Raw genomic sequence first — 133,392 nt, 5'->3', positions numbered from 1 at the left:
TTCCCCTACAGTTCTCTCTGCTTTATCTCTGATGTGCCCAGAAAAACCTGAATCACACATACACACAGCCCCCTTCCTACAACCCTGTGAGTGCTTAAATTAAGGTGATTAAGCTTGACAAGAAGAAATCACAGAGGAGGATTTCCTCAGTACCATTATCTCTCTGTTTTTCATGCATCAAATTAAAATAAGACTTAAAAAAAATCTGCAACAACTCTTTAAAAAATTATCTCCTAAAAGATGCACCAGCAGATGTCTCTTCATGCTTTGAAGGGGTTAGAAACCAGCTGGAACTGCCAAGACTGAAACCCTTAAGCCTTTTATGATGCCAAAAATGTGCCCTTTCCCCATAATGGTTGTAATAGTCAATTGCCAGTGCAGGGACTCTCTGCTCCTGGGTCAGGCAGTCTGCAATTCTGCTTTCCCCTCCTGCAGTCAGAAACCTGTACACATTCCCTGAGGCCTGCCCATGGGGAGAATAGCATTTTCTGTTCATGGTATCCCTATTCTATATGCAGAGTAGGCACCCTTGGTCACATAGGCTCAAACAACATTCTTGGGGGAGTCCTTTTCTGCTACCCCTGCACAGACCGCCTGGAGAAAATTATATTTTATATATCTTATAATTTAATTTATAATTATATTAATTTATATTGAAAGTATAATTCATACTACATATTTATACAATTTCTGATTTCTATAAGCACACAATTTACTGAATGTCATGGTTTAAGCCCAGACAGTAACTCAGAACCACACAGCTGCTCATTCACTCTCTCCCTTCTTCCCCCCCTCTGTAAAGAACAAGCTACAAAGCATGGTTGTGTGCCTGTCGTGGTTTAAACCCCGTCAGGCACTCCCAGTGAGTGGTGCTGAGCTGACAACAATCGAGGCCCGCTCCCCCCCCCCCCCCCCCCCCGGCTCTCCCCTTCCCCTCTCCCGGAGGAATGGGGAGGAGGATCAAAAGGGTGCAACTCCTACGGGTTGAGACAAGAACAGTCCAGCAACCAATGTACAACACAAATCACCACCGCTACTACCAATAATAATAATGATAAAGGAAATAACAAGGGAAGAGAATACAACACCTCAGCACCAGCCGACCGATAACTTGCCCCCCTCAGCCCGACCAAGCACCGACCGATACCTCCTCCAACCCTGCAGTCTCCCAGCCCTTCCGGCTAACTCCCAGTTACGTCCTGGGCATGACGTGCTGTGGTATGGAATACCTCTTTGGTCAGTTTGGGTCAGGTGTCCTGTCTCTGCTTCCTCCCGGCTTCCCCTCCTCCCTGGCAGAGCATGAGGCTCACAAAATCCTTGGCCAAACCAAAACATCGCTATCAGCTCTGTTCCCAGGCCGAAGGTCAAAACACTGCACTGCACTCGCTACCAAGAAGGAGAAACATGACTGCTACTGCTGAACCCAGGACAGTGCCCTTCTTCACTTAACAGGATCTGTAAAGAGTAAGTTTCCCCCATGCAATCCAAAGGAGATATATGACTTCCTTCATAGAAGTGAGTGGGTTTTGCTTCAGTGAGACTTTTAAAGACTGCCCAGACTATTACAGGACCCCCCCCCCCCAGCCCAAGGACGGATAAATGTAAGAAAGAGATGACAGGATTTTGGCTCCACACTCTCATTCTGCTTCATCAGCCTGCACTGAGGGCTGGACCATGGGTATCGTTGCATGGAGGCTGGCATCTCCACTTGGTCCTACACTAGTCTTCTATCACACAGCAATGAGAGTCCCCATTTGCAGTTGCCTCCAAAATTACTCCCAGTCACTCTTTAAATCACTGAGCAAACTGACTCACTCCCAGTACCCATAGGACTGGAGCACTGGAGTAAGAGATGGATGTTGAGATCTGAGGTAGCAAATAGTGTTGGAGATTCAGGATCCCTGAAACATCACCCAGCAAGTCATTCTGGAAGCTGCACCTGTTTAGTTCTTCTGTAAGAAATGATAGCACTTCTAGAGAGCTAGCAAACAGGAGGGACAACTGAGCTGTCAGGCTCTTGTACCCCTTAGTTGAGTGTGTATTCTAGACCAAAGAAAGGAGAAAATACTTGTCATTTCATATAACAAATTACTCTGCAGCTGTATCAGTGCTTGATGCAGATGGTGATACCATGAGTACCTGTTAGCATACCTAGAGTTCAGGAGACAGCAGTTTGAGCCACAGCCGATTTACCTGCCTTTTACTGGGGCAACTACTCCCTATCTGCAGCAAGGGAGCTGGGATACACAATGCCTGCCTATGGGCTTTGGAAACTTCCAGGGAACCAGCTCTCGAAAGCTGACCCAACTCATGGGAATTACGTGGAGAAAAGGCAGAGACATCTTCTGTACTGGTCTTTCTTGCATCAGGAAGTAAGGTCTAGTAATGTGCATACATAGGGCAAACACTAGAAAATTGAATTTTCCTTTACAGGTTCCATAGATTGATTTCAATTTGCTTCCAGCCAGTTTACTAGTAGGTCTCAACTTCCTGAAAGAGATAACATGGTACTGAGGTAGGAAGATAATATCCTGCCTGATTGAAAAAAGGACAGGAAAAGATTTAAAAAGAGAAATGTGAAGCCATAAGGATCCCTGATAAGCAGTGGTATTTACTAACAAAAAGTTTGATAAACATCAATCAAAGAAGCATCTGGTAATCACTTTGTTTGATTAAATCAGAACCTGAAAGTCACCCCACAGGGAAAAGGTGAAAGGAACTGAATTCATTCCTAATCACTTTTCCTGTCCTAGCATTCCCATTCTCAGCTCTGCTTCTGCAAAAATTGATGGTCCTCTGGATCCTTCTGAAGTGCTGGAACAATTCCTCTTTCTCTAAACAATCACAGTCAGCATGGTCCTTTAGTGGACTGGGATTGGTGGCAGGATCCCTGGGGCAGAAGTACCCCACTGCCTCTGTGTATGTGGTGCTGTGGTACTCCCTTTACTGTCATACAGCCCTAGCAACCTTCACACAAGTGAACCTGATCCAGCACTATTGTGCTGGGCTTGAGTGATTGAGAGCGATGTGATTTAAAAGATATATTAATGATTTATATGCTTATATATATATTATATACATGTACTTATAAGATACCAGATCTAGGTATATAGATGTAACAGCTACTTTTGCTCCTTCACTTGCCTGTGTAGATATAAATCCCAGAGTATGCTCGGGAAGCCCAAAGGCTTTAGGGAGTTTGTGCTGGAGGAGATTGACACAGTGAGGATTACCAGTGCAAATACAGCCTGCAAGGCTGTGTTCATCAGCTCAGGCTCAGAGTAATTCCATGGCTGGCAGCAGATGAGGGCAGAAAAGACTTTTTTTTTGGCATAACTGCTGTTGCTCAGGGGCAACATGGTTGTGCTTGGCTCCTGCTGCACCAGGGAGCTGTGGCACTTGGCTGTGTACAGTCATTCTGCAGTCAAGAGTGGACTCACAGCTGGGTGGTTTCCTCCTCTCTCAGATATTTCTCAGGTTGGTAAAGTCCAGCCCAAGAGAGAGGTATGGGCTGATGCTAGTTTGGCATTCATTAAAGTCCTTTTTGCCAGTAATTTGACCGCAGCCTGGCATTTTTATGGGGAGAAACCCATGAAGTCCCTCACAGGAGCAACCACCCAACTGGGAACTGCAAGACTTTCTGGTGGAAATAGACCCGTGGGATGGGATTGAAAGCAGAATAATTCTCCATGCTTCTGTGTATGTGTCTTACTTCATTGGTGCCTGATACAGAATGAGAAAAGAAACAAGGGTTGCATATCTCGTCTTACTTAGGAGAGGTTATGCAGCACATTAATGCTAAGGACAGAAATAAACAAAGCCTAGGAAAGAAAAAGGATTTTATTTACTTCTGTGTGCATTTTTCACATCATAAAGGCCCTGTGCTACATGAAAGAGCAGTCCTGCAATCATGGATACGTGTGAATGACTTTATACTCCCGAACAGGCTTTCTGAGGGGCTTAAATTCAAAGCAATTAAGGTATGAAATTGCACAACCATTAGCAAAATTCCTTCAGCTTTACAGCAGGCAAAATTCACCACTAGGGAGCACCCACATCCAAAGCTTTTTAGAGATTTTAGATGTTGAAATCAAACTACAAATATAAAATAGAGAATGCATTTAAAACTGACACAATAAATACTTTAAATTTCAACTTTTTCAAACCTGCCTACTGAGAAACTAGATGAATCACAAGTATATAGGGAAAGAGATTTGAATTTATTTGAACACTAGGCAAGGTCTGTAAATTGATACCAATTAAGAGCTCTGCTGATTCATCTCTGCAACTAGTGGGTATTTTTTTCCATGTTTCTGTATGAGTAGTAACTTTATCACAGCAAACAACCCCAAATACGAGGCTCTGAAGGAGTCTTTCTTCACCAGATATGAACTTTCTAGGTCAAACATGAAGTACGTTACAGAGCCAAGAGAACAAATAGCTTGGTTTCTTTTCTGCGGCAAATAAGGATCAGAGGTTTCTGACAGTGTTTGGCAGTAACTCAGGGGCAGATGGAGCAAGTTCAGAGCTCAATTCAAACCCCAGTCTACACAGTAGAACAGACTGATAAGAGATCATTGCAAACAGCTCACCTTGTGTATCTTCGGTTCCTCTTCCTCTGACCAGAAGCACTACTATATGTCCTCCGTATCCTCTCTGAGCTGGATACAAAACACCAGTACGTCTGTGCAGACTGGTGTGGCATTAAGGATAGTCTCAGGCTGTGCTGTGAAATTCTCTGGCCATTCTGGCTTTAGCCATAAACCCCATCAGCCAGGCTCCATGGGGACATTCAGGAGCCTCAGGACACTGAAACAAAGGTAAGGCTCAGGTCAACACAACCATGACTGTTAAATGGCTTTGTGAATAGAGACCAACTGTATCAGTAATGAAAGATTTCACATCTTCTGCTTCTAAGACTAGAAGTCTTAGAATGACTTGAGGGTTGCTGGTCATTGTATGGGTTGTACAATGGAGCAGAGAAATAATCTCCTATGCAGATAGAAGCTGCTTCCCCTGCAGTATCAGACAACTATCCTACATATCGTATCTTAAAGACCTGGCTCCTGACCTCCCTCATAGACATACCACCCATCTAAAGGCTGGGTCTCCAAAATTCCCTGCAAGCCACACACTCAGTGGAACAGCCAAGGTTTGGTGGGCAGCAGGGGTGTGTGAAAAGGGTTCCAAGCTGTAAGGGGTCCCAGATCCTCTCCTCCAACTCTGCCGTGCTTTGACCAGTGATATTTCTGAGCAGACCTAAAAATCAAACCATGGCTCTTGTCAGCTGAGATGCAAATGCTTAACATCAGGGCTCATGAAAACTGATGCATGGAAAGCTTTTCCTCTGGCTGCTGATACATACATAACCGAGCCTCTTTGTGTTTTCACTGGACAGCAATGCTGACTCAAGTCAAAGATCAGCCTTAGCTTTGCACAGAGACTATCTGTATCTGACAGAAATGATTGCCCTGCAAGAGCCAGCAAACTCAGATTCAGAAAAATGGGGAGTGAACAGCAAGGTGCACATGCAGGCTATCTTGTCTTTCTGCTCATTTCACAGAATCATAGAATGGTTTCAGTTTGAAGGGACCTTAAAGCTCATCCAGTTCCATTCCCCTGTCACAGGCAGGGACACCTTCCACTAGACCAGGTTGCTCAAAGCCCTGTCCAGCCTGGCCTTGGACACTGCTAGGGTTGCGGGAGCCACAGCTTCTCTGGGCAACCTGTGCCATTGTCTCACCATCCCCATAGGGAAGAACTTTTTCTTAATAACTAATCTAATCTTCCCTCTTTCAGTTTAAAGCCATTCTTCCTTATCTTATGCTTACATACCCTTGTAAAAAGTCCCTCTCCAGGTTTCTTGTCAGCACCTTTAGGCACTGAAAGCTGCTCTGAGGTCTCCCTGGAGCCTTCTCTCCTCCAGGCTGAACAACACCAACTCTCTCAGCCTGTCTCCATAGCCGAGATACTCCAGCCCTCTGATCATCTTTGTGGTCTCCTCTGGACTCACTCCAACACCTCCACATCCCTCTTGTGCTGGGGGTCCCAGAGCTGGATGCAGTGCTGCAGGTGGGGTCCCCAAGAGTGGAGTAGAGGGGGAGAATCACCTCCCTTGACCACGCTCCTTTTGATTTGGACTCATGTCCTGAAATATGCGTATATGCACGAATACATCTGCTTGCTGTGAAGTTGACCACCAGCTACCTGCATCTGTTAACTGCCTACTCCTAAGGAAATGCTGGATGGATCCTACTGCATCATTCCAAGGACACGGACTCCCCTTTCCTGCAACCATCTCCACAGGAAACAGGGAGATGGGTCAGCTGGAGCCCTGCTCAAACTTTTAGAGAGCTTAGATCATGCCATGTCTCTGTCCAGCAGCAGCAGCAACAGCTGACCCTGGAGGCAGTGTGCTCAGAGACATCAGTTGGAGCAGGTCAGTGCTGTTTGCCTAGGGTCCAGCACTGCTGAACCTGCATTTCAGGAAAGGCTTAGGAGAACACGAGACAGCCCTGATCTACTGCTAATGAACTCAGTCACAGCTGCATGGCTGTAAAACAGTTTCAACACTGTTCAGCTCAGCTGAGATATTTTTGTTTCATGCTGGTACAAGTGGGAAATGTTGAACTTTAATGTGTGTGCAGGATTGACAGGCTCACAAGGTGATCTAAAGATATCCCACCATCTACCTGAGGCAGCTTTTAAAACTGAGCTTACAGTAGTCAATCCTTCTTTAGAAATGTAATGAGTTAATGATCATCCCACTAGGCCAATGCTCACTTTACAAAAATAATCTAAGAGGACACAGAGTGAATTCAGGTAAGTTTCAGCCCCTTAAACCAGCCCAACTGTAGGTGAAAAATAAGTTACGGTGTACCTGTTCTGCAGATAAGCAGGAGATTTGAGGCACTTCTGCAATTATGCATATACCATCCTGTGGAAGCAGTGATTATTTTCATACCACAGCCTAATAAAGGAAATGTGTGAGGCATCTGTGCTTTGTTTATAGCTCCATTAGCCTTTCTTGAACTGTAAAGTACTTGGCAGTGGCTGAGAAAAAAGAGAAAGACAGGGCTAGATTCCAAACAAAATTTGAATTTCACAGGTATTTCAAGTCTTCCAGATTTCACTGCCTAATGTTACAGTTCCTTTGAATAGTCACTCTATAATTATAAAACTCATTATTGGAAATCAACATGTTTAGCACGTTTAATTTTAGATATGAGTTCTGTAATTTTATTTTTCTCTTATAGTGCTTTACAATATTTCAAATATGATGATTTTGCATGGCAGCCTCCACCCTTGTTGTCTTCTTACTCTTTATCAGTCAGTGAATAGAAAATAGAATAGGCAAATGGGTTTGAGGTCTTCCTGGCACACTTGAAATTTTCACTGTGGGGAGTTAGGAACAATAAATTGTACTTTTCTCCCATATCCACCCCCTGGTTTAACCACAATGAATGGCAACACTAGGAAATCATAAACGCACAGCCTGTGAGCCTGTGAGGAAAAACAGTGCTGTATCGGCATCTGAAGCGTTACCTGTAACACATTTGTGAGTAATTGCGTTAATTGTTTTTGATTACACTCTGACCTGAAACAGGCTGTTTACAGGAAACATGATACACTATAAATCATGATGGATTCAGAAAGTAACTCAAGCAAGTATATGGTTAGATCTTTCTAATCAGAGATACAGGTGGAATGACAGATGAGTGCATGTGTATTTGTGTGCTTGTTTTACAGGTCAACCAAACAGAAGTAGAGGAGCAAGCAAGGTCCTTCTTTGCACAGGAAAGCCTATAAAAAGCACTCCCAATAAACGGGCAAATCTGGAAACGGTGATTTTCTTTTTTTTTCCCTGGGACTAAACATTATCTTCTGCCACTAGTGTCCCTACCCCTATAGACAGGCTTTAGAGATATTCCTGCTACATGTTAACATGTTTTCCATAGGCACAATGAGAGCTGTAAGTTACAGCAGCTTTCCACAAATTCTGAAAAGCATAATGTCTCTGTCAGCTCTGTCACCTTTTTAGTTACAGTTTTGCAAACATGAATAAAATTTTACATGTATGCATTTTTGTGGTTAGGCAATTCTGCCCAATGCTGGACAGAATTTACTGGTGAAATCTAAAAGTCAATGAAAGAGTTGCATTAGAAAGACATGCTCTCAGCTCTCCACCCAAACTTTGGGATGGAACTCAGCTCCTGGTCCAGCATCCTGGCAGCAGAGCCAGGAGCTGTGGTTGTAGATTCATCCAATGATGTTTTGCCTGTGCATGTGTGCCTCCACCGGAGGTAGACCAGATCCTGAATGTTTCTCTGTCACTTCCCGTGTCTTACAGTGGGATGGTAGCTGGTGGTGTTGCCATGTCATCTTTACATCTTTTCACCTACAATTACAGGAGCTGTGCTCTTCTCTGTGACTCGGAATGTTTTATCAGTGATCCATTTATGGTAAGATGAAACACAGGGGACTGATAATACTGAAACTCCTTTGCATGCTAATGGTCAGGTTTTCAGCTGCGGGTATCTAATGCTTACCCCTTATGCTGACATTCACGCATGCGTCTGAAAGACAGTTGTATGCCAAACTTGCAGCGTATGCATTTACTTGCATGTGACCCGCATGCAGAGTGCAGCTGGCTGTGAAAAGTTCATGAGCTTTCCTCTGTACCCAAGGATAACTGCATGCATGAATCCTTGAACATCTGGATGAAGGTGTGTGAAAAATTATATGCTGCGTCATATGTCTTAGCCATTCTGCAAGACACCCTCTTGCTCACTCTCCCTGCTGAGCTCCTCCAAAGTCCATGGTGAGACCCCCCAGGCTGACCCAACTCCCAGCTCAGCCACATCAGGCAGCCTTAATCTCCTGAGCTGCACTATAAATCCTTGAATATCCAGGAAAATAAAGGGGAATCTCTATTACACTTGCATGATCTACTCACTGCTAAGTCCTCTGTAACAGACATTGGTGGAAACTCAGACAGACTGATGAAGATGGAGAAATGATTCCTTCCTTGCTGCCATGTAGTCATAGACTGTCCCTTCTCCTACCCAAGGGAGCAGTAGGTCCTCAGTGAGTCATTTTTGAGTTTATAACACATGTTGAGGCATTTAAGAGGTGGATCCAGTAGGTCACACTGTGATTTTGTGGTCCACCTGTCACTCAGTTTTCAATTTTTTTTAATTGTCTAAAAATGTACATACTTACCTGTCAAGGAACCTGATGGCTACATGTAGTGGCCCACAAATACAGCAATCAACTGACAGCTCTACCAGGCTCCACATAATTTGTCTGACTTCTTGCTGTGCAAGTGGGAGGTGAAGAAAAGATCTTCAAATTCCATAAACCACTATTTAGAAGTAACCTAGACCTTGACTTTCCAATAGATATTAATAACAATAAAATTGCTCTGGAAATCAGCAGCCGACTCCCTCAACTGTCCTCAAATATCCCAGCCTTAAGGTGTTTCTCCTTGTTCCCACTGAAGTAATCAGATTAATGAAATTCAAGATAGGGCAGCAGAGGGAAGAATTGTGCAGACAACCAAACACAAGGTTAGGAACTAGAAATTACAACACCCAGTCCCATGCCTTTTTTTCTATGGATTATACTGAGTCACTTTTCCTGCCCTTTTCCGCATCAATTTTTAGACTCAGGGGTAAATTCACCCATTTAAAAAAAAATATTTTCACCTCTAACTCCACTACATGATCTTCAAGTTGTTAATTTTCTTGGATAAACACATCACTGACAACTAGTCCTGCTTCTCATCACATGCTCCAGCACAGCTGAGCACAGTCTGGATTCCTGTCTCTGGTCCTTGCCGTCTGCATGAACTTATGCGGGGGAGAGAAGACAGCGCTGTGCAGAAGGAGGAACATACCAGAAGGGTTTTTGTTCTGTGCTTGTGAGCCCTGAGGATGCAGGATGCAAGAAGGCTGCTGACGGAGGAAACTGGTGAAGATGCAAGCCCACGCTTCCCTCCAAAGATTTAACTCCACAGGAAGTAGGTCTCATGACTAACTCAGCACACTTAGGGCTCTGAAGCATCAACACTACTAATGGAAGGCATTTTGAGGCTTGCTTTCCCACCCACACTTCTTCCACCGAATCTTCCCATTCCCAGCATTTGGGCATGGAAAACCCTGGATTCCAGCTTCTATATAAGTTCCTGGTACATAAACGCCCGAGCTGTGACGCTTGTGTTTGCTTGTACAGTTTATAGTGTAGTAATAACCTTGTTTCATTCCATCCATCCATCCATCCATCCATCCATCCATCCATCCATCCACTCAACCACCATGTCTTCACAGAGGCTTAGGAGCACTCTAGGCTGCCCTGGTTATGGTTTCTCCTCCACAGGCTGCTCCAGACTATCATTGCATATCTCCCTGCTGAGACACCACAAGCTGGCTGGCTGTGAAACATAGTCACTGGGTAGGCCTTCTAGTAACTATGAAAAGGATATTCCAAGATCACATTTTTGGCTATATATTTTCCCATTTTGATGTTTAAAGTCAGTCTTCATGATAGAACCTGCAACAAGCTGAACCATGAACACCATCAGCATATTACCATCACCAGACTCATAGTACATTGCATGAACACTCGCTTAACGCCAACTTTGACCTGTAAAGATACTCATAATGAAAGGCTTTTCAGCACTGCTAGTGATGGTGGGCCTTGTGAAGAAAGCTGACCACACCACTGCAGTAATTTAGCCCAAGCGAACCTGTAAAAACAAATTAAGCAACATATATCAGAATTTGCCTTCTTTTTTTTAATGCTGTTCTCCCCAGCCAAGTTTACACAAAATGTCTTTCATTTCATTAATGGCAATTTAAGTCATTAATGTCCAGCTGATACTTTAGTGCTAATTCTGCTCTGCAGAGGTAAGAAAATGGCCAGTTACCTGAATTTTTTAAGCTACATAGAAGTAGCATGGTGCAATAACAGTGCTACAGCCATAGGTAGCTCCATCTGTGGGTACAAATAGGCTATTCCTTCAGACCAAAATTAGAACAGGTCAAACTTCAAAGCAAGGTTGTAAGTAGAGCACTGAGAAGCACAATAAAGGAGTCTTCATTTTGAAATTATTTTGACATTTTCTGATCATAGTGGTTGAAGCTTTCTTTGAAAAATAAAAAAAAATAAGATCAAGTCAGGTGAGAAGCTTCTCTTAAGTGAAATGTCAGAGAGACTAAGTGGGTATCAGGAGAGTATGCAGAAGAAGTGACTAGTACAGTGACTAGAACTGGAAGTTTGGACACGGAGATAATAGCAAAGAAGACCATGTTCTGTATGACCAAACCCATGAAGGAATTTTAATTGTTTTTTGAACAAGATACCTAATTAAAAAAAAAAAAAGAAATTGGTGATACCATATTAACTCAGCACCATTTTTCTTATGAATGAGTGAGGTAGGATTCAGTTTCATTCACAGGAATTTGACTTTAATGTTTTGATGATCATAAAGATTTTGTAGAAGAATTGGAACAGTTGAGGGAAAGAAGAATCCATTGCCTAAAGGAAGTATTAATTACCAGGAGTGTGAGCTAATGACACACGATCCAGCTGATATCAGCTCTGCATAGAGACTTCCCATTTCTAGGATCCTCACAATCTGACTAAAATGAAAGATCATATGATCCAAAGGCAGTTTTTGGGTTAGTAAGTTAAATAAAGCAAAATAGTATTCAAGCTATATACAGTAGATTTGTAGAACACATTCAGCTACACGTCAAGTGAGAGAACAGTGCTGTACAGCAGGAAGCTTGTCCTGAATTCTCTCCCAAGAGAAATCCCAACTTATTTAATACAAATATTGCCTCGTGTATATGTGTATGCATGTGTGCTTATTATAGCCAGGCTTATTGTTTTCTGCATAACACAGGGTACGAATCCTGAAGAGGTACTACTAAAATATTGATTTAATTTTTTAAATATCACTTGAAGCCTAATTGCACTATTCACTCAAGAATTTACGAACATGAGCAAAACCTGATCTTTTTCAAGTCCTCAGGAAAAAATATACAAACTGGATCGATATTAATTAAGTCACAACAGGACCTTGTTATCTGCATTGAGGTGAGTGATTTGCAGTTGCACTATCACCCCTTGTAAAGGGAAGCAAACCCTGCCATTTAATGCCTTAGTATTCAGCTCCAAGACTGTATGGATCCCCTTTGCAGTAAGAATTACTGTGTTTTATAATTCATGGCAATAAAACTTTTAGACCAAAACATAACTGAATCAATCAGCAGAGACTCAGAAATTAAGTCATGCAATCCCTAATGGTGTCTGATATGGGAAGCAATACACTGAGCACTAACAGAGCAACAGTGATGGACTTTAGGACAGAACAAGCACATCTCGCATTACATGTGATTGTCTTCTTAATGTGGGATTTTATAGGTTGCTAAGTCACCATAAAGCACCCTTCTTGATTTAAGCCTTGAATTGTTCAAAGTACCATATAAACACATTTGAATGTTTGGCTAGTGTCTAAGGTAAATTGTCCCCACAGCCTTACAGCTGCCAATGTTGCACATTCATTGTTTTCCAGCAGCCACTTTTCACCTGATTTGGTCCTTGAGCAACACTGTGAAAGGAATTATGACAGACTGATGCAACCCAGATCCATTAAATCCTACCAAACTTCAGTTTTATTTAGGCATCCCAAGAACATTTTTGGTCGATGAGGGGATGGGGGAAGTGAATATTTTCCTGCCTCTTTCCCTGCTGAAAAATGTCCAAAATCTTTCAGGTTTGAAAACAGAAGGACCATTGGAGGTGCCTTTGGATAGCTTAGTTCACAATTAGCCTTTGCAAAATTCCTATAAAACCCCCAATACCAGTGCAACATTCTTTGCGTGGGACCTGGAGGTCAGCCCAGGTGGCAGTATTTTGAGCTCTTGATGATTGCCAGAGGACTGAATTCAGTGTGATTAAACATAAATAAGGCTTAAACATAAGGGAAAGCCAGGCAATAAGCTAGCATCATACGCTGCTTTAGTAACTGCAATGGGACCAAATGGATATATAGTAACCAAAAGCAGGGTCCTTAAAGGCTGAGATTTATCCAAGTCCTAGGTCTGGTCTGAAGAAGGAGTTCATTTCAGAATCAGATGTCTCTCCTGAATTTCCTGAAAATTCTTCTCTCTTTCATTCATATACAGATAAACTGAGAATTGCATACATCATCACCTTCAAAGCAACAGGATTAGTGTAGGTTGCAGACAGTATTTTAAAGTATTCTATCTGCCATCTGGACACACAGATGCAACACAGAAGCACCTGGATGTGTTATGTAGAGATGCTTGTACCCTGAAATGCCTAGGAACTATCAGGGGGTGTTACTTATACAGGAAAGTCATCTGCAGCTTTGAAGGCAAACTTTGAGATGCAGCAAAAAAAAAGAAGAGCCATATCCATCTATCATAAAAATGCAATTAAAGGGATCTCAGATAACACATCTTAGATACAGCAGAGAAGGAAAATGCTGTTGTTTAAGAACATGTTAAAGGTATAGAAACTGTTAGACATATTATAGTTTAAAAAGGAATCCTTTGCAACATGATACAACAGAGGTTGCCTTCCCCAGTGGATAGAGAAACTGTTTCAGCTCGCTCATGGGCAGCTGGGAACCTGCTGGACCCCAAGCCTCCCACCACTGCCACCCCTGGCTGCCCGCAAAATCCACAGACACTCCCATTCACAAGGCTTCATGCTTTCGACAAGTGAAGTGCTAGCAAATTAGAGCACCAATATCTTACCCTCACTTGTAGAGGTACAAATGTCAAGAAAGCACTGAGGAAGTGGAGCAAACAAACTGAGAAAGGGACACCTTCCACTAGACCAGGTTGCTTGAAGTCCTGTCCAGGCTGGCCTTGAGCACTGCCAGGGATGGAGCAGCCACAGCTTCTCTGGGCAGCCTGTGCCAGTGACTTACAGCTCTCATTGTAAAGAAGTTTTTCCTAATCTGTATTCTAAATCTCTTCTCTTTCAGTTTAAAGCCATTTCCTTTTGTCCTACACCTACTCTGTCCTACACCAGTTTTCCTGTAGGCCCCCTTTAGGTACTGGAAGCTGCTCTATGGTCCCAGAGCTGAACACAGTACTGAACGTGGGGTCTCACTAAAGTGGAGCAGAGGAGCAGGATTACCTCCCTCACCTGTTGGCCACTCTTCCTTTGATGCAGCCCAGCATCTTTAATACTACAATATTTACCACTTTCTTTGAAGTAAGAGAAAACATGTCCAGACTTGTAAATAAATCCCATTTCTCTTTATTAATAAACTATTTCTGAGCATGCACTGTGACCCTCAAGACCCACAAGACCTGAAGTTACCACTGATATTTCACTCCCATGAAAGTTCTACTAAACCACTTCCTTTGACTGATCTGATTCATTCAATGCAGCTGCAATAGAAGCTGCAGGACGTTGTCAGTAAACACCACTGGTATCAGGTTTTTTGTCCTGGTTTTGGCCACAGTGCCTAAGAAAGAGTTAAAAAAAGAGCTCCTTACATCAGTAGCAGGCCAAGCATTTGGTCTGATATGAAAAGAGAAACATTACAGTCAAATTATCTATCGCTCTGCACAATGCTGTAGGACTGACAGTTACTCCAAAATTGTCAGTGTAATTCTCCAGGCTGTTTATTTAATTCTTTGAGAAGGTCAAGAGCTTCTTTCTGAAAGACTGGAAAAAGGGTAAATTAAGAAAAAGTATCAGGATGGTTACTGAATAATTTACTAACATATACAAGTTCTCACAAGAGTGATTTGGTCCTTTAAATTAAACTCCTTTTTTTACTCTAAAAGTTTTATTTATTTGATCCAAAATCTAATCTTAGCTGCACAAATAGAACATCAGGGGAAATGCTTCTCAGAGCTCTACTGTGTTAAACATTATGATTACAGGCAAATTAACACACTCTACACTTGTTAACTGCAGCCTTTGCACAACTGGCACTTTCAATGCACAGAAAAAGCAGCCCTGAAAGTTGAAAAGCAGCTTAATGTAAATTGTTGATTTAAATTTCTCTTTGTCAAGTCCTTTAGAAAGCTCTAATTTAGAACTCAGGCTTTATTAAAGTGAAAGGAGGGGGAAGATGACAAACATTTGAGAGCAGCAGCAGCTTTGTTTACTCCCTTCACCAGAAAACAGCCTCCTCTTGCGCAGCTCCAGGAAGGGTGGGGTTGCATTTGCTTTCATATGCTCCTATTTCTGGTTTTAAATCACCAATTTGTCATCACCAGGCTAAATTGCAGTCAAATTTTATAAACCCAGAACCATTTAATTGAACCCTTAGAAAGCTGAGATACTTACTACCTGATGTGCTTTGCTCTGGACAGAGTGGTGCGGTAGCCTAGGACACCAGGTCTTAACAATTTATTGCCAACAAAACCCAAAGTCTAAATTTTCTGTACCTTAAGTACTCCGTAACACCTGACTGGATGGTCTATACTTCCTCTTCTTCAAGGAAAGACTGAGAGAGCTGGGTCTCTATAGTTTGGAGGAGACTGAGGGGTGACCTTATAAGTGTCTATAAATATATAAAGGGGGAGTGTCACGAGGATGGAGCCAGGCTCTACTCAGTGGCAAACAATGATAGGACAAGGGGTAATGGGTACAAACTGGAACACAAGAGGTTCCACTTAAACTTGAGAAGAAACTTCTTCTCAGTGAGGGTGACAGAACACTGGAACAAGCTGCTCAGGGAGGTTGTGGAGTCTCCTTCCCTGGAGACATTCAAAACCCGCCTGGACACATTCCTGTGTAACCTTATCTAGGTGTTCCTGCTCCGGCAGGGGGATTGGACTAGATGATCTTTTGAGGTCCCTTCCAATCTCTAGCATACTGTGATACTGTGTGATACTGTGAACCTCCATCCCCACTAAAACAAACAAGCCTACTTACTGCACTAGCTGGCAATGAATGATGTGACAGATCCCATCAATTTTCACTAGCCATGAGATACACGAGGTTTTCCTCACTGTATTTCAAAAAGGGGGCAGTTAATTGTCCATACCATTCCCCCAGTTTCAGATTTGATTTTGTTACATACTAAAATCCCACTGTTCAGACTATGCAGCCTATGCTTATGGTTACATGCAAACCAATTATGCACATGTACAAAAAGGTTCAGCAAAGTTTAGCTTGCACATTTAACTGTTCCAGTAAGGAGAGTACAGGTTACCTGATTTTCTTGCAGGCACGTTGTCTGCACAAACAGACGTAATAATCCTCATATTTTAAAGAAAAAAAACACCTGATCTGATCATATTAAAGCTTTAGTAATACAGTAATTCAAGCAGACAACAAACTCATCTCTCGAAAGTTTGATCAATTGGAGCACTGCTATTTCGTGCAAGTCCATGAGTCATGGGTGCAATTATCTTTTTGTGTACCTATATAGTTTATCATCCCAAAGCATTCAATATGAAAGATTGGGGTTTGTCTGGAAAAGGCTATTGAGGTCCTTATTTCACTGAACACAGAGCATGAAGACACGACACCTTAAGATTAGACTATGGAGACAAGGCATGCAAATTGGCTTGATAGTAGGCAGTGTGACAAGCTGAGACTTCAGCTAATAAAGTAGTCATGGTTCTCCACTCTGCTGTAAATTAAATGCACAAATCTTTGGTCCACAAAAATCCTGCTACACAAACGTGGGTTGGGTGAATAACCAGACAGCCTCTTGAAAATCAGTACTATCCTGCTATGCCTTCATTCATCTATTTGATAAATAGATTAATCTATTTGATAAACAGATAAATTCATCTATTTGATAAATAGATGAATGAAGGCATAGCAGGATCTTTTCCTTCAAGATAATGTTTTCAGCATCTGATATTCCTGTCTAACAAAGGGTATTAGGAAGGATTAAACATGGAAATAGATTAACTTGAATTATTCTGTGACTGATAACAAATTAGTGGGGTGCTCAACAGTGAGCTATGCAAACAGAGTTTACCTTCACATCTGTGTAATATAAATTGACTTTTTTCCTATTCATCACTAGTCAGGTGCCATCCAATTTTGATTTGTGTGAAAGGTTATGCTTTATTTACCTTCAGAAGTTTTCCTGTCTGTTATGAAACAACAGCTCTTAAGCTCTCTCGAGCCTCCAACTATTCGAAACTTAGAAACTTCTTGAGATGAATCCACTGTCTACGCATTTAGTAACCTTTAACAAATTTTTATGGACTTGCCTAGTCTCTCTTTGGGCTGATGAAAGTACTCAACAGCAACTTGCACCAGCATCTTGCAGCAAGAACTTGCCCAATATAAGTACACAGCAGGTGGAACCCCTCCTTTTGTTTGCTCTGAACATGCCTCCGGCAAGATTCAACCGATGCCTCATTCTGCTTGTGGGACACCAGTTGCAGTCCACCTTTTCCATGCCACCCATGGTCTCATAGCTTTCTGTCTACCTCTTCCAATCAGCCTCTTCTCCAGACTGAAGAGTCCTGACCTAGTCTTTCCTGAGGTGGAAGTTAGCCACAACTTTCCTCACCCTTGTTGCGCTTCTCTGAGTGTTTTTTATATCTGTCACAGTCTGGCTAACCAAAACGCACACAGTACTTGGGATGCGGATGCTGCTTACATGAACACATAATTGTTATTATTCCCTTCTTCATGATCCCTACTGTGATTTGCTTTTTTGACCACCAAAGCAAATTAATTTTATTGCTTCACTATTTACACTTTGTTTCAGTGCTGGTGTTACCAGTCATTAGAGGATAAAAGTAGGCAGATGACAAATATACATTTCTCAATAGCCCAGAGAATAGGTTACAACCTTTCACTAGCTGTATTCACTGTTAATAGCATATTAATTTCCATTAAAAATAAACCCAGACACTTATTCTTGAAGAAATCCAATGCCAATTGAATTATTAAAATATACTGGCCACTCTGTGAGCTTGCAATGACTCTGTATGACCTATAAGACATATAAATGTACATCCAGTATGCTTTGTTTCTGACAGCTTCCCATGCCTTCCATTTTTTAATGTTGTAAGTAGAGGAAGAGCAGAAGTGAATTTTATAGCAGATACAAGAGACAGTAGAAAAAGTGTTTGCTCATATTTTGTGTGAAGTGTTTTAATGAATGTGGGCAAATCTTCCCATTACTGCAGGGAAATAAATGGTGATTTGCTATCAAGAAACCAACCCTCAAAAACCTTTTGCAAGGTCTTTGATCACTCTGGTCAGATGACTGCCAGGTTGATGAATACAGCACTAGAAAAAGTGCTAAACCCTGGCTGGTGCCAGAGCTCTCAGCAGCAGCCAGTGCCTTGTCTGCAGGCTAGATCTGCACCAGTACATGAAGGGCTTGGAAACTCAGGGATAAGCAATCGTTTCAGGTATCACACAGTAGCAAAATGCACCCTCCTCCTGGATCTGATTGCAAGCTGAGAGATGGTCTTCAGGGTTTCTTTTGTTAATAGAAAAGCAAAGCCAGATGATGTAGACAACAGGCTAATAGCAGGCTTTTAGACTTCAAAGTAGGATATATTCTGGCTATGTAGTACCTGACCTATCTAAAACACATACCAACTCATACTCTCCAATTCTTCCTTTTACTAGTTGTACAAGCTTTCTTTTAAGATGTTTATGAGTTTCAGAATGTGATGGCTACTTAGGGAATGGAAACCATTTGGTCAAACAATAGTTTTGCTAATGGATGATGCTTCATGTGCAAACAGCACAAGAAGGAAATGGAATATGCCTGCATACATTGCATGGTGGTCATGAGCAAGGACCACATGCACTACTTAAGTCTAGCACAAGAGATTTTTAAAGTTCTTTTCCTTTTAGTCTAAATGCTGTTATGGAGCTGTAGCTCTCTCAAAGCCCCAGGAGCTCCTATCAGTCTAATTCAATAGAAATTTTTTTATTTCCACGTCTTGGTCTCACTCAAATATGCTTATTTGAAGGTGAAGGTGCTTAGGTATGTCCTTCAGGCCATATTGGCAGGGATGAACTTGTAAGATCAAGCAGGCAGGCTGTTTACATCAGTGTTTCCCAGAGAAACAAAACACCTGGAACATTTACTGGTACATTTTACAAAGCAGCAAACCCAGTCCCTCTCATGTGATGCCTCCTAAGGCCAAAGCTCCCCTCTCAGGTAAATAAAGCTGTCCTGTTCTTAGATATTTGCATTTTCCCTTTGACTTTCCCCCAGAATACAAGTCTTTTCCCACAGCACAGCCACCCAGGACATTCTGTTCAGAGCTGATCTGTGAAATTCAACCCCAAGTTTGGGTCTTTTCCAGCTGATCAGCACCTGCAGTTTGTGCTTCCCCAGCTGCACTCCTCTCCACCAGCACAAGAGCCAAATTCTCCCTCTCTCACAAGAGATTTTATTTCAGCTGTCCCCATTTCCAGGTCTGCTAGCTATTAATGACTATATGAAAAATGAGTATCACTTCCACCATTTTAGAGATGGAGGCATTGTTGGCTGATACTGATTCAAATAAAAGCTTGCGTTTACTATTTAGTACTGTAAAACAATTTCCACTTTCATACTGAAACACAATATAAAAAGCTGAAATGGGTGAGGCTCCCAGCTGCAAGAGTAGAGTAAATAAACACTGAAGTGACTCACTTTTTCATATGTGGGATCTCCTTGGCAGAAATCAATAATCTTTCTTTTATTTACTTTAGTTCAATGATTAGCTTTTTCAAAACTGAAAAAACCCCAAACATATAAAACAGTAAGACTTCCCTTTTCTACTCATCAGAGTAGGGACAACATGGGCCCTTTCTGGAAGCTATCAGGAGAACTGGCTACCCTGGATTTGGAGAAGGCTGAGGATCTTAATGACTTCTTTGCCTCAGTCTTCACCGGCAAATGCTCTGAGCACAACACCCTGTTGTGTTGGCAGACACAGGGACTGTGAGAGGCAGACACAGGGACTGTGAGAATGAAGACCTTAGGCCCAGTGTAAGAGAGGATCTGGTTCAAGACCATCTTAAGAACCTGAACGTGCACAAGTTTATGGGTCCTGATGAAATCCATCCGCAGGTCCTGAAGGAGCTGGCAAATGAAGTTGCTAAGCCACTGGCCATCATATTTGAAAAATCATGGCAGCCAGGTGAAGCTCCCGACAACTGGAAGAAGGGAAATATAACCCCAGTTTTCAAGAAGGGGAAAATGGATGACCCAGGGAACTACAGACCAGTCAGTTTCACCTCTGTGTCTGGCAAAATCTTGGAGCAGATTCTCCTGGAAGGCATGCTAAGGCACATGAAAAACAACAAGGTGCTTGGTGACAGCCAGCATGGCTTCACTAAGCGGAAATCCCGCCTCACCAATTTGATGGCCTTCTATGGTGGGGCTACAGAACTGATGGACAGGGGTAGAGCAGTTAATGTCATCTATCTGGACTTCTGCAAAGTGTTCGACACTGTCCCACAAGAAATCCTTGTCTCTAAATCGGAAAGACATCAATTTGATGGATGGACCACTCAGTAGATAAAGAACTGTCTGGATGGCAAAATGCAAAGAGTTGTGGTCAATGGCTCAGTGTCCAGCTGGAGACCAGTAACGAGTGGTGTCCCTCAGGGTCGGTGTTGGGACGGATCTTGTTCAACATCTTTGTTGCTGACATGGACAGTGGGATTGAGTGCGCCCTCAGCAAGTTTGCTGACGACACCAAGCTGTGTGGTTCGGTTGATACGCTGGAGGGAAGGAATGCCATCCAGAGGGATTTCGACACGCTTGTGAGGTGGGCTGGTGCCAACCTTATGAAGTTTAACCATGTCAAGTGCAAAGTCCTACACCTGGGTTGGAACAATCCCAGGCACAGCTACAGGTTGGGCAGAGAAGAGCTTCAGAGCAGCCTGGAGAGAAGGAGTTGGGGGTGTTGGTAGATGAGAAACTTAACATGAGCCAGCTTCAGCGGGAGCTCACAGCCCAGAAAGCCAAGTGGTGGTCATACATCCTGGGCTGCATCAAAAGGAACATGATCAGCAGGTCAAAGGAGGTGATCCTCCCCCTCTGCTCTTGTGAGACCTCACTTAGAGTATTGTGTACAGTTCTGGTTTCCTTAATGTAAAACTGACACGGAACTGTTGGAACAAGTCCAGAGAAGGGCCACGAGGATGATCAGGGGACTGGAGCGCCTCCTGTATGAAGACAGGCTGAGAAAGTTGAGGCTGTTCAGCCTGGAGAAGAGAAGGCTGCGTGGAGACCTCATAGCAGCCTTCCAGTGTCTGAAGGGGGCCTATAATGATGCTGGGGAGAGACTCTTCTTTAGGGACTGTAGTGATAGGACAAGGGGTAATGGGTTAAAACATAAACAGGGGAAGTTTAGATTGGATATAAGGAAGAAGTTCTTTACTGTGAGGGTGGTGAAGCACTGGAATGGGTTGCCCAAGGAAGTTGCTAATGCTCCATCCCTGGCAGTGTTCAAGGTCAGGTTTGACAGAGCCTTGGGTGACGTGGTTTAGTGTGAGGTGTCCCTGCCCATGGCAGGGGGGTTGGAACTAGATGATCTTAAAGTCCTTTCCAACCCTAACTATTCTATGATTCTATCTATGAGCAAAAACATATAAATGGTTTGGGTCCTTTTTGGTCCTAAACATGTAAGAGAAATTGAAAATAAAAGAAAAAAAAAACCCTACTGAAATCCTTAATTGTAGATCAAAATGTTTTTCATTTAGTAAAGGACTTTCCAAAGATTTTAACAAAGGTGTTGATACAGATTTTCTTTGGGATCCGACATTTTTAGCTCCACTTTTTTTATTAGCTATAGTGCTGGTTTTCTATGTGTTAATTCACTCTAATCATCTTCAGGAGACAACATAAAAAAAACTAATTAAAGAAAATATATATATGTAAGAAATGGCTTTTGATGTTTCCTCACAAAATAAAAGATTCAATAACAATCTACATGAATGTGTTAATATAGATATTTGTTGACCCATGCGTATACCTTACCCTCCTGTTCAGCAAAGACATACCAAGTCTAAGGTGATATTCCACTTAGCTGCTAAATCAGGTCTTAATGGTTAACTGTAAGGATTAACCCATCTTTACACAGCAAAAATGTTACAGTGAAAAAAAAAGAAAGTAAAATTAAAATTCATTATGTAAATCACCATTTTGTGCGTGAAGATATAAACCTGATTAAGACTAGTTATCTAAGTTACTTGATTTCAGTCAAGACACTTACAATGAAATTATTTTTTTCTCAGAAATTCCACAATTGCTGAGTGAAAAAAAAACAAAAATAAGTTAATAATAACAGAAACTGTAGCTAGGACACTAAGGAGAAAGAGACTAGGCCAAAAATATGAAAGTTCCATTTGTCACTTACACTGTGCCTATGCCCATAAACTGCTGATTTGCCTTAAAATCTGTTTAAAATGGACCTTCTGAGAGAATAGTTGTGTTTGAATTGAACTATCTTACCAAACTGAAAATATTTAAAACATTTTTTTTTTTATCTTCTCCTCTTAAATCCATTAGTTTAATATATAATTACTTACTGGGACCAGAACCATTTATTAAATACCTCTCTCATCTAGTGTTACACATGCTTTCCTAGAGCCATCCACACCTCAGCTGGCTGCGTTCTCATGTTAACATCAGACCACTATTTTAACAGTTAGGACAGAGGCAGTATTTGGAATATAATACTATTGCAACAGCAGGATAAATTGGTCTGCTTATCCTTTTATTGGAGTAGTTTAGAAAAAAAAAATACTTAAAAAGTGGAGAAAGAAGAGAGCCCCTTTTGCAATGAGGAAAATTCATTCTGTGTGCTGAGCAACCCTATCCATGTGGCGTAGGAAAAAGAGGAGAGACATTTTAAAGAGCAGACAAGTGTACTTCATGGATTTCCACAGGGAGTCACTGACAGAGAGGCCCCCTTGGAATTGCCCGTCTTTCATGGCATCTTCTGCAAACCCTGTCAGCCTGTGCCTGGCTACTTGGTTTCAAACTGGGCCAAGCGAGAGAGCATGAAAAGCATAGGAGCAGAGCACTTGGGCTGGGTTTGCCTGTCACTTGACAGGAGAGGTGAGCAAATGAGGTCTGTCCTAGAACACCCCACCACTGGTATTGCTAGGAAGAAAAAGTAACACAAACTTTAAATGCCAAGCTGTTAACATCCTGAAAGGCTTTAGTGTCTGACTGATTGGATATTAGGAAAAGTTCCTTTATCAAAACTGTGCTCAGGCATTGGAACAGGCTGCCCAGGGAAGCGGTGGAGTCACCATCCCTGGAAGTGTTCAAAATCCACACAGATGAGGTCTTTAGTGACATGGTTTAGTGGTGGTCTTGGCAGTCCCAGGTAACAGTTGGACTTGGTGATCTTAAAGGTTTTTTCCAACCTAGGTGATTTTGTTATTCTATGATTCTGTGCCACACTTCACCTTTGCAGCATGCTGCGAAGCCCAGCCCTGCTGGCTGTGCTCCTGGGTGCAAAGCTCTTGGGGGAGGTTTGCCTCTGAGGAACAGGTCCCCAGACACCCCATGATGCACCAGGAGACAATGGAGGGAACTCACCTGCTAGATGGCATGTCCTGGGTCCAAGCTTGGTGCAGCAGCTCTTCCACTCCAGCAGTACTGGCAGCAGTGGGCACTCCTCATCATGCTGATGTGAGCTACAGGCAGTAATGCTGAGAACACCCAGGGGAGCAATGGAGCAGACTAACATTTCAGAGGTATAGTCCCTGCCTCCTTCTTACAAGACACCACTAATGGCAACTGTGAGCAGCACAGTCGCACCCAGGCTGTCGGGTTGAGTCATACACTTTGGTGTTTGAGGAAAATCGGGGCTGGAAAGCCCGGGTGGGAAAACAGGCAGCCAAGACCTGTGGTGTCCCTGGCAGCATAAACATATCACAATGTCCTGTGGCATTCAAGGGGACCCCAGTAAAGAGGTGGAAACAGTACCCTCACTTCAATGACCTCACAGGGCAGTACACGCACACTCCTAACACAATAGCACAGCCTGGGTCTAACATCCAACTCCATCCCATATTGCACAACTGTGTTTAAGAGCCCTTCTACATGTGAAGTCTTGAATGTAGCAATGAAACCATAAACCAAAAACACAGATACCAGACCTTTATTAGATATTTCACTGGAGAAACTTCACAAAGAAACTGAATTTTATATTACTCTTTTTCTACACCAAATACACATTCTTGCCACAAAAATTCACATTTGCTATACAGAACTGTAGCCATTTTTTACACAACATTTATTAAAGTACCACTGAATCCTAAAAAAGAGAAGGTGCAGCTCTGTGAACCTTTGTGGGCACAACACACAAGGAGCTCCGTAATCAGTGTTATATAATCGTTCTTCCCACCACAACAGAGAAAAGTCATTCAAATGCATTAATGCTCACAGGAAATAAGAAGACTTCTGTACATAGACACTGAATTGTGTCAGGAAGCAGTGTGGCAATAACATCTTAATCATCTACATCACCTACATCACCTAATCACCTAATCACCTACATGACCCTGAAGCTACTCATGACTGAGGCACTCAAAAACTTAACAACTGTCCTGACAAGCCCCGGGGATTTCTTCATTTTCTTTTTTGAATTATATTTTTAATCATGTATTTTTAGATTTAACATATATTTAATAAGCCAAGATTCTGCTTTAAAGATCCCAGCTTCAAAACAAAACTGACTTCAGCTACCCAAGGAGTCTCTCCTGATCAAATTGGCTTTGTAAGGACCCAGCGCTGAAAGGAGAGACTAGTACGTGTCATCTCACTGCAGAAAAAAAGCTTAAATGTATCTCCATTTTAGGACATACTCACTGGCATATCATCCAACCTGTTTTTAATTTGGAGGGAGAAAGTTTATAACTGAATTCTCATAGCCTGTCTAAGAGGACAATGGGTACATAACTTGAGATTGTGGGTATAAACCATCCTGGGACACCAGGTATGGGACACTCCATCTTTTAGCCCTGTACTTAACACCTTTTAAGGACCTGTGGTTTAAGGACCTACTTTACTGAGGACAGCAAACCTATAATACTTTGAGCAGTGTTGCTCACAGCTGGCAGTTAAAGGAATGTGTACACAGTTGTTGAGATAAGGAGCACTGACTGGAGGCAAAGGAGAAGAGTGGGAAGGTGTTGTATTTTAACTACACAAAGATAATAGAAGAGGGTGTGAAGCCAGGTAGGCTAGGCATGCTCTGCCTACTCTGTCCAAACAGCCAGACACAAGATAGACCCTTTTAATCATCTGTGTTATCTGAAAGACATATCTGAAAGAAATTATCTGAAATAATCTCAGACAGAAACCATGAAGGGAGATCTAGACCCGGCTGTGGAAATTGTGGAGGGGTCTTACATGTGGGGAATGTAGAGTTTCCTAAGCAGAGCACTAGGTCTTGCCAGCCACTGGGAAATTATGATATCTTTTTTATTAATCAAAGCTGCCATGGTTCCTGAAAGCAGAATGCTGTATGTGTGCAAGCCAGCCTAGGCTGATTAGCCTCTGAAATTTATAATTAAGGATTTTTACAGTCCAATGTAGACACTAACAGAGATCAAAACTCTTCCTGTGAATTTACAGCTATGTTCCAGCACAGGACAAAAGAAGTGTTGCATAGCATCCAGGTACGTCCCCAAAGCCAGGGTACCAGCACTCTCCTATCATGATTGTATCACAGAATATGAAGCTTAGCACATTTGCCTGCATGATCACAACTGCCGCAGGCATCAGCTGGAACTGTGTGTGCACAGAAGTGATTTGATATGTATCACTCTGGAAACCATGTCTTTGCCAACTTGTATGTTCAAGACAGTTGATCAGGCAAACATTCTATTCTATTTATCAAGATGTGAGCTCCAAGTAACTTCAAGTTTAACTCCTTAGTGCCAAAAAGTGAGAAAGTCAGACCTATGGACAATCCTTGGTAACGCTTGTGATCAGGCATGATAATTATTGGATTTAAACAATATTATGCCAATGCATTAAGGCAGGTTACATAACTGCCCATTTCCTTTAGGATTAATTATTGTTTCACTGTACATTGTAGACAACCATACTCCCATACACACACATACCTACAAAACAGCAGCACAGTAAAAACTAAATAGATCACTGAACTCCTACATACTTGTAATCAATACATTTCACATACTATAGAGCATTTTAACCCCATCATTGGTTAAACATATACAATTCAGAGCAACAGTGACTGCATGTAACACAGAAGCTACCACTGACATATGGCAAATACATCATACACACTGTTAGCTTTAACTTCACTGAAAAGAATTTCAGATGTTTAGAGTGGTGTTACCTGAACTCTTAAAATCACCAAACAGTATACTCAGCTGATAATACCTAGTGATCCATATACAAGATATTCAAGATAAACAGCACTGCAGCAGTGATTTCAGGGCTCTTCACTTTGATATTGTATAGTTAAGCTCCACTGTTTTACATTGCAGCACAGCATATAGCTACCACACACTGATTAGCTGCTCTTCTCTCATCCCGGGGTAAAAGTAACTACTTTTAGGTTAGTAGAAATGGTCTAGATTTGTATCAGTATGGCAGAAAGACTTAGCCCAGCATATAGGATCATACATTCCATCTCACTCATGTATGCACATATATATACACGCATATATGTATGTTTAAAAGAATGGCTTGAAGTGGCAAGACCAACAGAACCAATTATGTAACCAACAGCAAAGGAATACAAATAACCCACTGTTATATATATTTTAAAACTAGGCTCCTGTGGTCTGATTATGATCTTATCCCTCCCCACACAAGGCAGAAATCAGACCCCAGGACCACATACTGTTTGGTCCAAATTGCTGCAGGTAGGATCAGTACCAAATAAAGTCATCTCAACCTGTGTAAACTGAAAAATGGAGCCGGGTAGGCTTACACCAGCTGAGACACTGCACGTGTTGCGCAGCACAGTCTCAATTTTTCAAGTATGACTGAAAAGAAACGATCAAGTAAGATGCGAAAATGTCAGAAAACAGCACTAGTTGATGCGTACACAACGAACATAGTGAGGAGAAAAATGAGTGGAGAAAGAAAAAGGTGTTTTGGAGGAGAATGACATGACAGTTTGAGTAAATATATGCTTATGAAGATCGGTATTGTAGACAGGTATTTTTTCCTCTGATGGGCTGATTAGTCACCTAATTTCCCATGAAGGATTCCTCATAATACATGTGTCGAAAACTCCCAAACGAATCAGTTCAGAACAATGTATCTGACCTAACCTTGCAGGCTCATTTCTGAGAGTTTTAGCTTTATAGGGTGCCAAAACTGGGTTCCTGAATGGTCGAGTTGTGCTGCATAGTCCTTTCTGGCTTGTTCTTTTCCACTTAGATCTCCCAGACAATACAATCAGGGAGTGCATCCCCATCAGGACTTACAGTTTTGTGGCCTCGTAGATGGAATCCCCAGAAAAGCATTGATAAGTATGCCCCTCCCCACCCTTGTTTTAGCAATTAAGGCAAGTTTGTTTACCTGTCTGTAACATAAAGTGCTGTGCTTCTCCAACAGAAAAGAGACTGACAGCTAAATGAAAACATATTTTTTCTGACCAAAAGTTAACATTTTCTCTTTTCTTTTTTTTTTTTTTTCCATTAATGGAGAAACCATTATGATTTGTTTATTACCCTTCTTGGCAGAGGATCCTTTTTTACAATGTTTTGCCATGCTTTTATTTCCAGCACCCATATGACAATTAGAATAAGACTTACGCTAAGCGAACATTTAATAACAATGCTAACAAGCTCAGGATATCTCTATAATTATTCATATATACAGGCACACACACACACGCTTTTCTTAAATACAGCAGAACATTTGCTTCGAGCACACCTCTGTGTAAGCATAAAGCTCAGCGTGTCTGATGTGAGTTTGAGCTGGGGTTCCCAGCAGGAACTCGCTGTTATTGATGCTCTCAGGTGCAAGAGAATTTCAATCAGAATCCAAAGAAAGAAGCCTAGATTTCACTCTACCCAAAGATCCAGATTACTTCACTATATTAAAAGGATGTTAAGATATTAACTCTTTTGACTATACTTAAGCAGCTGAAGGATGACAGGAAGAGTCTGGAAGCAAACAAATCCAGCCAAACAGAAAAATGAAGAGAGCCTTTCACACCACATAGCTAATAAATAAGCAAATACTTCCATGTTTCTATGTGGGATGCCCACATAGGGTGGGTTAAAAAAAACATATGCTCATGTTTCATTTTTTGTGTCTGTTACATAAATTTTGCTTGAACAGCCTAAGGTGACTGATACAATGTGCATCAACCCACCTAGTATCTTGCTTAGTTGTGGGTGAAAGCACTAGAGTCCTACCCCTCTTTTAATACAAAGATGGACAGTGATTCTTGGTAAATTTTTGAGGCAGTTTGGGTAAAGTTTTAATGCTGTAAAACACTCAATTGGTTTAGATCACAGATTTCACTGTCTTATATCACTACATTGGATGTAAGAGTCATTCAATTTAGGATAAAAGATTCACCTCATACAGTCCTAACCTATATAGGAAAAAAAAGCTGCTGCTGAAGGAGATGGCATAACTTCATAACAGCTGTACAGGTTTTATTTCAACCAAATTTATATTATCCCTGTACAGAAACCAAAATATTATTATGAATGTATGCACAGATGTCTTTGTATCATATACATACATTTAATTATTGTGTCATTATACTATACATACACTTCAATGTTTCTTTATAGTACACACACACACATACTTTTTCCAAGGCACACTCTCAATACAAAATAGCAGCAACTGTTCATTTCTTCTGCTTCCCAAACTAAAACCAAGAGAACCCCTGCAATCTGTCTGTAACCCACCTGCTCAATAAGACCACTTTTAATTTTCTAAACTGTGATGGTAGGTGGTATTCCTTGTCATCTGACAGAAAGTAGCAAAGGACCATATGATGCCATTCTTTCTTCTCTCTCAATCAAAAGTTCGAGTAATATCAACAGAAACTTGACCTTAATGGGAACCCAGAAAGCCCTACAATATTTCAAAGAACATTTTCCTTGTAAGATATCAAGCATCTATTGTTTTGCACAAATGAAATGTTTTGCTTTCCAAAGTTATGTGCCTGGGCATTGATATGTTCAGGAGATATGACTGATTGCACTGTATCCAGTTAGGTGTAATACAGTGGCAGTTCTTTCATTTTATTCATCACTAAGTTTTTCATGTATTTGAGTTTTATATAAGTTTCATTAAAAGTTGCATGACCGGTGATTTTGCTGCCAGAACAGTGCCATTCAGTAGACTTCCAACCTTGTGTTATGCAGTATTATATCCCCAGAACAATATAAGGACTACAGAGTATTATTATTAGCTAGAAACTGAACTACTACACTTTTTAGTACAGCAATTTTTCATTGATGAAACTGGCACTGATCTTTTTTGCAATCAGCAGAGAAGAGTTTTGTTCGCAGCTGCCTCAAGGAAAAGCTTAGACTGCACTTATTATTTAAGTGCAGTTTTAGTCCTGCAGAAAGCAGGTTTCTACTATGGGACAAAATCCTGCCCACCTTACAGTACACACAATTTGCTGATCCTATCCCCAGTCCATGCTAAATACAGGAAATTTTCCTATTAAATTCAGTGGACATTGGATCAAGCTTTTACAGAAGATTAATTCTGGGACGAAATGGTGCTCCAAGCTGGCCTAACTTTGCTCCTGCTAGAACAAGGGAAAATATGCACTGGCAGCTCCTATACAGATTTAGACCAGCACCACATATCTACCCACTTGAGCTGGGGTAGACAGTGGAAAATCCCATTTTGAGAATGAGAAGCAAGCAGGATTTAGTCTGTGCCCTATGCAAGCTACATAATATATCATGTTAACTGTCCATTGATTGTGCATGAGGCATGACTTTGGATTTACTTCACAAAGGCATTTACTGTAACTCACCGATATATACAACCAGTTAAACCAACATAACAGATGAAGTGTAGCGGCTTAAAATTTGTGGGCCAGATATACTGCCCTCAAACTCCCGGTGCAATGCTCATACCATCGGGAATCCTGCTGTAAGCAGGCAGAGGGCAATATACATCCCACTGCTCCAAAAGCAGCAAATTTCTTGGCACTATTTGTAACCATAGAAGACACATAAATCGCATTTGGTACCTCATGGAGAACATGTAAATGGCCTTCTTTTATCAAACACTGTAAATGTGTTTAGTTTTGCTCTTCACATGAAACAAATGTAAAAAATGATCACAACTGGTTAAAACATTTTCCCTAAGCCCACCCACTAAAGCCCTAAACACCTCAGTGTGTCATAGGAAGATTAGTGTTTTACAAGACAATTCTTTTAAAATGCAATCTTTTATTTTTACTTTTTTTTTACTCTAAATGATGCAACAAGACACATATTATAGGACTATCAGGTAGTGTCATCTTCACCTCCATCCAAAACATAGTTGAGTTTTATGACTGTGCTGATAAAGTCGCCGAGTTCTACAAAATCTGCAGTGATAATATTCACACCACTTTCTCCTGGTCTCTGAGTTCTGACCCAGTGCATCATTGCAGGAAGAGCCCTAAGGAGAAAGCAGAAACAATTATTATTCATAAAGCAGTGAGACACATGCGTTGAGGCAGGATTTACTCGGTTTCTAAAGGAATCATGTGGAAAAGGACACACGATACTTAAACTTCAACAGGGGAAGTTCAGGTTAGATATAAGGAAGTTCTTTACCGTGAGGGTGGTGAGGCACTGGAACAGGTTGCTCAAAGAAGTGGTAAATGCTCCATCCCTGACAGTGTTCAGGCCAGGTTAGACAGAGCCTTGGGTGACATGGTTTAGTGTGTGGTGTCCCTGCCATGGCAGGGGGGTTTGAACTAGATGAACTGAAGGTCCTTTCCAACCCAAACCATTCTGTGATTCTATGATTCTATACTGCTTGGGTTATTTAAAAACCCTTCTTCTTATAATTTTCATTCTGTGTGGAAGTAACACGTTGATTGCATTCAACTTCTCAGAAGAAAACACTGGGAGGCAGGCTCACAGTAATTATTGATCTTGTCTAAGGGAAAGGGCATGGATCAATACCTTTTCAGTGTCATCAAACCATAGAAATTGTTTAAGGAAAAAGAAATAGCATTCAAGACATTTGCAAAGCATATTTGACACGTACAAATAAATGCTGAAAACAATATTTTGCAGGACACTGGAGCAACCATATAACTACAATATATACTGTATACCTTCTTTCCTAGTATTAATATCTTAACCATGAACATTATAAAATCATAAACCAGTGGTTAGTAACAGAAATAAAAGGCACCACAGCCATATTGACTCTTTTCTAAGATGGTATATTTTTATTCTGTCAGACCTTTAGTGTGGGAATACTTGGGTAAGCATGTCTGCTTAACTGGGTTTGTGAGTATAAAGAAGTTTTCTGACAACATGAAATTATAAATTAATGATCACAAGAAATATCTATGGGAAAACAAAGTGGTCCCCAGTCCTTCTGAGAAAGTCAAGCAGCAAGACTCCATTTCCAGAAGTTTGATGTTAACGGAGTTCCAAAAAATAAAGTACAGATTTTTCGGAGAAAGAGTATTTTTCAGAGAAAGGCCAACTGACCACTGAAACAAACTCTTAATGACTGTGACAAACTCTGTAGCACTTAGCCTTTAAATCCTCATGACCTCGTGCTCACCAACAGGGAAGGGCTGGTTGAAAATGTGACACTCCAGGGCAGCCTTGGTTGTAGCGATCATGAGATGGTCGAGTTCGAGATCCTCAGGACTGTGAGAGGAGCATGCAGCAAGATCATTGCCCTGGACTTCAGGAGAGCAGACTTTGGCATCTTCAGGAGCCTCCATAGTAAGTTTCCATGGGATACAGCCCTAGAGGGCAGGGGGGCCCAAGACTCTTGGTTGATATTCAAGGATCACCTGCTAAAAGCTCAGGAGTGTTGCATCCCAACTGGAAGGAAGTGCAGCAGGAGGGCCAGGAGACCTCCTTGGATGGATAAGAAGCTGCTGAGGAAACTTTGAGGGAAAAGAGAGGCTTATAAAAGGTGAAAGCAAGGACAGGTGGCCTGGGAAGAATACAGGGATGTTGTCTGGGAAACTAAGGATCAGGTTAGGAAAGCTAAGGCCCAGTTAGAATTAACCTTGGCTAGGGATGTGAAAGAAAAAAGGTAGGGATTCTATAGTTACATTGCAAATAAAAGACAGAGTAGGGACCACATGGGCCTTCTCCGGAAGCTATCAGGAGAACTGGCTACCCTGGATTTGGAGAAGGCTGAGGATCTTAATGACTTCTTTGCCTCAGTCTTCACCAGCAAATGCTCTGAGCACAACACCCTGTTGTGTTGGCAGACACAGGGACTGTGAGAGGCAGACACAGGGACTGTGAGAATGAAGACCTTAGGCCCAATGTAGGAGAGAATCTGGTTCAAGACCATCTTAAGAACCTGAACGTGCACAAGTTTATGGGTCCTGATGAAATCCATCCGCAGGTCCCGAAGGAGCAGTTGCTAAGCCACTGCCCGTCATATTTGAAAAATCATGGCAGCCAGGTGAAGCTCCCAACAACTGAAAGAAGGAAATATAACCCCAGTTTTCAAGAAGGGGAAAATGGATGACCCAGGGAACTACAGACCAGTCAGTTTCACCTCTGTGCCTGGCAAAACCTTGGAGCAGATTCTCCTGGAAGGCATGCTAAGGCACATGAAAACAACAAAGTGGTTGGTGACAGCCAGCATGGCTTCACTAAGCGGAAATCCCGCCTCACCAATTTGATGGCCTTCTATGATGGGGCTACAGAACTGATGGACGGGGTGGAGCAGTTGATGTCATCTACCTGGACTTGCATTCAAAACTGTCCCACAAGACATCCTTGTCTCTAAATTGGAGAGACATCAATTTGATAGATGGACCACTCAGTAGATAAAGAACTGTCTAGATGGCCAGATGCAAAGAGTTGTGGTCAATGGCTCAGTGTCCGGCTGGAGACCAGTAACGAGTGGTGTCCCTCAGGGATCAGTGTTGGGACCGGTCTTGTTCAGCACCTTTGTCAGTGACAGGGACAGTGGAATTGAGTGCGCCCTCAGCAAGTTTGCCGATGACACCAAGCTGTGTGGTTCAGTTTATACACTGGATGGATACACCAGAGGGATCTCGACATGCTTGTGAGGTGGGCTGGTGCTAACCTCATGAAGGTTAACCTTGTCAAGTGCCAAGTCCTACACCTGGGTTGGAGCAATCCCAGGCACAGCTACAGGTTGGGCAGAGAAGAGATTCAGAGCAGCCCTGCAGAGAAGGACTTGGGGGTGAAAGTCAAGTGGTGGTCATACATCCTGGGCTGTACCAAAATGAGCATGACCAGCAGGTCAAAGGAGGTGATACTCTGCTCTCATGACACCTCAATTTGAGTATTGTGTGCAGTTCTGGTGTCCTCAACATAAAACCAACATGGAATTGTTGAAACAAGTCCAAAGGAGGGCCACAAGGATGAGCAGGGGACTGAAGCACCTCCCGTATGAAGACAGGCTGAGAAAGTTGGGGCTGTTCAGCCTGGAGAAGAGAAGGCTGCGTGGAGACCTCATAGCAGACTTCCAGTATCTGAAGGGGGCCTATAGGGATGCTGGGGAGGGACTCTTCATTAGGTACTGTAGTGACAGGACAAGGGGTAAATGGTTAGAACTTAAAACAGGGGAAGTTTAAATTAGATATAAAGAGGAAGTTCTTTACTATGAGGGTGATGAGGCACTGGAATGGCTTGCCCAGGGAGGCTGTGAATGCTCCATCCCTGGCGGTGTTCAAGGACAGGTTGGGCAGAACCTTGGGTGGCATGGTTTAGTGTGAGGTGTCCCTGCTCATGGCAAGGGGATTGGAACTAGATGATCTTAAGGTCCTTTCCAACCCTAATTATTCTATGATTCTAATCAAGTCCATATTTTGTTCCAAATATGCACTCTTAAGCTGCAAGGTTAAATAAAAGAACCTACGGACTGGGCAAGGCCACAGTCAGTTTAGCTGAACATCATGTTCTCCCTTTGCTCTAAAATCCATAAATTTGTGATTCTCCCACAGCCAGCTTTTTGTACAGCCTTTTTCACAGAGGCAAGGTACATGTGAAATGTTGGTCTGACAGCAGTTTAAATGAAGCTGAACATACTGAACCAGATCCCAAGCTTTAGAAAAAACAGATCTAAAGAAAACAGCTATTAGCAGAACCAGATCGTAATTGCTACTGGCCACCTGAATCAGACATTTTTTTTAAGCAAATTAGTACAGAAAAAATACCAACCAGTTATAATTAGCCCCTCTATTTTTTTTTACAGGAGATGGACAAGCCTGAGCCTTCACTTCAGCAAAATGTGCTTAAATCCACAAGATCCATGCAACACATTTTATTTCGCTCATTGATTCAGTGACCAGAGCACATGTATGTATGCACACCTGCTCATAAAACTGAGCTTAAGCACTCTGCTATATAAGAACACCTTCAGATTTAAGTTTATGTTATCCTAAAAAGCTGCACTCCATGGAACCATAACAGGCTGTCGTGGTTTAAACCCAGTCAGGTAACTTGTTCACTCACTCCCAGTGAGTGGTGCCAAGCTGACAACAATCAAGGTCCGTGTTCGTCTCCCCCCCCTCCCTGCACCGGGGCTCTCCCCTTCCCCGCTCCCGGAGGAACGGGGAGGAGGATCGAGAGAGTGCAACTCCTACGGGTTGAGACAAGAACAGTCCAGCAACAAATCACCACCGCTACTATCAGCTAAAACAATGATAAGGGAAAATAACAAGGGAAGAGAATACGATACCACCGGCCAAGAAAACGAGTTCCACCCGGAAGCCCCTGTCCTTCCGGGCAACTCCCAGTTACCCCCCACCCCGGGCATGACGTGCTGTGGTATGGAATACCTCCCCGGCTAGCCCGGGTCAGGCGCCCCGTCTCTGCTTCCTCACAGCTTCCCCTCCTCCCTGGCAGAGCATGAGCCTCACAAAGTCCTTGGTCAGGGTAAACATCACTTAGCAACAACCGAAAACATCGGCTTCACCAACGCTGTTCTCAAAACTAGAAGTCAAAACACAGCACTGCACCAGCTAACACAAAGGAAAAAACATGACTGCTACTGCTGAACCCAGGACATTATCCACCCCTTATTCCATACCATTCACGTCGTGCTCAGATCCCACATTTTCAATACACCATCGCTCTCCCACATATATACATCCATATACATACAGACCAAGAGGAAAAAAATCATTTTCTTAGTGCATGGACCAATCCCTATAATGCTGCCGAGTCCATTCGGTCCATGATGTTCCAAGTTCATTCTCTGTTGGGATGATGGCTGGAGGGAAGTCAGGGCCAGTCGCTGGTGACCTGGAGACATCTAGTTGATGGGCTATAAAAGCATTACACAGCAGGCAACAGCATACAATTGAGTTCACTGGCTGTTTTCCCCTAATATCAAATCCCCTTGAGGTATACATCGGACTTCCCCATCTTCCCGCATTACCCACCAAGTATATCCAGGTCCCTGAGCAAAAGCAATCCCACGAGTGGGTTTGCCTTTACCTGAAGCAGGAATAACCCAGACTGTCTTCCCCAGCAAATTCTTCATATGCACCACGGGAACTTTGTCCCCCTCTACAATATGTAAAAGTTCTGACTGGGCTGGGCCAGCCCTGTTGGCAGATCCTCTGGTGTTGACCAACCAGGTGGCCTTTGGTAAATGTGTATCCCAATGCTTGAAAGTTCCCCCACCCATCGCTCTCAGTGTAGTTTTTAACAGCCCATTGTACCGTTCGATTTTCCCAGAGGCTGGTGCATGGTAGGGGATGTGATATACCCACTCAATGCCATGCTCTTTGGCCCAAATATCTATAAGGTTATTCCGGAAATGAGTCCCATTGTCTGACTCAATTCTCTCTGGGGTGCCGTGTCGCCACAAAATCTGTTTCTCAAGGCCCAGGATGGTGTTCCAGGCAGTGGCATGGGGCACAGCGTATGTTTCCAGCCACCCGGTGGTTGCTTCCACCATGGTAAGCACATGGCGCTTGCCTTGGCGGGTTGGTGGCAGTGTGATATAGTCAATCTGCCAGGCCTCCCCATATTTATACTTCAACCATCGTCCTCCATACCAAAGAGGCTTTAACCGCTTGGCTTGTTTAATTGCAGCACATGTTTCACACTCATGAATAACCTGGGCAATAGTGTCCATTGTTAAGTCCACCCCTCGGTCACGGGCCCATCTATATGTTGCATCTCTGCCCTGATGGCCTGAAGTGTCATGGGCCCACCGGGCCAAAAATAATTCACCTTTATGTTGCCAATCTAAGTCCATCTGAGCCACTTCAATCTTAGCCGCTTTATCCACTTGTTGGTTGTTCTGGTGTTCCTCAGTGGCCCGACTCTTGGGTACATGGGCATCTACATGACGTACCTTCACCACCAGATTCTGCACCCGGGCAGCAATATCTTTCCACAGTGCAGCAGCCCAGATGGGTTTACCTCTGCGTTGCCAGTTGCTCTGCTTCCATTGCTTCAACCACCCCCACAGGGCATTTGCCACCATCCATGAGTCAGTATAGAGATAAAGTACTGGCCACTTTTCTCGTTCAGCAATGTCCAGGGCCAGCTGGATGGCTTTCACCTCGGCAAATTGACTCGATTCACCCTCTCCTTCAGCAGTTTCTGCAACTTGTCGTCCAGGACTCCATACAGCTGCCTTCCATCTCTGATGCTTTCCCACAATACGGCAAGAGCCATCAGTAAACAAGGCATACTGCTTTTCACTTTCTGACAGTTTATTATATGGTGGGGCCTCTTCAGCACGCACCACCTCCTCCTCTGGTGACATTCCGAAATCTTTGCCCTCTGGCCAGTCCATGATGACTTCTAGAATGCCTGGACGACTGGGATTTCCTATTCGAGTTCGTTGTGTAATTAGTGCAGCCCATTTACTCCATGTAGCATCAGTTGCATGATGTGTAGAGGAGACCCTGCCTTTGAACATCCAGCCCAGCACGGGCAGCCGGGGTGCCAGGAGGAGCTGTGCTTCAGTGCCAATCACTTCCGAAGCAGCTCGAACCCCTTCATAGGCTGCCAGTATCTCTTTCTCAGTTGGGGTATAGCTGGCCTCAGATCCTTTGTATCCCCGACTCCAAAAGCCGAGGGGTCGACCTCGAGTCTCCCCTGGAGCTTTCTGCCAGAGGCTCCAGGTAGGACCGTTCTCCCCAGCTGCAGTGTACAGCACATTTTTTACATCTGGTCCGGTTCGGACTGGTCCAAGGGCTACTGCATGAACTATCTCGCGTTTAATTTGCTCAAAGGCTTGTTGCTGCTCAGGGCCCCATTTAAAATCATTCTTCTTCCGGGTCACATGATAGAGAGGGCTTACAATCGAACTGTAATTTGGGATGTGCATTCTCCAGAACCCTACTGCACCCAAGAAAGCTTGCGTTTCTTTCTTATTAGTTGGTGGAGACATTGCTGTTATCTTGTTGATCACATCTGTGGGGATCTGTCTACGTCCATCTTGCCATTTTATTCCCAAAAATTGAATCTCCTGTGCAGGTCCCTTGACCTTACTCCGTTTTATGGCAAAACCGGCTTTTAGCAGGATTTGGATTATTTTCCTCCCTTTCTCAAAGACTTCTTCCGCTGTATCGCCCCACACAATAATGTCATCAATGTATTGCAGGTGTTCTGGAGCTTGCCCCTGTTCCAGTGCAGTCTGGATCAGTCCATGGCAAATGGTAGGGCTGTGTTTCCACCCCTGGGGCAGTCGGTTCCAAGTGAACTGGACACCCCTCCAAGTAAAAGCAAACTGGGGCCTGCATTCTGCTGCCAAAGGAATGGAGAAAAATGCATTGGCAATATCAATCGTGGCATACCACTTGGCTGCCTTTGACTCTAGTTCATACTGAAGTTCTAGCATGTCCGGTACGGCAGCACTCAATGGTGGTGTGACTTCATTCAGGCCACGATAGTCTACTGTTAGTCTCCATTCTCCATTAGACTTTCGCACTGGCCATATGGGGCTATTGAAGGGTGAGCGGGTCCTGCTGATCACCCCCTGACTCTCCAGTCTACGGATCAGCTGATGGATGGGAATCAGGGAGTCTCGGTTGGTGCGATATTGCCGCCGGTGCACTGTTGTGGTCGCAATTGGCACTTGTTGTTCTTCAACTTTCAGCAACCCCACAGCAGAGGGATCTTCTGAGAGACCAGGCAAGGTGGACAGCTGCTCAATTTCCTCAGTCTCCAAAGCAGCAATACCAAAAGCCCACCGGTACCCTTTTGGGTCTTTGAAGTACCCTCTCTTGAGGTAGTCTATGCCGAGGATGCATGGAGCCTCTGGACCAGTCACAATAGGGTGCTTTTGCCACTCCCTCCCAGTCAGGCTGATTTCAGCCTCCAGCACAGTCAACTCTTGGGATCCTCCTGTTACTCCAGAAATATAGATGGGTTCCACCCCTTGACAGCTTGATGGCATCAGGGTACACTGTGCACCGGTATCTACTAGAGCCTTATACTTCTGTGGGACTGATGTGCCAGGCCATCTGATCCACACAGTCCAGTAAATCCGATTGTCCCCTACCTCCACCTGGCTGGAGGCAGGGCCCCTCTAATGGTCGTCACAGCATTGGACACTTAAGTCGTGTTGAAAGGGATTATTCTTCGTTATCACAGGAGCTGGAGTAAAATCAGCTCTTCCACTCCATCTGGGAAACTGCTCACCAGAGACTGAAGCCGTAGCTCTCATGGGACGATCAGTCTTGGCCCTTGCTCCCCTCTTCAGTTCACTCACCCGTTCCTCCAAAGCTGAAGTAGGTTTTCCATCCCACTTTGTCATGTCTTCTCCGTGATCCAGCAGGTAAAACCATAGGGTACCCCGTGGCGTATACCTTCTGTATCTCCTCTCTTGAACAATAGGACGTCTTTTGTTAATAGCTGAGACGCGTGTTGGTACACGTGAGGAGCTGGATAAATCAGATACATCGTCCCTCAATTTGTCGAGGTCCTGGGACAGTTTTTTCACAGCTGAGATGATGGAAGGAGTGAGATTGTCTTCGAACTCTCGGAGTTTATGAACCATTTCATCCACTGTTAGTGGTACTATGTCATTCCAGGTCACTGTTGCCAATGAATGGGCATATGATGACGGTGCATTCCGTGTAAGTTTTCGCCACATGGGTCGTGTACATTCAACTTCATCTGGATCTATAGGTGTATCCCCGTTATTCGGCTTGATGTGATAGATCATCTCTACGATGGCCGATTCCCTCAGAGACTGGATGCCTTTGTCTATAGTAGTCCACTTGGCCGAACGACTCGTAACATCGTCCTTGTACGGAAACCTTTCTTTCACAGCTGCCAAGAGCCTCCTCCAAAGGCTGAGGGACTTTTTCTCTCTTGCAATTGCTTTTTCAATTCCCCCTTCTCTAGCAAGTACTCCCAGCTGCTTGGCTTCTGTACCTTCTAGTTCGTGACCATCGGCCCCATTGTCCCAGCATCGGAGTAACCAGGTGATGATGTGCTCCCCTGGTTGATGGGTAAAATCTTTTCGCATATTCCGCAGCTCGGTTGAGGTCCGAGGTCGAGAAGTTACTTCTTCTTCTTCTTCGTCATGTGAGGATGACTCCTGATCAGATTCTGGACCGGGTGGTGAATTCATTGGTTCTTCATCTCGCTTCACCCTTTTTGCCTCCTTTTTGCTTGTTCTCTTGCGTACAGGGGCAACTGATATTGGTACGAATTGGTCCTCTGGTTTGGCTGCAGTGATTATCACTGTGGTTTGAGTAGCGACTGTACTTGTTGCTGGGGGTGGTGTAGCTACCGTGCTTGGAGCTGGGGTAACCGCGCTGTCTGTTGCAGTTGAAGTTTGAGCAGCTGCTGTACTTGCTGCTGGGGTAGCTGCGCAGTTCATTGCAGCCAAAGTTTGAGTAGCGACTGTCACTTTGCCCTCAAATCCGCCGACATTCTTTTCCTTTTGAAGGTGCTGAATAGTGTTGAACAAGGCCCTGTAAGCATAGGCCAAGCCCCAGCACGTTGCCGTGATTTGTCCATCTCTGGTATGGCCAGAATGACCACACACCTCATTTAAGTGTTTTACTAATTCTTCTGGATTTTGCAGTTGTTCGGTAGTGAAATTCCAAAATACTGGAGGGGCCCACTGACCTAGATACTTGCCCATACTATCCCACACACCCTGCCACTCATGGCTGTCCAGCCTCTGGGAAAATCTCTCGGTCCTCCTACATCGTCGTTTGACCCCAGACAAGACCCAAACCTGAATCTGCTTAACTCTTGAAATCAGTAGTGGGCAAAACACACTCTGTATGCGTGTTAGCATGGTGATTCCCATCACCATCAGCAAACAAGTCTCAAGAGCATTAAAAGGCCATTTAAAAAATTCAAAACTCTCAAATGTAAATGGTCTGGGGGGACGACTAGGAGGGTAAAAGGATGTCTCCTTCACAGGTTGAGCACCTGAGAAGGAGAAAAAAAATGTGTAATTGCTAAGCACCTCCATCATATACCTCCCAAAGTATAAAGGTGGTGACCACACTGGGAACATAAACCAGATCAGTTTCATGATCAATGATTCTATTGTATTACAAGTCATTACCATAAAGTACAATGGGATAAAAACCTTAGCCCAAGCCCCACACTTGAAAAACACTAATACAGCCAATACCGGATGGACGTAAGATATGGTATACTGAAACTGTGAGATCAAGAGGAAAAACCTTGAGAGCCAATAAATCAGCATTGTGACGAGTGACTATCAATCCAGTCAGATCTGTTCTTATCTCAACCCCTCGTGCCCCACGTTGGGCGCCAAAAAGAACTGTCGTGGTTTAAACCCAGTCAGGTAACTTGTTCACTCACTCCCAGTGAGTGGTGCCAAGCTGACAACAATCAAGGTCCGTGTTCGTCTCCCCCCCCTCCCTGCACCGGGGCTCTCCCCTTCCCCGCTCCCGGAGGAACGGGGAGGAGGATCGAGAGAGTGCAACTCCTACGGGTTGAGACAAGAACAGTCCAGCAACAAATCACCACCGCTACTATCAGCTAAAACAATGATAAGGGAAAATAACAAGGGAAGAGAATACGATACCACCGGCCAAGAAAACGAGTTCCACCCGGAAGCCCCTGTCCTTCCGGGCAACTCCCAGTTACCCCCCACCCCGGGCATGACGTGCTGTGGTATGGAATACCTCCCCGGCTAGCCCGGGTCAGGCGCCCCGTCTCTGCTTCCTCACAGCTTCCCCTCCTCCCTGGCAGAGCATGAGCCTCACAAAGTCCTTGGTCAGGGTAAACATCACTTAGCAACAACCGAAAACATCGGCTTCACCAACGCTGTTCTCAAAACTAGAAGTCAAAACACAGCACTGCACCAGTTAACACAAAGGAAAAAACATGACTGCTACTGCTGAACCCAGGACACAGGCATAGGGCAGGTGTTAAATACCCAGCGATGCCTGGACTGTTTAAAAGGATCTGTGAGCACAAGAACCAGGACAGATCTCAGCAAAACAGCATGGATCACCAAGGTGATAAAAGGCACATCAGAGCAGCTGGAAACTCCACTGCATCTTCACATGCAAGAGATACTGCTGAACAACAGACAAAGACATAAGGCTGAACCTCTAAAATGACTGTATGTTGCCTTTGTCTTTAATATAATCCTGTTTAAACGCGAAGAATTTAAGTTTTAAAGGTGAACTGATTGATTGCAGGCAGGCACAGCTTTTTCCTTCCTTCCTTCTGCTTAAGTTGATACCCTTGATATTTTACTCCCCCTTGAGGCATAATTACTTTCTTTTGGTGCCCTTTATTTGTTTGGAAGCTGGTTCTGATGTAATTCTGTCTTCAGACCATAGAACTTGCTTTCTATGCATCTAGCCATATAGACTGAAATCCTGTTTTCTTTTTCCTACAGTGTTCTTATTAAGTCAGCCTTCAACAGATAATCATGCCTTCTTTTGGTTATCTTTAACTCAGTTTGCCCTGCCACTTCATCTCCAGTTAGGCTTGGTAGTTAAATGGGTAATTTACATTCTACTGATGTTTCACACAGGACACAGCTGCACAACCCTTTGCTTATACAGAAATTGTTATATAAAGTCACAGAAATCTTTGTTCATGAGACTATAGAGCATTTAAAGATAAGTCAAAAAGTGAATTACATTATCCAACAAAAAGATTATTTGTGTAGCAATACCAAATAAAATAATCCTGTGAGGAAAAAAAAAAAATACCTGAACAGAAGATTCCACTGACCTTAAAGATTTTATCTAGGCTATGCTTGTGATAGAAATACATAGAAAAAAAACCTCATACAGATTGTCCTCCTCCTATAGTGCTATCTTGAAAGTAGATTACATCAATGACTGTAAGAATCCACGTTACTCAGTTTCAGTGAAAATACCTCACATGTTCATAAGAATTATTAGAATAAGCCTGCTTTAACATTCCTCAGGGTGCTTTTGTGATAGCATCACAAACCTGGCTCAGTCTTCCTTATAATTTCCAATCTCTGCATGCCTTAAACTAGTAATTGTTCCCATTAAGGGTTTTAGTCTGAGGAACGAACCACGTTGTGTGGCAGCTACCTACATGACTGTGCTCACAGAAACCCAGTTGTTGTGATGGTCCTCATAGATGTTCTTATAATGTTGATAAGGAATGATTTGTTGTATGAGCATATGAAAGCCTCTCAGCCTGCACATCCTGAGAGCATCACTGCCTTTGTGTTAGGCAAGTCCTGACTCTGCTAGGGAGGATGTTGATTGTGTTTAAGGGTCTCATTGGAGACCTGACACCAATGGTTCAGATCCCAAGGGCTGAGGACAGTCCAGCCATTTCAGTACAGACCACACTTGGAGATTCTCAAGGTTAGTATTTCTGCTGTTATCCCACTAATTACAGAGTCATACAGTAACTACATTCTCAGCTCTCATTGTGCTAGTGTAATGATTCTTCCTAATAAAACAGTGTCATGATGGCAACAATGACAGAAATGCCACTATTGAATCTGCATGTAGGAATGGCTCTAGCTCTCCTGAGGGTAACATCAAGCTTTCCAGCTTTCCTGTGCCTCAGCTGTCCCTGCTGTAAATGATGCAGTGAAAGCTGGATATGTTCATCACCAGTCCTACTGGCCTCAGGTATGTGTTGTGAGGTTTCAGCACCATGACTAAATGGTAGGGCATACAGGATGAAAACTCCTATGTTAATATGCTACAAACTCAGGGCCAGGCAGCTGGAAAAGCTGACAGATGCTGAATTGCAGTCCTTCAGCTTACTGAGTCAGCTGCATCCCCCAGATGTGCAGCCCAGCTGCTGCAGTCACAGTCTTTAAAGGAGTCACTTCTAACTCCTAAGGGCTTCAAAAGACACTGTATAACACTGAGTCATACACACATAAAGGTGCTGCTTGCCTTAGCCTAGAGCCAAGGTGTGCTTGTCAGCAAAACCTGTGCAAGAAGAAAGTCTCCTTCTCTTGTCCCAAGATCTGCGGTATGGTTTGCATCCTGCTGCAACTCCACTGACCTGGGTCAGGTCTGGCCAGATCCAACCCTGCCAGAACAGTGCAGAACTGCTCCACAGACCTGCGTCTGAAGTCAATTCCTGCTTTCATGTCCCCAGCAGGAGGGGCTGGCTAGATGCAGGATCGAGCAGGGAAGGGAAAGCCACAGGACTGGGGGCTTGAATAGTGGTGGGGAAGTAGCGGAACAGCATGTTACCTGGGTTTGATTATGTACTGAGATCAGTAACCTTGGTGAAAAATTTTCTCTTTTGAAGGAATACGTAAAAGGTATTATTTATTTGCACTGACTGGGAGCTAGGAAGTACCAAACTGCTGCTCCTCCTTCCCAGGAGAGCAAGAGAGTGTGGGGATGAAGTGATGTGACAGGATGCGATGTGAAAGAACTTTGTGCAAAGGGCTGTATTCCAGTCCCAGCCCACCACTGGTGCACCTCAGTCCCAGTGGGCCGATCCACCCCACCACCCAGGCTGCCTAGCTTTCCAACCTATCAAAAAGTCAGCATGAGAAGCTGGAGGAGAGTGGAGGAGATCTGGGCAGTAGGCACCTACATATGCACGGCAATGCAGTGTCATGCGAAGATATTTCATGTGACCATATTTCTTTTCAGACCAAAGCTTTTAACTCTAGGTGGTTCTTTACTAGGTCAGACAGAGGTCCTAATGATTTGGGCATGCTTTAGGTATCAGGATGACTTGCATCACACACGCAAACTTGCCATACTTAACTGTTTCCAGCTTTTTTTTTTTTTTGTTGAGGAGCCATGTACTTTCTCACAAAGCACTGCCCAGTGATTTTCATTTACAACCCAGTAAAACCTAGGCTCAGCTTTAACAAGTATTTTATTGCCTCTATTTTCTCTGTTCTTTTTGCTTCCTCTTATAAAACAGAAAAGTGTGCAGATTTCTGTTTAGGTTTTTCACTTCTTTCAGGAACCGTTTTCTGATGCATTAAAGAACTCAGCTGAGAAACACTGCCCTATACAACCCTAAAATACAAAAGATGTAAAGCTCGTTTCAGATCTATTGAATATCAAGACTTTTTTCTTTTTAATCTATCAAAGATCTCAAGATAGTCAAGTCTAGTCAAGATCTAGACTCCAACAGCATCGATTTTTGTTTAAAAAATAATTAAACATCCAAATAGCTCCAGTTCAAGCAGCAAAGCCGTGAGTCCCATTAACACCTTTCAGAAATAAAATACAACTTAATAAATTGTATTAAAATTTGCTTTAAAAATATCTGCTCTTCAGCTATTTTAGTTCAGAAAGAGGGGTGGTTGGTTTTTATGTTTTTTGCAATGCCTGAGTCATCAAAGCCTGACAACATGACAGAAGACTTGCAACAGCAGAGCTCTGAGGCAGGACCTCCTGTGGCGAAACAGCCGCTTCTCTCTGCACAGCCTTCAAGGGAAAGGAGAAGGAAAAGGAACTTCGTAAACATGAAAGGGCTGTTCACTCTTTAATGAGTTTGATTACTAAAGGCAGAGAGCAGATTTTCTTCTGGAGTACAAGGAGCCAATTCAATGTCATCCAGAATAAGAAACAGGTCTCATTTACAATGGTGCCTAGCATTAAGTGCCCATTACCAGTAACACCAGTGAGAAATGAAGCATGTCCACTTGCTTAGGGCAGAAGTGACATGTGGCATTTCTTCTCTCTCCAGCGAAGCACACACCCCATCTCCCTGCAGCCTTTGCAAATAGGAAAAACAGCACTCCTCTGCGGGAGAATGTACACACACGAGCCTGAATCTGAATCCCTTTAACTTTTCTCCCTTCTATCCAGTTTTACGCAGGTTTGCAAGAACACTGATTAATTCTGCAGCTGTAATTCAGCACACGCTGACTTTGGCTTTTCAATGACGCTGAGAATTCACTGCTCCAGTGGAAGCAATAGAGATTTTGCGTGTCGCTGAATCATAAAAATCACAATTGGAAAGAACCTTGAAAAGTCATTCAAGTTCCTCCAGCTCACCCTGGGCATGATCAGCTACACAAAGTTCAACAATACAAATCACACCTAGCAAATGTTCAATTTAATCAGTACTTACATGCCCTCAGTCATGGAGAAGGCACAACCTCCCTCTTTCATATTTAGAGCATCCCTACATAAACATTCTTATACATCTTCATTGCCTTCAACTGGAGTACCCACAAATAGATGTCACTAAAAGTAATGGCATTAAGGTGTGCTGCTCAAGAGTGTTCACTGTGACTTTACTCCTGCTTCAAACTTAGTGTTCATTAGTAAATAAGCTTCCTGGTAGAACGTGGACCTTAAGTACCATTTCACAGTACCTCATTCTATCATAATTTTCTCTGTTGCAAAACTAGTTTAAAGTCCTCTTTTACATGCCAGCTGTTTGTTTCTGCTCCCTGATCAAAATCTACAATTCTCTCAGTTGTGCTAATAGACCTGCAGGAACAAAATAAAAACCAAAACATGGAAATTGTCTGGATTAATAGAAACAAATTCAAATTTTTTGCCATCTCTCTTTCTCAAATGGCCCACATTATTGATAAGATTTGATTTATAACAGGATCTCCCAAACTAACGCATTGGCACAAACAAAGAACAAATGAACTGAAGCACAGAGATTTACATGAGTTCAGCATGAATGGGCTGGGAAGGAACTCCTTAGATTCACTTCCTTACTCCTCAGATTCTCTGTAGGCAGCAGTAGTATGGCCATAGAATTGGCACTACAAAGACCAGCCTGACTAGAAACAGAAAAATTGGACAATACTGGGTGAAGTTTTATTATTAATAGTCTTGAAGACAGACAGGTGGTATTCCTTTCCTGTCATGTTGCAAGACCTACCTACAAAGGTGCCCAAAAGTCCTGAATTTATTCTTCTGAAATGCTTATCTGTAATTCAGTCATCTCCAATTGCTTTATACAGTTTGGAAATCAGATGACAGGCTACCATGCTGGGGTCCGATTAATATTTTAACATAATTGATTGTAGTACTGTACTCTGCAGAGTCACCAGGGACCAGATGTCTCTGCTTTCCTATTGAGCTGTTGTTGGCTTTCTAGGTCTCATTTTAGGGGGAAGCTGAAACAGGCTCAAAAAAGTCTTTCCTGCCTTCCCATCAGAGAACATTTCAGCCAAATTTATTGAACCTGCACCTCTATTCTTGCACAAAAATGACAGAGGATATTTAATAGGAGTGAAAGGTGGTTCTGGAGGTTAGTAATGTTCAACATCCTTCAGCATTTTTCCCCAGTTCTGTGCTTTTAGCTATTGCACCTATGGCATTAATCAATCACATAAGGAATGCAGACAGCTGGGAAAGGAACTCAGTAGTATAAAAGAGGTCATTAATGAAGCAACTCTCTCAGTCAATGTAGCATGTAACTGAAGTGGGCATCACCAGAGCTAAAAGCTTGAACTGCTGCCACACAAAGTGAAGCATTTAGCTTTCACATCATGACTGAAGGCCTTGTAACACATATAATTATGCTAGTATGGATAAATATATGATAGTACACAAATTAACAGGAAAACTACTGCCTGTGTTTAAAGGCTAGCTTTTCTCAGAGATGCAGCAGATTAAGTTAGACAAACCCATCAACTGCTCCTCTAACCTGCACTTGTGCAAAGCATTTGACACTGTCCCACATGATGTCCTTGTCTCTAAAAATTCAGAGATGTAAGTTTGACAGGACCACTCAGTGGATAAGGAAGCATGGAAACGGGACCTGAAACAGAAAAAATCTCTGCTTCATGTAAGAAAACATCTATGAGTAATCAGGGAAATAGCTACAGGTTTGTGACTTTCCCTTCTCACCCCCCCCCCCCATCTTTTAATTCTTTAAAAAAGAGTTACAAAAGAGTTACTTTTTGTTCATACATTCATTACACTTGAATCACTGTAGTAAACCATTCAAGTCCCCTGCTGAACAACTTGGTATGGGACTCCAGCTGCCCAGCTACTCCCCAGTTCAGTTTCACTTCCTGCTGATGCCTCAGCCCCTTTTTACAAAACTCACCTTCTTGCACATATAAAACTTGAATGATGCAAGAAAGAAAAGAGAGATTAAAAGGCATGACTAGGAGGAATTTTTTTTAAAAAGGAAAAAGACAAAAAAAAAGATTGTGCATGAGGAGATACTCTAAAATTTAATGTGGAGAACAAGGAAATAGTGTCTACCAGAATGAACAAGCAGTGATTTCTACCAGTCTGGTGTCTAGCCCTGCCTAGAACCTTGGAATTACTGATGAATTAGCAAAGCAATTCTGAAAATCCCACTTCTAGTAAAAGGAAAATTTAGTAAGAAGATACATATTGCTATCAGGGAAAGCAGAGCAGGTAGGTGGGAGACAGAGTTTATTTAAGAAACTTCTAGCTGCCAGCTCTATCACTCCACTGTAAGGCCTGTAACAGAATTTTACACATCATTGCACAGTTTCCACTGAAATAGACACAAAATTAAATCCAAATTACTTAATTAGATAGATAAAATAAGGAGTTTGTTTTTTTTTAGTCTAATGGTGTAGCCTGCAAAATTGTTTTCTTATTGCTGATGCTTCAAAATTTGACTAAATCTCACTTACTTTTGAATCATTTGCTACTGAGTTCAGAAAAAAAGCAATTTCCGTTTTCTTTCCAGTAAACAACTCTAAGTGGTTCTGATATTTTTGTTTCATGAAATGGAGACATAAAGTCAGTCTGCAGTAGCAGAAAAGACAACCAGAGTATAAAATACTGCACACAACAGTTTGCTGTAGTACCTTGCTCAGTATATTCAACAATACATTATTCAGATACAGTGTAGAATAATTCATATATTGTTGAAAAATGCAAGCAAAATAACCGTACTCAAAGAACGCTGCATTGAAGAATGAGTTTTGCAGCGTTCCCAGAAATTTAACACTTTCTGATTCTTCAAAGGTGGGAATCTGCTTCATTTGTGGAATATCATCAGATTACAATGACACAATCCACCCAACAAAGTTTAAATAGAAAATTATGTCAAAAATAATTGCCTTTGAAAAAAGGTATGAGGAAATAGTAGTTTCTCATCACTGCTGCTATCTGGACAGCATGAAGAAACACAGAACATACTGTGATTCAAGTAATAGAAATTTGGCATAATTACAGCTCTGACTTGAATGATGTTGTGATTAAAACAAGTCAGGAAATGAGATAGTGGGGCACAAAATTAAATAGCAACATACAGTTTTTCAGTTATTTAAAAAACCTGAACATCTAGTTAATATTCAACATAGCAAATTAAACATTCTTTTCTTACTTTTTGGTCTTTTAAATTAGGTGTCATTTAAAAATAAAAGTTATTTTGAAACTTCCAAAGCTTCCATGCTTCTGAAATACGAAGTTAGAAAATATCAAGATAAGATGTTTTCCTACATATTCTCCTCAATTAGTCATCAAGTTTGATACAATTTTCAAAAAATATCAGTGGTGCTCACAAATCTGTTTTTTCCCAGCAGATTTCTGTTTAGTATCAAAATTCCTCCCTGCTGTACCTCTCTCCATCTCAGCACCACCTCTCCTGTTTCCTTTGATTGTATTTATTTGATTGTTCAGCCTTTTTGCATGGACTGAACTTCCTGCACCTCTTTCTCCACCAAGCCTTCACGTGCAAAACTACTTTTCTTATTTCCCTTCCAAGGTGTGTATCAAATAGATACACAGCACCAAGAATACTTATTACACTGCCAGTGCCACCCAGCACTGCAGTCTGGTGCAGGTCTGGAGTCATTGCACAGACTGTAGCTCCTCTACAACTGCTTCATCTCACCAGAGAGGGAGACTAGGCTGCTTACGATTTTTTATACATTTTCTGGCTTCTAACTTTGGCCTAACACAACTAAACCAGCTTTGTTAATCAACTGGATCCCAGAGGCAATATCCTCATAAAAGGCACCCTAGGCATTACTGTGAATCATTTACCAGGAGCAGACTTCCCTGAGCTATTCCTTGTTCATTCTTATTGCTTTCCTCACAAACCAGCTTTAACAAACCCAAAGCATTTATATGAGAAACCCTGAATTATACCAATTGTAGTTATGCCAAATTTGGACTATTTTTCTGTCATGTTGGTACCATACCAGGAGGATTTGTCCATCTAACACAGATTTCTCCGACTTCTTTGGTAGCCTGTAGGGCCATGAACAAATACTGCAACAGCACCTGCTTCCCCATCACCAGGCTGTAAATTCTAACATTCCTCAAGACATGAATCCTCCTGGGACTCCCTCAGGCAATTTTGCAGGGAGAGAAACATTGCACCCTGCGGTCCTCTCTTTCCACTTCCAGGGACAAAGCCAGTGATATGGACAAGACCATGCACAGCTGCCTTTGAAAAAGTGGGTTAGCAGCTGCAACATTCTCCCATATAAGGGGGCCTGGCAGGAATCTGCTAATGATCTCTGTCCTCTTTCAAAAGCAGATAGAGCTCATAAAATACATCACCTTTCTCACTGCCACTTTTCCAGCTGTAAGACTGATGGCAAACCACTGCTGTGATGGGATATAGCCCTTCTATCACTTCCAGCCTGAAATTATTTAGTCAGTGTAGAAGCGTTGCTCGGCTTCATTGTGCTAGGATAAACAAGACAAGATCTCTCAATGTCTTCAGCAATTCACTCCCTGATTATCCTAGTCCCCCTCTGTATTTGTGCTGGTTTTATTCTACTTCACTGAACATGAATTGCATATGATATCCAAAAATATATCCTACCCACACCTTGGGCAGAAATATCACTACCTTTATGCACATGCTGGAGATGCCTCAGTGCGTATGAAGAGGATACTCTTCTTTTTCCCAGATGCTTTCCACTGAGGGCTCAGTTTTAACCAGCTTCTGTCTTGCCTGGCTATCCCAGCTGATGAGATCCCATCTTACCAGAGCTTGCTCCCATTGTTACAACCTTGCATTTTATATTACTGAATTCCAGCTCATTCCTAAATATTGCAGGCATCCAGTTCCTCCCTTATGTTACTCCTCAGCTTTCTTCTGTTATTAAGATATCCCCTTACTTTGTGTTATCAGCAAATACCATTAGCAGACACCTACAGCTGAATCCAAGGTCCTTCACAGAAATATTAAAGATGAAGAGGCTGTTTTTTGAAGAATGCTACTATTACCTTCTTTTCAGTCTGGTTCTTCAAACCAGTCCTAACTCCATTTCCAATTCCCAAATTCCATTTTGATTGATAATATCCTACTTAACACTTCACCAGCTGCATTACTGAAATTGCAAAATTTTCCTGTAAAATGTCCATAGAATTAGTTACAAAAACAAATGAAGTCTGTTTGACGTTGTCCACCTTTGGCAAAACCTCATCAATATTCATCCTACTTTCCATTAACCTCTGTATCTTTAATTACCATTTCTTTCCAGTTAAATTCTTCGGTCTCCTTGCCTTCTCCTGAAAGCTTGTAGGGACTTAGACCACTCCTCTACCATTTTTAGACATAGGTGTTATGTTTGCTGTTCTCCACTCTAAACCACAGTTTTTTATAGGTCTCCTTCACTGTGGGCAATGCTCATGCTAGTCCTTCAGCAATTCTGCTGTGAAAATTAGCAGATCACTCTCCTCTCTGCTTAAATGTATTCCTTTCTTAAATGTATTCCCTTCTGACGGCTTTTATAAAACATCTTCCCCAGTGTTACCAGGAGTCACAAAGGCTTCAAGGGGAATCTTTATAATTCAAACACTGGATGAAAAACTAATATCCAAGATCCATGCTGAATATAGCAGAACTTAGTAAGAGGATAAACAGAATTAATGCAGTTATTTAACAAGCTCACAAGGCAACCATGGCACAATTTACTTACTGCCATGTGGAAAGGAATTCACTGAAAGAATTAAATCTGCTTGTTTCACCCTGGTAGATATTTATGTTTACCTTTGGGCCATCCTTTTTAACATTCATTACTGGCAGATTTTGTAATCAAATGCTAATAGTCATCTTTTCTTTTAAATCAAGTTATATCAACAGTCTTGGAATGTCTAGAGGATGATGCTTATGGCAATAAAACACAACTGGCAGCAAAATTCATATCAATCATAAAGTTGTGTCAGACTCTTCCACACTGCATAGCCCCAAATCACTAACTCTGGATTATCTCTACCATCATGCTGTTTGCCTTGACTTCAAATGTTTTTAAATTTTTAAAGGGAGCATTTGGGCCACTTCACTTTTGGCCAGAATAATGAGGTTAAACTTTCTTAGAGAGAAATTAAAACAAGTTCTGACTTATTTTTCCTGCAAAACCGTAAAAGTCCCAGAGTTATGACACAGTATTACCTAGAAGACAGCGTATCCTTGAAAAACTCTGTCCTTTTATCGGGTTTGTCACCATGCAGTAGTGAATAATTACTGTTACTAATACTGTTACTTTGCTTTCCCAGTGGTATACACTATCTTTAATGGATAAAACTGTAATTTTCAACAGTCATAAGCAAAACTAAAATGGACATCAGGAATGAGGAAAAAAAAAAATATTAAATTTTCTGCAGACTGTTGCTTGATCAACAATGATAGGGGGGCAAGTAAAAGCTGTGTACTTTAGTGTTAGACATCCATTGTGGTATTAAATAGATCTGCCCTGAAATCAAGAACTGCTGTTCTGTGAGAAACTCCAGCTTTTCAAAGTGTGATTTTGTTTTGAATTTGAAAGCAAATACAAAATGTTGGCCTGCCCCACCAAATAAAATTTAAGACCTGTTTCTGAATACAATAATGGAAAGTTGTGAATATAGAAACAGCGTTAAATATTATATATACAATTAACACTGCAACACAAACCTGAAGACATAAAAAAAACTAATAGAAATACAAAAGTTGAAATGTTTTCACGTTTTGTTAAAGTAGACTTCTCCTGGAGAAAGAGGAAAAAAAAAAAAGATACCTACAGTTTTCAATAAAAAGCTACACCAATGGGAAAAAGAAAAAAATAGTTTTGTAATCACTGGGTGGAAACAATTTACACAAACATGCACTTGCTGCCCCATCTGACAAAACTAACAACTGCAGACCAAACTCTTAGAAAGATAAATAAAATATTGACCAATATATCAGAGATGTGATCTTAAATTAGCTTTAAAAACAAAAATGTTTTGATGATTCAGAGAGCTCTTACTGGTTCTGATCAGCACTAAAAATAAGCAGACATTGTGAGAAGTCTCATATTTCCAGTAATACTGGCATTACTGAATTGATCTGGTATTTTACTTAATGAGAACTCCACATTGATGAACTAAGGTTGCTATACCACAAATGAAATAACCACATGACAGTCCATCAGAGAAAATGTAGACTAAAAATACATTATATAGCTTGTAAAAATATAGCAAGGGATTCCAGAAGATATATCAGCCACAGACTAAAATCCTCCTGGAGTGCAGCCAGGAGAGATATTTGGTTGAGACATGCCGTAACAAAGAGGTCATAGAATAACAGAATAGTTTGGATTGGAAGAGAACTTTAAAGGTCATATAGTCCAACCAACCCTGTTATCAACAGGGACATTTTCAACCAGACCAGGTTTCTCAAAGCCCCATCCAACCTGACCTTGAACACTTCAGGGATGGGGCAGCCACAGCTTCCCTGGGCAGCTTGTTCCAGTGTCTCATCACCCTCATCATAATAAATTTCTTCATTATATCTAGTCTTAATCCACCCTCCTCTAGCTTAAAACCATTCCCCCTTGTCCTATCACAGCAGGCCCTATAAAAGTTTGTCCTCATGTTTCTTAAAAGCCCCCTTCCAGTATTGAAAGGCTGCAACAAGGTCTCCCCAGAGCCTTCTCTTTTCCATGCTGAACAAGCCCAGTTAACTCATCTTGTCCTCAGAGGAGACATGCTCCTGTGCCCTGAGGGTTTTTGTGGTCCTCCTCTGGATCCTCTCCAAAGGTCCATGTCATTCTTGTATTGAGGACTCCAGACCTGAATGCAGTACTGTACTGTAGGTGGAGTCTTACCAGAGCAGAACAGAGGGGCAGAATCACCTCCTTCAACTTACTGGCCATACCGCTTTTGATGCAGCCCAGGATACGGTTGACTTTCTGGGCTGTGAGTGCACACTGCTAGGTAATGTCCAGCTTGTCATCCACCAGTACCTCCAAGTCCTCCTCCTCCTCAAGGGTATTCTCAATCTCGTCATCCCTTGAGATATTTTGATACCAGGGGTTGCCCCAACCCCTATGCAGAACCTTGCACTTGACATTGTTGAGGTTCACGTGCACCCACTTTTCCAGCTTGAATACCTCCCTTTGAATCTTATCCCTCAGGCATCTACTGCACCACTCAGCTTAGTATCACCTGCAAATTTGCAAAGGGAGCTCTCAATCCCACTGTCTGTGTCATTGATGAAGGCATTAAATAGTACTGATCTCAGTCGAGACCCCTGAGAGACACCACTCACCACTGATCTCCACTTAGCCATCGAGCCATTGACCACTTTCTGAATGCAAACCATCTAACCAATTCCTCACCCACTGAAGAGTTCACCCATCAACTCTATATCTCTCCAATTTAGGAGAAGGATATTGTGGGGGACTGTGTCTATCTGGACTTACAGAAGTCGAGATAGATGACATCTGTAGCTCTTCCCCTGTCCACTGATGTAGTCACTGCATCAGAGAAGGTCACTGCGTTGGTGAGGTAAAACTTGCCCTTGGTGAAACCATGCTGGCTGTCTCAAATCACCTCCCTGTCCTCCATGCACCATAGCTTCTATGAGAATCTGTTCCATGATCTTCCCAGGCACAGACGGGAGACTGACAGGTTGGTAGCTCCCATTGGCCTTCTCTATACCCTTTGTAAAAATGGGTACAATGCTTCCATTTTCCCAATCTCAGGGACTGCACCTGACTACCATGGCTTTCCAAATATGACGGAGAGTGGTTTGACAACTGCAGCAGACAGTTCCCTCGGGGCTGTGAAGCATCTTATCAGGTCCCATAGTCCTATGGATGTTCATGTGCCTCAGGGTTTCTCAGACCTGATGTTCTCTTACACTGGGAGGGACTTTGCTCCACCTGCCCCCACCTTGAGGTCCATTCACTCAAGAGGTGTTCAAGGACAGGTTGCCAAGGGAGGTCATTCCCTCCTTCATGGAGTCACTCTGGACCACTCAGCTCCATAGCCACAAGGAAACAGAGACTTGTTACGTCAGTCATGCACTAACCATAAGAGTCACTGTAGCGGCTCACACTCCTCTTGAAGGATACAAACCAGGCTGGCACATTCACCATAGAGCTGCTTTGGTACCCTTCTTCCTACAAACCTCTCACACCAGATGCTGATGTGACAGCTGAGCATTTGCCTCGCATCATGCAACAAAGTCCAGCCAGAGAGATCCTGCACCCCTGACCCAGCAGTGATTCAGGGTAAGACCTGTTAGCACAGCCTTGGTCAGTGTGACAGAACATGCTGGCATATTATGCATCAACGGACATGTTATTTAAGAGACGACAAGAGTTCATAAGCTTGGGCCTAGGGAAAAGTATACAGCACTTTGGAAACAAAGCAGATGTGAGTCTGCATCTCAGAAGAGATGTACCCTGAGAACAGCAGCACAGCCAGTACGGTTGATGATGTCTGTAGCAGGAGAGAAGCCCAGAAGGTTGGTGACAGGGAATTACAGTAACTGAGCTTTGTGGTCAATTCATCCAGTGCATTATTTCCAGTTACTAGAGAGCAAAAAGAAGTCCTGGCTGAGCTGGAAAATATTTTTCAAGCAACAGCCTACTTATAACTCTTATGAGAAATAGCTTAGGAGAAAAAAAAAGCAGAAGTTCATCACATGGATTACTATTTCCACAAATGTTCTTCAGACTGCAGAGGTCAGAGGGCGGAGCTTGCTCCCATGAGAAAACTGTTCAGCTGGATTTATGTCTCCTTCTGTACTAGTGCAGCCAGGCAGTAATAGCACTGAAATGCTGTCTGATGGAGAGAAGGAGCCAGCAGCAGAGGTGAGACAGATCGTTGTCAGCCACATACTCTGAGCTGAGGTTAGTAACAGACTCAGAGGAACCTACAATGCATAGTGTGAGGGTGTGAGAACAGGGCAAGAGCATGTCTCTCATTTTGAGCACTGCAGTGCTGAATTTACCTCTCTTAGCTCATCCCTATCCTTTGCTTTCTGCCAAAGGATGCTTAACAGATGGACCAGAGTAGGAGCAGACACTCACCATGCCACACACTCATACTCTTCATAGAAACAGCACTGGTCTCAGACAATACACAAGTACCTTGATGATCTTCCAGCAATGAGTTTTAGGACCACCCACCAGCATTCGATGACAGCTTGAAACAGCATTTTTGGGTATGAAATGGCTTTTCCTAATTCCTCCCAGTGGCAAATTTAAAGACGGATGGTTACACTCTAGTTTCAGATTTAATTGTTTTGTCTTAATTGTCCAAATCCTAACCATCACTATGCATGCAGCTGAAGTAGAAGTGAACCTTGCTGGGCTGATTGCTTGAAACAGCCCAGAGCAAGAAATAAAAACCAAGTTAAAAGAGTGTGTGAGGGGAAAATAGAGATGGTGAAAGGTGGCTAAGGAACAGATGCAACAACAGTGGTCATGAGAAAAGGCAGATCCTCCTCCTGACACAGGGACAGTGATCACAAGCCCTGCACCAGTAATAATTATTTGGATTATGACATTGCCTTGCAGCTGTAATTTGAATAGGTCTCATTGGAAAAAAAGAGAAGCTAGTTTCAGACTTCAGAGTATATAAGTCCAAGCAGAAAGGGAGTAAAGATCCATGGCTCTCCCACTTCATTGTCCAGCAGCAAAATTAAGGAGGCTACCATCAAAGATCTAGTTTCAGTCTCGATTTAAAGTGCTTGCTGGCACAACTGTCATGTTGAGAGTGCCATGGCAGCACTTGAAAGATAAGTAGGTTTCAATATCCCACCATGAAACAAATGACGATAGGATTCCTCCTTTGTGCTATAGCTCAAAAATTTTCAGTGGGAAAGTGCCTGCAGCTCACCATGGCTCCTACTCAACTCTAACCACTCATTCTCTTTTATATCTTAATACTATTTTATGATATAATACATTCTGGATAACAGTTGCTTAGTTACAAAAACTCTCAGAACAACAGCTACAACATTAAAATATTGTCAAAGGTCAAATCCCACTCTATGATCATTCAGTGTCTTAAAGACATGGGGTTTATTATTTTTCTTTGTGTCTGAGATAAATACTGAAAGACTTTTTATATAATAGGCTGTGCTCTGGTGAAGCAATTGTACAGCCTGGGACAATACATGCAATGCTAGCATTATAATTATTTATCTTTTATTATAATCTCTGAATACATGAAGTTTATATCTTAGCCCACACCCCTCACCCTGAGAGAAATAAATCTTGGAAGAAAATGAAATCATGAAACCGTTGTCCAAAAGTAAAGTTGTAGAGAAAAGATCAATAAAATGAAGTTTAACATTTCCAGGCTTTAAGAACAAAAGAAATGAAAATAAGCTTTCTCCCTAAGAAAGAATTGCATTGCATCACGCAGACATTACTGAATTCCTAGGGAACAAGCTTTATCATCCCTATTTCAACAGAGGAAAAATACGGGCATTTTTATAGCCCTGTGCACATTCTGCATCATACAGAAGCTGATACATCATCAAGACCTTTGGCCTGGCTGCCTTTCCTATATACAAGTCCTGTCCTACTCACTCTGTTGCAGCCACTTGTACAAATGTGGCACCAGGGTGCCAGGATGCCTTACTGCATCCTCTGCAGGCTTTGCCCCAACAGAACTCTGACTGTAGCCTGCATGCCCCACCTGCTCATTCACTCCACAAACGCTATTTGTTTATAAGCATGGGAATCATCTAATAAAATAATTGGAGCTTGGTATACTCTCTGATCCCAGAGACTGCCTGTAGACTTTCTGATCACTTTCTCTGGCATCAGTGGATCCCAGAGACTTTCTGTAGCTAAGACTTCCTTAAGCCTACCATCAAAGCAGACATAGCCACTGGAGAAATTGGGAATATGCAGGTGACTTCTCTAGGGAGACCATGGATGTGTTCTGTCTAGAAAGCCCTCTAAGGTTTTGGAGAATACCGAGAATTGCCCAAATACATGAGGAATGATACAGCATATGCAGCAGGGTTTTAAGAGGTGAAAAGATTTTTCTGAGAAATTCTATCCACGTCCTATCGCTCCAGGACCACAGAGAAGCTAGAGGAGATTAAAAATTCAAACTTCCAAACACACAGTGACTGCTTCTTAGAACTGCCCAGTTCTCTGCTTAAAAATTGACGAGGGTGCACCTACTCATCTACTTACCAGAATAGATCTGAAGTCGACTGTTTGCAGCATGCAAGTGTGAATACAACATAGATTCAAAAATGTTACAGACTAAGCAGGTATATTTGCTAACATATATGTTTTTGTATTACAGAAACTCATTACCAGCTTGAAAGCCACCTTGAGAATAAATGTGGAAAGTCTTGTTTGCGTAAACCTCAGTACTCATTTTGTAACTTATAAACGAAGGGGAGAATGACCAACCCACCAAGAAACCATTCTCTTCAGAATGAGGTAAAAGCAGTTAGCGTGACTAATGCATTTCTCCCTGGGTAAGCACTTGTTAGTGTCTATTAGCTGTAGTTTCCTTAGTGATCTAAGTAATGTCAGAAAGATCAAAGAAAACCCAACTGATTTAATGATCCATTTGCAATTTCACTAGAGCAGCCACACAGACTAAAGCATGAAATCTTTGAGACAAATAGACATTAGTGACAGGTTACAGCAGCAGAGTTGGAGGAATGAACATTTCCTTTCATGATGAAAAACACTTGCTGCCTTCTGTACATGCAGGGTCTGATGGTGCTCAGAATGTGATGATGGATCACATAAAATATCTTTACAAGTAGTCACACAGCATATAGCAGAACTGCAAGCAGGTCTTTTGGTGCATAATGTGATAAAAGTTATGAGCAGGCCAAATAGAAGAAAAGACTGTGTTCAAAAACCGTGTAAATGTGGCCCTCAGTGATACTGTTCAATGTTGGTCTTGGCATACCTGGGGTAATGGTTGGACTTGATGATCTTAAAGGTCTTTTCCAACCTAGTTGATTCTATGACACCCCAAACTACCAGAAGAGAAGACCACACCAACTACCCTAAACACACATCCTAAAGCTAAGCCACTGATAGTTCTAATGGTCACAGAGCTGGTGATCACCATGCCAACTTCCTTTCTGAACTAAATCCCACAGGATACTAATCTGTATGTAGGTAAATACTTTTCCCTAATAAAGTTATTAAAACTCCAGTGCTCACGTATTTTATGACATTTTAATACTATTCCAGTTTCATGATCAAAGCCACCAGACACAACCACTCAGCACTTCCCAATGGAACACTATATTAAAATCCTTGTGCAGACAGATTCTCCTCTGGTGAAATGCCACTAAAATGCCTGCCAGCAAAATTAGGCTGAGCATACACAGCCTATTAGGAATTTTATTCTGCAGGCCTATTGACATGGCAGATAGATACTTAAATGAAAGTAAGGTCTCCCTGTACTGCTCTGTATGCAAACAGAGATTGCCTCTTGTGTGGAAAGACTAGAAATGTAATTAAGAGTAGTCTGAGGACGAGCAGAAATACTAAGGATTAGGCTAGAGTGACCAGAGTACTTTTGAATTCCCTAGTAATATACCAGAATGACAGTTTGTACCACATATATTAGTGAGAGATGGAGTCTGCACTTGTCTGTTGACAGTTAAAGAGCTCACATACCACCTATGTTGCTATGGGGTCACTAAGTCCTAAACACAAATCAGCTCACTGGGGCCTGATGCTCTCCTGCAGCCCATAATGAAGACAGATATCAAGGTTACAAGCAGGAAGGATGCCTAGACAATCAGGAAAATACAACTGCCACAGGTGACATTTCTGTTTTCTTTTTTAAAAAATAGGGAATAACAAGTCAATATCAGTCAATATCAAGTGTGGATCAAAATATGATCAAATCCCTCTCTTCCAGCAACACAGAAACTCTCACAAATTCATCTGGCTGAGATATGGCTTGGATGAGTACACCCTCAGCAACTGTTTAAAAAAAAACAAAAAAAACTTCCTGAAACTTCAAGGATTATTTGATTATTTTTCATTTAATATCCATCTATGTGCTCGCTAAATCTGACTCTGCTTAGGTTTATGAGTGCACCCAGAAATGGCTTTTTTGCAGACAGCTTCTGTGGCCTGTTTACCACCCTTTTTGTTAACAGTTTGCCTGCTTTTCTTCTTCTCCAAAGATTCATTCTCATGTGCAGGTGGGGTTTTTTCCTGGTTTTAGGTTTGGTTTTTGGGTTGTTTGTTTTTTTTTTTTAAATTTGCTTTGGTTGCTAAGGGGGAAGCTTTAGCATGGTAGGCAAGGATTTAGTCACATGTGCAATACAGGGAACATTATCCCTAGAGATTATTTTGGAAATCAAGTGACAATTGACAGGGTATGTCTTTATGTCTATTTCTTGAAAGCTTTAAAAGTACCACAGGACTTTTGCGTCCTCTGAAGGAGTTCTATTTTTTCCTGTTCTGTATTACTCAACCTCAGAGACAAAAAAGAGAGTATCATACTTGTCTCCAGTGTCAGAGATAAAATTAGCAATTTCACTGCAAATCGGAAAACAAAGTAGATCATTATGAAGAACAACCCTACACTCATGAAAAGGTTGTTTCACAGCCACCTTTGAAATGTACTAAAGGCAGCTGCCTCACTGTGAAGTTAATTCAATAAGCAGTGGGAATGCAATTCATTTGGTACATACTATTTGCTAATCAAAGAGTATGCCTTGGCATCTAAGCTGTGTCTGACAGAATGTTAAGCCTGAAAACATATTGTTAGTCCTCAAAGTTTTTCATCAAATCCAAGAAACGTAACATGCACTCAGGCGAGCCATCTTCCTCATTCAAATAATGAAGATGAAAGCTGTGTTACATAGTTTTGCAATGATGAGCTGTGGTCCTAAGAAGAGCACACAACAAATGGCTTTTGCCTCTTGTATTTGTGCAGGAATAGAAATCTTGACTATTTTATCATTTCTCCTTCTTTCAAATTATTGTCCTACAGCGCATTACCTGTGATGACAGCAAAGCCTGTGGGCAAGCATTCTCAGTAAAACCCAGTCCTGGTATATCATCTACTGAACTCGAAAGCTTTTTTTTAATCGAAGTTGCCATGGGCCTTCCCTCTTGCATATCTGTGCTATGGGGAAAAGGCTGAGAAAAAACGTCACGTCTCCTGAAATGTATCGCCTTAGGAGAATTTTCGACTGCAGTTTGAACATGTGGACCTCCACCACCACATGCAGCAGTGAAAAGCTATTAAACCAATCAGCTTGGCTATGGAGGAATATTTCTTTCACAACATGAGATACAAAACAATAGAAAGGGGCATGGATTGCTGCTCAGTGTCTGCTTGCAGTTTTTGCAGTCTGTTGCAACTGAGAAACCAGGTTCCTCCTCTAAGGTGGCCACTGCTTTTCAAATTGTACATAATCTCATGACTAACAAACAGCTTCAAAGACCAAAACCTAATATGGTTGTTCTGATCCAAAAGGACCTAAGCTTTGTTTTATTTTCAGAAATAAGTCAATATGTAAATGAAAATGGCTACTCTACAGATGACAGAAATAGAGACTACAGGATATGTCTGCAAATGCCAAAGGAAACATTTCTGCAATGTAATATTGGGGGGGGGGGAACACACCAGAATTACTTGAAAAATTCAATCTTATTCCACATTTGCATTCAGATCTGTCAAAATTTAGTGTGAGAGAAAAACCCAACCCAAATGACTACAAAACTGCTGCTAAAAGCAAGATACTGCATTCTTAATGAAAAGCTCTTCCCAGCATTAATTGATAAGCAGAAAATAGTATAAAATATATAAAACTATGCAGCAACTGGCAACAAAAGCACAGATGTTATCTACCTGAACACAATAATGTATGTGGTCTGTGTATTTATTCTGAAAAGGACAGAATAATCTTTATATAAACAATTGCGAGACAGATGAAAGTAACAAACAGTGCAGCTGGAAGTTACGCCCTGGCTCCTAAGTTACTGCAACATTAATGCAGCGAGATTGAAGTGAATTCTGTAAATTCTATTAACTGTGCACATCCTTTAATTGCTTGTCTATGTATTTTTTAACAGGATCATTGTCAAATGAGGATCAGTTCTGAGTCTACTTCCAGAGCAGTTAACAATATAGCTCAGTTCCTACATTGATTAACAACATTCAAAGCCTGTGTTTTTCTGCAGTGTCTTTTAGTAACAAAAATACAAATAAAAATTTAAAATGAGATGCCACACTTGGAAGATTGAATACTAGCTTTGGAGATAATTTTAAAGATCCCTTTCTTTTGTGATGGTTAAAAGTTAGGCAAAGAAGGAAAAAAAAGCGCATTCATGCAGCAGCCTCTGATTACACACTTGGAGCTCATATGAAAAACCTCAACTGCAATTTGGAAACAACATTTCCAGGTATTCCAGCCCCATTATTTACCAAAATTTCAAGTTATAATCTCAAAGTTTGCTGTAGATAAAGGCTTACTAAGAGTTCAAAGGCTCAAGTCATTCAGAACTCAGACAAACTTATTCACAATCCACTTTTTTTTAGTTTTCCGAACAGCTTTGAGGAAGCACAATGTGAGTCAGAGAAGAAAAAAAGTTTTTTTAATGGATATTTTACTGATGCAGCAGATTTTAAAAAGAATCTGGTAGTTTCTTGATCTTGCTACTTCATGGTCTGAAGAACACTCAGAAAGATGTTTACCAGAGAAAACAAATCCCTGAACAACAAAGTGAATATTTAACCATGAAATCCATCAAGAAAGTAGCATTTCAATAGAGAGAAGTGCTCTTCAGATTATGCAGAAAGGGAGATCCCTAGTCCAATGGACTTATAAAAACATGTGAAGGATGTAAACAGCTGCAAGTGCAGTCATACAAGCATTTCTGAATCATATCCCAGCGTTTACAAAACCTTGTGTCAGTGTTTTACCATTTCAGCTAAAGATTTTCCTTGTTTTTTCAAGTTAACAGTCACTTGGGAAAGCTGCCATAAAAATGGCTCAATCTTTCTCAAAAATGAGGCATGTTTTCTTTTGCAGGTTGTAGTGTCACAGGCACTGTGTCATTCATCTCATACAGAAGGAGACAGTGTTCCAAATAGACCTTCCTGACACAGGCACATGAATGCAGACAGCAGAACATCAGAAGGTCATTGACTCCCATTATAAATTTTTTTTACACTCTGCAACCCTTCTCCTTTTTTTTTTTTTAAAGGGGAAAAAATAGCTCTTTTGCCTTGGCATTAAATTTCACATTTCCTACAAAGTTGGCAAGAACAGTCATACATATACGCCTTTAAACTGAAAGCTTGCTGTGATTTATTCAAGTCAGAATGGCATAATAACTCACATCTTGCACAGACTGCTTTTTTTGTAATCTAACAACTAATGGCCTGTCAACACAGTATTCCATATACAGAACCTGTACAGTGGTCTGCAGTCTCATTCCTGCATGACAAATGAAGGCTTCTTTGGAGGCAAACTCACTCTAACAGTGTCCTGATATCTTTGATATAATGTGTGATGTTATGCAGAAAGAAAATCTGTACATCTTTAAGGTACATAAAGATAGTTAAGGATGCAAATTCTTCAGTTTCAGGCTTTGCTCATGAACAAAAAAAAATATCTACCCAATACCTGAAGCCTGATGCATAAATAGAAACGTACATGATCTAGATAATTCACACAGATTTGTCCACATCAGTAAGGAAATCCAAGACAAGGTGTTCAGTGCTCATGGTAAGAAACCACATTTGAAAACAAAAACAAACAAACAAAAAAACCCAAACAAAAAACCCAACCCCCCAAAAAAAGAAATAAGGCCAAAACAATCCCAATCCCATAATTGCATTAGGCTTTAGCGCAAATTTTTATTTCAAAATACAAAAACTTGTCTTTCAATGTATGTCCCCTTAAATATTTTAAGATTATGCACAAGTTCTGACTAACCTAAAGTAGGATGGAGTTTCTTTAAAAAGCATTAGAAAAGCAGCATTACCAAACACACACATTCAGCACAGCAACACGTTACCTGCCAGAAACTTACCTTTCTGTGATCGTTTCTCTGAGACCACTAGTAACCCCTTTCACCACTGTACTAGCCTTTGGTGTCAACACTACTTGAGATATAAAGAAGGAACCTTTCTTTCTTCTTTCAGTGACTGATGCCTGGAGGAATTGAATCAGCTTTTCAGGATCTGTTGTGTTTGCCCAGGGAGCTGGCATCATCTGGCCTGGCCAAAGAAATGCTACCTCAAGAGCCACTGGACTGTGGTAGAACACCAGGACTTGGTGTTCCTTTTCCCACAGGTACTGGAGACTTACTTCATGGGCAAATATAGCAGGACACATTTTGTTTCCATATGTGTCTTTGAGCATTTGGACAAGCTTTTCATGATGGTATTTCTGCATCCCGTAGAAGTGATTGAAATCCAGAAAGACCACTTCTTTTGGGTGGTCAGCAAGAAACGCATTGATCTCTTCCAGACCCTCCTTGACTTTGGCACTGAATAAACCATGAGCAAAGTAGAGCTCATTGTCTGGATCTCTGGGCTTGGTGGAAATTCTAAGATCAAAATACCGTATACCTGCCCCCAGCTGGCTGGTGAAGTTCATGGTCTGTGTAGCCAGCCACTTCCTCATCAGCTTTTTAGCAACAGTCCCAAAAACAGATACAAAATTCTGGACCGTCTCTGGCTGTTCAGGACCAACTGGAGAAGCTTCATCGATGTAAAAGCTAAATGAGTCATGAGAACCTAAAAACACAATAGAAGAAAACAATCAATATGTATTAATCTGTTATTAGTGATTCTTGATAATTTTCTGACCTGTACCAGCATTCACCAGTAGACTCCTCCCCTGCCCTTTATCTTAATATACTACATTTGTCTCTCAGCATTTACCACAACAGCAGCTTGTATGAACTTGAAATAAACAGGCACTGCTTTAATTGCTTGTATGGGCACTTCCTCACTTTCTTCTCATTCTTATGCCTTTAAGGTCACTGAAGTCATTGGGCTTTGAACATCAAAGCAATAATCCTGGTGTAAGCCCAGCAAAGATAGTCCCATAATAAATCCCTAGGGACAATGAAAAGAGGAGAGTCTGGCCCTATACACCGAATCATGCATTGTGTAGATTACAGAAACAAAGAAAAAAAAATTAAAATAACTAAAAATACCCCACAAAACAAACCAGCAATATCACAGCTGGCTTTATATTGCAGCTAAAATATGAGTTGAAAATGTACAGGACACTTAAACTTTCCAATCTTTTCTTTATTTCAGGTCTCATCAACAAGGTTACTGAATGCTGTTTTCCTTCTCAAATTTACCTCAAATTCTGTTTTCCTTTGCTACAAAAGTACAACAGATAGAGCCAAGAGTAGCACTGCCTGTCACTGATACAATACAGAAACTCCAGTGCATGGTCTTGAACAAGATGCAGTACTTAACATGCCTATGTACAGAAGTTACCTCCTTCCACAACTTAACAAAGATGAATAAAAGGTATGAGATACCTTGCTATGAAAAATACTGTTTCTAAGGTACATCCATTAAGAAAACCCTCAACCACAAAATAACTTATCTTGCTCAGCATTCAGACATTTACATGAAAGCAGCTGATAAAGCTAAAGACACCACCAAACACATGATCATTCCCCCCCATAAGGGACATTGTCTTTATGGAGAGGTGAGCTGGCACTAGAAGATGCTTATCACCCTTGAACACCACTATCCTTCTGAACACTGATGGTGAAATCTGGCAGTTTATATGGAAATACTGTTTGGCTGCAGGCAGAGCCACAGTCCCACTGTTCCAGCTAGAAGAGATGTTTCTGGTCAGATTCACCATAGCAAGCAGGTCTGCTCCACAGCCTATGTAGCACTGCTTGTAAAACTTCTTCAGTGTCAGTAGAACTCTATTTCAGAAATGAACTGTACCATTAGGGCCTCAGAGACGCAAATCCTAGCACCAAAATGAGTTCAGAGCACAGGTCTTGCCTGCTACTGACAGTTTTGTAGGTGCCTTTAAAAACTACTTTCCAAAGCATGCATGCTGTGGCAAGTACCACATTAATGAAATCCTGCTAGTCAGTCATTCTTGTTTCAATGCTATTTTAACTGAACTGGAACCCTAGAAACTGAAGTCACAGCTGTAACATTTTCTTCCTTAACAATAAATGGAGTCACAAAAAATCATGTTAGACTCTGGCTTGGATTTGGCTTTGTTTAATCTGAGAACTGTCTTAAGATTTTGTACAGCCCTGCTTTTCATGGTTGTCGCTTTGAACTGGCTTTTGCTTTAAACATTAGATAAATTTTCCATTTTGATTAAGCTTTCTGCTGCTAAGTGTTGCAGAGATAGCATATTTCTTGCAGAAGCTGATTAGATCATGGAGTATCTGGTTACACATTGATATCTCAAGGGACCAGATCTGCATAGAGAATTTTAATGGTAAAACAAATGATTAGAGCAATGACTTGTGTTTCAACAGTATTACAGGGAAAATCAATGAGATAAATTAAATGTTCTGTTCAATGTTACCTTCACTAATCTAGAAATCAAAGTAAACCGAGTCTTGTTTAAACCAATGCATAGCTACTGACATTAGCTAAGGATGGATCTTGCAAACCCTCACTTTGTCCATTGAAGCCCCCTTTATTTCAGTAGGATTTCAGGTCAGAAAAAGTACAGGTATAACCATGATCAACTGATGCAAGGCAGGTTCAAAATGGTGTTGATTAATTAAGCCATTTACCCTTTATTGCCTGATCTACAGCCACTGACAACCTGAAGTTGCAGAAGCAGCTAATGTTGACCACCATGGCCAAAATACAACAGTGTCAAACACTGCTTAAAATTACTTAAGAGAGGCAGCACAGTTCTCAAAGCAGAAATCTAAGGGGAACAAGTTGTCAGCAGGTAGCTTTAGGTACTGGCAATGCAAAACAGAAGAGAGGGTAGAGAAGTGAGAAACACCACAGTCAGACACTGAACATTACAAGCAGGATAGTTTAGAAAAACATCTTTCTTTTAATTAAGGTCTTCATGCACATATTCGAGCCAAAAAATGGTGATCCTTTCATAGAAGGTACAGAGAAAAGCACACAGTGCTCTGAGTATCACCATGTATTGTAATCCAAACAAAGAATCCTGTTAAATACTACAAAAATAAAATAAGACTTAACTCAGTTGTCATTGAATGAAGCAGGAGTCAGCTTTCAAGAGAATGAAAAATACAGAAAATGTTTTATCTTGCCACATGTACAAATAATCTGTATAGTTGCCTCAATATTTATTTCCAGCATGCTCTCATCTATGTTTCCATTTGTTTTCATCCTGCCCTGTTGTCCTAACCAGCTTACACATGTTACTTGGGAACATTCAAAATCTGTACCTTTGGCAGAGCAAATTAGAGTATGATATTTTCCACTAACATGCTCAAAATCACTATGTTCCTGGTAATGACAGAATTCTGTACAAACATACGCTTGTTTTAGCAAACAGGTTTCCTTCTAACCTTCTGGTGCATGGGGATATTCACATTCTATATTGCCTCTGGGAAGTGGACTTACAGATTCTGTATATCACAAAATCTCAGCAATCATGAAGACAAGATGCAGGATACAGTCATGTTGTTCAGCCTGGAGAAGGCACTGGGGAGACGTTATAGAAGCCTTCTGGTACCTTCCAGGGGCCTACAATAAATCTGGAGAGGGACTTCTTACAAGGGCATGTGGCGATAGGGCAAAGAAGAATGACTTTAAACTGGAAGAAGGTAAATTTAGATTAGATATTAGGAGGAGAATTTTACTGTGAGGGTGGTGAGGCACTGGCACAGGTTGCCCAGAGAATCTGTGGCTGTTCTATCCCCAGCAGTGCCCAAGGCCAGGCTGGGTAGGGCTTTGAGCACCCTGGTCTACTGGAAGGTACTCATGGCAGGATGCTTGGAACTAGATGATGTTTAAGGTCCTTTCCAAACTAAACCATCTTATGATTCTAGAAATACTAATGCAGTGACTCCTGCAATCTTTAGAAAGTAACAGAGCTTACACACTGACTATCTATTGCAGTATGACATGCTGACCTGATATATATGACAATCTACCAGAGAGACTTCACAGACCAAGACATGGAGAAGTAGAGGGAGGGGAACTTACTCATCCTTTGCCAGGATGGAGGAGGAGGAGTAAGCTGATATTCCTCTTACGAGCAAACATATTTTCTCACCAGTGCACTAGGTGTCCTGCACTTTCTGGAAATACGGCATAGTTTTCCCACTATTTCAGCAACACAACATGCTGTTGATCCAAAGAGTCAAACAGGAATGCTTGTGGATCAAGATCATGAGGGTGGCAAACAAAGGTAAACAAGGTGTGCATATAGTACAGACTGTCCAGTCAAGAAGAGACAAAGGAGGCAAAACCTTCTTTAACAACTGGAAGAAGACTTATAATTACAGGGCTTGTTTTCGTGGGGAAGAGAGAAATTTGCTGGCAATCTGGAAAGCAATGACTTTGTTTAGAATCATAGAATCATGGAAATGTTAGGTTTGGAAAGGACCTTAAGATCATCTAGTTCCAATCCCCCTGCCGTGGGAAGGGACACCTCACAGTAAACCATCTCACCCAAGGCTCTGTTCAACCTGGCCTTGAACACCACCAGGGATGGAGCATTAACAACTTCCCTGGGCAGCCTATTCCAGTGCCACACCACCCTTACAGTAAAGAACTTCCTCCTTATATCCAATCTAAACTTCCCCTGTGTAAGTTTTAACCCATTACCCCTTGTCCTGTCACTACAGTCCCTAATGAAGAGTCCCTCCCCAGCATCCCTATAGGCCCCCTTCAGATACTGGAAGGCTGCTATGAGGTCTCCATGCAGCCTTCTCTTCTTCAGGCTGAACAGCCTCAACATTCTCAGCCTATCTTCATACGAGAGGTGCTCCAGTCCCCTGATCATCCTCGTGGCCCTTCTCTGGACTTGTTCCAACAGTTCCATGTCAGTTTTATGTTGAGGACACCAGAACTGCACACAATACTCCAAGTGAGGTCTCACAAGAGCAGAGTAGAGGAGCAGGATCACCTCCTTCAACCTGCTGGTCACGCTCCTTTTGATGCAGCCCACGATACGGTTGGCTTTCTGGGCTGTGAGCACACACTGCCAGCTCATGTTCATGTTCTCATCGACCAACACCCCCAAATCCTTTTCCGCAGGGCTGTTCTCAATCTCTTCTCTGCCCAACTTGTAGCTGTGCCTGGGATTGCTGCGACCCAGGTGTAGGACCTTCCACTCATCATGGTTAAACTTCATGAGGTTGGCATCAGCCCACCTCACAAGCATGTCAAGGTCCCTCTGGATGGCATTCCTTCCCTCCAGTGTATCAACCGAACCACACAGCTTGGTGTCATCGGCAAACTTGCTGAGGACGCACTCAAGCCCACTGTCCATGTCAGCAACAAAGATGTTAAACAAGACCGGTCCCAACACTGATCCCTGAGGGACACCACTCGTTACTGGTCTCCAGCTGGACATTGAGCCATTGACTACAACTCTTTGCATGCAGCCATCCAACCAGGTCTTTATCCACAGAGTAGTCCCCCTATCGAATTGATCTCTCTCCAATTTACAGACAATGATGTCTTGTGGGACAAGTGCCAAATGCTTTGCAGAAGCCCAGGTAGATGACATCAACTTTTCTACCCCTGTCCATCAGTTCTGTAGCCCCATCATAGAAGGCCACCAAATTGGTCAGGCAGGATTTCCCCTTAGTGAAGCCATGCTGGCTGTCACCAACCACCTTGTTGTTTTTTAGCAACAAGGTTGTTGTTTCTGCAGGTACTCCTTCAAGCAGACAAGCATGCTGCTGGACATGTTGCAAACTAAGGAAGAAATGGCTTGAAGAAATGGAAGAATGGACATGAAGGATATGAAGTGATACAAGAATTTATAATACTGAGGAAAGTGAGGAAGACAAATAGCAGATTGAAGATCCTGGATTTCAGAGCAGCCATCTTTGCTTGCTCAGGAAACTGGTATGTGGTAAGGAAACTAGTAAGCCGCAGTTGAATTACTTTAAATGCCAAGTGGCTCAGGAGAAGTGACTGAACTTGAAAGGCAATGTCTCTAAAGCATATGGACAGTGTGCAAGAAAACAAAGAGGTAAGGCAGGAGGCAAGTTTACCTGTATGGATAACTTCCAAGTGACCTTGAACTGAAAAAGCAATGAACAGAAGGTACAGTGTCCCTGGGAGAGCAGGGTCTCTAGCTGGGGATTATCTGGCTAGACAGCAGCTCTCCAGAAAAGAATTTTTTTCACTTGGACATAAGTAAAAAATAATTTTCCCCAAGACCAGTTAAGCCTGGAGTGGGAGTGCAGCAGGACTGGACTCTGTACCCCTGATCCTCATCTCCCACATTTAACTTGGAGTTAGCTCTGCTTTGAGCAGGGGATTGACCAGATGACTTCTTGAGATCTTTTCCAACATAAATTATTCTGTGTCTGCTCCCTACCCCCACCCCTGAAGATAAAGATTTAGAACCAGTTATCAAGAGACACTTACAATGTCTGCAGCAGTCAGGGTCCAAAAAACAAAAGTGGCCAGTTTCAACCATTGAGACATTAAATTTTCATGAACTTAGATGCGGCCAAACACTACTTGGATATTCAAGAATAAAATGTACAGTATTACTTAAATTGCAAGAAAACATCTATTTGTACTTCTGCTAGGGAAAACAATCTCTTGTTTTCTTTACTGAAATCCTGTAATAGGACAATTGGGAATACCTAACCCACTACATTTAGCTATGGACGTATTTATGGCTTCCTGGGGGCTAACCCCATATTTAAAAAATAATTGGGTTCAGTGCTGAAAAAAGTCCCTCGAGGAGAGTGCATTTTAGTCCAGAATAGTTTCTTCAGTCCCACAGGTATTTACACAGAGGCACAGTGAAGCTACTATTTTTGGTGGCTAAGCTTTAACGTATCATTCATAAAGCAGGCAAGTGTACCTGAACTTCACCCTGCCCTGCTTTCCCTTGCCTCATTGCAGATCTGGCCATTCCTTGTAACAGCCTGGTAAACAGCACCTAAAAAAAAAGTACTGAGTCAAACAGTGCTGCTCAACATGCTCCTGACAGTAGCAATCACACCCTGAAGATCCAAATGTCACAGAAGACACACAGACAGATGGAAGCAAAGGTTCACAGGTTTTGGCATATTTTACTCACTTTCCCTTCTCCCACAGGCTGCAAGCTCCTCTTGTCTCTGTGCAAGGAGTTTCCCAATAGTTGTTAGAAGTGGACTTTTTTACTGCTGCTTTGGATGTCATTACAGGCTTTACCTGCTGTTGTCTTCCTGTATTTAGGAGACAACATCCACTGGTGACTATTGGTGAAATGTCATATGTAGTGCAGCCTTGCTTTTTTGAAAACAACCTTGTCAATTAGGGCTCTACAGTTACTGACAGAATACCACAACATATTTCCTCTTGTGGTAGAACAGCTAGGACAAATTCCATTACCTCAAGCACACAGGAGACCAATGCAGGTGCTCTTGCAGTCTTGTTTGGTATGCTCTCACTGTCGTGCTTGGACTTAAAAATTAAACCAGAAAAAAGCCCCATGAATATTTACCCAGCTGCCTGTGATTTCAAGGAATAACAAAGTCTGGTCATGACCACTAGAACTGGTGCACTTCGACATTGTGTTTCACCTTCTTTTTAAGATGGGTTAGCACTGCTCTGTCCAAAGCCACAGCACATCTCAAGGAAGTTGAAAGGTGCTGCCACCAGCAATGCAATTCTGACTTCACAGTCTGGATACCTTTAGCATTCAAACTGCTTAGGTAATACAAGCTTTGTTTGATAAAAAGATTACCCAGGAAAGCAAAACAAAAACAACTGGGGGGGGGGGGGGGGGGGAAGATACAAATTTTGCGGAGACATAGCTTCCTTACAGGTAGCTGCCCCTCTTACCAGCTGTTTTTCCAGTGTTGATCACCATTTGTGCACCCCTGACACCAACGAAAGGCCATAGGGCTTAGTTACTCAGCACTCCAACATCCAAAGGCATGGAAAGATAACCAGACTGCCTCAGGCTCCACAAGCCCCAGGTAATGCAAAAATACAGTTAATGAAGAAGTTGGAGTCAGACCAAGGGTGCATGTGTGACCCATTACAGAAGCTGTGTATCTGATCACAATAAGTTATGATGTAATGCATACAGCTAACACTCTGCTATCCATAAAATCTCTTTCTAGGCTCATAAACTGTCAAAACCCTATGAGAAACAGTTCAGTTCCCCAAGCATCATGCTGCTGTTTCTAGGTAAAACAGTTAAAAATGCAGAGACAGCCTTATACAAGTTAGCTTACATCTGGTAGAGTGTAATTGAGAAGTCCAAAAATGCCCCTCTGCAGAGAGACCAGTGAACTTTCTCTCTGCAATCCCCCAAGGTTTTGTTCTGTTCTGTGTCTGAATTAAGAAGCCTGCAGAGACTGAGCTGACCACCTCCCAGGTCTTATCCACCCAAACTCCCTGACCACAACCAAACTGCCTAACTGTGCAAGTACCTAACAAGGAAGCTCATCCACAGCATACCCCCCTATCTCAGACTCCGACAGTCACATAGGATTTTCTGCAACTCCTTATCTGCAAGTCTCTGCGCTGCCCATAAATTAGCCAAGTTTTCACGCAAGGCTGCCTGTAGCACCAATAGAATTGTGCCAATCTTTTGGCTTTCTAAAGGCTCAGGATACCTTTTCAATGAAAGTCAGAGTAGTAGATGCTCTTCCTGGATTCCTGGCCAGCCGAAACGTACACCCTCTTACAACTTGGTCTCAGCATGGAAATTAGGATTTTCATTAAAAATAAAACATTGGACTTTTCTTTACATGAGAGGAATATTTCTTAATATGTAAGAATATCTGGGGTTTATTCAAGAGAATTGCCTGATCAGAAAGTAAAAAAAAAATATTTTATAAGCCTGCATTATGTAGGTGGCAAGCTAGCCCATACATAACTGAAATCAAACTCAATCACCCCCTCTCAAGTGATGAATACAGAAGAGCTATTTCACTTTTTGTAGGTAAGCCTCTGAAGTTTCAAAAAGAAAAAAAAACAAAACAGAAACCAAAATGAAGACTTTTTAAAAAGAAGCTTATTACACAAACTTGAAATGTTTTTGTGGGTAACATGAACACAAATCATTACACTTTCTAAATCAAAAATTTTTTCCAGGCCATACAGCACAAAAAACTTTATATCCAGACACTTAAATCTTCCAATGTCAACAGTTTTAATCTGTTAAGTAAGCATTTAATGCTTTCAAACTATAACTACAGATACGAATTAACCTTGGTTTTCAACAGGAGATTACCAATAAAGTACAAATCCAGAGCCCAATTCTAAGAACACTTAACTGTTTGAATTATTTTAATTATGTGCACAAAAGGCTGCAGTGAAGAGGCCCATTTTGATTTAGCTTCTTTCAGAAGAATAAGATTCCAAATTGCTTTGGAATTACATCAACACCAGATAAATTGAAGTTATCGAATACCAGAGAGCAATAAGAGACAGGCAGGGACAAAAGAAAATGTATTCTGGTTGTGTTTGAGCATGTTCGCAAAAAAGGTGACACGAGTGACAGAACGAAGCTGTTAAAGCAACATTTGTTACATTACTATTAACTTTGCAGGAATTTAAATGCCACTGCAAATAGAGCACAATCACAATTTCCCCATCAGACATTCACTCCCCAGTCTGTGCACATCTTCTGTGTCAGTTCCATCACCTCTAACACACTCTTCTCTGCTTTTATCCCCTACTGCCTTGAAGACCACAGTGATAACGTGGGAAAAGGAAATGTTTGATTCGTTCCTTCTCCATTACTCCCCAGAACTGGTAGCCTTCCCCTTAATTTCATCCCCCTGCAACCTCTCTCCCTACCCTCCTGCAGGAGATAAAGGTGCATTTTCCTTCTGCCACCAGTGAGTCCTGAAGCAGCCATTGGGATTGCACATAACCATAACTTCAATCTTGGTCCTGTGCCTAGGGACATGGCATCAGGTTTGCACTTGTGCTGTCTTATCAGGACTGTTATTGCAGGCAAAGTGTGTCAAAGGGACACTCCGAGGGACCAGATAAGTGCACAGTAATTAGTATGCAAACCTTTTAACATGGTTTCCTTGCAAGGGTGAGCAGAGCCACATTATACTAAAAACCACTTCATACTAAAAAACACTTTGAAGTCATATTTTGTCCACTTCTGCTAGACATGGTTTCTAACACTACTTCTGCCATAGGTAGAATTCTGCACTTCTCAGTCAAAACATCGAAGCTGGAACACCTTTGAGCAAATGGAATGTCACAGCACAACCATAATAGACATACCAACTACTGATCAATGGATACAGCTTAGAGGTGCATGTGGCTAAGTACAACACATTCAAAACTCAGCACAAGGTAACTGCTCTTTGATCAACCTTTTACAGAACAGAGAGTTTATCCTTCAGAGAATCACAAAATAGTTGAGTTTGTAAGGCATGGAAGTAGTCTATTGGTCTGGAGATAGCATTCTGTACCTAGTAACCAACTTTCAGATCTGGAGATAGCATTCTGTACCTAGTAACCAACTTTCAGATCTGGAGATAGCATTCTGTACCTAGTAACCAACTTTCAGATCTGGAATGACACTGTGTTCTTGTCCTCTCTATAAACAAATAAAATTTTCACACACAAGAAGGGATTTTAAGTAACTACATACTCTTCCTCCTCTAGCAGCACCTATGAAATATGCCTGAAGATAATTTTGGTTTGTGCTTATGAACAGGGCTATAGTTGCCTCCAAGGGAAGCCTGTGACCACTGACATTGCCAGTAATCTCCAAGACTGGGACAAACTGCTGTTGACTCAAGCTAACGCTGTTACCACTTTAAGGTATTTTTAAGAGGCATCTTGTGGACCATGGCAGTGCCTGCACTGAGGAAGTGTTTCTGGTTACTAGACTGAGTTAAGATCAGTATGTCACCTAAGCATTACTTCCTTCTTATACAGAGCTCACTTCTAAAATCAAACAGGTTGGAAGGTGGGGAAAGATCTACGTGGCTTTAAGGCCCAAGATAACTGGCAGTTACTGCAGTACAACAGGCAAGCTTGGCTAAAAATCGGATTTGGTCACTCATTATTCAATTCATACTCATCATCTGGTATATATGCAAGTACCCATATTTAATCTCTTACAGTTTCCTTCTGAAAACACAAATACCAGCTTGTCCTGGGTTCAGCAGTAGCAGTCATGTTTGTTTTTTTTTTCCTGTGTGCTAGCTGGTGCAGTGCTGTGTTTTGACTTCCAGCCTGAGAACAGTGTTGGTGAAGTCAATGTTTTCAGTTGTTGCTAAGTGATGTTTACCCTGACCAAGGACTTTGTGAGGCTCATGCTCTGCCAGGGAGGAGGGGAAGCCGGGAGGAAGCAGAGATGGGGCGCCTGACTCGGGCTAGCCAGGGAGGTATTCCATACCACAGCACGTCATGGCCGGGGTGGGGGGTGACTGGGAGTTACCCGGAAGGACACGGGGCTTCCGGGTGGAACTCATCTTCTTGGCCGGTGGTATCGTATTCTCTTCCCTTGTTATTTTCCCTTATCATTGTTGTAGTTGATAGTTGCGGTGGTGATTTGTGTACATTGGTTGCTGGACTGTTCTTGTCTCAACCCGTGGGAGTTGCACTCTTTCGATCTTCCTCCCCGTTCCTCCGGGATTGGGGGAGAACCCCGGTGGGGGGGGAGGGACACGGACCTCGATTGTTGTCAGCTCGGCACCACTCACTGGGAGTGAGTGAACAAGTTACCTGACTGGGTTTAAACCACAACAGCTCTTTTTGGCGCCCAACGTGGGGCACGAGGGGTTGAGATAAGAACAGATCTGACTGGATTGGTAGTCACTCGTCACAATGCTGATTTATTGGCTCTCAAGGTTGTTCCTCTTGATCTCACAGTTTCAGTATACCGTATCTTAGGTCCATCCGGTATTTGCTGTATTAGTGTTTTTCAAGTGTGGGGCTTGGGCTAAGGTTTTTGTCCCATTGTACTTTATGGTAATGACTTGTAATACAATAGAATCATTGATCATGAAACTGATCTGGCTTATGTTCCCAGTGTGGTCACCACCTTTATACTTTGGGAGGTATATGATGGAGGTGCTTAGCAATTACACATCTTTTTTCTCCTTCTCAGGTGCTCAACCTGTGAAGGAGACATTCTTTTACCCTCCCAGTCGTCCCCCCAGACCATTTACATTTGAGAGTTTTGAATTTTTTGAATGGCATTTTAATGCTGTTGAGATTTGTTTGCTGATGGTGATGGGAATCACCATGCTAACACGCATACAGAGTGTGTTTTGCCCACTACTGATTTCAAGAGTTAAGCAGAGTCAGGTTTGGGTCTTGTCTGGGGTCAAATGACGATGTAGGAGGACCGAGAGATTTTCCCTGAGGCTGGACAGCCATGAGTGGCAGGGTGTGTGGGATAGTATGGGCAAGTATCTAGGTCAGTGGGCCCCTCCAGTACTTTGGAATTTCACTACCGAACAACTGCAAAATCCAGAAGAATTAGTAAAACACTTAAATGAGGTGTGTGGTCATTCTGGCCATACCAGAGATGGACAAATCACGGCAACGTGCTGGGGCTTGGCCTATGCTTACAGGGCCTTGTTCAACACTATTCAGCACCTTCAAAAGGAAAAGAATGTCGGCGGATTTGAGGGCAAAGTGACAGTCGCTACTCAAACTTTGGCTGCAATGAACTGCGCAGCTACCCCAGCAGCAAGTACAGCAGCTGCTCAAACTTCAACTGCAACAGACAGCGCGGTTACCCCAGCTCCAAGTACAGCAGCTACACCACCCCCAGCAACAAGTACAGTTGCTACTCAAACCACAGTGATAATCACTGCAGCCAAACCAGAGGACCAATTCGTACCAATATCGGTTGCCCCTGTACGCAAGAGAACAAGCAAAAAGGAGGCAAAAAGGGTGAAGCGAGATGAAGAACCAATGAATTCACCACCCGGTCCAGAATCTGATCAGGAGTCATCATCACATGACGAAGAAGAAGAAGAGGTAACTTCTCGACCTCGGACCTCAACTGAGCTGCGGAATATGCGAAAAGATTTTACCCGTCAACCAGGGGAGCACATCATCACCGGGTTACTCCGATGCTGGGACAATGGGGCCGATGGTCACGAACTAGAAGGTACAGAAGCCAAGCAGCTGGGATCACTTGCTAGAGAAGGGGGAATTGACAAAGCAATCGCAAGAGAGAAAAAGTCCCTCAGCCTTTGGAGGCGGCTCTTGGCAGCTGTGAAAGAAAGGTTTCCGTACAAGGACGATGTTACGAGTCGTTCGGCCAAGTGGACTACTATAGACAAAGGCATCCAGTCTCTGAGGGAATCAGCCATCGTAGAGATGCTCTATCACATCAAGCCGAATAACGGGGATACACCTATAGATCCAGATGAAGTTGAATGTACACGACCCATGTGGCGAAAACTTACACGGAATGCACCGTCATCATATGCCCATTCATTTGCAACAGTAACCTGGAATGACATAGTACCACTAACAGTGGATGAAATGGTTCATAAACTCCGAGAGTTCGAAGACAACCTCACCCCTTCCATCATCTCAGCTGTGGAAAAACTGTCCCAGGACCTCAAACAATTGAGGGACGATCTATCTGATTTATCCAGCTCCTCACGTGTACCAACACACGTCTCAGCTATTAACAAAAGGCGTCCTATTGTTCAAGAGAGGAGATACAGGAGGTATACGCCACGGGGTACCCTATGGTTTTACCTGCTGGATCACGGAGAAGACATGACAAAGTGGGATGGAAAACCTACTTCAGCTTTGGAGGAACGGGTGAGTGAACTGAAGAGGGGAGCAAGGGCCAAGACTGATCATCCCATGAGAGCTACAGCTTCAGTCTCTGGTGAGCAGTTTCCCAGATGGAATGGAAGAGCTGATTTTACTCCAGCTCCTGTGATAACGAAGAATAATCCCTTTCACCACGACTTAAGTGTCCAAAGCTGTGACGACCATTAGAGGGGCCCTGCCTCCAGCCAGGTGGAGGTAGGGGACAATCGGATTTACTGGACTGTGTGGATCAGATGGCCTGGCACATCAGTCCCACAGAAGTAGGCTCTAGTAGATACTGGTGCACAGTGTACCCTGATGCCATCAAGCTGTCAAGGGGTGGAACCCATCTACATTTCTGGAGTAACAGGAGGATCCCAAGAGTTGACTGTGCTGGAGGCTGAAATCAGCCTGACTGGGAGGGAGTGGCAAAAGCACCCTATTGTGACTGGTCCAGAGGCTCCATGCATCCTCGGCATAGACTACCTCAAGAGAGGGTACTTCAAAGACCCAAAAGGGTACCGGTGGGCTTTTGGTATTGCTGCTTTGGAGACTGAGGAAATTGAGCAGCTGTCCACCTTGCCTGGTCTCTCAGAAGATCCCTCTGCTGTGGGGTTGCTGAAAGTTGAAGAGCAACAAGTGCCAATTGCGACCACAACAGTGCACCGGCGGCAATATCGCACCAACCGAGACTCCCTGATTCCCATCCATCAGCTGATCCGTAGACTGGAGAGTCAGGGGGTGATCAGCAGGACCCACTCACCCTTCAATAGCCCCATATGGCCAGTGCGAAAGTCTAATGGAGAATGGAGACTAACAGTAGACTATCGTGGCCTGAATGAAGTCACACCACCATTGAGTGCTGCTGTACCGGACATGCTAGAACTTCAGTATGAACTAGAGTCAAAGGCAGCCAAGCGGTATGCCACGATTGATATTGCCAATGCATTTTTCTCCATTCCTTTGGCAGCAGAGTGCAGGCCACAGTTTGCTTTTACTTGGAGAGGTGTCCAGTTCACTTGGAACTGACTGCCCCAGGGGTGGAAACACAGCCCTACCATTTGCCACGGACTGATCCAGACTGCACTGGAACAGGGGCAAGCTCCAGAACACCTGCAATACATTGATGACATTATTGTGTGGGGCGATACAGCGGAAGAAGTCTTTGAGAAAGGGAGGAAAATAATCCAAATCCTGCTAAAAGCCGGTTTTGCCATAAAACGGAGTAAGGTCAAGGGACCTGCACAGGAGATTCAATTTTTGGGAATAAAATGGCAAGATGGACGTAGACAGATCCCCACAGATGTGATCAACAAGATAACAGCAATGTCTCCACCAACTAATAAGAAAGAAACGCAAGCTTTCTTGGGTGCAGTGGGGTTCCGGAGAATGCACATCCCGAATTACAGTTTGATTGTAAGCCCTCTCTATCATGTGACAAGGAAGAAGAATGATTTTAAATGGGGCCCTGAGCAGCAACAAGCCTTTGAGCAAATTAAACGCGAGATAGTTCACACAGTAGCCCTTGGACCAGTCCGGACCGGACCAGATGTAAAAAATGTACTGTACACTGCAGCTGGGGAGAACGGTCCTACCTGGAGCCTCTGGCAGAAAGCTCCAGGGGAGACTCGAGGTCGACCCCTCGGCTTTTGGAGTCGGGGATATAAAGGATCTGAGGCCAGCTATACCCCAACTGAGAAAGAGATACTGGCAGCCTATGAAAGGGTTCGAGCTGCTTCGGAAGTGATTGGCACTGAAGCACAGCTCCTTCTGGCACCCCAGTTGCCCGTGCTGGGCTGGATGTTCAAAGGCAGGGTCTCCTCTACACATCATGCAACTGATGCTACATGGAGTAAATGGGCTGCACTAATTACACAACGAACTCGAATAGGAAATCTCAGTCGTCCAGGCATTCTAGAAGCCATCATGGACTGGCCAGAGGGCAAAGATTTTGGAATGTCACCAGAGGAGGAGGTGATGCGCGCTGAAGAGGCCCCACCATACAATAAACTGTCAGAAAGTGAAAAGCAGCATGCCTTGTTTACTGATGGCTCTTGCCGTATTGTGGGAAAGCATCAGAGATGGAAGGCAGCTGTATGGAGTCCTGGACGACAAGTTGCAGAAACTGCTGAAGGAGAGGGTGAATCGAGTCAGTTTGCCGAGGTGAAAGCCATCCAGCTGGCCCTGGACATTGCTGAACGAGAAAAGTGGCCAGTACTTTATACTGAGTCATGGATGGTGACAAATGCCCTGTGGGGGTGGTTGCAGCAATGGAAGCAGAGCAACTGGCAACGCAGAGGTAAACCCATCTGGGCTGCTGCACTGTGGAAAGATATTGCTGCCAGGGTGCAGAACCTGGTGGTGAAGGTACGTCATGTAGATGCCCATGTACCCAAAAGTCGGGCCACTGAGGAACACCAGAACAACCAACAAGTGGATAAAGCGGCTAAGATTGAAGTGGCTCAGATGGACTTAGATTGGCAACATAAAGGTGAATTATTTTTGGCCCGGTGGGCCCATGACACTTCAGGCCATCAGGGCAGAGATGCAACATACAGGTGGGCCCGTGATCGAGGGGTGGACTTAACAATGGACACTATTGCCCAGGTTATTCATGAGTGTGAAACATGTGCTGCAATTAAACAAGCCAAGCGGTTAAAGCCTCTTTGGTATGGAGGACGATGGTTGAAGTATAAATATGGGGAGGCCTGGCAGATTGACTGTATCACACTGCCACCAACCCACCAAGGCAAGCGCCATGTGCTTACCATGGTGGAAGCAACCACTGGGTGGCTGGAAACACATGCTGTGCCCCATGCCACTGCCCGGAACACTATCCTGGGCCTTGAGAAACAGATTTTGTGGCAACACGGCACCCCAGAGAGAATTGAGTCAGACAATGGGACTCATTTCTGGAATAACCTTATAGATATTTGGGCCAAAGAGCATGGCATTGAGTGGGTATATCACATCCCCTGCCATGCACCAGCCTCTGGGAAAATCGAACGGTACAATGGGCTGTTAAAAACTACACTGAGAGCAATGGGTGGGGGCACTTTCAAGCATTGGGATACACACTTACCAAAGGCCACCTGGTTGGTCAACACCAGAGGATCTGCCAACAGGGCTGGCCCAGCCCAGTCAGAACTTTTACATATTGTAGAGGGGGACAAAGTTCCCGTGGTGCATATGAAGAATTTGCTGGGGAAGACAGTCTGGGTTATTCCTGCTTCAGGTAAAGGCAAACCCACTCGTGGGATTGCTTTTGCTCAGGGACCTGGATATACTTGGTGGGTAATGCGGGAAGATGTGGAAGTCCGATGTATACCTCAAGGGGATTTGATTTTAGGGGAAAACAGCCAGTGAACTCAATTGTATGCCGTTGCCTGCTGTGTAATGCTTTTATAGCCCATCAACTAGATGTCTCCAGGTCACCAGCGACTGGCCCTGACTTCCCTCCAGCCATCATCCCAACAGAGAATGAACTTGGAACATCATGGACCGGATGGACTCGGCAGCATTATAGGGATTGGTCCATGCACTAAGAAAATGATCTTTTCCTCTTGGTCTGTATGTATATGGATGTATATATATGGGAGAGCGATGGTGTACTGAAAATGTGGGATCTGAGCACGACGTGAATGGTATGGAATAAGGGGTGGATAATGTCCTGGGTTCAGCAGTAGCAGTCATGTTTGGTTTTTTTTCCTTTGTGCTAGCTGGTGCAGTGCTGTGTTTTGACTTCCAGCCTGAGAACAGTGTTGGTGAAGTCAATGTTTTCAGTTGTTGCTAAGTGATGTTTACCCTGACCAAGGACTTTGTGAGGCTCATGCTCTGCCAGGGAGGAGGGGAAGCCGGGAGGAAGCAGAGATGGGGCGCCTGACTCGGGCTAGCCGGGGAGGTATTCCATACCACAGCACGTCATGGCCGGGGTGGGGGGTGACTGGGAGTTACCCGGAAGGACACGGGGCTTCCGGGTGGAACTCGTCTTCTTGGCCGGTGGTATCGTATTCTCTTCCCCTGTTATTTTCCCTTATCATTGTTGTAGTTGATAGTTGCGGTGGTGATTTGTGTACATTGGTTGCTGGACTGTTCTTGTCTCAACCCGTGGGAGTTGCACTCTTTTCGATCCTCCTCCCCGTTCCTCCGGGAGTGGGGGAGAACCCCGGTGGGGGGGGGGGGGGGGACACGGACCTCGATTGTTGTCAGCTCGGCACCACTCACTGGGAGTGAGTGAACAAGTTACCTGACTGGGTTTAAACCATGACACAGCTCCTGTTGCTTTTAAAACATTACATCAGTTAATTCTGCATTTCAAATTCTCAATACTCTGTTGAAAGTAAAGAAATAAGAAAAAAAATGCTGTATTTATACTTCTAGCTCTCCACTGTGAGCACGTCCACAACTACAGACATCACAAGGCCAATTCTGCTAAAGAAACTGCTATTTAACAGAAAACTAGTACATGCTAATGTACTAATTATGTACAGAGGAGGGCCACAAGGATGGTCAGGGGACTGAAGCACCTCCCATATGAAGATAGGCTGAGAAAGCTGGGGCTGTTCAGCCTAGAGAAGAGAAGGCTGCATGGAGACCTCAGAGCAGCCTTCAGTATCTGAAGGGCACCTATAAGGATGCTGGGGAGGGACTGCTCATTAGGGACTGTAGTGATAGGACAAGGGGTAATGGGTTAAAACTTAAACAGGGGAAGTTTAGATTGGATATAAGGAAGAAGCTCTTTACTGTGAGGGTGGTGAGGCACTGGAATAGGCTGCCCAGGGAGGTTGTGAATGCTCCATCCCTGGCAGTGCTCAAGGCCAGGTTGGACAGAGCCTTGGGTGATGTGGTTTAGTGTGAGGTGTCCCTGCCCATGGCATGGGGGCTGGAACTAGATGATCTTAAGATCCTTTCCAACTATTCTATGATTTTGTGATTCTATGCTGCCCTCCTGAGAGGATGCTTCCCCTTCTTTACTGTCCTGTAATTATTTGTGTTGAGGAGGAGTTGCTATCATGTTTTCTGAGACACTACTAAGTGTAAACAGCCTCTTATCTCTTTTCAGCCAAATCACCTCCAGACAGATTTCCTTGCAGACTTCGTGCTGACAGCACAATGGAGCAGTATGTGAGTGGCAGGGGCTCTGCAAGAGCCCCCAATTACTATACTCTAAAAGCTTGTCAAGAAGTGAACTATTAGTTTCATCAAAGGTAGCTTCTAAACAAGCCAGTCTTTACACAGACAAATGTAAGATTAACACCACTAAAAACCTGGACAAGGTCTGTAAAATCAGGCCATGGTGCAAAGCAAAGCACGCTAATTTTCACATCTAATTAACTCAGAGGAGACCGCACCCAGTGCCACAGTGGCAGCAGGGCAAGCTCTAGGCAGCAGCGCTGCTCACCACATCTCCGTAACTCCTAGAGCCATACCCATCTGCCAAGTGCAAGTCAGGCCACCAGATTTCCTGCAGATATCTAAATGCAAACAACATCAGAAATATTTTTGCATTACAGATGTAGAAGTGGAAAGGATCATGTTGGAGACTGAGAAAATCAGTTGGGGTACCTTCCCCACTATTTTTTTCAAATGTGATCTAAGTCTCTCAGCTCTTCACAGAGGAAAAGGTGGAGGGTGAAGGAAGTTATATTGCATGTGTGTATACTAAATGCAGAAAAAAACCCACTAGATATTTGTGCAGTGCACTGAAAATTTTAAAAGGTGCAATAGCTTTAAAACTGTTAAAACCTGCCCTACAATAAACCACTAAAAAAGTTATTTTATTTCTGCAGTCAAGTGAAACTGTAAACATGAATTCTGACATTGTGTGAGCAGACATAAAGAGCAAATTATTGAATAAAAGAAGGCTCCTTTCACTTACCAGGCTAAAACCCATTGGATTCATGGAGCAAAAACTTCAACTTACAAAAATTAGTAAATCAGGTCTTCCTTCAGCGAGAGTAACTACCAGTTTTAAAAAAAGAATCTTTATACTGCGATTGATCAAGCACCTACAACATACAGTTTAAGATCAGCAGAGGTTACAACTTCAGTATCAGACCAGACACAACATTATGACTTGCATGATGTTATGTGAGGGGCTGTCATAGGTATACTGTCATGGTCTTCTCATTTATGAATTTCACGGCATATAGAAAATTTAATAAAATATTCTGTATCACATTATTGAGCATCACACACAACCTTGTATTTTAAGAACAACTATAATCTGAAGATGAAATCTAATCACTTGGAAATTAAACACTTGGGGCAGAACTGCAGCTCTTGTCTATCACCAGCACACCACAAATGACAATTCTTTCAAGTTTTCAGGGTTTTGGTGGAACACTGCAAACAGATCTACTGTTTTCTTTATACTTTGCAAGCCCACTGATGCATGTTCAGATGCATCAGATACCTCTATCAGAGCTCACGTTTTAGTTAGGACTAGTCTTAGAAGTATCATATTAGCCAGTTTTCTTCTTAATTCGGGGACTAGCATACAAGAATGTGAACATATTGTGGTATATGAACATAAAAGAGATAAAAAATAACAAGAGGTATATCTGATTCTAAGCATAAAATTAACATGCCAGGAATAGTTCAGGGTGTATTTTACTCCAGCACCAGCTCAGTCTGTCTGAGTATGTCGTCAGCATCCAAGTTTTAACTCCTGGGGCAATCAGCAGCACTTGAATTGTGGGCCAACAGCTTCAGAACTAGCAAAAAGCTGTGATGACCCCAGGCAGCTCTGCTGAACAAGCAAAATAGCATCTCCCCACAGTGAATGCCTTCCAATCATAATTCTTGATCATAATCCTAATGCTGCCATTGACAGGACGGCCTTGAAGGGCAATGTGCAGCTGAAGAGGCTTATAAGAGAGAGAGCAGGCCAATGATTTTTTCGTATCTCTTCCTCTCATGAACACATGAACCACTACTTATTATGTATAGCCACAAGCAATTCAATGTTCACACTCTAAAATAAGATCGAATCAGACAACCTCTGCTTCTTGTGCTTTTATTTGATTTCTTCTCATGGAAAACATCCTTTAATATTTTCAGCAACAAGAGAAATTTCCCTTGAAATAATTGCTTCTGATTTACGTGGATCTATCTCTTGCCACTTACTGTATCGTTTCAGCAATACAGAACATTTTGGATACTTGATTTTGCATTTCTCCCATCTCTTGCTTCTCCCTTCTTTGAGCTCCATTTTTTTTTCTCTGGCATACACAGTATAGCCCTTCCTAACTCATGGCTGTGTTGACATGTATTAGCCTTGGTATAGTTTATATTTAATTGTGTTCTCCCTTCTCTTTTTTCTTTTATTAAAATGAAAACAATAAACAGTGCAGTATTCTCTGTTAAATCTTAGTATCACTACTGAACAGTTCTATTGATCTTGTAGCTGACATAAATTAGCCACCCAGAATATGCAGTTTCTGCATCTTTACCCATTATTTTAAGGCCAAGAAAAAGAAGACCAGGAGATGTCATTACACAAAATGAGGTTGCATCAAAAAGGCAGTAGAAGAATGATGCCTTGAAACAGGTTTTTCGTTAAAGATCCCTACAGGAAAGCCACTGCCATCGGAGATGAATCTCAACAAGAACTTTTAAAGGTAAGAGTTTTAAATTGTTTGTAGAAGCTTCAAACTCTGCTGCAAGGACACCTGCGATGCAAAGAATAAGGACTCCTCCTGTACTGTAATGAGTGCACTGACAGCCAGTTTATCAGCACTCCAGGAGGGGCTGCCCTAGGGATATTGGTAGAGTTTTCCATTACCATGCAAGAAATCCAGGCTAGATTCATTTTCATTTTCTCAGTCACTGAGCTTGAAAAGCTGGGGCAAACCTGAGCAGTTCATCTGATTCTTGTGGAAGAAAGCTGGAAAAACAGATGGAAGAAATACTACTCCCATTTCTGAGTCAGTTCACAAAGGCTTTCACATACAAACCCTCTTAAAAGTCCACTTCTAATAAACTGGCCATATAAACTTAGCTGACTGACTGTGCCAAGGCTGACACATAAGAAAAAAAAGAAAAAGGATGTAAAATACTGCAAAGGAAGGGGAGGAAGAGGGAAGCAGGTAAGCTGTGATATTTTGGTCATCCCCTGTGCTCTGCACTTTGCCTTATCCTTTGGTTGCCTTAAATTTTCACATTAGACATTTGTGTATTGTCTGGCATATTTGACAGATGACTACAAACAAAATAACTCCCTTAGCCAGTGCACTGAATGCAAGATACGTCTCCCAAGACAAGGTGCTCTAAAATAAGCCTCTCTCATGCAATGTCTCAGCTATAAACAAAGACACTGCAATGTTTGACTTCATATTCACTAGAAAGAAATAATGAAGTATTTTCCCTCAGACCCCAAGATGCAAATGAAAAATACCACTTCACCTTCATCAAAGCATTTTTATTTTCTGTAAAAGTCAAGAAAAACAGCCCTAAATGGCAAAGCCTGAAGCTTAGGATGTTGCCACCTACATGGGTACAAATGGAGCATTCCTCCAGCTCAGAGCTTGCTCACAATCAGTTTGCTTTGCTTATCTCAACAGGGTGCAAGAGAATAAGCAACTGGAGCAGCAGCACCATGAGGAAACACACCGGCTTATTCAGCTGGCCATTAACATAACCCCTCCACCAAGTTACCACACCATGGTGTCACCAGCCTTCTCAAGCTCTCAAGCTGAGGTTTGCAATACAGTACAGCTCTGCTTTACTACACACAGCCACTGGTTTACAACACCACTTCTTGGGAAAGTACTGCAGAGGAATAAACCTTTCGAGGAGGCCTCACCGTGTCCTCCACGTAATTGGTATTTGACTTTTACATCCAACTGCAGAACAAGGAAAATAATCTCATTCAAAAATTTGGTGTGTGGCAGTTCAAGACAGTTGTGTTTCATAAGTTGTTGGCTGCAAGGCATCATGAACATCAGACGACAGCACATGAAGCTGTCTGGCACCCAAGGGTTGTGGCAGATGTCAGAGCACGTCCTCTTCACAGCCAGTGCTGCTCTCATGTCTTCTATCATTTTCTTGCACCACACTTTGCTGCTGAAAGAGATCTCCACAGTCATGTGTACCCACTGTAAACAAGGCTTTCTTACCATCTTATACAGAAGACTAGAAAATGTATGGCTGCTGCTAAGTGAAGAAAAGCATCTACAACATTTGTAGAACATCAGATCAATGCCAGAAAATTACCTCTTGCAGTAAGATGACATGAAGACTGGAAGACTATGAACCAAGTAGTTTTATAGAGGGGAAGAGTAGAATGATTTACTCAGCTGGAAAAGGAGAATCCAGAAAACAATTTTAAATAGAACTATTTATTTGGTCACTGCTAAATGGAAACATAAGCAAAGATGAGCTGGGTTTTTACTCCTTGACTGTGAGGTGTAGTTAGGAGACCTCTCTGCAATCAGACAGGGAGGTTTAAAAATAGATCCTATTTAAGCCGGGTGCAAATATGTTTTCAGCCCTGTAGTTCAGAAAAGCGTTGTCAAACCAGTCATGCTGTGATGAGTCAGTATCCCCTTTCTGCCAGGGGTTATACCTCAGCAAGCTTTAAGAGCCCTCCAAACAGAGGTATGGGATAGTCTGCTACCCCTCTTCCCCACAGGTTCACAACCTGAATTCTGAATAAGGTTAAATCCTAAAATATGAAGTTTAATAACACCCTTTTCAAAGTTTCCATGCTTTTAATTATAACCATCCACTCTTCCCCTCTATAATTAATCTTCCTATCCACACATGTGACTTGTTTAGTTATTGACCTTGAAGCCTAAGAGGTATCACTAAAGGATGGGAAAGAAAACAGCAAAACAGCAAAAAAAGACTTCAATCTCAACCAGTAGGCAGGAAACAGGACTCACTGGGCATGCTATTTTAGCTGGTAGATCAAAATCAACCAACCAAAACCCAATAAAAACAAAATATCCCTAACACACTGTAATTGAAGTAAGTGTTGCAAGGGCTACTATTGAAAGATTTTTAGCTAGAATACATATAACTGTATGTTACATGTATCAGCCACATCACCTGGTGCACATCCTCCCTGGTCCAGGAACATAAATAGACTAATAATTTCATTTTGCAAGCAGAATGGCAACAAAAAAAGACACACTGAATAGAAAGTATTCAAACTGTCAGTGCCTGCCTTTTTTACTCATCTCTTCTACCATTGCTGAACAGGCAATTTAAAACCCCACACCACAGATTAATCTAGAGTCCTGTGAAACACACTAGGAATCCAATTTCAGTCCAGTTGTTATTGCATTATTTGTTGCTAACAGTATACCTGCTCGATTCAATACAGCAATCAAATAAACCACTGTGCAATACAGAGGACTGTAAGAAGTGAGTGAGGCATGTTACAAAATAGCAGTATTCCATTTCCTAAACTTCCAGTCTACAGTCCACACCAGATTCCCAGTTGGTCTTTATCAGTATAGCTCTAATGACCCATTAGGCCAATTTAGACTGCTGCAGATCTGGCTGTTAGCGTTTACAATCTCTAGCATTAAGAAGTCAATGAAAAAGCACAGACAGTACTATTGATTAACTGAATGAACAGTCAGCTGATCTGCACTTTATCCAGGCTCAGGATACATCTAATTTACACTGGATATGCTCATGTCTTTAAAAATAATAATTAGTTTAGCTATTTCATACTGACACTACATAAATACAGCATTTCATACTAATTTCCTGGCATGTAATTGGATACTATCCTTAACCTCCATCTAACTTGAGATGCTGAGGAAAATTCAAATGAAAAAAGAGTCTTATAAAAGGGGGAAGCAAGGACAGGTGGCCTGGGAAGAGTACAGGGTTGTTGTCCGGGAAGCTAGGGACCAAGTAAGGAAAGCTAAGGCCCAGTTAGAATTAAACTTGGCTAGGGATGTTAAGGATAACAGGAAGGGATTCTGCAGGTACGTAGCGAATAAAAACCAGACTAGGGACAATGTAGGCCCCCTCTGAAAACTATCAGGAGAACAAGCTACACAGGATTTGGAGAAGGCTGAGGTTCTGAATGACTTCTTTGTCTCGGTCTTCACTGGCAAAGGCTCTGACCACACCACCCAAGTCTTGAAAGGCAGAAGCAGAGACTGTGAGAATGAAGACCTTGGGCCCACTGAGGAGAGGATCTGGTTCGAGATCATCTTAAAAACCTGAACGTGCACAAGTCCATGGGTCCTGATAAAATCCATCCGTGTGTCCTGAAGGAGCTGGCAAATGAAGAGGCTAAGCCACTGGCCATCATATTTCAAAAATTATGGCAGTCAGGTGAAGGTCCCGATGACTGGAAAAAGGGAAATATTTTCAAGAAGGGGAAAACAGATGACCCAGGGAATTACAGACCAACCAGTCTCACCTCTGTGCCTGGCAAAATTTTGGAGCCGATTCTCCTGGAAGGCATACTAAGGCACATGAAAAAACAATAAGGTGCTTGGTGACAGCCAGCATGGCTTCACTAAGGGGAAATCCTGCCTGACCAATTTGGTGGCCTTCTATGATGGGGCTACAGAACTGATGGACAGGGGTAGAAAAGTTGATGTCATCTACCTGGGCTTCTGCAGAGCATTTGGCACTTGTCCCACAAGACATCCTTGTCTCTAGATTGGAGAGACATCAATTTGATGGATGGACCACTCTGTGGATAAAGAACTGGTTGGATGGCCAGATGCAAAGAGTTGTAGTCAATGGCTCAATGTCCAGCTGGAGACCAGTAACGAGTGGTGTCCCTCAGGGATCAGTGTTGGGACCGGTCTTGATCAGCATCCTTGTGGCTGACATGGACAGTGGGATTGAGTGCGCCCTCAGCAAGTTTACTGATGACACCAAGCTGTGTGGTTCGGTTGATACCCTGGAGGGAAGAAATGCCATCCAGAGGGACCTTGACACACTTGTGAGGTGGGCTGATGCCAACCTCATGAAGTTTAACCATGATGAGTGGAAGGTCCTACACCTGGGTCGCAGCAATCCCAGGCACAGCTACAGGTTGAGCAGAGAAGAAATTGAGAACAGCCCTGCGGAAAAGGATTTGGGGGTGTTGGTTGATGAGAAAATGAACATGAGCTGGCAGTGTGTGCTCACAGCCCAGAAAGCTAACTGTATCCTGGGCTGCATCAAAAGGAGCATGACCAGCAGGTCAAAGGAGGTGATCCTGCCCCTCTGCTCTTGTGAGACCTCACTTGGAGTATTGTGCGCAGTTCTGGTGTCCTCAACATAAAAAGGACATGGAACTGTTGGAACAAGTCCAGAGAAGGGCCACGAGGATGATCAGGGGACTGGAGCACCTCTCATATGAAGATAGGCTGAGAATGTTGAGGCTGTTCAGCCTGGAGAAGAGAAGGCTGCATGGAGACCTCATAGCAGCCTTCCAGTATCTGAAGGGTGGCTATAGTGATGCTGGGGAGGGACTGCTTATTAGGGACTGTAGTGATAGGACAAGGGGTAACGGGTTAAAACTTAAACAGGGGAAGTTTAGATTGGATATAAGGAAGAAGCTCTTTACTGTGAGGGTGGTGAGGCACTGGAATAGGTTGCCCAGGGAGGTTGTGAATGCTCCATCCCTGGCTTTGTTCAAGGCCAGGTTGGACAAAGCCTTGGGTGCATGGTTTAGTGTGAGGTGTCCCTGCCTATGGCATGGGGGCTGGAACTAGATGATCTTAAGGTCCTTTCCAACCCTAACTATTCTATGATTCTAAGTCATTTCAGCTGTTTTCATCCCCCCTCCCCCCTTCAATGTTAACTTTGATGCAGTAAAATTTACAAATTAGTAAATATACTTCAAGGACTTTCCAAAGGATTTGAACATTGAGTGTTTTCAGTCTTCAATGTGCCAAAAAAAGCCATGTTTTCTCTGAACATCATGTCAATGACTGCAGTCCACCTAGAGTGACTGTTTTGGCTTTAAGGTGACACTTCCACAGTCAAAACACTGTTATACTCAATAATCCCACAGCTGGTGATACTAGGAAAGCTGGTATATATTGGTAAAGCTGACACAGTGCATTGGTGCTTCCAGCACAAATCCTTTCATGCTTTTTCCGAGTTCTCTTTTAACTTCCATGCACCTTTTTGTTCTGGGTAGAGATTGCCCTTATTACTCAGGCAGGAATATGACAGACCAAATTGCCTTCACATCCTCTTTCCCTCTACTCTCTAGCTGTATGGCAGCCTGAGAATTTATTAATTCAAGACTTTTGCAAGGATTTGCTCAAGACAGCCCTGTTTTGATCCAGCTGTGAGAGGACATGAGTGGCTTGTATGAAAGGAGACCCTTTGCTTTAGGCCATTAAGCAATTCTTTGATAAAGAGGCATTGCTAGACAGCATCTCAGTTCAACATTTTCACTCCACGGCCAAACAATGAAAGCTGTTCCATTCTGCTATTTTTGCAGTTATTCAAGAAGACTGTCAAAGCTCTGCCTTTATCAGTGTCTTTTTTTTTTTAATCCTTTCTGCCATTCTTCCAGTTATAGACATACACATTAATTTAGGAATTTGTCAAATTTTGAGTAACTGAAAACTTTCAAAGCATAAAATCCTTGTTACTTCTTTTAGGAGTGGTTGTACTAGGGAAAAAAAAAAAAAGGAAAAAAAAATCAATCCAAAAAGCTGCCTGCAATTATCTAAAAGCAGACTGGATTAGATAAAAGACCTAAATTTTCATATTTAACTTCATTTAAGGAGCTTTTTCACAACCTTAGCCTCCCTGTTAGATGCCGAACCTTCATCCTGCTGGGACATAATTAAAGCTGTGGAGCACATGGAGCCAAAGTTCTCAGGCCCCCCATCCCTCCAATACACAGTTGTAACCCAGAGAGTGTTGTGGAAGACAAACTGAGTGCTAAGCTTTAGTGGAAATCACTTCATCACTCAACTATCAATTCTGCAAAAAAGGAAGATATTAATACACTTTCTCCCATTAAAAGTCCCCAAGTAGAAAAGTGACACACAGGAACTAAGCACCTCTGAATTTTTAGGTGACTTAGTATCCGGTGCAAGTAAACACTAGGCCAACAGCTTAACAATATCCTTGTTAACTGATGCTTTTCACAGAACAAGGTTATCCCTCTCCCCCACTAGAGCCACCTTGCTGCATTACCACCCTTCACCCCACAAACCTGCATGCCATGTGCAGCCAGACAGCCCCTCAGTAATACTGCCAGATCAGTAAGCTGGACACAGCCACATGGCAGCTGCAGAGCCTGTACTGCCTTGCAGGCAAGGCAGTGGCTCCAGATGGTGTCATGAGGAATTCATTCTCCTCTCCCACCCCAGTAACTTTATCACTGATCAGCCAGGTCCCATGTACAACACAAGAGGCCTTTTTGCAGAAGTTTGATTTTGTGCTGTGTTTCACAATCACAGTAAAGATGTTTAGTATTTTAAAAAGAAAGTATCAAAATAATTTCATGGCAAATTATTTCTCACCTATGACAAACACCTAGTTGTGGTTTAAACCCTAGCCAGATAGCTTTGTCACTCAGTCCCAGTGAGTGGTGCCACGCTGGAAGCAATTGAGGCCCGTCCCATTCCCCCCCCCCCCCAGGCTCTCCCCTTCCCTGCTCTTGAAGGGATGGGGAGGGGAATCGAAAGAATGCAACTCCCACAGGTTGAGACAAGAACAGTCCAGAAACCAATGTACAACACAAATCACCACCGCTACCACCAACAACAGCAATGATAAGAGAAAATAACAAGGGAAGAGAATACAATACCACCCACTGAGAAATGAGTCCGACCCAGAAGCCCGTGTCCTTCTGGGTAACTCCCAGTAACTCCTGGGCACGACGTGCTGTGGTATGGAATACCTCTTTGGCTAGCTTGGGTCAGGTGTCCTGTCTCTGCTTCCTCCCGGCTTCCCCTCCTCCCTGGCAGAGCATGAGCCTCAAAAAGTCCTTGGTCAGGGTAAACATTACTTGGCAACAACTGAAAACATTGGTATTATCAGCAGTGTTCCCAGGCTGAAAATCAAAACACAGTGCTGCACCAGCTACCAAGAAGGAGAAAACTTGACTGCTACTGGTAAACCCAGGACAATAATCTTCTGTTATCAGCAACCACACTGATATATAATGAAGAATAAAAACCTCCTATCAGGGGGCATGTTTTGAAATCTAAACATATTCATCAAAAATTTAAATTTGCAGGAAGCTCCTAAATCTGTTCCCCCAACTGGCAATCAGCCATTTCATACATTATGTTACCGACATACTTTAATTAGGTCTAATTCACACATTATAATCACTGTCTAAATAATTTCTGATGCACTTCTTATGAAAGAGCTTTGCATCTTTATTAAAAAGCAGTTGCTTTAATCTTGCAGAATTCACTAATACAACAAAAATCTCATGTCATGAATTATGGCATATCTGCCTTCCAACTGAGCACTTGGGTTTTTTGAAAGCCACCTGCAAACTAGTAGCCAATAGCTAAAGTATTAAAATCTCTCTTCATTGAATACAATAAAGAAAAAAGGAAGAAATAATACATTTACTGTAAGGACTGGTATTTTCATTTTTTTTAAATACACTTCAACACGATGCAGAAACTAATCTTGGTTCTTTCGAAAAATCCTCTGAGCATACACTTCTACCTTTCTGTTCCCAAAGACATTTGAAACTCTGACTTGTAGGAGTCTGTCTATCGCTGGGAGTCAGTGATATCTAGGCTCTTCCATATGAGACAGACAGCCTGGGAGTGCTTAACTACAATACGCAGTATCACTGATTCTGAAAAGGCAGGAATTTAAAATTGAAATTAAAGATTAACACCCTTTACAATAGCGACACAGGCGTTGGTATTATTAAAGTTCAGATCTCATTACTATACATTCTTCAACATCCGTACCTGATTTCTTAGCATTGTTCCAGGCAGATTTAATACAGTCCAGTTATAATATGCGGAGTTTTATGAATTTGCTGCATCCGATAGGTGTCGTGGTTTAAGCCCAGCTGGTAACTCAGAACCACACAGCAGCTCGCTCACTCCCCACCCACTTCTTCACTCCAGCTCCCAGAGGGTTGGGGAGGAGAATCAAAAGAATGTAACTCCCACGGGTTGAGATAAGAACAGTTTAGTAACTAAGGTATAACACAAACTACTACTGCTGCCACCAGTAATGATAATGATAAGGGAAATAACAAGGGAAGAGAATACAACCACTTACCACCCACCGATACCCAGCCCGATCCGAGCAGTGACCTAGCCCTTCCGGGTAACTGCCCCCCGTTCATATGCTGAGCATGACATGCTGTGGTATAGAATACCCCTTTGGTTAGTTTGGGTCAGATGTCCTGTCTCTGCTTCCTGCTGGCTTCTCCTCCTCCCTGGCAGAGCATGAGACTTCAAAAGTCCTTGATCAGAGTAAATATTACTTAGCAACAACTAAAAACATTGATATTATCAGTGTTGTCCCCAGGCTGAAAGTCAAAAACACAGCACTGCACTAGCTACTAAGGAGAAAAATGACTGATACTGCTGAACCCAGGACATATCCACCCCTTATTGAATACCATTCACATCATGCTCAGATCCCGCATTTTTCAATATTCCATCACTCGTCTCATATATATATATATATATATACACACACATCCACACATATATATATAGAGAGATATTCTTTAGTGCATGGACCAATCCCTATGAAGCTGCTGAGTTCATCTGGCTACATCTCTTGTAACAGTCGTTCAGAGCAGGAGAGAGAGTATGCAGTGTTCTATCACTGCCTGCTGATGACACCTCAGAGCTCATCTGGTTACTGCTGAGCTCATCTGGTTTCATCAAAGTTCATTCTTCCTTGGGATGATGGTCAGGGAAGTCAGGGCCAGCCACTGGTGACCTGAAGACATCTAGTTGGTGGGCTATGAAAGTGCTACATAGCAGGCAACAGCATACAATTGAGTTCATTGGCTGTTTTCCCCTAAAATCAAATCCCCTTGAGGTAGACATTGGACTTCCTCATCTTCCCAAATTACCCACCAAGTATATTCAGCTCCCTGAGCAAAAGCAATCCCACGAGTGGGTTTGCCTTTACCTGAAGCAGGAATAACCCAGCAAATTCTTTATGTGCACCACAGGAACCTTATTCCCCTCTACAGTATATAAAAGTTCTGACTGGGCTGGGCCAGCCCTGCTGGCAGATCCTCTGGAGCTGACCAACTAGGTGGCTTTTGGCAAACGTGTGTCCCAGTGTTTGAAAGTCCCACCACCCATTGCTCTCAGTGTATTTTTTAACAGCACATTGTGCCATTCAATTTTCCTAGAGGCTGGTGCATGGTAGGGGATGTAATATATCCACTTGGTGCCATGTTCTTTGCCCCAAGGATCTATAAGGTTGTTCCATAAATGAGGCAGTATACAGATAAATTACTGGACACTTTTTTCATTCAGCAATGTCCAAGGACAGCTGGATGGCTTTCACCTCAGCAAACTGACTCGATTCACCCTCTCCTTCAGCAGTTTCTGCAGCCTGTCGTAGCGGACTCCACACAGCTGACTTCCACCTCCAATGCTTCCAAAACACTAGAGGGACCCACTGGACTAGATACTTGCCCATACTATCCCACACACCCTGCCAGTCATGACTGTCCAGCCTCTTGATACTCCTATATTGTCATCTAACCCTAGACAAGACCCAAACCCAACTCTGCTTAACTTTCAAGATCAGACGAGATGATCATAGATAAAATATACTGTGTATGAGTGCTAACATGGTGATCCCCATCACAATCAGCAGGCAGGTCTCAAGGGTACCCAAAGGCCATTCAAAACCCTCAGAAGTCTCAAATGATGCTGTCCATAGTCTGGTAGGGGAGCTGGGAGTGTAAGGGAATGTCTTCTTCATAGGTTGACCATCCAAGGAGAGAAAATAAGATGTGTAATTGCTAAACAATTCCATTATATACCTCCCAAAGTATGGAGGTGATGACCATACTGGGAACGCAAGGCAGATCAGCTTCATGATCAATGAGTCTGTTGTATTACAAGTCATTATCATAAAGTACAATGAAACTAAGAACCTTAGCCCAAGCCAATAAACACTAAAACAGCAAATACTGGCTATAAGTAAGGTATGACATGCCGAAACTCTGAGATCAAGAGCAACAACTTTGAGAGCCAATAATTCAGCATTGTGACTAGAGACTCTTACCCAAAACAATGAATGCTTATCACAGCTACAATTAGACACACTCTGGTCAGATCTATTGTTACCTCAAACTACTGTGCCCCACGTTGGGCACCACAAAGTGGTTTAAGCCCAGCCTGTAACTCAGAACCACACAGCAGCTCGCTCACTCCCCACCTCCCCCCCTCTTCTTCCTTCCCCACTCCCAGAGGAATGGGAGGAGTATAGAAAGAATGCAACTCCCATGGGTTGAGATAAGAGCAGTTTAGTAACTAAGGTATAACACAAACCACTACTGCTGCCACCAATAATGATAATGATAAGGGAAATAACAAGGGAAGAGAATACAACTGCTCACCACCTGCAAACTGATACCCATCCTGATCCGAGCAGTGACCTAGCCCTTCCGGGTAACTGCCCCCCATTCATATGCTGGGCATGACATGCTGTGGTATAGAATACCCCTTTGGTTAGTTTGGGTCAGGTGTCCTGTCTCTGCTTCCTTCTGGTTTCTCCTCCTCCCTGGCAGAGCATGAGACTTCGGAAGTCCTTGATCAGAGTAAACATTACTGAGCAGCAACTAAAAACACTGGTGTTATCAGTGTTGTTCCTAGGCTGAAAGTCAAAAACACAGCACTGCACCAGCTACTAAGAAGGAGAAAAATGGCTGCTACTGCTGAACCCAGGACATAGGTGAACCATAATTTCCCTTAAGTAGTAAGAATAAAAAGCAAGCCTGGTGCAGGTGAATAAAAGCTAAAGGAACAGTCAGCACAAAAACTTGAGAAGAAAATCTTTTGAATCACAACCTATTTTTCTCAACAGACCGGCACTACAATGGCTTTATTTGCTGCAGTGCACTTCAAACACAGGTGCTGCTCACTCTGGGTGCTTAGCTGTCAAAAAAATAATAATAATAAAACAGTCAGAATTGCACCTGATCCCTAAGCAAAAGATATAATCTATCTATGGCCTTATTTCACTAACATACCTTTTTGTGCAGAGGCATAAATCCACATTATACCCTAGTTGTTTCCTCTTCTGTGGAAGCCTCATTTGAAAAACTCCATAAAAAAAGATATTTCAATTATTTGCTTACAGAAACTCAGATTTCATGACAATGATTGATTTTCACCAGTCAAGCATCACCAAATATTCACACAAGGGTACTGCAGTCTGGACAATAAGTGACATGTTCAAGGATGACAAGACAAGTGCAAATGCAGGTGCCAGGCACAGCTTTGTGTATGATGCCACATGTAAAAGGCTTATAAGGAGGAAAAGGGAGACAAACAACAACTGATCTGTGCTGAACTCCATGCCTGTCTGCTGCATGCTCTATTTAGTGGCTGTGCACAGGCACAGCACCCAAAAACCTCACTAATCCTGTGCGGCAAGAGCAGCTGAAATGGAGGCAGAACGTGCCCCTCAGTGTAGGAGGAAAATGAATGGTGAGCAGAAAAGCAGTCCCCACACTCATGCCATCAGTTAAGTTTCACCAGTATGTGACCTTTGTTTGCCATCAAATCATCTCCCTAGCAGTCAAATCATATGTTTGTCTATTCATCAGATCCTCTGAGCATTCAAAGCACCTGTTCACAGACACAAAGGCTGCTCGAATTCTTCCTGCCCTCTATTGTGGTAGCTCAATAACTAACACAGAGAGCTCCCAGCTGGGTGTGAGCAGCAGAGAAACACTGCACAGCCAGTGGGGAATGAGATGTCACCAGTGCACAGTAAGAAAAAAAATTAGAGTCTGGAAACTCAGTGATGGGTCATCCCTTTTCTTGTGAGAGTCATAAAAGAAAGATGCTCAGAATAATTGCTACAATAGCAATGTTAAATGTTAATTTGTACAGTACTCCATGTAGCATGCAGTTCTGATTGACATTTTGGCTAGAAAAGGAACATTATTTAACAGTCTCTGTTTGCTGAATTAAAGCACTAATAGAGGCAGTTTGATGAAAATGATGTCACCCTCTTTGAAACCAAGCCAAATGAATTTTTTTTTATGGTTTTGCTCCTGCAACTCAACAGTGATATTTAAACACAGAGATATCCAGGAACTCAGTATGGGTGGATTTAATTCCTCAGAATTAAATATTAAAAACTGGAGGAAATCCCTACAAAATTGTAGCAGCAAAACTGCCCCAGATGAACTTGTGCTGTGCTGTCTGCAGAAACAGCAATGGGTCAGGTATTTGATTTCATCACACAGACAAACATCCACTTAGCTGGTCCACATCTATCACCCTGACCACCTCACCCAGTTGTAGCTGCTTAAAATTAAGCCTCTCATTTAAATTGGTAGTGGTCATCTAAGTCCTGCAGAGGTAAGAGAGAAATAGAGGGACCTCCAATGGGTACTTACCTTGTCCATGTATAGGTGTCTAATGTAAGTCAGAATAATTCACCAGTGGAGGTAACCCTTTTTCTCTGCTCTTTAAATGAGACAAACAGATCACTTAAGGCAGCTAAAATTAGGTGATACAAATCTCAGCATACATGTCTCTGCTATTAATGAATGTATCTTTAAGGTAAGGGAAATAATATCCCTGTATTACTAATGGGTGAGTAGGTTGGTTCTTAAGACACTGAAGGTTATACCTTAAAGGAATTTGAAGTCCATCTGTACGGAATTTAGAAATTTAAACTCTAAAACTATGACCCTGAAAAACCTCTGTGGCAGACACGCAAAGAGTAGAAGGTCTTACTTCTTACCACAGCATTTCCCCAGCAATGAGAGGTGTCCAGAAATGAGTCAGTCTCATGGATGAGCAGCTCAGTGCCCAAACAGTGTATAATCCCTGTTTAAATGCACAAACCTAAAGCGTCCTTGCTCTAAATCCCTATTTAGAAATTAAGCTGTGAGCACACACATAAAAAAAAAAAATCAGAAAGACTTGAAGGTGCTCGGGATCTCCAGACTTAAGGCCACATGGTCTAGAAGAAGGAGTATGGTTAAGGGATAAAGGGTGTGTGTTGCAGAGTGGTGAAAAATAGCTGAGATTGCAAGAAGTCTGCAAAATCTAGGCCCACAATATTTTGAACTGAGCATCAAAAATATTCAGTTTGGTTTATTTAATTCTTAAATGTACTCTCCCGTATTCATTGATGTCTCCATTTCTGTCATCAGGCACAATTACTACAGTGACATCTGCATCAGGATAGCTTGCAGAAGTCCTCATTAAGGAGCATGATTGCCTTGCACGTGATACAAGTTAGAGTAACTTCTACAGAAACATCACAGACAGCCTGTATCTCTGCAAGGATCTAGCCATCTAAGAATAAAAAGAAATGCGTAGAGTAGAAATAAAAATCAAAAGAGGAGAACTGGAAGAAACACTAAGATAGTAACAAACAGCATAAAAAAAGATCACAGCTCATCAATGCTTGTTAAGTGCTTCATGCTTTTACATCACAGAACAGCTCATTCTTAGGGAAACACTGGAATAAGACTCTCATTCTGAAAGAGTGTTTTTCCCACACAGAAATAACATTGAAAAGCATAAGAGCAAAGGTGATGGTGCTCGTGGGAAATGCTGACTCAAGTTCAAAAGAAGGGGACATCACTACAGGAAGGCAGGCAAGAGCCAGCTCTCTAGAGCTCCCAGGACTCACTGGCTGGGCTGAGGCAAGCTGGGATCTGAAACCAGGCATGAGCACCCTGTGTTTGATGTGATGATGAGTAGGCAGATGTGGGCAAGGACAAAACGAAGGAGAGCCTCCAACAGCAGAACAGCTGTTACAGGTCATGCAGAAACACTCATGGGGAAATGCACCATTCTCTCCGCGCATTTGCTCCACACAGTGTAGAGAGGAAGGTCACAGCCAAGAGAGAACCATCACAAAACCTTACCTAAGTGCTCTCTGTAAGGCAGGAGGTAGACACCCCATGGGGTAACAGCACATCACCCCGTAACACTGTGTTGGAAAAACTGAAATTACACAAGCCATCTTGATACTTCTCTCCCTATGACATGAGAAGAGTGCACAGATTGGCAGTTCTTGCAGTCTGAGGGAAAACAGCTTTTGGGATATACTCAGCACAACCCAGACTATACTCCATTCAATATCCAGACACTAACACTTTCATGTTTCACAGACTTGAGCTACTTAGACTGTGTTTATTCTTAGATGGCACTAGTGTTAGTGTCAGATTGTATTTTTATACTTAGGTTGAAGTCTGCTGCTTCCATTTCAGGCGCAGAAAAAGGTTTCTATACCTAGAAGTTTATCTAATTGTTTCTAGTTATAGATGCAAGTCCACAAAATATGTTTTTCTAAGTGCCTGGAACTATTACAGCCATAAGGAAACTACACAATATGGGAAGATACTGAATTTCGTGTCTTCATTGAGATTGCCCAAAATGAAGAAAAATGAAGCTACAGTATCATTTAGTCCTCAGATATACACACCATACCCAGAAGACCTATATCCGCAAACCTCTAAGTATTACTCATTTTTAACTACTATATACAACTAGGTACAGAATTTTGAACACAGAGAAATCATCTCTCTCACTCCACTACTCAACTCCACAGGAATTAAAATGAAACAAGAAACATGCTCCAGTACACTAAAAAGAAATTCCTGACACAGAACCAAACACTATACAAAAAAAAACCTAAAACACTGCCAAAATAATTTGATAACAAACAAAACAAGGAAAACAAAAATGTAATTAACATGATAGAAACACCTACTGCCAGCAACAAATTGACCTGGAAACCTTATTAAAGCAGCATCAGATTGGACACAAATTTGGAGCAAAGTCCATAAAAAGGCTATTTCTTGAACAGCAGGCAGCTAATAAAAACTCAGGCCTTTTCAACTTTCAATATTTTTGTGAACCCTAAGTTTTTTCATTAAGCTAATCCCATTATCTCATGATCAACAGGTAACTAACACAGCTGCCAGCTCTTGATACAGGAAACAGCATTTGGCAACCTGTGGCAGTAATTTACCTTTTCCTCTGCCAAGTAAATAACTATTAATCTCAGAATGATCTAGTATGTAAGGCTCCATCACTAAGATGAGAAAGAAGCCCCAGAAGCTGTGTGAACTGTATTGTTGCAGAGGTGGCACTTGCTCAAAGGCAAAGCCCCTCTGCCCCAGCCACCTCCACAATCCTTCCCTGTACATGTACATGACTTTTCATACCCTATTGGCATCCAGGGAAGACACACATTAACAGGCAGCTTTTCTAAGAGAAAGGAGAGATGTCTATAAATAAAAAGCATTATACATAGACAAAATACCAGCACATTTGTCTATTGTGCTTCTCTCCACCTGTACAGCATTAGAAATCAGCATATTTTTTTTTAATTTGGTTGAAGAAATGCCTACAAGGTCAGAACCAATCTGCTGCTTTCTATGGATTACGTTACCTAACACCACTGCCAATCACAGTTTAATAGTTCCAAATATAGCCCCTGTATTTCTTTTTCTGAAGTCTCTCAGTGAAGTGCTGGACACAAATTTGGTTGTCCCTGTTCCCAAAACCAATTATGTTCAGTGGCACATCCCTTCCCATACATTCCCTTGCCACCCCTCTCCACTCCCCCAGCCTTCTGTTAGCAGCAAAGAAACAAGAAAAGTGGAGATGACAACTAACATTAGGCACTTTTCAACTGAAGCTTGTTGTAGCATTTTGCCATGAATCTATCAGTTATTTTCTAACACTTATTCATGTCTTCACATCCAGAGAAGAGCCTGTGTCACAAACGGTGCACAAAACCGACAGACAACTGCAAAAGGTGTCAAGTCTAACCGGCTTTGGTTTTGCAGAACAGTGCAAGGGTACACTGGTGAGTGAAAGATCAATCTGATGTTACCTTTGACAGGCTTTAGACATTAAAGGTTGATACACACAAAAGATGCTAGCTCCATCTCAAATGCTGCTTTCTTTTCTGTAAAGAAACAATGTGTCTGCATAGAATCATTTAGGTTGGAAAAGACCCTTAAAATTATCAAGCCCACCTGGTAACCTAGCACTGCCAAGTCCACCAAAGACTGGCATGAGTACAAGTGACTTAAAATTATATCTTAACTGGCTTTAGATAAATTAATGCCGGCGTCTCGGAGGATACATTGAAGCAGCTCTGACTGCAAGATTGTTGTAAGAGGCGCCGTATCCACACATTGACTCCTCTCTGCTCACCCCGAGGGGGCTCTGTCTCAGACAGCAGAGCTGCAGGGGCTGGCACGGGACAGCCGTCTGCCACTGTGGTGCTCCCAGGTGCCTCCCAACCCCTGCATCTTCTCACCGTGCACAGAAATGGTCTCATTAGTGACGCATCATAACCTATTTTTTCTTGACTAAGGCTCATCTTTTCAGTAAGAATGCAGTAATCAGTTAATGAGGAAGAACTGGCACTGTTAAAAGACTGAGTTGTAACACAAGAACTCAATTGGCATAAATGTAAGTGGAACCATATGATCTGTTGTTTAACAGGAGACTTTACAGCTCTTGTCACACTGAAATTTCTGCATTTGCATTTGATGTTACAGAGTTCTTACATTTCTTCGCCTGCCCTTCCTCCCCAGTAATACACACCTCTAAAGGAAGAAAGAGGAAGGGATCCAGTTTCAAAGACAGGTGGAAATTGAATTCTACAAGTACAGAGGAATTGTGAATAGAGTATTTTTACCTAGGTAATATTTGTAAGCCAGAACACTGACAAGGACATATTGTAAACTGGATTAAAAAAAAAACTAAAACTAAAAAAAAATATTTAGTCCAGTTCTAAAATAGAAGCAGCACTATTTAATTACTTCACTGTTTTCTCTTATGGCAAGAACATCTGCTAAGTAAATAAAATATTTCAGTGTAGAGCTGTGATTCCTTATGGCTCTGGCTTTGGCCAGGGTGACAAACAAAACTAGCATAAACCTCAAAACCTAGGAGGCAAACAGTTATCTCATTAAAGTGCAGCACATTAACTTGCAGCCATCAGCTTTGCTGCATGCTGTGCTGTGAATAAATTAAATGTGAATTCAGAAGAATTTTGGCTGGCTGCGTCTGACAAGCTTTATTATTGTGCACATACCAGCAATCATCTACCCAATTTTGCAGGGAAAAAGCATTAAGGAGGCAAGAGCAAGAGAGTCCAAGTTTATCTTCTCTGGCAGTGGAGTGGCTAAATCTGTAGTGCCAGAGATTGCCTCACATAAATGCTTTGATGGCACATACACAGTTGGAACCAATCTTTTGGACAACCACCAGTGAAGCAGATATTTTGGTGACCTACCATTAGCAGCTTCTCCTTGGAGCCATTCCTATTGAGTGGCTGCTGCTTATGCAAACATAGTCTGTGCTAACTCTAGCAGAAATGTAATCTGAGGAGCACTGACTATGTCGGGGTTTGGCTCATCAGGCACATATCACAGAATAATGTATTGTCCTGAGGCAGAAGGAAATATTTCTATATGTCCTTCAGTCCTCTGTCACTACTTCTTGTGCTCCTTTATCCTGGTAGCATAAAGAGGTTATAACATGTTAGTTGTTTTCACCCATTTGAAATGAAACAATGTTTGACTGAAAAAAAACAAGGATTAACATTTCTTTTCCATTATACTTTGTTAAGTTTTATCCCACTAAAGAAATCAGGATCTGTGACTATCATTCTTTATTTCCAAACACAGACATAATAGAAATTCATGTATTTTAATTAGGCAAAACTATCAGACAACCAAAAGACAATTGAGGGCAAAAGCGAGATAACCATCACTCTAGCTGGCTCAGGTCTTCCAAGCCACAAGCACAAAAGCAAGTGTTCAAGACTAAAGCCATAGCAGATCAGTAATCCAGGATAAGAAAGGAACACAAATGTACACCAACAAGTTTTACATCTCTGCTTACAGGATGGACTCAGTATTTATTTATTAATATTATATGGCCTGAGGCACAAACTCTATAAGATGTTACGTCTGGATTAGCTCAATGGAAGCAGCATTATCTGACTGCAGACAAAGAATATGCAACAGTGAAATTTCAAACACTGGCATAACTATAAACAGAAGCACATGACAAGAAAGAAAGACATTGAGGTGCTGGAGTGGGTTCAAAGAAGGGCACCAAAGTTGGTGAAGGGTCTGGAACACAGTTTTATGGAGAAATGACTGAGGGAACTGGGGATGTTTAGTCTGGAGAAAAGGAGTCTGAGGAGACACTTTGTCACTCCTTACAACTACCTGAACAGAGATTGTAGTGAAGTGGAGGTCAGTATTTTCTCCCAAGGAACAAGTGATAGGACAAGAGGTAAGAGCTTCAAACTGCACCAGGGGAGGTTTAGATTGAATATTAGGATTCCTTCACAGAAGGAGTTGTCAAGCATTAGAATAGGTTGCCCAGGGAAGTGGTGGAGTCACTGTCCCTGCGTGTATTTAAAAGGTGTGTAGATTTGGCACTTGGGGACATGGCTTAGTGCTGAACTTGGCAGCTAGATTAATTATTGGACTCAGTGACCTTAAAGGTCTTTTCCAACCTAATTGATTCTATGATTTTCTTCTATTAAACCTAACACCTTGGCCTTTGGCAAAGTAAAATCCTGGAGCTCCATGTTTATTTAAATATGCAGACGTATTAAACCACATAATGTCAAAGCATCTTGGACAAAAGTACGCTGAATTTCAATTAGTTCAGATTGACGGAGAATTAAAAATTAACCTTTTATTCATCAATATTTCAAAGCCCTTTTAGATTCCATTCAGTAGAGAATGTCCTTAGCAGCATCCTACTGTCACAGCAAATCTGGGGGGGATGACAAGTACTTAATTGAAGAAATTAGAAGGACACAGAATTTGCCTAAAGCCTCTGCAGGCAGTGCCCATTTCACTGTCAAGTTTAATTCTACATCTCTATTCCACAATTTGAAAAACAGCCTTACCTCTCATGAATCCTAGCAAACAAGGTTCCTGTGTCCACCTTATTCAGTCTACAGATGGAAGAATTTAATTTCAAAAGCAGAATCATAGTGAAATTAATTGGGATTCCTCCTCAATCCAACTGTTGACATGTGCAGTTACAGAGATAGCATCTATTTCAGCTTGAAATTGTGGTACATATATCCTTTGTAGACTTCTGACTGGCACACAACATACATGATAGTGTCCTTGACTTCTTTGTTCATAACCATCCCATTTCTGAAGCCGTTTAAAGCCACCAGAACACTAAAACTGGAAACAAACTTTGGTATCAGGTGAACATAGTTAACCTGACTGCATCATCTCACAAATTCCAATCTCATTGTAGCAGCTCTCTGAATTGCTTTTAACTTTTACTCCATGCCTCTTTTCTTAAGAGGGGAGTTGAAATAGCTCTGAGTCTGTCTAGAGAAAGTAGACATGCTGCTGTCCACACACAGACACATGTTTGACAAAGGCACACTTTAGCTACCAAGGAGGCTTTGATGTAAGGAAATTGCACTTGACCTGTGGTACCATATCCTGTAGTTTCATAACCCAAGGAGAAGTATCAACACTGAGTTATTTGCAGGGAACATGCTTCAACACAGGGCTACTGAGCTTAAGTGTCATCTTGCAAGTATGTAAGATCAAAGTATGGGCCTTCTATAAGTGCCTGGTAGCTACCTGTAGCGGAAAGGTGGGCTGCCACTCTCATGAAGAGGAGCTGGGGAATTAGGCAGATTATGTACACATGTTGGGAGAAAAAAATGAATTGAGAGAGAGGAAAGAATTGCAATGTATCTTTTAAAAACCTGGGAGATATCTAGACACTACAGCAGGGTGCCTGTGAAAGGATCTGGTAATTGAATCTAAATTCTCTACAGTAGTTCATATCTTTACCTCTTGTAAACGTAAGCATCCGATAAATAAAAATAATTTGCATTGACAAATACACTCAATTTCTTTGTCAAACAGTACAATAACCACTATTATAAGTACTTGAACAAACACAATTCATGTATGCTCTCCGAGAGTTCACACATGGCTTCTTGTTAGAGCAAGTTAGGTACTGCTGCTCAACTGCTTCTGCACCACAATGTGGAATGCTTGTGTGCTCAGCACTGCCGCACACATAGAGAACAGAAGAACTGAGAATCTGAGAATACAGTGGTAATGTCTACTCTGAAAAAGGACTGTTTAGCTTCTGAGGGTTTCCTGCAAAGACAGAAGAACTTTCCAAACAAGTTTTGCTTTCCTAGATTGCTCCTCTATAACATTATTTACTTCGTGCAGCTTGCAAAGGAAATTCTAATTTCATCCCTTATGAACTTTCAACAGGGAGGTGTCACCTGAATGAACTAGTGCAGAAAAATATATGTACACATACACAAACAGACGTACCCACATATGTGTTGGAGTCAATGCAATGATTAATGCATGTCCAAGTTATAGTTATTAACCAAGTGATTACTTTAGCATCATATGAAACCTAGATCTTTATTCTTTGCAAAGGTAATCTTTTTCCCTGGAGACAAAAAGTTTTTCAAAAGACAGACTCCAAAACAATCAGGATTTGGCCCATGATAGTTCTTCAGTTTCTGAGACCTTTACTCTCTCTACACACTCATCAAAGCAGCCCAGCAGCCACTGCAAGATCAAATGTGGTCTTTTATCCTGCTTTTGGAGTTTAGTTTGATTTTGTTTCAGAGTTTTGTTTCTTTTAAAGAATTTGGGATTCTATAAAATTACCCCTGCACATAACTTAAACATACTAAGCCATGGGCAGCTTCTGGCCTGGACGTTGTGCAATCTAAAACAGGCATAAGAGATGGCCAGAAAAAAATGTGCAAAGGAATAAAAAGACAAATCGGTGTAACACTACTGATGGCAGTCATGAATGGAGAGAAAACTAATTTTTCAAATCTCCGTTTATGTTTGTGTCAGGCTTGCATACCTGTTCCCAGGAAATGTAACATGTTTATTGCCAATGACACTCTCTCCTCTCCCACTTGGGGGGCTGGTCTAACAAAGACCTGACTCACCAAAGTAACACTGTATTTGTCACTAGGAAGCATTTGATGATGAAGCTGTCCCTGCTCATTGCAGGACGGTTAGACAAGATGACCTTTAAAGGTCCCTTCCAACTCAAACTAATCTATGATTCTATATAACTGTACAAATTCAAACAGATTTGGAATAACATGCATCATAACTATTCTTTTCAGCTTATAAGGCCTGTGCCCAAGTCCAGTGCAGAGAAAGCCCAGGCTCTTTATTCTTCAAGCCCTTTGAGTATGCACAGCAGGGAGAGGGACAGGTTGGTCACACCTGCCCCTGGAAGCCCATTTTTAACAATGTGTTTCAAAAAGCTAACTTCCAGCAACTAAGAAGAAACCCCTGTCACTACAGCATCCCTCTGGAGGAAAGGTGAGTGCTTAGTCTTCAAGTCCAGATACAAGTGATACTACCACCTTCATTCAGCTTTGATGAGGTAAGTTAGCTACAAAGCCCTGAGTTCAGCTGGTTACAATATCTGATGAAGAGAAGGTAGTCTTTCAGGTAATAAACACCTCTCAAATCAGTGACACAGCTGGTGTCTAGAACAGAGGTAAGGACACTGAACGTTGCCAGCTCCAACATACCAATTAAGTAGTGATAAATTTTAAGCAGAGAAGTCATACTGTGATTTTAGCTCTTTACCCTGAAGAAAGAGAAGATTATTGAGAAGATCGTTGTAGGTGAAAGCCTAGCTCACCAGCTGAAAAAAACCATGAATGGACAAATTATGTATATATACACATATATAAATATACATACACACATACATATACACAAAGATAAGGTTTTATTCATATATATATACACATACAAATGAATGAAAGTGCTCATGAATTATTTGAATGAGAGCCTAAAGAGTTATTGCATGTACAGCCACCTTTAAAAGGCTGTGATAGATCCTTGCAGTCATTTGTTACATCCTAATCCTACTCACTGTGCTTTCCAGGAAATTCAAGAATATGTAGTGAAAACAGCACACCCAGTGACAGACAGTAGGGAATGTTAGGAAACATGGTAATGTAAAAGGGACACTGACAAAATGCCTTGAAAACATTAAAAAAAAACCAACTTTGTCCTCAGGGAAACACACATGCATTTACTTAAGGTTCAAATGGGCCATCTTAGGGCAACACATATACAGACCGTAGCACTGACCTACTTCTGATTTTTAGAGCATGGTTTCATAAAATCCAGGTGCATTTGAAAATTCACAGTCAAAATTTTACCAGTTCCCATGAGAGTAAATTCATATACACACGTTACCTAAGGAAGTGTCAGCAAGAATTCAAAACTGGCAGGTATGCAGTGTTAAGTAAATTAAATACCACAGAAAAATACTTGCATTCTGTAAATCTCCCCCTGAAGTAAATACCTGGAAGCTTAAAAAATATTTACAGATATAATTTGCTTCTTGGGAGTCCAGTACTTCTGTCAAAAACAAGTAATTAAAAAGCATTTTCATGCACATTACCTCGACCTTTTGTTGATCTCCTGTTCAGAAGGTTCACTGCCTTTGTGTGGCTTACAGACTTTCCCCCCAATATCTTGCAGCTCAGCTGTTCATGCATCTAGTCTTTACACATTCCCAGCATACAGATTCACGCTTTATATCATGTAGCTTAGTCCACAGGTTGCTTTGAAACCATCTGTTTAACTGGGACTAATAATAGTGTTTTGCAGCTTATTTATCAGTCAGATTCATCACTTTATTCTCCTATGAGTACTGCTGAGTAAACTTCCTCAAATTAGTTTCCCACGCATAATTGCTGCTTGTAAGAAAGGTTATGTGAGTGTTGCTCAGGAAAGTTCACTGGGTCACTGCATTAAGTAGTACCTTTTCATGCTTTTTATTCACTATATTCTTAATGCTTTTAACCTGCTGAACTGAGATCAGATTCTGACTATTCACATTCTGACTTTTTCCGTTTTGAGGATATGAGTAGGCTTTTAGAATTTGACCTTTTATAAAACATCCCGAGTACAAAGTTCAACCTAAGCAAGTCTTATTCTGGTAGGGTTATACTTTAGTCAGAAAAGCTGAACAAATACAATTTATAGATGAAAACATGTTTTTCATTGCCACACCCTGCTCTGTCTACCCCAATCCACCCCAAGACAGACTATGCTTATAAATTCGTTCTTAACTGTTAATACTTGAGATCTTATTCTGCTGCGGGGAAGATAAACATCCAAAGGAAAACCCTTACTAAACATTACTTTTTCTGCAAAAAAAAAAAAAATGAAGACAAAAGAAGCTACCTTATTTCAGTACTACAAAATAATGGTTTGGTTTTTAAAAGATTGAAGCTGAAACATTTTATAACATTTCATAATGTCAGAGACATTCAGAGTAAGGAAAACAAAAATCCTACCAGTCAATGGTATTGCACCATCTATTAAGTCAACTAATGACTATGAAGAAAGAATTAAAGTGAGGAAAAAAATCTAGTTATAAGAATTTGTTGTAGTCATGATTAAATGCCCTTGATTAACAGCACCACAATTATCAATCCTTGTTCAATCTGGAGAGCAATACTTTGTCAGCCCATGTATTGTCTGCATATCTGAGATATTTCAGACATTGCTGCCTGTTTCTGGCTCTTAAAACCCACATTTCTGCTCCTAAAAGACTAAAAAAAGAGACTGTCCTTCAAGGAAGATACAAGTAGATCAGTCATTTAGCTATCCAGGTAAATTTACTCCTGAAACAGACAGCAAAATCAGTGTTGCAGTGGAATATTGTTCCCTAACCTTGTCAGAAGTAGCCTCTGCCTCTTGAATATTTTTGATTTTGATTGTGGGGTTTTTAAAAATAAAAAAAAAAGAAAAATAAGTGGTAAGGGGTTGGTTTCTGACAGAGTTCTCAGAAGACTCTGCGAAGTGGTAATACGACCACATTTCCTAGGTCTTGCAAGTAATAGGAAAATAACTATTTCTGTTAGACCTAGATGGACACGTCAATTTCATAAAGTATTTTATCTTACTTAAATCTGTAAGACGTAACTCTAATCAATCAAGCCTTACACATTTTATTATTCAAAAATGCCTGCAAGGTATTATTTTAGAAGAAAGTAATCTTACATAGATGCTTTACAGAACAGAAATACCCAAGGGAATTAACAGACAATATCTACAGATTCACACCAAAATCATATTAGAACTAGACATAGGCTGTTAAACAAAAAACGGCCTACAACAGCCAGCTCCACAAGAGAAGTGGATTTAAGACACTGGAGGCAGAAACTTATTTAGTTCTTGAGTTCCTGCTCATCTTGACTCTTTGCCAAGTTTTTCCATCCTACAAGTCCTACTTCTGATCTAAGTCCACACTCACCCAAACTTGAAATATCTGACATAAGTGACTTAAAAAAAAACAAAAAAAAACACCACCCCCCCCAAAAAAAAAAAACAAAAAAAGCCCCCCCCAAAAAAACAAAACACAACAAACCTAGATTACAGATTTTATAGAAAGGGAAGCTTTCAACAAGAAATCTGCTCAATTTCTTACAATGGCTTTAAAATAGGAGCTTAATATGTGCAGTTTTTGTTAAGTACAGCATTCTGTACAGGGGCATTCAGCTCCCTGCAAATGGATCCTTTACAAAAAATGTCCCAGTTGTAAAATGACCCAGACAGAAGTTACAAAACCATCGAGATCTTCAAAACTTCACAGAATATGAAGCTACCTTGACCTTAGAGGTTTTCAGAACAGAACTAGCTGAACATTTTTTATGGTCTTGAAAAAGCGTGCACCTCTCCATCCAGCATCACCAAAAGATTTAGAAGATTCACAAGTATTCCCATGAAACAAAAGAAAGTTTATGTCACTTTTAGTAGCTGGAAACTGCAAAAGTTCACAAGGGGAGTATCAGATCTGTTTGCCCCTGTTCTTGCTCTTCCTTACAACTCTGCATACAGACACTGCTGGAGGGCAGGACAATGGGGAGAATGCAGTACAGGTTTTTATATGGTGATTTAAACATAGTATCTTGGTTTGAAATAAATCCTTTGGGATTTAGATATCTTTTCATTACTGTGCTCATAAATCTAAATTGGCTCATGACTGAAATAAAACTTTTGTTTTGAATGAGGAAATGCCTATTTTTCCATCCCAAATAAAGTATTGGGGTTTTGTTTGTTTTTGTCAACTGCTAATGAAAAAAAGCATGTGTTACTTTCCAACTTCTGTTCTGATAATATAGAATTTACTGGAAAATAGGCAATGACAGTCTTGTGGAATTTCAGATCATGGTCTTTTTACAGACCTCGAAGTTCAGAATAGGTAATGGTTATTTATGCTGGACTGTTGCATAGCACTGAAGAAACCAGCTCAAGCCACAGAATAATTCCATGCAACAGACTTCACAGCAAACCTGAAACCTCATGCTGGGATGGAGTCCTTTTTCTGGAAAGGACTCTAATCTCACTTTAACAGATTACAGTTCTCAATCTATCAGTTGAGCTAGCAGTCTCGTTGGTAAAAATGCACAGTTTAATTCCAAGCTGAATATACATGGAGTAAAAATTACACTTATATTTCACTTCTGACTACCCCCCTAGAGCAAGCTGTGATAGCTATGTTGCTACTGGAGAGCCATCCTGAAGAAACATTGCTCATATTCTTTAATAAGACTCAGAAGCATTTAATCAGAAACATTTTCATACCATGTAGGAAGAGACAGTTCCATCAGAAATACGAATCTCACAGGCCTCTAACACCAACCTTCTTCATGGTGTTGATGTAGCAAATGGTCTCCTCAGGATTTCGTAATTTCTAGTGTCAGAATAAAATGCATCATTAAAAGCTTTAAAAGGGCAGCTCATGGAGTGATCTATGGGACATCATCTTCAAATGATCCCCAAGGATACTGAGACTGAAATGTATAGAAGCAGCAAAGATTTCAGCCTCTTCTCCTGATATCACCAGCTTCCCTGTCCTCCCTTTGGGTGAGGTAAGGGATTCCTCACCATGTACTTCAGGCTTGTATCTCCTACTCCAATATATTATACAGCAATACCCTTTTCCTAGGCAACCAGAGAATTATGATTATGTAGCACAGCACAGACAGAAACACACTTCTATACAGAACAACACTGCTGCATACCTGAACCTCAAATACTCTTTGAAAGGCATAATGCCTTTATGAGGATAAAAGGAGAATCTTAATAGGGTACCTCAAAGTGTATTAGGAAGGACTGTCCAAATAGTATGAACAGAGTAATAGATACTGCAGTAATAGCATGGGGTTTGTCTTATTTCTTTCTCTCCTTTGCAGATACAGGGACAGCTCAGAAAATTAGCTTTACCCTCTAAAGGAGAAGAAGGTAATTTGATATAATGTGGACTCCTTGCTAGGTATCACAGCATCTGAACACGTACATTCTGGAACTATGTAAATTAAGACTAACAGGATTCTTTTAAAGTATGCATATCTACAAGATAAGCTTCATAAAGGAGACACTACTCATTTTCTTTCCACATCACCAAACCTCCAGTTTGCCTTCAATTTATGGAAGTATTTCTTCAACACAGGACATGATAAGTGCCCCAGAACCACACAAGGAGAAGCCACCTTTTCTTTGTGCCTGGATCTTGAAGATATTCTTCCATGTGATTAAGGCTGAAATGCAGGTAGAGCAGTAAGGACAGTGTAGGCAGAAGCCAAAAATAATGGTTCAGTCTACCTAGCTCAAGACTGATAGGAAGCAAGCTGAAGGCAGCATTGCTATCAAGGAATTGCCCTGGTACAGTATTTGGTCAGGTCTGTCCCCATGGCTCAGGGAAAGCTAACTTCAAAGTATTCCTGTACCTTGGAAAGTAATATTGTATTTAATTATTAATATATTTTCTCACAGCTTCCTGCTTTAGATTTTCTTCTAAGACAGAATGTGCTTTGACTCAAACAAATCATTAAGGCATGAATTTCATTACCCTCTGAATTACATCCGACTAGTTAAGGCTAAATGGTGGTTGTCATCCTCCAGCTTGTAAAAGGTTTCTTAAGGTGTAAGCAGTCCTACCAGTGGGTTTCACATAAAAAAATTCACTGGCAAGAGAAAACTATCCAGAACTTGCTTCTTTATAAGGAGTGATCTCTGCATTATTACCAGGCTGTAATTCAATTGGCTAGGCTCTGCCACACACAGCTGTCTAGAGAGAGGCTCCAAGGTCACAGATGGAGCTCTCAGCTCCATCTCTTTACTCAGAAGGAGCTTCTCAGCACAAAACTGAAAAGTCACTGAAAAGGAGTACTGCATTTCAGCTGAGTATAAGAAGCCCCTGCAGAAAAGAGCTCAGCAGGTTGAGCCATGCAGGAATAATCCAGTCCTCCAGTACTTGCCCAGACTTTTTATACAGCATGGCAAAAACAACCTTACCTAGATATTAGCTGTGTCAGTTTTTACAGAGCAACTGTTCCAGTAACTCACCCACAGTCTGCCCTAGCAGCAAACTCTCTGGATTTGCTGTCTAGTAGAACTATAAAAGCACCTTAATTGTTACTCTCTACACTACTTCTCCCAAATATTTCTTGGTAGAAGGTTGTCGTGGTTTAAACCCAGTCAGGTAACTCGTTCACTCACTCCCCCCCCTTCTTTCCCTCCCCCTACTCCCGGAGGGACAGAGAGGAGAGTCGAAAAGAATGCAACTCCCACAGGTTGAGATAAGAACAGTTTAATAACTAAGGTATAACACAAATCACTACTGCTACCACCAATGATAATAATGATAAAGGAAATAACAAGGGAAGAGAATACAACACCTCAGCACCAGCCGACCGATAACTCGCCCCCCTCAGCCCGACCAAGCACCGACCGATACCTCCTCCAACCCTGCAGACTCCCAGCCCTTCTGGCTAACTCCCAGTTACATCCTGGGCATGACGTGCTGTGGTATGGAATACCTCTTTGGTCAGTTTGGGTCAGGTGTCCTGTCTCTGCTTCCTCCTGGCTTCCCCTCCTCCCTGGCAGAGCATGAGGCTCACAAAGTCCTTGGCCAAACCAAAACATCGCTATCAGCTCTGTTCCCGAGCCGAAAGTCAAAACACTACACTGCACCAGCTACCAAGGAGGAGAAACATGACTGCTACTGCTGAACCCAGGACAAAGGTGATCTCAATTGAAGAGAAATCAATGAGAAATGGATAAACATTTTTTGTCTCTTAAGATTAATTTCCTTGTGTTTCTAGGAGTTTTCATGTAAGGTTCCCTCATGAGTAAGCCAACACTGACATGCTGTCAACCTGCAGCAGAAAGTCACATGCACAGCTGATGACCATATAATCCATCTGATGCTATCCACATGCAGAGTAACTTCTTCAAGAGGCCTGACCATTAAAGCTGCTGGAAGAGAAGGAAGATCAGAAGATAGTTATAGGTGATGGTGAAGATGTGCCAAGCTGCAGCTTCAAGAAGATTGCATAAGCTTCATCCCTCAGAAGCCGTCAAGTTTTTACACATGAACTAATGTGATTTATTGCTCATTACTACAACCAACTCTGGTTGAAAAATACATTTCAACTTAGGTTTACCGAAGATGTGTAAAGGGTGGGAAGAGAAGGTTTTTGAGGTCAGGCAGGACACCCACCTATTAATGTGGTGACTTTTTGTTTCACATTGAGGCACTCTTTTCAATCCATGAGTAAAAGAGCTCAAAGGGATCATACCTTATTCCTTTTTTTTTTTTGAATCACGTGTAAAGTTAGTCCACCATCAATACATTCTTTCCAGTTGCTATCACCTCATGCTGCTCTCAGCCTGATTTCCTGCTTTACTACTCCTCACACTGACACACTACCTCAAAGGGCTTTGTACTTCACTTCTAGCTTCCATTTCTGCCTGTATTTCCAGTAACAAAGAGTACCATACCTCATTTACACCCACATCAGACTACCATCTCCATGCTACTCACTGTGCTTCAGAACGTGTGGCTGAAGCATGCAGTGGTGTTTTCTTCCCAGCTGCCTTATCTGTCCAAATTCCAGCCACTGTTACCCTCCAGGTCTCCTCCTGAATTATCATATTTTAAACCCTCCTTCTAAAAAAAAACAGCTGCCTGTTGAATATTTTTACAATTCAGCCCCAGCCTATCAGTTTATTTTTATCCAAATGAAGTTCATTTCACTGTGGTGCAATATGAGCTGCTGTTTTCCTCATGTGTTTCTTTCAATTGTCATTACTCACTTATTTCCATAATGAGCTGGTTCTCATCTAGGTTGTTAATGAAAAACATTAAATGAAACAGGACCCAAACACTGCAGCAGTGAAAAAACACCCTGCTAAGAATCTAGTTTTACCAATTCAATGGAGTCTTCACCTGATATCCATCAAGATTGATTGGATGCTAGCAGTACTACCAAGATCTTATTTTCTTTCGAGCATGCATCACACACAACAGGACAACAGTAAACTAATTTTAACCTGTGGTTATGCCAAAGTCATTCATCAGCTTATTTCTCTGAAGTCTACATGAATTCACCGTGAAGGAGAGCAGCAAGAAACATGTAACAGCAGGCACAGGCCTACTGGCAAATATCATTTTAGGCCCTCAACAATTCCATATCTCAATTCAAATTTGGCACCCTAGAAGTCTTTCATCAACAGTTTTCAATTTAAATACTCTAGCTTGGCACTCCTGGAAAATTTCAATACTGCAAAGTAGCTCAGCGCTGAATAGTCACAACACAACCCCATTCTGCTGGGAGCTCACAGAAAATTTTTTTCTGCATGGTTTACCATCCCTTTAGTTTAAACTTCTCCACAACAAATTCTGTTACTTTCACTATTTTTTTAAAGAAACACCAGGGCCGCAGTGGTATGAAGACAACTCTTTCCTTTCTTTTGAGGAGTTATTTCCCTCCTCAAGAGGTCTTGAGGTCAAAATTTAATAGATAGGGGTATCACAGAGATACATATTTTCAGAACTTACATCAGAAAGACAGAAGTAAAGCAGTCTTTTCAGAGCCTACAGATAAAATTAGCAGCTGGTAAAGTGCATGCATATATCCTCTTATTTAATAGAAAAATGTGGGTTTGCTATTTTAACTTATTTTCCCAAAAGCAGTGTAATACCTAGGCCCACTTCTTCTGCACACCCATTTTCCTTTATTTTTGCTCAAGCCTTAGAAGCGAAATATGTCAGAAAACCACTCTCGGGCTGCACTCTAGGTGCTTTCTGAAGCAATGTTTTGAAAAGAGATGGAGCTAAATCTGGCAGCACTCACCTCCCTAATATACAGGCAAAAATTTTTGGTAGTATCCTAAATGGCTTGTACTCACCTCTCCGTACTTCAGTGTATATATTCCCCTTTTAACTTACTGTATTCTCTGTCTTGCATGATTTTGGGTGAATGCATGAAACTACCAGTGCCTTCAAGCTTTCAAACTGTGCTAAAGGAGACTTCTGGGTCTCACACCTTGTCCCTGCTGCCAGCTAGCATATATTAAAGATTATGGTGGTATGGAACTGGCTCAATGATTCGTCACTTCAGAAAACAAATCCCACACTCTGATTTTTTGTCACTAAATTAAGACCTATAAAACATGGGTTTACTTCCTACTCCTGTCTCTGCCTCCCCCATTTTAAGCAAGCCATTTAGTTTTCTGGTCCATGAAACATGGAAAACATCCTGTCATAACAAAGAATATGACTCGTTTACAATTTCTGTTTAGGACAGAGGCTATGGAGGTGGTTAAATGATGCACTGCTTTCCATGCTCCGAGTATTTCTCTTAGACAAGCTTTATGTACATGTCTTTGACTCTAAGTCACTTTACTGAATCTGATCTCACATATCCCCCTGCAAGCACCAGCCAAAGCCAGGAGGCCTGTCATAAAACATCCATATCACTGACCATTTTACACACCAATATGGAGATGTGTCTTCTGCATGTGATCTGGGCTAATATCAAAGTCACCCTATCTGGTTACTTGCATGATCTCTCAAGGATCTCCAGCTGTACTGCTCTTCTCAGCACCCAGGCCAGGCATCAAAAATTCTATAAATCCTAACCTTTAATCTGATGCGCAAGTCCATGCAGTGTTTCTGACAGCTGCTTTTCTGTTCTCCCCTTTCACCTAAATATTATTTGAACTACTTGTTTTCAAACTACCCCACAGTTAGCAGCATGACATGAAAATCCAGGCAAGAACAGAGACCAAAGCAAGAGGATTGGTCTTTTGTGAGGTGTTCAACAGTGATATTCAGAAAAGGGACCGATACTGCTGTAATGAAACAACTATTCATAGCATCAAATAAAAAACAGACATTTTTAAACCTTTTCTTTAAGACTGTTTTCTAATTCTACACATAGCTCAATTCCATAGTAATTCCAGGAACAGATTGCTACATTTGAACTGGAAGATTAAAACCAAAAATTACAACCTTCACTTGTCCCACGAGTTCTCCAGAATTCAGTTTGTTCTGAAGAGTTCTTCAGAACATCTTAAAAGATATGTTAAGACCTTGAAAATAAGCTAGCTTGGTTTTGAAATACTTCTGCCTAAATATTAAACCATATTATTATAAATAGATGTTAACACATTTGAAAGACTCATATTTTAATTTTACAGTAAAAAAGAACAAGTCTGTGAACAGCCAGCTGGCTTCAGTATCATTAGAATGCAGCCCAAAATCAAAATATTACTTCGTGGTATTTCAGTAGTGCACTGCCTCAAAAAAAGATTATATGCTATTTCCTCCTCTTTTGTATGTTCACTACAATAACAAACTAAAGGCCTGATCCAGCACTATTAGTCATCACAGTGTCAATTGACTTCAACCTCTAATAGGTGAAATCCAAAAATCATACTTTCTCTATTTTTTTCCCTAATTTATATCAAACATAATGGATTTCTTCGATAAGGCTAAATTGTAAATCTTGTGATCTTGGAATTGAGTCTGTCTTGGATTAGGTTTTGATGAATAAATTGCTCTGATCAACTGAAGAAAGCAATGGTGATAGAATGATGGACTTAAATGTGGCCCCCTAAAGTACCCAATGCAACCCATTTGTCGGAAGGATGAGTGCAAGCTTATGTTGCTTCTACTACATAGCTACGTGAAACAAAAAATAATCTATCTTCAAAGTGAAAAAATAGACTGTTTAAAATCAATCCAAATAAAAAACCCACTCAAACTTAACTGTGAACTGGGTTAAACTCATGCAAAAAGCTTACTTGAAGCATAATGTTTCCTCCCTCCTGGATCTTTCCAGGTTTCTCTAGAAGTTGCTGGGTGTTTTTAAAACACATAGCTTTGCCTCTTAGATTAAAACAGTGCTCACAAGTTATTATCAAAGGCATGATCACTAGCCTATCTACACTTTTTAATGTGATTTCCATGTTAAAAGAATACTTCTTCATATTTCTACTCAAATTCTCAGTTACTCTCATAACGAAGCTCTTTCTCAGGTTGAGGTTGAACTTCCTGTGGTTAAGTTTATGCCTGTTGCCTCTTGTCCTATCACATGGCACCACTGAGAAGAGCCTTGTTCCATCCTCTTGATGCCCTTGCTTCAGATACTTGTATACATTGATCAGATCCCCTGAGCCTTTTCTTCTATAGGCTGAAGAGGCCTAGCTACCTCATCCTTTCCTCATATGAGAGGTGCTCCAGATTCTTAGTATTTCTAGTAGCTCTTTACCAGACTTACTCCAGGAGCTCCTTGTCTCTCTTGTACTGGAGAGCCCAGAACTAGTCACTGTACTCCAGGATGAGATTGCTTTCAAGGCACTAAGTTTATTTATTGGCATTTTTGAATACCATTTAAATATTAAAAAAAAACCTTAAAATGACAACAAAACACCATCACCTAGAATTACAGAATCATAGAATAGTTAGGGTTGGAAAAGACCTTAGGATCATCTAGTTCTGAACCCCCTGCCATGGGCAGGGACACCTCACACTAAGCCATCTCACCCAAGGCTTTGTCCATCCTGGCCTTGAACACTGCTAGGGATGAAGCATACACAGCCTCCCTGGGCAACCCATTCCAGTGCCTCACCACCCTAACAGGAAAGGATTTCCTCCTTATATCCAATCTAAACTTCCCCTGTTTAGCCTCCTACTATTCTGATAAAATTGACGGCCTAGAAAGGCTGTTTAAAGATTAAGAAGCCTTCTCTCTCTTGTTACTGGAAATTGCTGGGAAAGCACTGTGAAAGAAAGATGAATTCCAATTCTAAAACTACATTGCTGGATTATTGTTGCCTGAAGACTTGCTTAAAAAACATGAGGGGCTGGAAAGCGACCACCACAAATATTAGTTCTTCTAGAGCAGCTGTCACAACATATGTGATTCAGAAAGATGTATGTTTCTTCCAGAAAAAAAAAAAATTTACATGGATTGTAAACAGTCAGAAACTACGAAGCACTGGGAGAATGAACAGGACATCCTCCAGCCATGCTACTACATCTCTACAGTGGTGGGCATGATTCACAGGCCCCAGGAGACCACAAAAAAGAAACATTCATGCTTGGCTGGGAAGGAGGTGTTCAGGCTGCATCCACTGCCCACAGAGCAAATATTGTTGCTCTAACTAGTATCTAGTCAGTGACAAACACCTAAGCAGTCCCAGAAACAGGAACCTGAACTTGTGACAGTCACATTCTCCCATTACTGAGCCAGTGTCGCAAACCCTCTTGTGCACTCTCCCAGTGCCACACAAACCTTGCGCTCTCTAGCGGCCAAGAAGAATAAAGTCCCCACTCCAGCCTCATTTACAGACTAAGGAACACAGCTCTCCCATGAGAGTCTCTGGAAAAGCAGTCCATCAGGGTTTATACAATGTAATAATCTGAATGCAACCTTTTGGCTCAAGAAATCCAGAGGCCGGAAGAATGAAAGGTTACTTGTGGGAGGGAATATTCCTTTATTCTCACCTTATCTTTAAGCCTTTACCATGACACAGGCCAAAGTAGACACCAGAGCCAAGTGCACATAACTAATTACACCTTTCACCTCCCTCAGCACAGCACTTCTCATCCTATCCTTAAATTTCCACCATTGCCCCGCACACAATGTGTGACCCTGGATACATTTAATCCAATGTTTATTTGCCTGTGTACCAACAGGTCTCTGCTACAAAACTGAAGTCACTTTACAATAGCAAAGAATAATCCTGGTTTGCTTAAAGATGCAACCTCAAAGGAAACCAAGAACTTTGTGTAGACAGTACAGTCAAGATTCCCCTGCTGGCAACTAGAATCAGTACCTACTCAAACATCTCCTCTGCTGACAAAGCAACATCTGAATAGCATTCACATGGCTGGAAAGCAGCACTCCACCAAAAGCTCACATGATCTTTGCAGCCTTTCTCCCAAAGTACCACCTAGGAGTCAATGAAACATTCCGCAATCCATGCAGCACACTTTCTAATCCAGCTCTTCTCCCAAGAAGAAGGACAGCTTCAGTATCAGTGGTCTTCTTAAGATTACCAACCCCAGTCTACAAAGAGGAACACATGGCAGGGATTATTCCTCATAGTCATACAGCAGCTTCACAAATAACAGCAAACATTTGAGTGAGACATAAGACCAGTCACATCCTGGTTCATTTGGCTTTGGTATGAACATCCTGTCTTGTTGGAAGCATGTATTTTTAAGGATACAGTTTTAACAGAAGGATTTAGCAAAAAGAACTTATTTTAAACTAATATACTTTGATGTCCTAAGGTGTCAGTTTGATTGCATAGCACTACGCATAACTCATCTATTGTACATCCTTCCTACTCTCACTGAAGTCCTAGTTTAGCAACCTTTCATAATTATAAAACCAAGTCACATAGGTGCCAATGTATAAATACATGCCAAACATTTAAGATTAAAAAAAAAAAAATCTTCTATTAAAACTCAGATTGTGGATGATAGCATGAAAACAAGGTGATGCATAAAGTATACTATTCATCCTACTGGGTTTTGAAAAAACAAAAGAAAACAAAAAACTACAGAATTTATTAAAAGGCAAGGTTAGTTCAGCAGCCTTTATCCTGGCTTTTTAAAATTATAAGCAATATTTATAAGCCAATAAAATTCATGGATAGGTTTTCACTTTCATAGCAGCAGCATATGTCACCTCTCAAATTGTATGAAACATCCTAAAGTGTCACACACAAAGGGGAGCAAAGCCTGGGATCACAATTAAGAAAACCATTTTTTCCCCTCCATTTCTCTTCTTCTAGCTGTTCTACAAAATTTTATTTTGTAGCTAAAACATTGAGGTGAAGTATTTAAGCATGAGGTATACAAGCTAACCAGATAAGAAACAAAATGAAGCAAAGATTAAGCTTAATTTTATATGAACAGAGATGTTTTAAAACATGGCAAAGCACCTGAAAATATTTTTAGTGATCTGTTTTAAATTACATCAATGAAAACCATGAAGTGGTTTTAATATAGACAGAAAAAAAAAACCCAAACTTGTACTTCCAAACAGAGAGAACAATATAGTCTGTTTCACCTCAAAAAAAAAAAAAAACCAGCATTCTTTTAAGTGGCTTTGACATATTGCTACAGTAGAAACAGTAGCAATATGTGAATAGAATACAGTGAATATTCTCTTTAGATACTTGGACCTGAGCTGACAGAAGGCTGAGAACCCTCAGCTTCCAAGGGAGCTGGCAGTACTCAGCACATTTTTGTATTTAGTCCCCATCTACTGAGCACTAAATTACAAGGGAAGAAAAATCTTTCGCTCTGCCTGAAGCATCTTAGACAGATGACAATAAGGAGGGGTTACTATTGGTACTATGAACTACAATTTATATTTTTGTCATTCATCTGTTCTTCCATGTAGTAAATGGCTAAAAAAAACCTCAAATAATTTCTAGTACCCCTTTGCCGAACTTGCTCCAGGAGCTCCTTGTCTCTCTTGTACTGAAGAGCCCAGAACTGAGCACTGTACTCCAGGCAACACCTAAGCAGTCCCAGAAGCAGGGACTAACCACTTAGCACAAACTATTCCTTTACTGCCTATCTATATCCAACAAAGAAACTGAATCGTTACTATAAAAATGTGAAATATTACCTCAAGTGGTCTAGCTGTGCAAACATACGCAGCACTGGTACAGTTTTTTTATGAGAAGCATTAATACATTTAAATAAGAACACAAACTATTCATCATTGAAACCATAGAATTGTAGAATCATTTAGGATGGAAAATACCTTTAAGGTCATTGAATCCCACCATTCCCCAACATTGCCAAGTTCACCACTAAACCATGTACCTAAGTGCCAGATCTACTTATCAGCTAAATACCTCCAGGGATGGTGAATCCACCACTTGCCTGGGCAACCTGTTCTAATGCTCAACAACCCCTTCTGTGAAGAAATTTTTCCTACTATTCAATATAAACCTCTCCTGGTGTAACTTGAGGCTATTTCCTCTCATTCAATCACTTGTTACCTGGGAAAAGAGACTGACCCCCTCACAGGTAGCTGTAGAGAGCTATAAGATCCCCTCCAAGACTTTTCTTCTCCAGACTAAACACCCCCCAGTGTCCTTGACTGCTCCCTCAGACTTGTGCTCCAGACCCTTCACTAGCTTCAGTGCCCTTCTCTGTACCTGCTCTAGCACCTCAATGTTTCTCTTGTACCGAGAGGCCCAGAACTGAACAAAAGATTTGAGGCGCAGCCTCACCAGTGCCCAGTGCAGAGGGATGATCATTGCCCTGGCCCTGCTGGCCACACTTGCTGGTACAGGCCAGGATGCTGTTGACCTTCTTGGCAGCCTGAGCACAATCTGGATCATGTTCAGCTCCGTCAATCAGCACCCCCAGGTCCTTTTCCACAGAGCAGCTTTCCAACCATTCTGCCCCAAGACTAATATTGCAGGGGGTTGTTATGGCCCAAATGCAAGACTTGACATTTTGCCTTGAACCTCATATAGTTGGCCACATCCCATTGATATAGTCTGTTTAGATCCCCCTGCAGAACCTTCTTACCTTCCATCAGAACAACACTCCTGCACAGCTGGGTGTCATCTGCAAACCTGCTGAGGGTGCACTTGGTCCTCTCACCCAGATCATTGCTAAAGACATTAAACAGAACTGGCCCCATTCCTGAGCCCTGTGAACAACACTTGTGACCAGCCTTCAACTGGATTTAACTCCATTCATCACCATGGTTTAGGGCCTGCCATGGAGGCAGTCTTTTACCCAGTGAACAGTACACCCTTTCAAGCCATGAGCAGCCAGTTTCTCCAGGAGAATGCTATAGGACACTGTGGTAAAGACTAGGTAGACAACATCTGCAGCCTTTCCCTCATCAGCTAAGTAGTCACCTTGTCACAGAAGGAGATGAAGCTAGTCAAGCAGGACCTGCCTTTCATAAACCCATATAGGCTGGGCCGAATGACCTGGCTGTCCTGTGTGTGCCATGTGATTGCACTCAGAATGGTCTGCTCCATCACCCTCGCTGACACCAAGGTCAGACTGACAGGTTTGTAGTTGCCTGGATCCTCCTTCTGGCCCTTCTTGCAGATGGGCATCCCCCAGAGGAAACCACTAGTGATTTCCATTGCTGGCAGGCTGCTAGAGAAGCGAAAAGAAGTGTTTCATTGCATTTGTTTACATTGATTTACCCTAGCATTTCTGTTCAGTTACTGGTTGATACTACACAGCTATTGAAAGTAATTGGTAAGATGAAACCAAGGTATGTTCCAGTAAGTCAAAGAAACAAGCAAACAAAAAACAAAAACAAAACACCAAACAAAACCCAAAACAACAAAACCCCCAAACATTCAACTTTGCAAAAGTTTAGATTAAAATAAACACTTCCAGATTTCAAATCATCTTTCTTGCAAATTATATTCTTTGCAGCGTCTCATGGGCTTTACTGTAAGGACTGCACAAGCAGATCCATTCACAAATTAAATACCTATAATTTGTACCTACTTTGGAGAAAGGACAAGATGGGCATGGAGGTCATTCTCCCTTGAATTAACTGCTCTTTGAAGAGCATTTGTGTTAAACACAAATCTGTTTCCCAAATCTGAATAGTATTTATTAAAAATATATCATCCATTTCTAATTCAGTAGCTAAAATTTTAATATCTGTGCTAAGCAGTAGAAGAAATTGCATAGCCTTCTTAGGGGGCTTACAAGTTACAGTCCTCATAGCTTTCCCTCTTAGGGGGCTTACAAGCTATAGTCCTCACAACTTTGCCTACTTTACACCTGCATTTTTAATTAATTACACAGTCAAGTGTGCCTGAGCACTTTCAAAGCAAGTGTATCAGCTTGCGTGAAAGACACAGTACAAGTTGTGCTATAGTAAGAATACTAGAAAGTTACCAAACAAAGCAAACTTCAGACACAAAGTTAAAAACCGTCAGAAGGTAAGAGCAGTTCAAATACACAGAACAGTTAACAAGTTTTCAGCCAGGAGATTAAGTGAGGCAGCAATTCAGTGAGATGGAAAGAGAGGAATAATTACAGATGGTAATAAATCCGTTCCCTGTACCACACCTGCCATGGTGGTGGGATGCAAGGCAGGTCAGAGAAGAAGCCAGCTCTGATGGAGCTAAGCTGCAGGAGACAGAGCAGACAGAGTTTGCTAGACTAAATAAATAGCTTCTATTGGAAAACCAAGCAAAATCAGTTTCAAATTACTCTGTGTAACATATGGACAAGTAACTTAAAAGTTTGAACTGTTTGAATTTTACAGCAGCGTGAGGACCGAAACAGCTTCATTTTGTGCATGTTAAAAACATGTCACAGCAGGAGAAATTATGAGGGCCACAGAAAACAGTATCAAACAAATATTTCTGAAGGGTTGGAAACGAGACATTAGCATGTGCAGGGTCAGTGAGTGAAGCACTATTTTGTGGATTAAAGTGATGTAAAAAGACAGCCATCAATTAGGAAAAGAGCTATTCTAAAAAGTTAGGGTCAGATCTTTGTTCATTTTCTGAGCAGAAAATAAAGCATAAAGTACTTCTTTCAGGTAGAAGAATGCTGAAATAGAGTACAGGGTGTGCTGGAAAAGGAAGCAATTCTTCCAGATATTCACATGCACTTCAAAAAGCTAATAGGCAACTTGCATTATAGGTTTATTTATAAGTTTACCTGCATCATCAGTTTATGGTTCTAGGCTGAGCTAGTTTCGTACAGAATCAGACCCCAGCAAGTGAAGCAGAGGTACTCTGTAAACTGCTGAAGGACAGAAACCAGTCTCAAGTGCTTCCTAAAGGCAACCACTTTTCACTTCAAAAACATCCAATTTATGAGCTACTCAAGATCAAAATTAAAGAGCTGCTTCATAACTTTTAAACAGTGAAAAAGTTCCATGTCTACACAACCAACAAGAAATTATTTCTAGCCATTTGTAAGATGAAAGAATTTCCCTGTAGGGGTGAGAATGACAAGTGTCCACTCAAGAAGTAACCATTTGAACATCTGCAAGGTATTACAACTGAAGACAAGGACTGAAAATATTTGAAACAGCACTGTTGTTACCTCAGCAGTGCTGTCATTCACAAAATAGACAAAATATTCCAGCTATGATAACATGCATGCTTTTCTCCAAGTCTCCTCGTACCACCTCAATCTGTTAATAAATCTTTGACCTTAACATGCATACTCCCTTTTGGTAAACTAATTCTCTATGAGGTCTTGCTCTTTCTTTTCAAAGTGTGGGACAGTGGGAAACACAAATTTCAAGTCTTAGAGCCTGTTTCTAAAGACAGGTACCATAAAATTCCATCTGCCAACAGCTTCTCATTTAAAATGACCCATTGTTATTTCTGCTGTGTCTAGTAATTGTTTTCTGGCTGATGGACAAACAACTTTATAGGTAAAAATATCTCTTCTGAGAAACAAAGAAGCCCGTCAGGTCCTGTACATTCCTCTTAAGGAAACATATTTGCCAAGATGACATCACTGTGAAAATAATTTTCACAGAGAATTGTATTGCTCATGGTGAATAAGAGCACATACTGAGGCCACACATTTTGTTTGCTTAGAGAAAAATTCCTCTGTGAAACTAAAGGTTGAAGAGTCCCAGCTCTCAAAATTATGCTCTCAAGGCAAATTCATTCAGAAGATTTTAATCTAAACTATATGAAGGACAAACACGTCCTTCATCAAGACTATTCATATGGCAGATCTTAGCACCAGTTAGGGTGGAGGGATTAGTTTCTTGAAGAGGAAAATACTTTTTTTCCCCATCACAAATTGTTTGTACAGACTTCTCAGAGGTTTAGAATATTACATCAGGGGAAAAAGCAACATGAATTACACATTTATCTGCTCAAAAACTCAGACTGATATAAAAAGAGGTACATATTTACAGATTATCAAGAAAGTTAATTGATCAGTACATGGGACAATTCATAAGGAAATGCTGCCTACTGATGTCTCTTGTACAGCATTGCACATAGCTCTTATCCTCAACCTGGATTGAGGAGGGCATTAACACAGCAGAATACACAGGCTTTTTATACCTCACCTTCTAGCCTCAATTCAGAGGCACAAAGATTTCAGTTCTCGAAGTGTACATTATCTACAAAAGATCCTATTTCTTATCATGGTCAAAGGAACACAGGCATTGAACAAAATCATACTTTACGAACTACCAAAAGACCATTCTCCCAGTAACAAAAATTACCAAAAAACCCACAGCTCTCTTCTTCATAGTCAGACTGTTGTGAGTTTAGCCAGGCAGACCTTTAAATATAAGGGGCAGTTTACAGACACTAGGAGACATACCTGGATCCAAAATCCTAATAGTATGCCATTTCATTGCTGTAGTTCTCATAGGAATAGAAGATTAAATATGCGTAATATTTTCTGGAAGCAAAGAGATTATTCTATTTTCAAATAGCGTATACTATAATTTGCTACTGGTATTTCACTTGGGGAAAATCTGCCACTTGCAGTTCACAGGAAAACAGACATAGCACAATGAAAGAAGAAAATATCATACTATAACACATCATCCTCATATTTGGAAGGAATCCAAATGGAAAAGTTTCAGATTGATAAAGCTGGCACAAGTTATATTAGGTGTCTCTGCCTCATCTACTGGATTCCTGGTCTCATGAAAACAAAACCTGGCTTGAACTACAGAGAATGAAACAAATAAATAAATTTCCTGAAATACTAAAAAAATCCAGTACTGGCTATGGAAGTATAAGAGGTGATAAACAGTATGAATCTGTGTCTGCATAAGCTTAACAACTGACCTTAAAAAAAAAAAGTATGATCAGACTTGTTTTTAAACATAATAGAGGCATAACAGAACTTCAACAGTATTGTTTGAAGTGCCATAGTAGCAGAATAGAATATTATGTCCTTAATATATTAAGGACACAGAACTGTTGGAACAAGTCCAGAGAAGGGCCACAAGGATGATCAGGGGGCTGGAGCTGAGAAAGTTGGGGTTGTTCAGCCTGGAGAAGAGAAGGCTGCATGGAGACCTCATAGCAGCCTTCCAGTATCTGAAGGGGGCCTATAGGGATGCTGGGGAGGGACTCTTCATTAGGGACTGTAGTGATAGGACAAGGGGTAATGGGTTAAATCTTAAACAGGGGAAGTTTAGATTGGATATAAGGAAGAAATTCTTTCCTGTTAGGGTGGTGAGGCACTAGAATGGGTTGCCCAGGGACGTTGTGAATGCTCCATCCCTGGCAGCGCTCAAGACCAGGTTGGACAAGGCCTTGGGTGACGTGGTTTATGGTGAGGTATCCCTGCCCATGGCAGGGGGGTTGGAACTTGATGATCTTAAGGTCCTTTCCAACCCTAACTATCCCATGATTCTATGAATATTATGGGGTCTGTGCTTCTTATTGCGATAGTTAAAACATTACCTGCATGTCTGTGCAAAGTGACACAGTGTATCATTTCAGTTCCAATACTCCTTCTAGAAAATTGGAAATTTACTTATGATTTCTAATAAAAGAACATTTTCCCCCTAATATAATGGAATGTTCTCTGTTTTGGATAAATGAAAATACATTCAGTTGGAAAATTCATTCTAATGTTTTCAAGCTAGTAGTTTGTTTTATTCTACAATGAATTTATTCATTGGACTGTTACTCTGGCTCCAGAACTGATTTCTATCCTGCTGAATTAAGGTCAAAATCAGTATTCCTACAGAGCAAGGGAAGATTACATCCTGCTGGAAAAAAATAAAGATGTACTGTTTGTTAGTTTTTTTTTTTTTAAGAAAAAAAGAAAAAAAGCAGCAATGGAAACACAATGCAATTCACAAGGTATATCAGTAATTCTGTGACTACATTAGCAAATAAATGTTAGTTTGCAAAACAGAAAAACACAAGTTAAAACTATGAAGATTTGACAGATGACGTTTTAGATTCTACACATTCCTTCCATGAACTACTTGAATAGCAGTTGTATGTTAACAGTTATCACACACACACACGCATGCACAACATATATGTTCAGCTCTGGTCATATGGGAAGGAACCTCCAAATAAGCATTATGAGTGTCTTAAAGGTTTTTTCTTCTTAAAAGACAGAGCCAATTCCATGTTTGCCTTAGTACTAATACTGTATATTTCCACATTGTATGTTGAATATAATAATAAATCTACTGTTAGAAGATAACATATATAAACTTCACAGACCTACAGTCTGTGCCAGGCTCTCCGACAAATTCATACTTAACATATTGCCTCCTTCCCCATAGGGTTCTATTTGCCAAAGCTGGCATTTTAAAAGTGAGAAAGGCAGATAAAAGGTATATGTCAATTTACACTAGCAGAACGGCAAATTTCAAAGGTCTGAACACTGTGCCACTCACCTCAGGGAAGTTTTGCTGCTAATCTCATAAAAAATAAGACTCTGCATGGCTGCTACCTGAATGACACCCTTCTGCCAATATACGGGGTCAGGTTTCACACTCACAGGCTGCAGAACTTGCCCATTGCTTAATGCTGTATTGTGGGTTTTTGTTGTTTTTTGGTTAGTTGGTTTGGGGTTTTTGGTGGTGGTTGTTTGGGTTTTTTACTTAAACATGTTAATGAAGTATGAAAGCTTATATTATTACTGTCAAAGCTCTGGGAAAAAAAAAATCCATTGTGAAAAACTGTCCTATATTTTACAAAGAAGCTATCAGAAAGTAACTAAGAGATCTTGGTGAGATAGATGCACCAATAACAGCCTTATGATGCTTCAGTCAAGGAAACCAGTTAAAGGTAATGCATATCAAAGGCGATATCTGCATCATGGTCTCCTGAAAATCAATAAAAAGTCTCTAACACAATACATTCAACCTGTAAGAGCCCAATGAATCATTGACTCACTTCTCATTGTAGCCCGTGTTCAAGAACATTCCACAGTTTTGGGGTTAATGGAAAGTTATTAACAAATCAAACGCTTTTACAGCTCCAACATAATTTGACACAACAGTTACGGATGCTATATTCTATGCCTCAGAGGCATGCAATTTTATACAAGATATATTCAACCAATATCAAAAACCAATAGAAATACTAGACATAGTTTCATAAATTGTAAGAGACTGAGATGTGACTTTAAAAGGGCATTTTCTTTAAACAAAACAATGGAAAACACATTCTAGCAAATAGCTGCTGCATTTACAATGTCTTAAAAAGTTATTTTTAAGTAGTGCTATAAAAACTGTTGTTACACAAGCAGCTGCTACACACAACTTGCAAGAAACGAGCACTTCTCAAAAGGAGCCTAGTAAGAGACATTGCTGTTTGAGCATCTCTGAAACCTCCTTTACTGCCGTCAGACTACTCAGAGGGGACAGGGTGCTGGTAAAGAGGTCTTGCAAAATGAGGTGCTCCCTCAAACCAGGAATCATCTGAATCGATCACTGGTTTGGACTCTGACTTGCATTTTGTGTAAGTCTACAGGTGCAGTTAACACCTTCCCAAGAGAACGCAGACAGCAAGGTAAAGAAAGAGTTCATAGAGTACCGTGAACTGCCATTTCTCATCTGACTTAAACTAGTGTCGGGTCCGAATGTTTTCCGGGGGCTATAAGCAGTGAAACCGAATGTATGCGCGTGACCGCATGGAAGCCCCGCGCCCGCCCGGCGCGCCGCACGAGCTTAAGAGGAAACGGGCAATACACGGCACTGTGGTCGTGGGTGAGGTCTTGTACAAGGACTGCTACACCAGCAAAGCGGTACAGAGACACGCTACTTTCCCTCAGAAGCGGCGAGTGCAGCCTCTGCACGCTGCCCGCCAACGTCTCCGAGCTGGTGACAGCCCGGGGCCGCCAGAACCGCGTCCTGCCTGCACCCCCCACGCCTCTGCAATCCACCCCCCACACCTCACCCCACCCCCACCCCCCCGGCCTGGGAACAGCGCAGGGGACATGGCTCTTCGAGGGGAGAGCAGATCCACCCCAAGCAGCGAGGGGACGGTCCGCTACCTTTTCAGCGGCACTGGCAGTGAAATGCGTCCAACACCCCGCTCCCCTCCCTTCGGCGCATCACAGCCAGGGAGGGGAATTGGGAGTACCTACCAGGGATGGCCAGGTTGGTGAGTGAAATGCGGTGGATGCTGCTGGGCAGAGCTGCCATCCAGTCGGAAAACCTCACATCGTACTTGCCTTGTGACGAAGCCATGCCACCTCCGTACCCCCACCTCTCTCCCGCTGTTGCTGTCTCCGCCGCCCGCTCCAAACCACCCGGACTCAGTCCCGGTCCCAGTATTAAATCCTGTTCAGCTCCGCCCCACCCAGCACCGCCCCACGCCCACTCTCCACGCCTCCCCGAGCCCTCCCGCTGTCCTCCGCCGCTCGCTTGCGGTGCCGGGTCCCTTGAGACCCCCTCAAAGCTGCCGGTGCCGCCTCGTTTCCCCTCAGCGGCGGGTGTCGGCGGAGCCGACGGCGCCCGTGCTCGGGAGGGTGAAGCCGCCTCAGATAACGCTCGGGTTGCGGGAGGGAACAGGGTCCGGCCCAGGCCCTCGGCGAGCTCCGCATGAGCACCGGCCCCGCGTACCCGCAGCATAGGCCTCTCTGAGTCTGCCCCACCGCCTAAATCCTGCTCCGGGGGTGGCTGCAGCTCCCGCCCGAGAGCTCTGCTGCGGCCACGGCGCTGTAGACGACCTCTCCTGGGTTCGCGTTGCGGGGCCCTGGCTGAGTTTTGCTCCCCCATAGCCCTGAGGCCCCGCAGTGCCCTTCCTGCCCTTGGCGGTTGACTGAATGTGGAATGCTTCTGTGCTGGGACGTGGGCACACTTTCGCAGCCGATGCCTCCGGCCCCCTCCGAGACAAACCTCTCCTTTTCCAGTGGTGTTACTCACATTGAAATAACACTCTTCCTTACTTGAACACTTCATGGACATCTGTAAATTTTGGGGTGATTATTTTTCATTGTCTCCTGAGGATAATCCAGGTAGTACTGTTGCAGTTTTCAAAGGGTGATGACTCCCTTTTCACAAGGAGTCATCTGGAAAACAAAATAGGGGCGATAGACACAAATTAATCCTGAGGACATTCCTGTTCCACACAAGGAAAATTTCTCACAATGAGAGCAATCAGCCATTGGAAAACTCTCCCCAGGGAAGTGGTTGACTTCCCAGCATTGGGTACTTCTAAGATTCAGCTGGACAGGGTGCTGGGACATCTAGTCTAGGCCAGGAAAAGTTGGACCAGATGATCCTTAAGACCCCTTCCAACCTGGGATTCTATGATTCTAGTATCTTTCATTCTCATATTCCACCTACTCGTCTTTGGGGAAGCATTTTAAATGTTGACATTAACAAAACATTTATGTTACCGCCTCCAGATCAATGAAGGAATGAACCTGATAAAGCCTTGTGAGCCATCTTGACTGCCTGTTTTTTTTTTTACTTCGGCATAACTGTTTGTTTTCTTGTCAGAGTTGCTCGCATATGCGCGAGTTCACTTGGTAGATCTGACAAAAAAAACAGCCTGGGGAGAGCCACACCTGAGCTGGGACCAGTTACCAGCTCATCTTGTATTTCCAGAAGGGTCAGCTATAGTCCTATAGCTTCTATTCTCACTCAACATCATCTTTAACACCTGGGTTTGGGAATAAAAACACAGGGAACAGCTAATAACAAGCCACTTTACTCTTTCTGTCCAAGTTTCCAGAGCAAGTACGAACAAAAGCTTTTCCTTCAGCCACAAAATAAAGGAACTTTTTTTTTTTTAAATGAATGAATGTTTCCAAGGTATTTGAATAAATGAAATTTTGCTGACTCCCTTTTTGCTATAGAAATAACTCTTAGGGTGGATTTTAAGTGGGGCAACATGAACAGATGGATGACCTCAGGGGGGTTACTGAATTGGAATCAAATAGTAAATTAAAAAGGAGGAGGATTAAGCTGACAGACACTGGAGAAGTTTAATTTTTGCAGTGCTACTTCTTGGCTATTAGGGTGCTCATCTGTCCATTTCCAAAATCACTACTACTAGTGAACATGGGAAGAAAAAAAAAAAGACTAGTCCATGCATTGTACGCAGAAACATAAAACGCACTAATAACCCAACGATGAAAGATGTTACTTTACATCACCTTCAAAGGACAGGTAGAAATTGCAGCAAAAAATGTCAACATTTTAAAGAGCACTCAAGTAAGGAGCAAATAATGTTTTTATCGACATGATTGCCAACATCTGAGTGGCAAAATAATTAATGGATTGCACTGGTTACCTGGAAAACTGCTGTTGAACTTTTACCTGCTCCACTATTTGCTCTATCTTTTCTGAGATAAAACTGAAGTATACAGCTTTTTGACAGATTAAACATGTTGTTAATACTGTTGTTGACCTCCTCCAGTCTCTAAAGCTTTGGGTGCAGCTCAGAGCAAAATATATAGCTGCAAAATCCTGTCATTTTAGAATGTATTATTATGTATAATAACGCCTGAACATTCTGGTCATTCTAGGTCTCTCAGTAATGTTTTCCACTTTACTGGACAACTCAAACGTCCTTTTCTGCACTGGCTAGAAACTCTGCTACCACAACTGATTATTTTGGCCTTTGCTTTGGTGTTTGCTTCCACAACTGAGTTTGTTTGGTTTTGGTTTTTTTTTTTTTCCTTAATGCCTAAAGTAAGATTCTTCATAGCCTGGATTTTCAAACCATGGCTACTCTGCTTTGAAAAAACCAGTCTCCCCTAACATGTCTCACACTAATTCTGTTTGAGCAGGTTTGCCTCTGTTTCTAATTCACTGTAATTGCTAAGATATCAGGCTTAAAAGCTGCCAGTGGGTCTCTGTGAACTTGGAATGTAGGCTTAAATAATTCGGAGGGAAGTGGGATAGGAGAGGAAGCTTTTATGGAACAGAAAATAGGAAGCATTTGTACAGCAACCTGAAGAAACATTGATGAGGAAGATTTGATGTAAAACAAAAAGGTAACTTCTTGGAGCTTTTCGGTGGTGTGAAGCTTCAGCATTTGTCTGTGTATCTGCTTGAGAAGAACTTAATAAAAAACTCTTCTTGTATCTGGATTGAAGAGCAGATTAATGTGGTTTAGTTTGAACCTGCCATTTTACTAACTTTAACTGATTTATAAGCAATGGAAGCTTATAAATCAAAATCTAGGTATCTGTACAACCTTTTGTTCCTGTTTAAAAATAGTAAAAAAAAATAACATTTTTGGCCAAATTACTGAAATCCCTACACGTAAGTCTGAGCTGTCAAAGAAAGTGAATTTCAGGAATCAAATACTTTAAAAGCTCAAGAGAGACCAGGTACGTCT

The 133,392-nt window shown here is 42.0% G+C and overlaps 1 protein-coding gene across 1 annotated transcript; it reads right to left on the bottom strand.

Moving 5' to 3' along the window:
* Window positions 1–27,700: 27,700 nt before the first annotated feature.
* PLCXD3 (phosphatidylinositol specific phospholipase C X domain containing 3) lies at window positions 27,701–130,384 on the bottom strand. The gene is made up of 3 exons (XM_061469485.1): window positions 130,184–130,384; window positions 63,737–64,445; window positions 27,701–30,595 (listed from the first exon to the last, which is right to left on the bottom strand). The coding sequence occupies exons 1-3, from the start codon at window positions 130,284–130,286 to the stop codon at window positions 30,439–30,441; spliced, it is 969 nt and encodes a 322-aa protein (XP_061325469.1). The 5' UTR covers window positions 130,287–130,384; the 3' UTR covers window positions 27,701–30,438.
* Window positions 130,385–133,392: the final 3,008 nt, after the last annotated feature.

This window comes from Pezoporus flaviventris, unplaced genomic scaffold (genome assembly GCF_033815535.1).
Source record: "Pezoporus flaviventris isolate CSIRO_AGI_PZ_B2104156 unplaced genomic scaffold, CSIRO_AGI_Pfla_v1 ptg000057l, whole genome shotgun sequence".
NCBI classification, from domain to species: Eukaryota; Metazoa; Chordata; class Aves; order Psittaciformes; family Psittacidae; genus Pezoporus; species Pezoporus flaviventris.
The sequence above is the reverse complement of the archived record's forward strand: the minus strand, read 5'-3'. Positions and strand labels throughout refer to the sequence as shown.

Bases quoted from the DNA above. Each gene is read 5' to 3' on its own strand.
- PLCXD3 (XM_061469485.1), bottom strand. From the start codon at position 130,286: ATGGCTTCGTCACAAGGCAAGTACGATGTGAGGTTTTCCGACTGGATG. The intron at 64,446-130,183 runs GTAGGTACTCCC...TTGTGTTTTTAG, and splicing joins CACCAACCTGGCCATCCCTG to GTTCTCATGACTCATTTAGC. The intron at 30,596-63,736 runs GTAAGTTTCTGG...CTTTCTCCTTAG, and splicing joins AGAGAAACGATCACAGAAAG to GGCTCTTCCTGCAATGATGC.